The sequence below is a fragment of the Cajanus cajan genome, chromosome 3 (assembly GCF_000230855.2).
Source record: "Cajanus cajan strain Asha chromosome 3, NIPB_CcT2T_4, whole genome shotgun sequence".
NCBI classification, from domain to species: domain Eukaryota; kingdom Viridiplantae; phylum Streptophyta; class Magnoliopsida; order Fabales; family Fabaceae; genus Cajanus; species Cajanus cajan.
In genome coordinates this window covers 64,496,267-64,640,445 of record NC_138519.1, presented here as the reverse complement: position 1 = coordinate 64,640,445, position 144,179 = coordinate 64,496,267, and the positions used below count along the sequence as shown (strand labels likewise).

The 144,179-nt window shown below is 34.1% G+C and overlaps 7 protein-coding genes, 1 long non-coding RNA gene and 1 pseudogene across 9 annotated transcripts; 5 read left to right on the top strand and 4 right to left on the bottom strand.

The window, feature by feature from the left end:
- The first annotated feature begins 14,815 nt into the window (after positions 1 to 14,815).
- LOC145956402 (uncharacterized) lies at positions 14,816 to 15,946 on the top strand. Its single transcript, XM_083071993.1, has one exon. The coding sequence runs from the start codon at positions 14,816 to 14,818 to the stop codon at positions 15,944 to 15,946; it is 1,131 nt and encodes a 376-aa protein (XP_082928119.1).
- A 16,165-nt stretch (positions 15,947 to 32,111) lies between these two features.
- On the top strand, positions 32,112 to 33,403 carry LOC109789151 (BOI-related E3 ubiquitin-protein ligase 1). The gene is made up of 3 exons (XM_020348043.3): positions 32,112 to 32,338; positions 32,418 to 32,670; positions 32,755 to 33,403. Exons 1-3 carry the CDS (start codon positions 32,220 to 32,222, stop codon positions 33,253 to 33,255), a joined length of 873 nt encoding a protein of 290 aa, XP_020203632.1. The 5' UTR covers positions 32,112 to 32,219; the 3' UTR covers positions 33,256 to 33,403.
- Positions 33,404 to 47,032: 13,629 nt separating this feature from the next.
- Positions 47,033 to 62,503, top strand: LOC109789154 (fe(2+) transport protein 1). Its single transcript, XM_020348046.3, has 5 exons — positions 47,033 to 47,189; positions 58,532 to 59,210; positions 59,535 to 59,656; positions 61,705 to 61,854; positions 61,947 to 62,503. Exons 2-5 carry the CDS (start codon positions 58,721 to 58,723, stop codon positions 62,250 to 62,252), a joined length of 1,068 nt encoding a protein of 355 aa, XP_020203635.1. The 5' UTR covers positions 47,033 to 47,189; positions 58,532 to 58,720; the 3' UTR covers positions 62,253 to 62,503.
- A 24,572-nt stretch (positions 62,504 to 87,075) lies between these two features.
- On the top strand, positions 87,076 to 92,443 carry LOC109789149 (cytoplasmic dynein 2 light intermediate chain). The gene is made up of 3 exons (XM_020348039.3): positions 87,076 to 87,380; positions 87,499 to 87,687; positions 92,127 to 92,443. The coding sequence occupies exons 1-3, from the start codon at positions 87,150 to 87,152 to the stop codon at positions 92,208 to 92,210; spliced, it is 504 nt and encodes a 167-aa protein (XP_020203628.1). The 5' UTR covers positions 87,076 to 87,149; the 3' UTR covers positions 92,211 to 92,443.
- LOC109789148 (uncharacterized) lies at positions 88,372 to 92,052 on the bottom strand. The gene is made up of 4 exons (XM_020348038.3): positions 91,380 to 92,052; positions 89,313 to 91,081; positions 89,114 to 89,229; positions 88,372 to 89,032 (listed from the first exon to the last, which is right to left on the bottom strand). The coding sequence occupies exons 2-4, from the start codon at positions 91,075 to 91,077 to the stop codon at positions 88,841 to 88,843; spliced, it is 2,073 nt and encodes a 690-aa protein (XP_020203627.2). The 5' UTR covers positions 91,078 to 91,081; positions 91,380 to 92,052; the 3' UTR covers positions 88,372 to 88,840.
- Positions 92,444 to 97,758: 5,315 nt separating the features above from the next.
- On the bottom strand, positions 97,759 to 98,787 carry LOC145956401 (uncharacterized; annotated as a pseudogene).
- A 15,041-nt stretch (positions 98,788 to 113,828) lies between these two features.
- LOC109789152 (O-fucosyltransferase 23) lies at positions 113,829 to 116,274 on the bottom strand. Of its 2 annotated transcripts, XR_014432570.1 has the most exons (3): positions 115,943 to 116,274; positions 114,155 to 115,832; positions 113,829 to 114,031 (listed from the first exon to the last, which is right to left on the bottom strand). XR_014432570.1 is itself a non-coding variant. In XM_020348044.3 (2 exons), exon 2 carries the CDS (start codon positions 115,636 to 115,638, stop codon positions 114,307 to 114,309), a length of 1,332 nt encoding a protein of 443 aa, XP_020203633.1. In that variant the 5' UTR covers positions 115,639 to 115,832; positions 115,943 to 116,274; the 3' UTR covers positions 114,139 to 114,306. The 2 variants fall into 2 exon arrangements, 1 of the variants encoding a protein (XP_020203633.1); XM_020348044.3 differs by lacking the exon at positions 113,829 to 114,031 and having other exon boundaries at positions 114,139 to 115,832.
- A 9,156-nt stretch (positions 116,275 to 125,430) lies between these two features.
- Positions 125,431 to 126,510, top strand: LOC145955845 (uncharacterized). Its single transcript, XR_014432569.1, has 2 exons — positions 125,431 to 125,572; positions 125,646 to 126,510. It is a non-coding gene; the product is annotated as an uncharacterized LOC145955845 (long non-coding RNA).
- LOC109789150 (protein argonaute 2) lies at positions 126,138 to 130,341 on the bottom strand. The gene is made up of 3 exons (XM_020348040.3): positions 130,053 to 130,341; positions 128,802 to 129,951; positions 126,138 to 127,980 (listed from the first exon to the last, which is right to left on the bottom strand). Exons 1-3 carry the CDS (start codon positions 130,339 to 130,341, stop codon positions 126,513 to 126,515), a joined length of 2,907 nt encoding a protein of 968 aa, XP_020203629.2. The 3' UTR covers positions 126,138 to 126,512.
- Between the last annotated feature and the right edge of the window lie 13,838 nt (positions 130,342 to 144,179).

Below are 144,179 nucleotides of genomic sequence, written 5' to 3'. Positions count from 1 at the left end.
ATCTATATGGTGCGAGATTCAGTGTATTCAGTGATCACAAGAGTTTGAAATACCTATTTGATCAGAAGGAGCTGAATATGAAACAGAGGAGGTGGATGGAATTTCTAAAGGACTTCAATTTCCAGTTGATGTATCATCTTGGGAAGGCGAATGTGGTAGCAGATGCATTGAGTAGGAAATCCATTCACATGTCTGCTATGATGTAACACCCAGTTTTTTTTATTATTGATGGCATTTTCGTAATTTTAATAAAGGAATAAGGGTATTTCTAGGTGTTGGAACGGGCCGTTCCAAAAGAAGGAATATGTTGTTTTTCAAAGTCCCAGAACGGGCTTGGAACGGACCGTTCTGGAAGGGAGAACGAGCCGTTCTAAAAGCAAAACGGGCCGTTCTGTTGGGTTTCGGAACGGGCCGTTCCAGTTGAGAAATTTGCCCACGTTTGAAGGCTTCGGAACGGGCCGTTCCGAAATCAGTACGGGCCGTTCCGAAATCAGTACGGGCCGTTCCGAGACCCCAGGATGCCTATAAATAGAGACTGGGGGGTGAAAAATTATAACTGAGTGAAAAGTGAAAATTCTAGAGAGAGAGAGAGGGAGAGAGAGAGAGAGAGGGGGAGAAAGAGAGAGAAAGAAAGAAAGAGAGGGAAAAAATTAGGGAATCCAGAGGAGGAGGCCCTGCCCAAGTTTCAACTCCGCTTATCCAGGTAAGGGGGAGTGAGAAACATCGCTCAGGGGTGTGGGGATAATTGTTGGATAGTTTGTTTGTCGGATTGGCCCCCAATCCCTTACCGTTGTTCTGTCTTATTTTTTGTTTGCTCTACTTTATTTCTTGTTGGAAATAATAAATGATTATGTAATCCCAATCCCTTGCTATTGTTCTGTCTGATTTTCTATTTACTCTACTTTGTTCTTTGTTGAAGGTTTCGTTGTTCTGTTTGATTTTCTATTTACTCTACTTTGCTCTTTGTTGAAGGTGTCGTTGTTATGTTTGATTTTCTATTTACTCTACCTTTTTCTTTGTTGAAGTAATAAATGAATATGAAATTAATGTTAATAATAAATGAGTTTTAATATGAATAAGAATGCTCTCTGAATCTCTGCGAATACCTATGCGGACCTTATGAGGAGTATTTATGACATGACCATGAAAATATGGACAAATGACATGAGACCTAAGAATGGACTATTGAGACAAGCTGTGATAATAAGAATATGAAAAATAATGACATGATATACTTGATGAAATCTTGTAATAAGTTAAATGTTGAGTTCATGAAATAATGAATGTATGACATGCATCATATGCATATATTACTCCAGGTGTGCCGCTGAGGCCGCATACCAACGATGCTAACAAGGTGTACCTTAGGGTCACCAGTGATGTAACTTGCTAATGAGGTGTACCTTAGGGTCACCAGTGTTGTAACTTGCTAACGAGGTGTACTTTAGGGTCACCAGTGATGTAACTTGCTAACAAGGTGTACCTTGGGGTCACCAGCGATGTAACTTGCTAACAAGGTGTACCTTAGGGTCACCAGTGATGTAACCAGGTGTACCTTTGGGTCACCAGTGATGATATGTGAAACTTCCTTATGGCGCCACATGCATGCATTTATGAGTCGAGTTCATGACATCATTGCATGATAAATGAGTATATATGTGATATTGATGATGTATGTGTATTGTTTATATGTGACTTATATTTGTTGTGTTGTGTGTGTGGGTGCTATCTAACCTTTATTTCTGCACCTGAAACTGAGTGAGATGTTTCTCACTCCCTTGTTGTTTTTGTATATGTTTAAATTATGTTGCAGGTGATCAGCATCATGAGGATGTTGGTTATGAGGCTTAAGGCTTCAGTTGGGCATGCTTTGATAGGATGTGACATCGGGCATAGCTAGGCTTATTTTGGATGTTATTGTTTTAAAAAGCTGTAATCTTCTCTTCTTTTGTAATTTTGAACGTTCTTGAGAAAAGATCAAAATGTACATCTTTGTCATACTATTTTATTACATGATTTGAAAATTATAAATTAGTTCCTAACTAGGAGGCACTGCCACCTTTGCTGGAATTAATCTATATTTTTCTTTATATGATTTCTTGAATTTTTATACTTACAAGACGAATTTCTATGATTTATGAATTACGAATGTGAATCTTCTACTTTATGATGTTTGAGACAATTATTTTATACATGAAAGATGGTACCAAATTATGAAAGATTTTATTTACTCAAATACAATAAAATAGTATTTTGTGTATTAATGTTGGGGTAAAGGGTGTCACATATGATGATTAGGGAATTGGAGCTGATTGAGCAGTTCAGAGATTTGAGACTAGAGGTGGAGGTTGTTCAGGATCACATTAGTTGTGGTATGATCACCATAACTAATGAAATCTTGAAGTAGGTGGGAACTAAACAGTTATAGGACCCAGAGTTGTTGAGAATTTTGGGATTACTTGGTACTGAGAGGGCAGCTGGTTTTGAGCTTGGTACAGATGGAATTCTGAGATTCAGAGGTCGGATTTGTTTACCTTGTGATTCGGAGTTGAGGAGAGCTGTTCTAGAGGAGGGACACATGAGTCGTCTTAGCATACATCCTGGTATGACTAAGACGTATCAGGACATCAAGAAGAGTTTCTAGTGGCCTGGTATGAAGAAAGAGATAGCAGAGTTTGTGGCCGCTTGTCTGGCTTGTCAGAAAGTGAAGATTGAGCATCAAAGACCTGGAGGGGTTATGCAGTTGATGGAGATTCCTGAGTGGAAGTGGGATAGTGTCACTATGGACTTTGTAGTGGGGTTGCCTAGGATAGCTAGGAACAGTGACACTATTTGGGTGATTGTTGATAGGTTGACTAAGTGTGCGCACTTTATTCCTGTCAACAAGAGCTGGTCCTTGGAGAGACTTGCATAGTTGTATATTAGAGAGATAGTACGGTTGCATGGAGTGCCTTCTAGTATTATCTCTGATAGAGATCCAAGGTTTACTTCTAGGTTTTGGCAGACTCTGCATCAGGCTTTGGGGACGAGGTTGAGGTTGAGCTCCGCTTATCATCCACAGACAGATGGTCAGTCAGAGAGAACAGTTCAGTCACTAGAGGATCTCTTGAGAGCTTGCGTATTGGATCATCTAGGTAGCTGGGAGGAGGTGTTACCATTAGTGGAGTTTACTTACAACAACAGTTATCATGCGAGTATTGGCATGGCGCCTTTTGAGGCTTTGTATGGCAGGAGGTGTAGGACTCCATTATGTTGGTATCAGGAGGGTGAGTCAGTAGTGGTTGGTCCAGAGTTAGTTCTTCAGACTACTGAGATGGTGAGATAGATTCAGGAGAGGTTGAGGGCTACTCAAGTCGACAAAAGTCTTATGCTGATAAGAGGAGGAGACCTCTAGAGTTTAAGGAGGGAGAGTACGTGTTTCTCAGGGTGACACCCACTACTGGAGTGGGGAGGGCTGTAAGGGCCAAGAAACTCACACCGACATTCATTGGTCCTTACCAGATCCTTCGTCGTGTAGGTCCGGTAGCTTATCAATTGGTGTTACCTCCGGTTTTGTCCAACCTGCATGATGTGTCTCACGTTTCACAGTTGAGGAAGTACATCAGAGACCCGAGTCACGTGGTAGAGATGGATGAGGTGCAAGTTAGAGAGAACTTGACTTATGAGAAAAGACCGGTAGCTGTGATTGATCACAAGTTGAAGGAGCTTCGTGGCAAGTCCATTAGCTTGGTGAAGATTCTTTGGGATGCAGCTATTGGTGAGGCAACCTAGGAAGTAGAGAGCTAGTTCAAGGAACAATATCCATTCCTCTTTTCAGGTAAGCCTATTTTCGGGAACGAAAATTCCTATTTGTTGGGGGGTATTGTAATGTAGCAAGTTATTTTAGAAAGCCCAATATAGGTGATTTAGTAGCCCAGAACGGGCCATTCCCAATCTAGAACGGGTCGTTCCAAGCTATTAAATTGACCTGTAAATCGTAGTTGAGAACGGGCCGTTCTGGAGGGAGAACGGGCCGTTCTGGATGGAGAACGGGCCGTTCTAGATGGAGAATGGGCCGTTCTGATTTTAGAACAGATCGTTCTGCATGTGAATTTTGCACATGAAGAAGGGGTGCAGAACGGGCCGTTCCGGATTCGGTACAGGCCGTTCTGGCCACTCTGAAATGTCTATAAACAGGGGTTGTGGGCAGTGAGGAGAATGTGAGTTTTTAGAGAGAAGTTTTAGAGAGAAGGTCTCTGGGTCTATGAGCTCCTTTCTCTCCCAAATTTCTCTGTATGATTTATTTTCTTCTCTAGACCACTAATGCCTTCTGTCATTTCTTGAAATATAGATTAGAAAACTTGCTTTGGGTAGATTGAAGTTCCGGGTTGAGCTTCGAAGGAAAATTCTACTTCTTTTCAGTTTTTGGCTAATCTGAGCCAATCTTCAGGTGAGGGAAGCTAGAATGTAGATTGTTTAATTTTAGGAGAGTTAGGGAAGCTTCATGCAGTGTTTCTTTGAAAATGATTAAATTGTTGGGTTAAGTTGTTCATATGTGGTGTGTTGATAATATGTGATACAATGTTAAAGTTGTTATACGTTCTAAAACTAAGTTGTTTTTATGTTGTTTATTGTTGAATTATGAATAAGTTGAGATGTATAAGTTGAAGTAGTTTATTGATGTAAAAGTTGTTTAAAGTTGTATAAGTTGCCTATTGTTGTAAGATGTTTATTGTTGTATTGTTATAAGTTGCCGCTTGTTGTAAGATGTCTATAGTTGTATTGTTGTAAGTTGCTTAAAGTTGTAAGTTGTCTATTGCTGTAAAGTTGTAAGTTGTCTATTGCTGTGAAGTTGTTAAGATGCCTATTGTTGTAAAGTTGAAAAGTTGGGGACATATGGTGAAGATATATGATCTATGTTGAGATACATAGTACTAAGGTGATAAGTTGAAAGTTGTTTTAAAGTTGAATCCCTTAGTATTGTGTGGGCGACATGGAAATAGTCGATCCATGTCATGGTTGAATGACCAATTTGAGTAAGGTATCTAGTTAGAGATGTAGTCTTTGACTAGATACTGGAGGGTGCGTGGTACTTGGAGGACAGTGGGTGGGCTAACTCCACATGAGGATTGGTGAAGCTAGCCAAGGCCGTGGTAGGCTCATACCCAAACCCTTCTGTCCTGACAGTAGTACTGGACCTCCGAGTCTAAGTGGCACACCTGAGCAATCACCTATTGTTGTCTATACCTGGTTCTCTTCGAAGTTCCTAACGTTGTTCTATACCTGACCTGGTTGAGATAGGTCAAATGTTGGATTCAGTAGGGTTTATGCCACCTAGACTGCTCAACCTCAGTTGTTGGAGATCTCCCAGTTGTACATGCGTGACGACGCATTAAATATTAAGTTGTATATTGTTGTTGTTGTTGTTGTTGTATTAAAGTTGCTTCTAAGTTGTATGAATGAGTTCTGTTTTTATGTTGAACTGTATGGTCTTTGTGATGATGATTGAATGAATGAGTAGTATAGTATGTTCCCTATACCTATATGGTTGATTATTGAATTCTAGCTTACCCTTCTATTTCTATGTGGATGGACTGCTATGATCATACGGTGTATAGGAGCAGATCAGGGCTAGGTTGGAGCTGTTGGCTGAGTCTGCTGCTCGAAGTGGAATTTTGGTTCCTAGTGTCAGAGTTACCACCTTGGGTAACAGTTTTGTGTTTGACCGGCACTAGGAGATAATAGTTTTGGATAACTGTATAAATATAATACTTAAAAACTTAATTATTCTTATATATATTTTTCATGTTTTTGTATTTATGAGTTATCCAATTTTATTATTTATCTTAGTTTACAAATTTTAGTGCGATCCCATTAAGTGTAGGGACCACGACAGGTAGTTACAGGAGCAATCTAAGTGGTTTGACCCTATGAAACCAACTAAACAATGCAATCTTTTTAAGTTTGTTAGATCAACAACAAATTTGGATATCAATCCGCAACAAAACATGATTTGTCAGATTTTGTCACTTAATTAGAAAAGTCTAGTGTCATTGTCAAAAATAGAACAATTTCAATACCATAACCTTAACATGCATAACTAAGTCTATATGAAATTATCTTGTTGATTACTCTTCAAATACTGCGCACCTTTGTGGTTCTTAGGGATTTTGACCCCCAACCTTGTACTTTACTCGATTGCTCACTTTTAAACCAATAAGGCTCAAACTAACCTCCATATTGTATCAACTAAAGACCTAGAGGAGACTCAAATCTCTATTTCAAGAGATAACTATACTCAAGAAGGATTTTTCAACAACTAGGCTTTTAACGTATCACAACACACAAATCCTTACAATGGAATATTCATCTTTTAAAACAACATTTCTTCTGTGGTCCTAAGTCAACAACACAAACTACATGCATCAAGCATTCACTACACAGTTTCATTCACCACTATACAACTTATCATCATACAACTCTATTTCATACAACTTCAACTAATAATCAACTTTCAACTTTATCAACTTAAAAACATCATTATATATCATCATAGGTCAATGCATAATGGACTAGATTAAATCATCATCTACATAAGATAAACTATCATCACAATTCAACATTTAAATCAATTAAGTTATATTTTTCATTAAGCATAAGCCACACCTAACGACATTCAACCCGCACATAAAACTAGTGAGGTAATGAGTCTTTGCACTACTACAATTTGAATAATCTAAGTCACTTAATCTAAGACGATCTACTAAAAAATGATGTAGAATAAGACGCGGTGGCATTTTTGTAAATAAAAGGAACCTAATCTACTACGGTTTAGACAATAACCATAGTAGAATAGCTTAGACACACATATCTATGACGGTTTATTATAAAACTGACTTAGATGATAAGTGATCTACGATGGTTTATTGTAAAACAGACTTAGATGATAAGTGATCTACGCCAGTTTATTGTAAAACTGACTTAGATGATAACTGATCTACGAAGATTTTTGTGTAAAATCGACTTAAATGGAGACCCAAAATTATCATGCGAACGTTTTCTCTCATTTCATATGCGCCCTTCAGTCCCCCACCCACAACCTCGTTGTCTCTCTCAGTTGCTCTCAACGTCTCAACCTCATCGTCTTTCTCAGTTGCTCTCAACGTCTCAACCTCATCGTCTCTCTCAGCAACCTCTCAATGACGGCCTTGTGAGAACTCTTAACCTCTCGCGTGCAACCTCTCACTGAAGCGACGGTGGCCAGAGGTGTTTCTAACACAACGGGGTCGAAGAAACAAGTGATGCCAAAGGTGTTTCCCTTTGCAGTCGTGAGGGAACAAAAAGGTACTTCATTCATGGCTTGTTTGGAGATAGATTGAGCATTAAGGTTTATATATACATGGCTCATTTTTTTATAAGAGCACAATAATGCGTGAAAAATGTGAATAGCTTTGTGAAGACATTTGGGAAAAATCGTTTTCATGTGTGAAAGAGGTGGTTGAGCATTCTGGGCTGTCATTCATGTGTGTATATCTAAGACGATTTTCATAAAATTGACTTAGATGAACACATACATGTAAGTCAATTTTTGCGTAACTGACGAAGATATGTTTATTTATCTATGTCGCCTTCATCTAAGTCGATTTTAGAACCGATGTAGAAATGGAATAGTAAATGACTTAGGGGGGTGTATTGGTTTAGGATTTCGTAAGATTTTAAAAGACTTTTTTTGAGTAAAAAAATTCATTGGTATTCAATCAGGATTTTATGTCACTTAAAAACAATCCAGTGGTATTCAATCTGGATTTTCAAGATTTTTTAAAGAGTCCATTAAAATTCATTGGTATTCATTTGAGATTTTTTACAACTTAAAAACAATCCATTGGTATTCAAAAATATAAGGATTTTAAAGGATTGTTGTGTAAGAGGGATTTTGAAGGACTTTCTAGTGTTATCTATAAATACTAAATTCATAAAACAATCTCATCCAAACCCATCGGATTTTGAAGGATTGTTTGAAGTAACTTTTCAAGAATTTTCAAGTGAGTTTTTCATCTTTTTTTTTCTATGTTCCTGTCTTCTCTATTTTTTCTCTGCTAATAATATTGCACTATTGTTTATTGCTCATATATAATATTGTAGTATTGTTCTTATCCTATTCCCCTATTTTGTGAAACTCTGATATGTAAATGATAGTGTCATTGATTTGCTCTATTTTTCTGTTCGTTCTCTTTAACTGACTTGCTTTATTTTATTCTATGTAGTTGAATTTGTTCTTTTATATAACACAAAAAAATGCTTGAAATTTCAACTTTTAAGTGATAATTTTTTTTATAACACACGTCAAGAAAATAAAAAGGTGAAAGATAAAATTGATATCATAATCTCTACAATATATATATATATATATATAAGATGAATTTGTTAGGATTTTTGTGAGTAGAATGAGATGAAAATGGATCTTAGTTAGGAGAAGAACCCTCTCAACATAAAAACTGCAATTTCTCTCTTTCCCTTAAGTTGGTTACTCTTATCCCCCTCCTTTTATGATTCAACAATTATTTTATTTTTTTTACTATGAATTTTTTTTTATTTTTATATTGTGAAATTATGACTTTTTTATATTTTAAAAAAGAAAATTAACATAAGACATTGCAGTATCTAATTTTTTAGGGTTTAGGATTTATGTCTTCATTAGCTTATTTTTTAAAAGAGAAAATATTGTTAAAATATTTGTTAGAATAATTTACATTTATAAATATCGTTAAAAATTATCATATAATATATAACTAAAATAATATATATATATATATATATATATATATATTCTATATATCTAAATGCTTATTCTTTAAATAATAATAATAATAATAATAATAATTATTATTATTATTATACTAATATTATATATATTACATATGTAATTAGATAAATATTTTTTTGGTGGATTGTGGATTTCCTAATCGACGCCAATTTTTAGCTCCATTTCGAGGTGTATCATCTACAAGATTTTGCAAGTCAGGGTAATGACCCTGAAAATGATAAAGAATTGTTCAATCTTCATCACGCGTCTTTAAGGAATGTGATCGAGAAAATATTTGGTATTTTTAAATCAAGGTTCACAATTTTTAAGTCAACACCTTCATTTTTATTTAAGAGACAAGTAGAACTTGTGTTAGTATGTGCAGCACTACATAACTTTCTACGTAAAGAATGTCGTTCTGATGAATTTCCAATTGAAGCAGTGTATGAACCTTCATCTTCAACAATACCGGTTAATGAAGATCATACTTTTGAACATATTATTCAAACCCGGGAGCAAGAGCGAAAAGACGCTAATTGCTTGGAGGACTAGTATAACTATGGATATGTGGGCGAATGCTATTTAAGAGGATAAGATATTATGGAGAATTATTATTATTATTATTTATCTAGACATTATTATTTTTTATTATTTTTGTCTTTGACTCTTTTTAAATTTAAATGTATGAAATTTTTTTTGAAATCTTATCAGATGTAAAAAATCCACGAAAATTTTACAAAATCCCACAGAATCCATTAAAATCTTGGTTTAAAAGTCTTGCAGAATCCATTAAAATCCTGATTTTTAAGTCTTGTAGAATCCTGCAAAATCTTAAAAGTCATGAAAATCCTGCAAAGTCTTTTAAAATTCGCAGGATTTTTTTTAACTAAAAAAGTCCTTTAAAATCCAAATCCAATACACCCCCCTTAGAATACAATCCTTCTAGTAGTGCTGACTCACCCACACTTAACACTATTTCACTTGTGTCCAGTGTAAATGAGACAAATGGCTTATGTGTATACTATGTTCGACATTACAAAATTCACGTTTGACATTATTCAAGCAAAGAGTCTTTATTTGATCACGTATGACACTACAACAATTAAACAATCAATCATACAATTATTTAATTAATAAATTTAATTAAAAAATCCTAAAATTTATAATGTTATAGTTGTCAAATATCTTAAATGATTAAAAAAAACAAAAAATCAAATATACAGTTATTTTACTCTAAAAGTTAATATAAAAGTGATTTAAAATTGAGTTAAAAATTATTTTAACTCCATTTTTTGCGAAGATTATTATTATTATTATATTTCTTGAAATGTTTTTCTTATTAATTCATCATCATAAAATATTTATTTTTTAAAAGTTATATATATATATATATATATATATATATATATATTTTTTAGGATTTACATTAGGATGTTGCCATTGACGTTTAACCCAACCTGACATTTTGATGTGATTAATTATTCGTAAAGCAAATTAGTGCTTAATAGAAATAAACTCTCGACCAAAAGTTAAAAAAAAATCCTTTTAAAGATCACTCCTCCCCCATTCCAAGAAAAACAATAATAATAAAACCAAAAAAAAAATTACATAGATAAAAAAAAAGGCATTTGCAAATGTATATCTTATATAATTTTTTAGTTATTTTTATTATAATATATATTTTTCTTAATTTTTTTCTCAGTTACTATTTTATTTTATTTCTTTCTCCATTTAATAGACATTTTTACACATTTATTGTACAAATATAATTTGTCAATAAATAGTGTGTCAGTAAAATTAATTTATGAGTTGTTTAAAAATTATAGCTTATAAGTTAGTTAATTAGGAGTTAAAATGTTAGAAATTTAGGATTACTGATTATGAGTTTGTTTGAGTATAATTTAAAAATTCATGTTTTTTTTTTTATATTGACATCCATTGCTCAAATGAAGATAGAAATTTGAAGCTACACATAGTAGTTTTGATATGAACATGAAAATTATATGTGATTTTATTAAGATTGGTGGGAAATCAAACATGTTCTAAATTAAAAATGTTTAATAAAATTAACTGAAAAGCTAATAAGTAAATATAAAATGACATATTTATTTATTTAATTATATATATATATATATATATTTTTTTTTTTTTTTTGAAAAATGAATTCATTTGTAACATTTTGTGATCTTAAAATTAGGACAATGATTTTTAAATTTTACATTATAAATGAATTGTGAAATTTTGATAATTAATTTGGCTTAATCATTCTCACGTTTGGCAATCTATAAATTTTGAACTCGGACACGCGCTAGGCGACGTCAGCCCGACATCTAAATAGGTCATAACTGATCTCAGGTCCAAGGCCTAATGAAACCGTAATTCACACAAAGGTACGTGCATTACTTATACGAGACTCATACACCCACAAACACTAACTTTCGCATCAGAGTCTCTTTTGCAGGTACCACCCCCACCTTGGAACAACAAGCATACCCAGTAAAGGAGGCTCATCGATCTTACTCAGCAGATCGTCCCCTACGACCGATCTCCGGTAAGAACATTGGCACCCACCGTGGGGCCGATCAAGACAGCTCTTATCGGCCACGCTTATGATTTTTACCCGAAGCCATAGTAGACGAGCAACAGACGACGTAGATCGCACGACAAGCATGGACAACGAAGCAGCATTGAGAAGGCTGATCGAGCAGGTCGAACAAATGCAGCAGCAACACACCGCCGATCTGTAAAATATTTGTGCCAAGCACGAAACTGACCTAACGGCCTGCGTACCGCGAACGAGGCTGACCTAGCGGCGCTGCACGCCGAGAATGAGCGTATTCACGCCCAGCTTCCTCGGCACCCCTCTGATCAACCCCCTCCACCGAGTAGTCAACATGAAGAGGAGGGGCACTCGGTCTCTCAACCCCCAACTGCACCTAGGGCACCGAATCCCCGGCCTGCCACACATTGGTCGCACGCACCAACGAACAGGTCGGCCCATGAAGTCAGCAATGCTCCTGCCCAGGGCCCTGGAAATCGGGCGAGCATTCGTCGCCATCCCTTTGTGGACGACATCATGGAGACACCTCTACCTTTTGGCTGGAAGCCCCTCCACCTCGACCGCTACCACGGCACGATGGATCCAGACGAGCACATCGACCTATACGTCACGCAGGTAAACCTATACACTAATGACGATGCTGTTCTGTGTAGGGTTTTTCCGACCTCGCTCAAGGGTGCATCGCTCGCCTGGTATACCCAACTGCCGGCAGGATCAATTGACAGCTTTGATACCCTGGTCAGACGGTTTGCGGCACAGTATGCAATGAGTCAGCCTCACCATATTACGTCAGCCGCTCTAGCCAGTCTCAGACAGAGCGATGACAAACCCTTGAGGACGTTCATGGAGTGCTTTGCCAGCATCTCTGTTAAGATTCGAAATTTGAATCCCGAGGTCGCCCTACTCGCCATGCTCATGGCACTCAAGCCAGGACCGTTTGTCGACAACCTGTGTCGGCAACCCCCCGTCGACATGGACGAACTCTGTGCCTGGGCTATAGGCTACATCTAGATGGAAGAGCACTCTGCTTTTCGTGACCAGGTTTGCGAAAAGTCGCAGGCGAAGTCAGACCAAGGTCACAAGGATAAAATGAAGGTTACCAACGACAGTCAGTTCAAGAAGGCTGCTAAGGCAAGCAAAGGGGGGAGGTACGACTTTTACATTCCCCTGAGTGTGCCCCGAGTACACATCCTGGAGGAAGCCAGCAACAACAACTTGCTCACTCTGCCACCACCTGGGCACAGTCCTAATAACGTGGATAGGTCAAAGCACTGCAGATACCACAGAAACCACAGTCACACCACCGAGGAATGTCGCACACTCAGAGACCGTATAGAGGAACTCGTTCAGGCAGGTCCCCTCGGGCAATACGTCCAACGACAGCAGGGTCACCGAGGAGGCTACAACAGACGAGGACGAGGGCGAGGTCACGGTTCGGCCACCCGCACAGACCAACCCTCTGGATCCCAACAAAATGCTGGTGGCGTAGTGCAGGCCGAGGTAAGCCAAGAAACAGGGTCAGCTCCCTTGCGGGGAGTTATCAACACAATTGCAGGTGGTTTCGCAGGAGGAGGTTCTAGCAGCTCGGCGCGAAAAAGACACCTGCGCAACATCAATAATGTACACTCCACTACCTCGGCCTCGCACCAGAGCTCACTACCGATCACCTTCACCGACGATGACTACACTAGCGTCTGTCCAAATCAAGATGACCCAATGGTCATCGTTGTGGAGGTCGCCAATTGGGAGGTCCACAAGACATTAATCGACTAAGGGAGCTCGGCTAACGTCCTATACTGGCCGACATTCCTCAGGTTAGACATCCCTCACTCCCTTATCCAACCTCAAACAGAACCGCTAGTTGGTTTTGCAGGAGAACGGGTTCACACTCGAGGGTACGTGGATCTTTTGACAACCTTCAGAACTTCTCCCGATTTAAGGAGGATCATGGTTCGCTGCCTCCTCGTCGAGGCCAATACGTCGTATAACATCATCATCGACAGGCCTACCCTCAACTAGCTAGGAGCAGTGGTGTCTACCCCGCACCTCACCATGAAATTCCCAGAATGGTGACAAGATTATCTCCGTCCGAGCAAACCAGAAGACAGGTCGACAATGCTACACCAAAAGTCTGAAAGTCTCGCCATCCGAAGACGTCGCAAAAGTGACCCTCCCACAGTGGCTCATATCATCCACGTGGACATCATTGACCTAGATCCGAGGTCGGACTCCCACGATGAACGACCGAGTCCCATCGACGAGCTCAATGACCTCCAGATCGGGAAGCTTCCTGGGCAATACACCAAAATAAGCAAGCAGTTGACCCCGGAGTTACGGCGATAGCTTGAAGCCGAAATCTCCAAGAACGCCGACCTCTTTGCTTGGTCCAGCGCCGACATGCCAGGTATCGACGATAAATTTATCTGTCACAGGCTGGCAATCCACATGGAGGCAAAACCAGTCGTCCAGAGAAAGAGGAAGGTCGGTGGCGAAGACGAGAAGCTATCATCACCGAGACACAAAAACTGCTGAACACGGGCTTCATCCGCGAAGTCGGGTACACCACGTGGCTGGAAAACGTGGTACTAGTTAAGAAGAGCTCAGGGAAGTGGAGTATGTGCATCGACTACACCGACTTGAACAAAGCATGCCCCAAGGACTTGTACCCCTTACCGAGCATCAACAGGCTGGTCGATGGAGCATCCGGGCACGCCCTCCTCAGCATCCTAGATGCCTACTCCGAGTACAACCAGATCACGATGTACCCACCAGACGAAGTACACACGTCATTCATCACTGACCACGCCAATTTTTGCTACCGAGTAATGCCATTCAGTCTCAAAAATGTAGGGGCCACTTACCAACGACTGATGTACAAGGTTTTCCACCAACAGATTGGGCAGAATATGGAGGTCTACGTTGACGACATGGTGGTCAAAACCACCTTTGCCGAAGGTCATGCTACCGACTTAGTCGAGGTGTTCAGTCAGATCAGGAAGCACAACATACATCTCAACCCAGAGAAGTGTGTCTTCGGTGTCCAGGGAGATAAATTCCTTGGTTTCATGATCACCAGCAGGGACATTGAGGCCAACCTGAAGAAATGCAAAGCCATCATCCAGATGTAGAGCCCCAAGACCGTGAAATACGTCCAACGCCTAGCAAGAAGGTTGGTCTCTCTTTCACGTTTCATCCCCAGGTTGGCGAAGAAAGCAGGGCCCATTTTCACCCTACTGTAGAAGCCGAAGACCTTCGAGTGGACGGACCAGTGCGAAGAGGCTTTCAAGAGCTTCAAATCCTTCCTCACGACTCCGCCAATCCTCTAGAGGCCGGATCACCACGCCTACCTCCTCCTCTACTTGGCCGTGGTAGAAGGCGCAATCAGTGCAGTTATATTACAAGAGCACCAGAAAGTGCAGACGCCGATCTACTTTATCAGTCGAGTTCTCCAAGACACGAAAAAACGATATCAGATGATTGAGAAACTCGCACTAGCGCTGGTCATCGTAGCTCGGCGTCTCCAACCTTACTTTCAAAGCCACCAGGTGGTCGTTAAAACCGACTACCCAGTCAAACAAATCCTGAGAAAGCCAGAGCTGGCCGGACGGATGATCTCATGGTCGGTAGAACTGTCTGAGTTCGACATCAAGTATGAAAGTCGCGGCCCCCTAAAAGCCCAATGCCTGGCAGACTTTGTGGCCGAATTAACTCCAACCTCGGCTGACGAACAACAGGTATGGATTTTACATGTTATCGGATCCTCCAACTCTAAGGATGGTGGCGCAGGTATTATTTTGGAAGGGCCAAATCAGGTCACCTTGGAGCAATCTCTCAAGTTCAGCTTCAAAGTGACAAACAACCAAGCAGAATATGAAGCACTTCTCGCAGGGCTAAGGTTAGCTCACGACCTCAGAGCACGGAGGGTGAGTTGCAAAAGCGACTCGAAGCTCATGGTAAAGCAGCTCAGCGGGGCATACCAGACCAAGGACACTCTTCTCCAAAGGTACTTCCATGTGGCATCACAGCAGATCTCGTCCTTCGACGAGTTCACCATACATCATGCACCACGAGAGCAAAATGCCAGAGCTGACCTCCTATCGCAGCTTTCCAGCACCAAACGCCTTAGGCAACATCGAATCATCATCCAGGAGACCCTGCAATCACCCAGCTTAAACGACAAGGTCGTCAACACCAGTGACAGCGGAGACCTCAGATGGATGACAGGTATTTGGAATTACTTAAACGAGGGAACTTTGCTCGAGGATAAAGATGAAGATCAGAAAATGAGGGTACGGTCAGCTAAGTTCGTCATTGTCGGAGACAAACTGCTCAAACGCAGCATCTCCGCCCCATTGCCCAAATGTCTGGCCGAGCCTCAAGCGACGTATGTCATCGAGGAGATACATAAAGGGATATGCAACATGCACTCCAGAGCACGTTCAATGGCAACCAGAGTACTCCGAGTTGGGTATTACTGGCCCACATTGAAGTCGGACTGTCAAGCCTACGTACAAAAGTGCAAGGAGTGCCAGCAGTTCGGCAACGCACATTGGCAACCGCCTAAAGCTCTCCACCAGATGATGTCGCCATGGCCTTTCGCCTAGTGGGGAATGGACATCCTAGGACCATTCCTCCCTGTAAAGGGTTAACTAAAATTCTTCTTGGTGGCAATCGATTACTTCACCAAGTGGATCGAGGCATGTCCACTCGCCAAGATCACCACCGAAAACATACAGAAGTTCACATGGAAGAACATCGTGTGCAAGTTTGGCATCCCGCATTCCCTCGTTACTGATAATGGTAGACAATGCACCGCACAGAGCTTCAAAGACTTCCTCCGCGAGCTCGGTGTGAAACATCTCCCGACCTCGGTGGAGCACCCCCAAACTAATGGCCAGGCCGAAGCCGCAAACAAAGTGATCCTCCGAGAACTCAAGAAGCGGCTGAGAAGCGCCAAAGGACAATGGGCCGACGAGCTCCCCAGCATCCTCTGGGCATACCATTGCACCACCCAATCTACGACGTAGGAAACGCCTTACAGGCTAACTTATGGAGCTGACGCCATGATCCCAGTGGAAGTCAGGGAGGCATCTCATCAACGCCAAGTTTTTGACAGCGAGTAGAATGCTCAGGAGATGGCAGCCAACCTTGACCTAATCGACGAGCTCAGAGACGAAGCTCGGATTCATGAAGAGGCCTGCAAGCTTCGAGCCTCCAGGAGGTACAACACACGAGTCCGACCTCGCTCCTTCAGGGATGGCGACTACTAGGAGATGCCCATAGAGATTCATCAGAAGAAAAACTCACACCGAACTAGGATGGCCCATTCCGGATCACAGAAACCCTAGAAAATGGGGCGTATCGTCTAGAAGAGCTTAACGGCAAAACCATCCCAAGAACTTGGAATGCCACGCATCTCAAGTTCTACTTCAGTTGAAATTATAAGAATGAGTTGTGCACTCTTTTCCCGCCTCAGTCTTTTGTCCCAAAAAATAGAAAGATGGATTTTGGCTAAGAGAGTTTTTAACGAGGAACACCCACAACATTAATAAAATGACTCATTCTTTTTTCTATTCATAGTTTCTTAACTCTACATCATTTTACCATAAGATGCTTTATGTTAAGCCGAGGTCGAGTTCGAACCTTGGTACGTTTCATTTTACTTTAAACCGAGGTCGAGTTCGAACCTTGGTACGTTTCATTTTACTTTAAGCCGAGGTCGAGTTCGAACTTTGGTACGATTCATTTTACTTTAAGCCGAGGTCGAGTTCGAACCTTGGTACGATTCATTTTACTTTAAGCCGAGATTGAGTTCGAACCTTGGTACGATCGATTTTACCTTAGGCCGAGGTCGAGTTTGAACATCGGTACAAATTATCCAACACTGAGGTCGAGCCCGAACCTCGTGGTCAAAACTTCATCCAAGGCCGAATTCGAGCCTTAATGTTACCTTATCTTAAACCAAAGTCGAATTCGAACCTTAGTGTGAATTATTCTATCTCAAGTTGAGGTCGAGCTCGAACCTTAGCATAAATTACTCTATCCTACCCGAGGTCGAGTTCGAACCTTAGGGCAAACCACTTTAAACCAAGCCACGTTTAAGCGTGTTCTCAAACCACAAATACAGGCGAAAGCTAAGCCTAACACATGAGCACAAAAATTAGAGGTCAAAATAAAACCATCAAAAGCGCAAAGACAAAATCTCAGAAAAATGATATATACACAACAAGGTTTATGAGTTCAAAAGCATAAATCTGAAAAGAAAATACATGAAATGAACTAAGCTATTACAAAGCCCAAATGGCCTAAGTAGAGGCATTATCACTCGAGCTGCCCGGGAGGTCGTCTTCCTTTACTAGCAGCCCAAAGCGCACTTCCTTCTCCACATGCATGGCCGAGAGGTCGACTCCAGGAGCAAGTAGCCTCGCCTGCCGAACTGCCTTCACGAAACCCTTCTTGTGCTCCACCAAAATGTGTCGCTCGGTTTCGACGAGTCACCTCTCCAGCTCCGCCTTTGCCGTGGCCATCTTGTCAAGATCAGCCCTCAGAGCGGCGGCCTCCTCCTCCTTGCCACTAAGAAGCACCTCGTCATAGAGGCGCCTCTCAGCAGCGTCTCCTAGTTCGGCCTTCAACGCTGAGACCTCGTCCTCAAGTGAATGCACTCGGCTCTGAGAAAAGGTGGACAGCTCCCGCAGCTCGCCAACTTGTGCGGCGTAGACCTCATTAGCCTTCAAGGCGATCTCCAAAGATTTTTGAGTCCTCGCGAGATCTCTCCTTGTGGCTTGGAGCTCGGCCTCGTTCTGCCTCTTGGCCTCGCCGAGAGCAGCTTCCAAGGCCTTGTTCTCCTCCTCCAAAGGTCAGACTCAGCTCTTAGCCCTCTCGAGGTCCCCCTACAGCTTCACCCACTTATGCTTCCAATGGTCCACAATAGCAAGCGACCGCTGCAAGAAGACCTCGGCAGAATCGAGACTCCCTACTGCCCCGACATTCTCAAACATAGCCTGATCAGCTGAGCACAGCGAACCCTTGGGATAGAAGGTCTCCGCGGTCACTCTCGCACTCCACAAAGAGTCTATATCCGCCGAGGCGCTCACGTGATCCAACTGTGACAGAGAGTGGCCCTTCTTAAAGCGTTGAGCGGGGTATTTGCTCCTACGGGCCCCTACGACAAACTAGAAGGCGGTGCCGAGGCGACCGGATTAGGTGTTGGGACCTCGAAGCTCGGTCCCTCTTTGCGGACCTCGGTGAGTGTCAGAGTAGAGGCTTCCTGCGTAGCAGCAGGGATGGTCAACCCTGGCGCCTCCGAGGTTGGCGCCACCCGAACCTCGACAGCATCTGGCTCAGGGTTCACCTACAAAAGACAAAAATTTTCTCCTAAGTCAAAGAACAAGAAAAGGCCAGCATAGAGGGGAAATCACAGAGAAAGGCACAAACCTAGGCGGCCTGGGAAACCTCTTCAGCGGCCACTTGGGGAGCTCCCTCGGGCGAAGGACTCCCGGTGAGGTTGACTGCACTGGCATCAGCGACCTTCGACGTCAGCTCTTCAGCATCACGAGGGGCAGAGGTCCCCCCGGCCTCCTTCTCCCCCCTCTTCCTTTTCCTGTGGGTCTCCAGGGGGCAACCTCCTCCTCCTGAGGCTTAGGAACCTCGATCTCGGCAACGTTGTAGCGAGACTTCAGCTCGCACCACTTGCTTTTGCCCATTATGCCTGCAAATACAAGAATCAGATACATCAGTAAAAGAAAATTTTACAAACCCTGACAGCTAACGAAGACAAGGTACTCACTCTCTAGACCCCTTTCATTATACGCCGAGTTAGCAAGCGACAAAACGAGCTTGCAAACCAAGGGACGAGGAAGTGCTTCTAGGTATTTAATGGCAGCAACGTCCGAGGCCGTCAATTGTAGATTGGCCGACCCATTAAACCTGGCCGGAGCCTGCCACCAGTAAAGAGGGAACTTCGGCAACCCGCTGAAGTGGAACATCTCATCTTTCAGCGGGTCGACCTCCACGAGTAGAACCTGAAAAAACTCTTGTTTAAAATTTTTATAAGACTGGGAGTAAAGAGAAAATAGTCCCCCAGCCTTGCTACCGTTCAACGACACCCAACCATAGGGAGGGACGCCCAGTTTCAATTGATAAAAATGAAGGAAAACAGGCAGAGACAACCCTATCCCTAGGGTCAAACACAGGACTTGAAAAGCCCTCAAAAAACCCCAGTTATTGGGGTGCAACTGGCAAGGAGTCGAGTTGACAAAATTCAAAAAATTGCACTCAAATTGGGTAAAGGGAAGGCACACGCCTAAATCCCTGAAGAAACACTGATACATGTAAAAGAAGGAAGGGTCAGGGGTACCCCCCATATAAACACGCTCACCGGGCTGACAGGGTTCAAGCCGGATAAGCTTAGAAATGGAGGGTTCATAGATCCTATGCGACTTCCATATCGCATTAATCTCCATGAATGATTTGAAGACGCTCTGGAATTCCCCTACGTCACCCATGAGCCAGTCGTAGCCAGGAATGACGGGGAGGGGTTCCTTAGGCTGGTTCCCCCCCCCCTTTTTCTTTTCGGCGGCGGCCGTTTCGGCGGCCACCACCTTGCCGCGCGCCTTGCCTTTACCCTTGGTCGGCGCGGAAGGAGCAGCATCACTGTTACCAGCCATCAAGAAGATGAAAATATTTGAGAAGAAGGAGAAGATAGGGAAATCGAAGTACCTAGTACTCCTTTGACAAACGAAAGAACACTAATGAGATGGAGACTCGGTTGCCAGAAATGGCGACAGAGGAGAATAAAGATGAGGAAGGTGGAAGACGAAGAGTGAGCAGAGAAATGAAGAGGCGTCGGAAGCAAGACAAAGGAAAAGAGTAAAGTGAAAGGGGAAAGGGCGCGACAGAGAGAAAAGGGACCTCCAAAATTCAAAATGGCAATAACACGTGTCAGAAAGGGGACAAGACTGACAACACATTAATGAGGCCCCATCATGATGAAGCACTACCATCATTACGTAACTGTCATTCCCATTAACGTGCCACCCACGCGTTTCAAAACACGAAGTGACAGTTATGACACATGGCAATACAGCAGAGAAGCGTACGCGAAGGGTCACGACCTCCTACCGAGCTCGGCATTAACTCCTCGACCCACGGTCTTCGGAGCTCGGGGGCTAGTGTATTATCCTTACCGCGACGTCGAGCTCTAGCTCGGCATCTCAGGACGGAGTGACCTCGGACACGCGCTAGGCGACGTCAGCCCGACATCCAAATAGGTCATAACTGATCTCAGGCCCAAGGCCCAATGAAACTCTAATTCACACAAAGGTACGTGCATTACTTATATGAGACTCATACACCCACAAACACTAACTTTGGCATCAGAGTCTCTTTTGAAGGTACCACCCCCACCTTGGAACAACAAGCGTACCCAGTAAAGGAGGCTCACCAATCTTACCCAGTAGATCGTCCCCTACGATCGATCTCCAGTGAGAACAGTAGTTTTATTATTTGAATTTTGTGATGTAATTTTTATTGAACGGGATTTCAACTCAGTATTTTCATTTATTGAGATTTTTTTAAAAGAATTGCTCATTGGATCAAAGGATAAATTGTATTAAGGGGAGTTATTATTAGACTATATGTAGAATCAATTTGGAATTGAGAGACAGTGATTTATCTGTGTAGGGATGTTTATCTATGCGTAGAAGTGTTTGTGAATTGAATTAGTAGGATTTTAAGGAAGAAAATCATCCGATTTTATTTATTGATCATTTAATTAAATTGGAATAAAAATTAAACCAAATCTAACTTAAATATATTTTTATTTGGATTGGATAGGTTTTCGGTTTTTCAAACACAACTATAATACTTTTATGGACAAAAAAGCTATAATATTTTTATGAAAATAATATTAATCATTAATTAATTAATTAATAATAATATAAATTAAAATATACAAAATTACAAATTAAGATAATTTATCAATATTTAATAATATAATAAAATTACTAACTTAAAAAAAAAAAAATTGAATTATTAGATTTTTAATATTCAATAGTCAATATATTATTTATCATAACATAGAATACTGAACAAAATAAAATAAATTAAAAAAAAAAGAAAGCAATAGTTAGATACATATTGAGAGAGAAGTGTTCGGTTTAATTTGGAAAAAATCAATGCAATATTAAAAAAAAAATTATTTTCAATTTTTTCGATTTACATATCGGATTGATTATGAACACCCTATCCTTGTTATAGATGTCAACTATTTAAGTCTATTTTTCTCACTACAATAAAATAAATTTTTAGTGACATTTAATGTGGTTTTTAGTGGTAATAAAAATTGCTATAAAATTTTTTAGCGGCATTTTTACAATAGCCATTGTATGCAGTGTCGCTAAAATATTTAGCGACAATTATTCTGAATGCTGGTAAAAATTCTTATAATGGTCAAAAAAAAGTGTATAACTTTTTGTGATATTTTTTACTTTCTACTTGATGTGAGACTTGTAAATTTGGATTTTTTCCAATACACCCCTTCAAGTTTAGGGACTATTGAGTTTGGTAATGGTGAGTAATCTAATACCAACTTAAAATAGTAAGTTATAGGTCTAGCTTAACCCTACAAAATAAACTTGTAAGATAAGAGTTATCGTCTATTTATATATTCTTTAATTATCTTATTTCTAATCGTTGTGGAACTTAAATTTTTTCAAATAAATAATTATCGCTAATAATTTTTGAATTATTTGACCCTTAAATTTTTAAATAATAAAAAATAATATTTAAAATTGAATATTTTTATAAACCCATAATGTTGAAGTTTGAAGACTAAATATAATATCATTTGATTTAACACACATTAACAATTTTTAAATACTATATTTTAAATAAATACAAAGACACAAAATATTTCGACCCACTACATACATATTAGAATGCTCGGATAACAAGATTGATTGGGGTATTTTTTGTGAATAAAAAATATTAACATAATAATAATTATTTTTACATAACATTTTTAGGAGTCTTTCTCATTGACATTTTGTTATATATAACTTTATATTACTTTTAAATATTATTATTTGAATTTAAATTTTAGTTTAGTTTCAATTTTAATTTCAAATATTACTACATTATGTTTATATCAATTTGATAATAATTTATTTCTTAAAATAAATTAAATTTCAATATTAATGTAATTTTAATTAATGTTAATTTATATTTATTTTTAAATTTCGAAACGTCATAATAATGATGTGTTTTGGTTCAAATAATTTAATTTTATAATTTTATCTCTTTAATTTACTGAAATTTAATATTATTCCTAAGATGTAAAGAAATGATTTTTAAAAGGTATACAATAAGAACACGCCTCTTAGAATATCCGTATAATAAACTGTATATGATATATCGACATAAATAGAATATAATTTTTTATAAAGCTTTTAGGATCTGTTCACTTCTTCATTATATGCATAACTTCTTTTGTGCAACGATGAACAAATAATTTTTATGTATAGTTCTATTATTTTCAAATATTATTGCTAAAGTGTAATTTTAATTTCAATTTTTAATTACAGAAAAAAAATACATAATATCATTTTAAAGACGTTTTTAAATAAATTTTATTTTGATATTATGTTAGTCCGTGTTAATCTTAACTTATGTTTAAATTTTAAGTTTTGATACATCAGTGTGATGTGTCTCGATTCAAATAATTTAGTTTTGTAATTTTATTTTCAACTTTAGAAATTTAATATCTTTGATTTATTAGTATTAAATGTAATAAAACTGTGTGGTTCATGATAATCCATCCTATCCACTCGAGTGCAAAATATACGTGATAACTAAAAAAAATTAAGGAAATTAACAGCCCTGAAAATCACCCTAACCTATTCTCGCCTAAAACGTTCTTATTTGATGAAATGTTGTGTTTGACCAATTTAGCAATTGGACTATAAAATGGTGTACAACCATGAATAGCTTTACATATTTGAGAAGTCTATGCTTCTATATATATATTGATTCAAAGTGTATATATTATTGGAGAATACCTTGTACTTTGACATTGAACATCTTTATAATTGTGTTAAAATTTAATGAATTTACATTATGCACATTGACTGATTGATAAGGAAAGGGAGGATGCATTTAGAACAAAGCATGTTAGGTGTTTGAAAATCCCAACTTCAATTTTCAAATCCTTTTTCTACTAAAATATCCTTTTCAAGAACAACTCCTAGAAAATAATGTCAGCCTACACCCATTAATTTCAATTTTAGTCAATACTTTAATTTGATTTTTTTTTGGACCATTGTTTCTTTGATTAAGCTATTAGAAAAATGAAATTTCAACTTTCATCAACCATCTAGAAGTGTACACTAGATCTTCTATCCTTAAATTTCAAGCTTTTTTTCAACCCATAACTAGCTTGCATGTACCCAATGCATGCTAGCTAGGACTTAGTTATTAGCCTAAACACGCTTTTGTAATAAAAATCCTACAACATTGAAAGCTCTCATGCCGTTAATAAAGGCGTTAAGTTTATTATTAGCTTCGTTTGGAGAGGTAACTGACCTAACCTATCATATTAATTACTAAAGAAAAAAGTGGGGAATGGGGATTAGTAGAAGCAATTAATTGGGATCCAAGATTTTATGCAATATAAAAACTTCATTCGTTTTAAATTGCTGTCACTATGACGTGAATTTAATCTACTCTTTCTTTTCATTTACACAAAAGTGATTATGCCAAGCACATTTTCATGCAAAAAGACAAATATGGGCATCTAAATAGTAGGTTGTTTGCACTTTAAAAGAATCGTGGCACATCACAAAACCTGTATCCTAAGGCAAAAAGGGAAGTAGCAGTACGTGGAGGATGCACTAGGGTTTAATAATTAAGCGCCAAACTTTCTTGGATTGATCAAGAGCGATATTAAAGTTAAAAATTTAAAAGCAATAAATAAATAATCCCACATGCATGGGCTAATTAAGTAAAAGTTGGGAAGGCAAGAAGCTTATAATATATAGTTTTTAATTACTTATTTAATTGTTCATTATTAAGCATCGATGACCCACGTGTTATGATGAGAATTTGAGGGTAAAACTACGTACAGACATACATAACTGTGACAACTAAGCGACAGATCCTCGTTGAGCACCATTAATAGGTTTTGTTCAGTTGCTCACCTCTCTTATTAAAAATCATTAAGCAATGTCAGGGGCACATCACATTATGGAGGAAATGCTGTAAACTGAATATGCATGTGATGTGAGGTTGCATGCATGTATTTGCAAATGTATATATATTAATATTAATTTCAATGATATATTCTGATTTTATATATAATAGATTGAGATTCTGTATTATTTTAGCAAGTTAAACTATGAGCTAGACTCATTGATCACCACGTTTGTTATTCATACAAAAGTATAATAGGATGCGACACAGACACTGTTGACCAGCAACATCAACTTGAGAACTCCCTTTATATGTATCTAAGGAAACCAACTTTACTTATTTTAGACATCAATTACCCTGCACATGGTTTGGGTTGGATTTCAAAAGAAAAAAGTTGTATAAATTAATTAATTGAGAAACATGGTTCGGTCTCAAAAAAAAAAAAATCACTTATTTGATAATAACTCTTAATTTAGATATTAGCTAGAAGTGTTTTTAAGAATTTCTTTAATAAAGATAAAGAGTATTTTTTAATAAAAAAAAACTCTAAAAATGTTTCTAATATTGTACTCAAATAGATTATAGAAAATAATAAATTTTCACGTTATGTTAAAATATATTATTCTTAAAAATTCTTAAAAAAATAACAAAATTAATTACCTATTGTAAATTACAATAACATTTTTCAATTTTTTTTGTGATCGATCGAATTTATTAATTAGACGAAATAATAATTTGGCTAAATTTCATAACTTCTGATCTGATACTACTATAATTAAAATGATTAATTTTTTTTATATGATTTAGGATTTAAGATTATATGTATAAAAATTTAACATAGTTAATCTCAATTGAATGAAAAGAACTTCGTTACATCATTTTAGAAAATCAAGAGACTAATTAAATTCAACATTTTAATAATAAAAATACTAAATTAATCAATAAATTAAATAAATTGATAAACTAAAAGTACGTAATTTAGCCTATAATTTAAATGATTCATTTTTTATTTTCATATGATACCCTATATTTTTGTAATATATTTTTATTAATACGAAAATATCTAATTAAAATGTATATCATCATATGTGGATAAATTTAAAGAATTAAAATTATTTACGTTAGATATTATGTGCGAAGGAATAGTAATTAATGCGTTTAGATTAGCATTATAGTGAGAAATAAAAAAAAATTATTGTAAAGTTCTTAAAAAGAAGTTATAGATTTAAGTCAATTCTTGTTACATTAAAAAAATAAAATAAATAAAATAAAATTGAACTCAACATTATAAAATTAATTTGTAAAATAAAAATTATTATATTTATATATTTCATTTTGATTGATCTTACTCAGTGTAACAGTATGTTCTTTTAAATAGTAAAGTGATATATAATTATTTCTACTTTTTCATGGTATTATATTTTATGGGATAAAATTGATTCTTGATGTTATCCAGACACATGTAGACCGTAATCTTCTTACTCTAGAAGTATACTTTTTATAAATATTAATATTTTAGTATGTTTAAAAATTTCACATTGTTTAAGAAACAAGGTTAATAATAGTTTATAAACATTATCTCTCTTTAATCCACTGATGCACTCTTTTAAGGATTAAACCGTGATAACACAACAAGTGTTAAAGTAAATAATATCTTATATGTAGTGATCTTAATGATATTAACGGACTTGCAGTCAAAATATTGGCACTAGAAAAAGGCATAGGTCATTCTTGTCCCTTAGCCTTAACTAAGAACTCGTTCCAATATGCTTAAAAGTTATTTATAGGAATTAAGACTAAAAATAGTTTATAAACATTATCTCTCCTTAATCTATTAAGGCTCTATTCAATAATAAAACCTTGATGGCCTAATAAGGGTCAAAATAGACAATACTTCGGACACGATGACCTTAACAATAATGCTAATGGACTTATGGTTAAAACATTGATCTTTATCATTATGATCACAAAATGATCACTTCAAGCTTCCAAGCTCGTCAACTAAAATGATATTCAGAAACTGATCTCTTTACCATTATGATTACAAGTTGATCACTTCAAGTTTTCGAGTTCTTCAACTAAAATGATCATAAGTTGATCTCTTTACTATTACTATCACAAACTATTCTCTTCATGATTTTGATCACAAGCTAATCACTTCAAGCTTTCAAGCTCTTAAACTAAAACAATCACAAATTTATCTTTTTACCATTATGATCATAAGTTGATCACTTCAAGCTTTCAAGCTCTTCAACTAAAATGATCACAAGTTGATCTATTTACTGTTACGATCACAAGTTGATCACTCCAAGTTTTCGAGCTCCTTAACTACAACGATCACCAGCTAATCTCATCATTATGATCACAAGCTAGACATCAACTACGAGATTCCAAAACACTCACAATTACAATCATAAGTTGATCATTTTGCCATTACGATTACCACTTACAAACCTTCAAGTTTATCATCTTAAATGATTACATATTAGTCACTACTACAAACTTATCACTTCTATGGTTATTATAATAGCAAGCTTAATATCTCTAGCAAACATAAAACAAATGATTACTAACAAAACACACAAACCACTTATGCTTACGCAACACACTTCAATCTGCCATACAAGTCTCTCCAAACTTCAAGTTGGAAAACCTACCTTAACATAGGTGAAAAATAAAGTGATTTACTCCTTTCTTATAAAGAGTCAAGAGCTTAGGGGCTTATATACCACTCAACACTACCAAGTTGAGTTAACCTTCTCTTGCTTGTCCACACTAGGCCTTCAACCCATCATCATAAAGTGAAACCCTTAGATAGTTAACTTCTAACGACTAGCGGGATATCTTGACATTAATATTTTCTAAAATATCATAATCAAGCACATTATATTCACCTAATGAAATATCTTTGCTTATCAGGAATAAACATTCGCTAATCAATAACAGTATCTCCATGCAATCACCAAAATATATCTCTAAGCTATCATACAACATCATCTCTAAAACTAAAGATAAGATCAATCACCTATATATGAGACACCAGGTATCATTCTACTTTAATCTCATTCTTAACCTAAACTCCCCTCTTACTTAAGGGTCAAAATGTTTTAACAAGTGTCCCCATCGTCGTAGATATTAAGATGACTATAAGACGTCATCCCCATCATTAGAGCACTTATAGATTTTGGTAAGAACAGTCAAACTTTATTAATATAATTAGACTTATTTCACTCAATAACTTATATTTTATATCAAATTTCAATTATTTTATTGTTAAATTAAAAGCTATTTATGCAGATATCAAGCCTACAAAGTTTTAAAAAATTTGAAAACTATTTGATATTTCATTTCATTAATTCAAATCAATGTATAAAATGTTTTGATTAACTTAATAACTCATTCTGCATCAAATTTCAACAATCAAATCGTTAAATTAAAAGTCCTTAATGCATAGATTAAGTTTACAAATTAACAAAAAAATTGAAATCTATTTGATATTGCATTTCATTAATTCTAATCAACTTATAAAATATTTTTATGATTATTTGTGAATTTGAATTAAAGAAACAATGTACTATGTAATTTTTTTTTGCAGATTTGATCTATACATAAAATTTTTTTAATTTAATGATTAAATTGCTAAATTTTTGACATAAAATATATATTATTAAGTAGACTAAATTTAGATAAACTTATTCTTGAAGAAAGTATATATATACATATATATATATATATATATATATGAAAATAATCAAATTACACCAGTGTGACTTTAATAACTATTATATTATTTAATAACTTTTAATTCAATGGTGCTAAATAATTTCATTTCACTTAGATCATATATATATATATATATATATATATAATTATATTAATACAAATTATTAAATATCTCATTCATAATAATCAAAATTAACATAATAAATATTTTTAAATTATATTAAAATATAAATAATTTAATTACCTTTTTATTGTTGTTAAATTTGAACAAAATTTCTTTACTAAAAAAAATTGAACAAAATTTGACATGTATTTTGAGAAAATACACACACATAATTTAATTAGGTTAAATATTTGTTATGTTAACTAAAATTTAAAATCAACTCCTATTTGTTAAATATGTACCACTAACTAGTGGAAGAACCTTTTTAGAAATATTTTTAAAATAAGAAAATTTGTAGAAATTTTCTTTTAACTTTTTATTTAATTTGAATTTTATTTATCATAAATTAAATATTTATCATATGCAACTAAAATTTATAATATATTATATATACATATACATATTATGTTTGAATATATAAATTATTTTTAAAATTTGTAACTAAATAAATAATTTTAAACTAATAAATTATATTTTACATTTATGCTAAATAATTTATATTGTAATAAAATATTTCTTATTGATTGATAATTTATTTTAAAAATATTAAAAATATCATATATATATATATGTAATTTTAATATTTATAAATATCTATTTATATAAATTTGAAAAATAATTTATATATTCAAACATTATATTTATTTGTATATATAATTTATTATAAAATTTTAATTAAATATAATGAATAGTTAACATCTACATTACACATTTTAAAATACTAGTAAATTATTTATATCAATAAATATTATATTTAAATATATAAGTTATATTTAAGATTCTAATAAATAAGTATTTTAAATATATGAATTATATTTTATGTTCATGATAAATAATTTATATTGTATTATAAAATTATTTTTATTTATTAATAAAATTTATAAAAATATTAAAATTTAATTTATAAATAATTATAATAAATAAAAATTAAATTATAATAAATCCTTAAAATTGCTCTGACGCAAGATAGACATTGGAATTATATAATGATGAATAAAAAATTATGCATGTTATAGCTTTTGCAAGAGTCAAAACTTTTTCATTTAATTTTGAAAAGTAACATTAATAATAACATTATATTTAATCTAATTTAGTATAAAGAACTTTTTCGTGATTATAAGCGGTTATGGATAAGTTACTTAAGGGTAACGTTTGTTTCTTTGCTTACTGTAACTGGCAAATTTAAACATTATATTATTAACTATTTTTTTAAATAATTTTGCTTTTAATCTTAAAGTCAAAATCTCAATAATAAAAGTGGAAAACTACTTTGTTCGTAATGTTATTTTTTTTCTTTGATTTTTTTAATAAATAAAATGATAAATATGAGATAACACTCTTATAAGATAGAAAATTAATGATATGTTAAAAATTCTCACACTAAATATCATTGTCCACTTAATTGTTAGTGAAAACTTAGTAATATTTGTCGAAAATCAATAAAGATCCACAAATTTTTTTTACCTATTACATCAAAAGATCTACTTAAATAGATATACATACCAACGTAAAATGTTTTTCCTTTGCTTAATGTCGAATGTAAGTTTCCTGAAAAATTGTATTGTTAGGAAACTAGTAGATAGCATGATAATTGTTAGGAAATAGTGTTATAAAGAAATTAATAGCAGGAATTAAAAAATAGATATAAAGATTAAAAAGATATATTTTAAATTATAAATATTAAAAATTAAATTAAGTAAAGTTATAAAAGCTATAAATATATTTTAACCTTTTTATTTCATATCTAAAAGTCAAAATCTTAATCAATAAATGGTTGATTCAAGGGATATTAGACTCTATCTTTTTAAAAAAAATTCAATCAATAATAATAATAAAAGTTCAAAAACTACTTTGTTTAATGTAGAATGTAATTTTCTTGTAAAATTTTATTGTTAGGATATTTACATGATAAATTTTAAAGTTTAATTTTTATATATTATTATTATAAAAACTATATACTTTATCAATAAAAAATTATCTAGTACATAATTTTAAACTAATTATTATAAAGTTAATATTTTCTAAAAATTATACATTAAAAATATTTTTTAATTAATATTTAAATATTAATGTTTTATCAATAAGTTGTTGGTGCAAGTAGATTATGACTGGATTTCATAAACAAAATTTTGAGTTATTAATATATTTTAAAATATATAAATTATGGAATGAAATTAGTTTATTTTTGGCTGAAATTCACTATTGTGATTCTTATAATTTATAATATATATATATATATATATATATATATATATATATGTTTTTTAATTTTTGAACCCATTATTTTCACATATAACTAACAAATTAAACTTTGTTTTTTCTTATAAAAGTGTTTTTTTAAATAAAATAAATATATATTTTTTAGTTTTTTTTTATGTTTTTATCTAAATTTTTCTTTTAAAAATGAACAATTTCTGCTTTTAAAAAAAAAAAACTCCTATTTATTTTTTAAATAGTTATTTTTTTTACAAAGCACTTGTTTAAAGATATTTTTTTAAGTTTAATTAAACGGATCGTATATCAATAATATTTATAACTAAATGACCAAATTTGTAACGAATGATTTTGAGGACTAAAAATAACTTATATACAAAACTACGAGGAGGAAAAGTAAATTTAAAGTCTTATTTTAATATTTTCTTGCAATTAAGTATTATCAATTAATATCATAAAAAAGCATTATCATTTAATAAAGACTAATTCATTTAATTTTAAGATTCAAAAGTCAAAATCTTGAAACTACAAATATTTAAAGATTTAATAAAATTTGAAAAAAAATCTTAATTATGGTAAAGCATTTTTAGTGAGAGTTGCTTATAAATAATTTTTGTATTATACTATTGTCATATAAGTTCTGATCCATTTTATAAGTTATTTAAATTTTAATAAAATAATTTTATTTTATTAAAATTTAAATAAGCCATAAAGTAGATTAAAACTGATATGGTAATAGGAATTGTTTATAAACAATTCTCGTAGAAGATGCTGTTATTACTGTAATTCAAGAAAATACTAATAATAACTCAAGCCATGAAATCCACATGGGTGAGATTGAGCAGTGATAATTATAAATGAAAAAAATTATTAATGTTGACCAACAATAATGCAGTCTATTCAAATACGATAACTGCCAAGCCAATTTAAGCAATAAACTGCATAACGTCTCTAATTTAAGTTTTTTCTTTTTTATTTAAAAAAAAAGTGGGTCTTTTCGTTTCCCCGTTAGATGAGGTGAGAGTAGTAGTAGTAGTAGTATTCAGAATTTCATGGTTGAACGTTGACCGGTTGCAGGCCTAGCGAGATGGCGTGGACCTGCACCGCAGCAGATTTTTTCACGGCAGGCGAATTCGTCCGTACGGTACACAAGAGTTTAAGAAGAAACGGAGGCAAAACAGCGAAGAAACCGCTCCCGAACAGAAGTGGGTCCCACCCCACTCACGCACGCACCTCGCACGTGGCCAGTTTTCCTCGTCGCGAAAAAACAAAAAAAGAATGGGAAAAAATGAATTTAAATTAGGGATAATTTTAATACGGGAGAAAAAGTCAAGTTTGATAGAGTGGATTGTATAATAGCGTTCCACGATTCACTTAATTGCGCCATACGTATACCGTGTTTGGATGACGCCACGAGATACAAAAGGAATTAATTAATTAATTAAATTAAATTTAATATCCGCTTAGATTTTTCTCTCTCTAGAGTTTTGACTTTGTGTTGTTGTGTCTAGGAATGGCACAAGAGGCAAAGGCATAAATAAACGGGAGTGGTTCATTTGCATGCTTTGCTATTTGCTATTTGCTATTTGCTAATGCTACCTATTCTCTCTCTTTGCCTCAAGAAAAGGAAAAAGCGTGAGTCACAAGACATGGCAGTTGAGGCTCCTCACAATCACATGAATCTCATCCCTCCGCAGTTACTCACCGCCAGGTAACCCAAACAAGCCCCAAAATCTCGTCCTCTTTATCTGTCGTGTGAGTCACAACTGACACGGTTTAGTTTCAATCAGAGAAATGACGACGACGAATAAGGCGCAAATGGACGGTGGTGGTGGTGGTGGAATGGCTCTGGCGTCCACGGTGTTACCCTCCGACAGTGGCCTCACCTACCACATCCCCCTCCCGAGGAAGCGCTCCAGGGACAGAGACTCCCAATCCAACGCTCCCCCGCTCCCGCAGAAGCCCAAGCTCTCATCTCAGCCCTCCATCTTCGACCATCTCCACAGCCACCAGTACGAGATCGACCGCTTCATCGCGCAGCACGTGAGTCTCGTTTCCTAACAACCTCTTTCAACACGTGACTCTGAAATTGGTTAATTGATGATTTATTTTATCTTGTTTGTCTAGACGGAGAAGGTTAGGATGGAGTTGGAGGAGCAGAGAGTGAGGCATTCAAGAATGCTGGTGACGGCGATACAAGAGGCGGTGGCCAAGAAACTGAAGGAGAAGGACGAGGAGATTCACCGCGTCGGGAACCTAAACTGGGTGCTGCAAGAAAGAGTGAAGAGCCTCTGCGTCGAGAATCAGATTTGGAGGGAGTTGGCTCAGACCAACGAGGCAACCGCCAATTCGCTTAGGAACAATCTAGAACAGGTGCTGGCGCACGTTAGCCAGGAGCATCATCATGACGACGACGCTGAGTCCAGCTGCGGCAGCAACGTCCACCGCGAGGGCGGCGGCGGAGGAAACGATAAAAGGATGTGCAATCGGTGTGGGGTGAGGGAATCGATAGTGCTGTTGCTACCGTGCAGACATCTCTGTCTCTGCACAATGTGTGGGTCCACCCTTCACACTTGCCCTCTCTGCCATTCTGGCATCAATGCCAGCGTCCATGTTAATTACTCTTAGGAGGTCACATTTTACTTTTTTACATTACACCCTCCATAAATAGAAACACTTACTTTTTCTATTTTTCTATTCTTTTTTTTTGTTTTTTGTTTTTTGTCCGAAGGACTCTGTAAGGAAGCCAAAAAAAAAAGTAGAATTCTTTTGTTCATACTAATTTTTTTTTCTCTCTCTCTCTCTCGCTTAATTTCTTGAATCAGTTATTATTGCAATTTAGGGTTATAGAAATTATATTTTGTACTTGGAAAATGTGTGTCCCCAAACTGGCAATGGCATGAATTCCGGAAACGGCTATGAGTGGTTTCCTTTTGTTTGCTTTCATTATGTTTGGTTGAATTGAATGGGGGTAGTAGTAGGAAAAGTCTGAAAAGTTGGGATGGACCTAATATCTCCATAAAGTGAAAGCAAACAGAGTAAAAAAGATAAGTCCCTGTTGAGTGGTGTACAAACCCATCATGACATGCCCAACCAATACCCCATCATTTTGTTTCTTGTGCCATTAGGGGATGATGCTTCCTGCTTCCTACTTACTACAATTCTTTCTCCCCCTTTTCACACAAGCATCTCCTCTGTAACTGCCTATTGCTTCTACCACTTTCTCAATAATGTTAACCTTTATTCTCCTTACTCCTACATCAGATGGAACAAAGCCATCTCATCATCTTCCTCACCATAAGCATATCAAGATAAGTATAAACTTTTGCAATCGATAAATTATTAAAAAAATTATTTATTACACTCAAGTTTTTTTATACAATAAAAATTATTTTTTAATTAATGTTTTCTGTTTACTTCTCTTTAATTTTATTCAAAATTCAAAATACGGTTCAGTAGTACTAGCCTCTTCCATACACCAAACATTAGGTTAAATATAAAATTTATTCTTAGGGTGGGTCCCACTTTAAAATATATATAGTTTAATATAAACAAATCAAACATCAATAACTTGAAAAATGTTCTATTAGTTCCTTCTAGTATATGTCAATCTACAGTAACATATACGAGTATTTTTTTTTATCCATAAACTTGCTTTGGGCATTGATTGACAAATTAATAAGCTCTATCATGTATCATTCATTTTTCGTTCTTCCTTCTTATCCTAGCTTTGTTCACAAGTCCCACGTGATACTTTATTTATGGAATATCCTGAAAATAAATTTCCAAAATATAGACCGTGTCTGATGCAGGTTTAGGGTTTAACCACACTCGTAAAAACAATACGATCGAAATTTCAGCTACAAGGTGTACCATACTCGTAAAATCCAATACGATCGAAATTTCTGCTGCAAGGTACCACTTTGGAGTGTAGCAGTTAATTTGCTTATCACAAATTTACGAAGATTCCTTAACAAATTTTCTAATGTAAACTCAAAATTTTGATTTACAATTGCATAAATATTTCTCAATTTTTTAATTTACATCTTGTAGTTCTAATTTACATTAGTATTGATAACTTCAAATTATGTTAATTTTATTCCAAGTTATGACAAATAGTAAAAAAGTTAAGATAGAGCTTAATTATTCACAAAAGATGATATGCGTAAGACCAAAAAAAACTAGAATGCCAAAGACACCTCGGGTGGAGATACTGACAGTCTGATACCTTTCCCATTACATTAAAAAACTTGTCAAAATATATATATGATTGACATTATTTATTATTATTATTAAAGACTGAGCTTAACATGGGTTCAGTGACCCACATGTTTATTGATAAACCAGAGATTCAAAGAGAGTCCTCTTTGTCAGTACTGTATTTCTTAACTTTATCTTTTATCTTTTCCCAATACATAATCTTCTCTGGTGACTTGTCTGTCGCCAAAAGAAAAGAAAGGTCTGCATGGTTGAAGTTGTACTTGTGTTCTCAATTGGAATGGAATGATTGAAATGTCATATATCCTCTTCGCTCCATCTACTTTCCACTTTCCTGTTCAATTGCCTTTTGATTCTTTTTCTCGAGTCCACCACCACCTTCATGTTCTTTTGGAATAAAATCCACCTTGGTGCACAAGGAAGAAAAGACACTCCATTATTCACTTAACCAGAAAAATTCGCCAAACCACTCATCCATCATAATATGCTCCACTTTCCCCTCTGTATCTTAATCCAAAAATAAGAGTGAAGTTTAAACCAATCAAGCGACTAAAATAAATATATTTTAGCATTATTATATGAGGGGCCCTTGGTACTTGGCATGATGCCTTACCTCCCTCCATAATGGAGGTAGAATTCATTACTTGGTTTGATATTTGCAATTGGGTATTTGGAAAGTGGCAGAACTATAAGTAGGAATAGTGTGGAAGGCAATATGAGGTGGGTAAATGGTACATGTGTTGTTGGGCATTTACGGAAGCATGTGCTAAGTAAAGAAGAGACTGACATATCAGAATCTGACCCCTCAAAAACCAGTAACTGACACAATTTCAGGAGTCCCACCATGTGTTATAAAAATAAAATAATTTGATGCCCTAGTTTTCTTGGCTTCAGAACCACCTCCATTTAATGGAAAACGCCACGCCAAATTAAGGACATTTCACAAATAAAGCAGATAGAGAGAGATAACAATAAAAGTAAAAAGAAAATGAAGCAAGTAGAAAGGACATGCACGCACGTATAAAGAAAAAAAGACCACGGGGATCACATTAAAAAGGGGTCACTATCACCTTGCCATACAATATATTTCTCTGCACGCCAAACTGAATAATAAAAGGTGACAACGATTGAAATGCCCAACGGCCAACTCCACAGACTAATCAAAAGAAGGCTTAAAATATCCGTCACTTTTTGCAGCAACTAGCCACCATTCACAACAACCTCAGGCTCTCTATTCTAGATATATATATATCTCGATCAACTTCGATTCAACTCATATAAAAGTAATTAATAAAGGGTTTGTGGCAATTCCAAAAATAGACACCAAAATTACAAGGGTCACAATTTTGAATTTTGCTTATGATTATGGTATTAGGCTTTACAAGAGCTCTACAGAATTTACGAAAAAAATGAACAATATGGACTAAGTCACTAATCAAATTCATTTTCAGGGACATCAATTGCCAATTGGGTACGATCACGGAAGATAATGTAAATATAATTTTCACCAATGTTTGTCCAATAATTATCATTGACTCTCCAAACTCTGCAAAGTATGTGGGCACTCTCTTTCTTTATGATGCATAAAGGGAATAGTTTCCTTATCATTTTGCCAATGTTATACGCTGTCACAGCGAATCAGTCACGAGTCCTATTTCAACGTGTGCTTTGCCAAGTTGGTTTTGGTCCCAACACGAGAGAGTAATTGATTGAGATCTCAAAATTGGTCAAAATAACTATGAGCACAAGCTAAGTTTGGCTCATCGACATGGGCATTCCAAAGTGCACATTAATGGTTCTGCTGTTTCTTTACATTTTTTTTTCTGTAGCATATTTCATGACCAAGTGTGTAGAAAGGTAGTTGTGGACCCCTTCCCTTTATAGCGTTTGATCCATAAATTGGTTGCTAGTTACCAGTCGCAAGTTAGATGGATGGCTTTTGTTTGTGCTAATGCATCGTGAGTAGTGGATTCTTTCACCTATTTGTGACACATTGGTCGAATAGTGTCACATCTATTCTACATATTATGCACCATGCTTTTGAGAATTTTCCTTTACAGCTACGGTCCTCAGAACAAAGTGCTGATTTGGTGATTCACTTTAAGTCATCTGGTTGACCCATCTGCTACATTCACAGCATTAGCTTATTCCCACTCATGTTGGTCACAGATATCTTGCGATATTTCCACTGTGGCACATTCAGAAGCGAATAAGTGAGTGACAAGATCTTTTCATTGGAAAGCTATGCTTAGCGACTTGAGTTGCGCGATTAGCTAGTGTTTGTTTTCATGGATTTACTGTTCACAAGTAAAGAAAGGCGAAAAAACTTGTTGTTCGTTTCCGGTGATTTGCGACGACGAAAAGGCGAAGAAAAGAGGGGAGAAGCGTGATTCTCGTCCTCACACAAAAGCGAAGAAAGCAGAAGAAAGCCACGTAGAATTTATAAAAACCCGAAAATACCCTTCGCATGCATGCGTAGTGTGCCATGCAGTAGAGGAAGCATATACAAAGGAAGCATAATCGATTATGCAAGGCTACATAATCGATTATGCAAGGCCATAATCGATTATATAGTCTTGCATAATCGATTATACTGTGTATATATACACAACATAATCGTTTATGCTGTGCATATATATAGCATAATCAATTATGTTATATGTATAACATATAACATAATATAACATAATCGATTATGTTATATGTTATACATATAACATAATCGTATATATATATAAAATATTAATATTTAATATATAATATATATATTAAATATTAATATTATATATATATATATTAAATATTTAATATATATATATATATATTTAATATTTAATATTTAATTTATATATATAAATTAAATATTAATATTTTTATTTTTTTCACTTTTATATATATTAAAGTTTTTTATTTATATTATACAATTTTTTTATATTAAGAAAATCTTATTATTTAAATATTAATATCAAAAAGTGAAAATATAAAAAAAATAATACCTGTTTATAAAATTAAAATAATAATATTTTTTATTTTTATTAATATTAATATTATGTATTATAATTAGCATCATTATTATTTATTATGATTTTTATTATTTTTTTAATATTTATTTTTATTCTTATCATTATTTATTATTTTTTTAAAAATTATACTTATCAATATAATTTTATTGTAATTATTATTATTTATAATAAATAATATTATACTCATTTTAATCTAAGGGTAAAAGTATAAATCATATTTATTTATTAAATTTTTAATTTTTATCTATCATTAAATTTAAAGTAAATATTTAAATTAAATTATTTTTAATATTTTATAATTTTTTAAATTAAAATTTATATATTTATTTTTTAATTATAATAATTATAAACTTTTTTAACTTAAGGGTAAAATAGTAATCTTACACAATTATCAATTAAAAAAATTATTTTTATCTATCACATCAATCAATTCACTCACAAACTTTCACAAACTTTCACAAACTTTCTCTACACTTTCCACTCACTTTCCCTTAATCCAAACAACCTCACTTTCCACTCACTTTCCCTTCAAATCTTTCCTTTTCCACTCCCCCTTTTCCATCTTCAAATCCAAACAAAGCCTTAATGTTGGGTGCATGTATTTCAAAACTCTCTTTCTAGAAGGAACAAAGCTCACATAGCTTGGAAAAATCCTTTGGGAACTATTAGGATAACAATTAACATTCACTTTGTAGTTGAAAAAGAGAGGGTGACAAAACAATGAGTTTGGTCTCTCCTTTGTGTTAATTTTATTTATGTTTCCTTCTATATCGAATGAACAATAAAAAGTTGTGAAATACGGCGTATAATTTGGTGACACAATTCGGATAAACCTTATTTCAAATAAAATAAATAGAAGTAATTTAATGTAGTTAAAAATAAAAATATTTTGGGGGATTTGCCCTTCAACATATTCACGAGACGAATTTTCTTGCGCGGAAACCTACCATCTCTTATCTGTTGTGTAACATACACTTTGATATATAAATATTTATGTTTTGTTAGTTATAAACAATATGAGATTTTTTTTTTAAATATAACAATCTCTCGCATATTTTTAAAGAATAAAAATATTTTATTTTATTTTATAAAAGAAAGAAAAAAGATTAAAAAAAAAAAGAAATTGGATTCTCAAGAGGTTGTAATGCATCGGACTTAGAGTAGCAAATTATATAAATAAGACTTAGACGGATAAGATTTAACATACAAAGAGATTGGTGTAATAAATTATATGAACTAAAAAACACTTAACTTATATTAGTGGTTTACCAATTATATTATACTCTCACAATCCTTACTGTTATCATTGTTTTGTGCTACTAAGACTTGTGCTTGTATGTTATTCATGAGTGTTTTAAAGATTTCATCGAGATCTTATGAAAGTGGTCTCACTTGATACTCATATGAGTAATTTCATCAAGTATATGATGTAAATCATACATTAATCATAAGAAATATGAAAATTATTAAAAGTTTTATAATGTGTCAAATTTTCTAATTTAAAGCATAACTATAAAACTTTTCTCTTTAATACATCTTTGACATTTTCTTACATTAGAGAAAGGGACTAAGATTTAGAAAGAAAAAAAAAACTATTTTAGTGCTACTAGAATTGATAAGTGACTTATTCTTACCTATATGAACTTTATTCATGAGATCTCCAACTACAAAGGTTAGATTACCATCACTTGTTTATTTTCAATTGGCTTGAGTCTCATTCCTCTCAATGTTGCAAAAATCATTTTCCTTCTTCGGAGTTTTATATAACTAAATTTCCTTCTGACTTCACATAATTGATGGAAATCGTTTCATCCTTTAGCAATTGCTCTATCCACCAATAACATAATGAAAAAAAAGTAATTAACTCTTATTTCTTAAGCCATGATTAATTTGTATTTTTTTCATAAAAATTTCCTAATATTTTTAAGTATGGTTTATAACTTGTATGGATACATGCTTAGAAATGATTTAGAGAGTTTTTTTTATATTGCAAATAAAGGGCTTGTTTGGATAAACTTTTTCAAAAGCATTGTTAGGAGAGAAAAATATGAAAGAAAAATAAAATAATTTATTTTAGAAGTTAAAACTAACTTATACATGAATTAAAAATAAGAATTTAAGTAAGCTAATTGAATATGATTTTTACAAATTAACTTATTCATAAGTTAATTTTAAATTATAGAGAAACTTATTTTATTTTTCTTTTCTCTCATAAATGTGTTTCTAGATAAGTATACCCAAAGAGTTATTTTTAATAAAAAATATTTTAAAAACATGTATATACTTGTACCAAATAGGCTCTCAATCACTTTTTTTTTATCTATAATTTCATAAACTTTACATTTTAGTGTCTATATATTTTTTAATTTCTATACATATCATTTTTTTTCTTTTGATCTCTATAATCGCACAAACTTTTTTTTTAGTCTCTATTGTTTCCTAATCCTTTTCTTTTAATTCCATTTATCGCATAAACATTCTCTTTTAATTCCTAAAAAAAACAGATGTTTGAGATTAAAAAGGAACAAAATTAAAACCATGTATAGAAATTAAAATAAAATATTTTTAATTATATAGACCAATAGGTAAAGTTGTTTATATTGTACTATACTTTTTTACAACAAATAATAAAGGCTCACGCTCCTGAAATTGTATTTTTTTTAAATTAATTAAAGCTTACAATTTCAATTTCAAAATTAAATCATGTGCGATTTCAATTGAAAACATTTGTGGTGGATGAAATTTACATTTGATTTCGAAAATATAAACTATCCATCTATTTTCTCTTTGTCTCCAGCAATTGAAATCTCACTGAAGTATGAAGTGTTATGGATGTAAAGGTTGACTTGTGAAAAAGATTGAACAAATTGGTATCAGTTGAACAAAATGTGTGTTTTGGCTATAGCCAAGATATGTGACAAATTTTTATTTTCTTTTTTAAGTTTTTGGACCTAGAAAACACCATCACCAGTTCATCACATATAGCCATTACAATGCAAATATTGTACATCAAATCGTGAGGAACCCCATTCTTCTTCTGAGTATAACTCAAAGATAACCTTGACTGAAAAGAGTGTACAAGTGTCTAAGCCTTCTCAGGAATCATCACCAAGCATTCATATGAGAATTGAATATAATTTCTCTTTAAACAATGACATTTGAGTTTGTAACGATCTTTTGTAGTTTTAGATGGTGAATTTTAAGAGATGTTGGAAATAATTCCTCAAGCAATGGTGTATTAATGAACCTATATTCAATTGTTTCTTTATACATCTAATGTAAACGATCTTAATTAAATTTAAATCTCCATGAGTAACGGTTGTTTGATATTTTGGGATTGCTATTTAGTATTTGCAAATGGGGAGCGATCCGTTTACTCTATGAGTAAGTCTACTTAGATTTATTTTTTTTCAATAACTCGTGTTCTACATCAAATTTTAACGATCCAATCATTCAATTTAAAGTTCTTAATATAGATCAAATATGCAAATTTTTAGAAAATTTAAAAATCATTTGATACTTCGTTTCATTAATTCAAATCAATGTATAAAATGATTTTATGATTATCCGTCAATTTGAACTCATGAAACGAAGTATCAAATGATTTTCAAATTTTTAAAAAATTTGCAGATTTAATCTATACATTAAAAACTTTAAATTGAACGGTTGGATCATTGAAATTTAATATAGAATATGAGTTATTGAACGGAATAAGTCTAGGTAGACTTACCCCTAAAATAAATGGATCCATCCTCTTTACAAATACCCAAAAAATCGTCTCAATAAGTTTTCCTTTTACTATTTACACTCCAAATTTTTTGTTTAATTTTTTCTTAATATCCAAATTACCTTCAATTCACAGCCTTCCATTTTTTAAAAAAAGTTGGGGGTGACAAGAGAGTAGGGATCGAAGAGAAAAAGTTTGAAAAGAAAAAGGAGGGATGTGAATATAGAAGTTTTTTTACCAGTAAGAATGAATAGAGGAGACTTTTTATGTACATAAAACACTTCAAAAAGGAAAAAAAAAACTATTTGAAGAATAAAATGGGGGATAATGTCCCAAAACATTGTTGATGTACAAGAATGGGCCTATCTTTGGACTTTAGCACTCGGCCTTCATATTTTTTTTTTCCTTTTACTTTATGGACTGATAACAAAATGCTTGCACCCAAAACAGTGGTAGAATATGCTATCAATGTTCAAAGAATCAAAGTTATGCCTTTTATTTCACTACACATTGTAATACTCTTAATTATTTTATTCTAATCAATAACGTCTCTACAGGAATCATCTCTAAGGCTTTGTTTGGATTTGAGGATGGAAAAGAGGGAGTGGAAAAGGAGACATTTGAAGGGAAAGTGAGTAGAAAGTGAGGTTGTTTGGATTAAGGAAAAGTGAGTGAAAAGTGTAGAGAAAGTATGTGAAAGTTTGTGAGTGAATTGATTGATGTGATAGATAAAAATAAATTTTTTAATTAATAATTATAGAAGATTACTATTTTGCCCATAAGTTAAAAAATTTATAATTATTATAGTTAAAAGATAAATATATAAATTTTAATTAAAAAAATTATAAAATATTAAATATTAAATATATATATATATATATTAAATATTAAATATTAAATAATTATATTTAATTTAAAATATTATATATTAAATATTAATATTATATATATATATATATAAAAGATTATGTTATATATATATATATAACATAATCGATTATGCTGTATATATATATACAGCATAATCGATTATGCAAGGCTACATAATCGATTATACCCTTACATAATCGATTATGCTTCAACATAATCGATTATGTAAGGTCATAGTCGATTATGTATTCTTGTATAATCGATTATGTTTCCTTTGTATATGCTTTTTTCATTGCATGGCACACTATGCATGCATGCGAAAGGGTATTTATGGGTTTTTATAAATCTTACGTGACTTTCTTCTCCTTTCTTCGCACAAAAGCGAGGACGCGAATCACGCTTCTTCCTCCTTTTCTTCGCCTTTCCGTCGTCGCAAATCACTGGAAACGAACAATAAGTTTCTTCGCCTTTCTTTGCTCATGAATAGTAAATCCCCGGAAACAAACACTACCTAAGAATTGCGTTCGGTACACTATAGGGTTTTAGGGATGACAAATATAGTCGTACCCGCGAGAATCCATCCCGATTTTGACGGGGAATATCTGGTTTGACCAGGTACGGGTACGGGTACGGGTATGTACATACTCGTCCCGTACCCGTACCCGTACCTGTCCCCATTCACATTTTTAATTTAATACCCACTTTCAATTTAATTATATTAAAGAATTTTAATATTTTTTTATGTGTAATTATTTATTATAGTATGAGATAGATAAATAACTTAATTATAATTATAATATAATAAAAATAATTTAAAAATACCATATTTTTTTTACAAAAAATAAAAAAATTGACGGGTACGGGTACGGGTATACTCAATACCCGACAGGAATGGGAATGAGGATGAAAATCACATACCCGACGAGTACGGGGACGAGAACGGGGATGGATTTGACTTGTAGGAACGGGAACGGGTATCATGAAACCCATACCCACCCCGCCTCGTTGCCATCCCTATAGAGTTTACATTTTGAAAAGTATTTTTCTTAGTTTAATTATAACGTTTGAAATAATACAATAGCGTTATGTATGAACAACAAAAAGAAATTATTTATATTTAATGATATAATGAACTTAACTTAGTATTTTATTATTATTTGATTAACAAATAAAAAAGATTGTCTAAATAAAAAAAAACAAATATGTTAAAATAAACAACAAAAAAAAACAGGCTATGCACCATCAGTGTATGCAATTTTACATATGACTTTTTACAATAAATACTTTGTAAATAAGGTAAACAGTGATTGTTAAGTGGTTGACATTGTAATTTATACTAATAGTATAAAATCATTAAACCCTAAAATAAAAGACAAATAATAATCAATGACTTTTCATTTTTATCATATATGGAAAATGCATTAGAAAAGACTTAGACATTATCCCAGTTCAAAACATTCAAAATTTAGCGAGTGTAACCTCTCTCCCAAGTTTGGAAGTTTCCTGCTATATATCAAGTCATATTTGGGGTCAGAACCCCTTATCTCACCCTCAAATCTCTAGGTGATATTATATTCTTATTATTTTTAAATAGTTTTACAAATCACTTTTATGACTATTTAAGTACGTATTGTTGATACTATACGATTTTGCAAATTATAACATCTTCATAGCTCATGAAATAGTGTCTATAAAATGCAGAGAAACACCATTGATGGTAACATTGTTAATTTGCCATTAAGTGCAACATCTTCACAACACACATCATAGAATATCATCTAAATATCGAGACACAATCTTAAGTAGACTTTTTGATGACTTGGACGATACAATTTTTATTCTCCTAATATTTAGAAAATTTATCTTAATTTAAATTTATAATATGTGTAATAACCTAAGTTACTACGGACTGACAAAAATAAATTAAAAAATAAGGACTCATCACAAATATTTATTTTAAGGATAAACATAAAATAAAGAAAATGGTCTATGAAAATAAATTTTTGAGTTTGAAAATCAGTTAAGTGTAAAGAAAATATTAGCATCTTACAACAATGGTTACCTCTAATTAATTAAATAAGCTATTTATAACTTAAAAATATTTATCTCATCATATATTAATAAAATTAACTATGACAATCAAATATATTTTATTTTATAATTGATTATATTTTTATTTTAATGAATAATAAAATTGTTGTTGTTGTTATTATTATTGTTGTTGTTGTTGAAAAAAAAAAGAGAGAATATATTATTATTATTATTATTATTATTTTATATTTTGGGTTTGACTAGAATGATTTCCTACTCTGATATATCTTTATGTGAAATAGAAAATCAGAGTCATGTAGTTCTAAGAGAAAATAGTTGTGTTAGAATTTTTATAAAATTTTTATTTTTTTACAGATAATTTTTATATTTGTTAGATCTTAAAATTTATGAACTATCATATTTCATGGGTTTTAAATTTTAAAATTAATAGAAGTGTACACCCAAACCAATCTATTTGAATATTTTAATTATTATTTTTATTATAAAAATTAATCAAAGGAGAAATTTAAATATACTAAACTGTCACAACTTGTATTCTTGTAATTTCAAAAAGTTAAATAATGTCTCATCTGTTTAAGTCTTTTTTCATTTTGATAAATTCATTTATTTAATTGATATAAAAGACATTATTATGAATTTACAAGAAAATAAAATTAAATATTGAATAAAGCATTTCTAATAAATTAAAAACTTGAATACACAATATATTTATAATAAAAATATAAAAAATATGATAAAAGAAACTAATTTCAAGAAAACAATTTACTTTGGTAAAGCGTCTTTATCTACATAACAACTTATGCTTCTCCAATCAAAACCTTAAAAGAGAAAAAAAAAAAAAAACTATAACAACAACAACAAAATTACATGCCTAATGTTTTCCATTAGACCCTTCAAAAATTTACTGTAGCAGGTTCAATGTTTCTACTAATCTCAATTTTTAGATATCCAATTGATGAAATTTTTTATCATGTATTTGAAGGTTTAAAGTCTCCTCCTTACATGAGGGGAGGAGGACGTGCATGACATTATTATGGACAATATAAGATTTTTGATTGAGAAAAAAATAAAGTGAGACTTAACATTTTTTTTTTAAAACAAATCACATACTTTGGATTGATTTTCATCAAGATGGAGAAGAATTTTGGTTTTCAAGCTAAAGATAACAATTGTAAATTTATTTCAAGCTTTCCAACGTTGCAAAAAAACACCTTAAACAAATATTCATAGCAAAAGATATGATAGTGTAACTTAAGTTGTTGAACTAAAAACTTCAAACTTTTTTTTTTTCAAGTTATTTATTTAGATAAGAGTATACATACTTCTCATTTGTTATTTTATCTCTTCTAATTTATTTTTTTTACTTTTCTCTTTTTTTGTTATTTTTCATTTTATTTTGTATTATATTTTTTTTAATTTTTTTTATACCTTTTTTATTACTATTTTTCTTTCAAAATTTAAAATTTTCCGAAAGAAATTGGGTTATTATATTATTTTTAATTTACCCCACTCTCTTGTTTCTTAAAAATATAAATATTAATTTTTTTTAATAAGTAAGAAAACTAATAAAATGATATTATAAGAGTTCTTTTCTTTTAATAACAAAATTTCAACTTGGTAAGTTAGATTTGGACATTTGACTAAGATCAAAGCATGCTTTAAGAGTTAAAGAGAACTTCCAAAATAGTATTACTCACTAATAAAATTGTCACACGGTCAAATTTGAACCTGTAGGTAAAAATAATGAGATTAGAAACTAAATCTAGCTATACCGTCTCATTTAATTCTAGAGACCACACATCCTCTAGGGCTAGGCAAAAGACTTATGAAATTTGATTGTTCAAAAATGAAAACAGCAACGTCATGATCTGAAGACCACACATCTTATAAATTCTAAACCTTAAACTTTTTCAGTAATTTGTTTTGAAAGTACTACCATGATAAAAAAAATAAAAATAAAAATATGTTTTATAAATTAAAATTAACTTAAATATACATTAATTTATAAAATTGTCTGATATTAATCATATTTTTTCTCTTATTTTAACTTATCTAAACATACTCTAGGAAAAGGAAAGAGTATAAAACACAAAAAATAATATAAAAAAATGATGCGTCAAAGTATACTGAATAAGGGAATTGAATTCAGTTGACTGACTTTTGTACGTGAATTACTTAATACCGTGTTTGATTTATTGGCTAATTACAAGTGCTACTGCTAAACCTAATTTAGAACAACTACTCTAAAGAGAAACACTTAAATTGTTTTTATTGTTAAGAAATCACATCCAATTACATAATTAGACGACATATTACGCAATCGTATAGAAGGTATAGGTTACAAAGTATCAATCAACATCAAATTACACATAATGTAGCATACCAACAACCATGAAGGAAATTGGAGAAGAAAATGAGAATAATAGCATGACCCTTTTCCTCCGATTATTTAAAAGCAATGAATATATTTAAAAGTAGGGTTTATGTTGTGTCCTCTCAATAATTCATTAACCAGTTAGGAGTGAAATTGAAAAAAGTTTGTCAACTATATGCTATTATGGTGGCAGCTTCACAGTGGCAGTGGAAGCACGTTACTTCCATTTCCATCGTCTATTTTTCTCTGCCTCAACCAAAGCCACTTCAGGAGCACCACCCAATTCACCACTACGCAGGTGCATGTGCATTTTCTAGTCCCTACCTTAAATTCATTTTTCTTCTTGTTATGTCTTATTTTATTTGATTTGCTCTTATGGAATATGTTTTATTTTGTCCATGAATGTGAATGATTTATCATTATTTTGCACATATAAAATCGATCGATATAGCTTTAGTTTTGTCTGCTTATGATAAATTCATATATTATTGTCGTACTGTTTTTCCAATTAAAAGTTAGAATGATATTGAGATTTGCTACATTGGTTTGATTGCAACTGCAAAACTGCATTCTGTTTCTTGACTAGCCAGGTGAGATCACGTGCATGTATATTCTACTATGATTGTTCTCCCCCTTTATTACACTACTATAGGAAGATGATTTGAGAAGATAGTTATGATAAAAAAAATATATTAAGATTTAAAAATTAGTAAGTTGTATATGAGAGTGAGTGGTTTTTTGTATTCATCACATAGGGTGACTAGATAGATTTTAAAATTATAGAATTTAATTATGTTTTTGGTCCTCTAAATTTAGGATATATATATTTTTGGTTTACTCAAATTTAAAATATGTATTTTTAGTCTTCAAAATATAAAAAAAAATATTATTTTAGTCCTTTAAATTTAAAATTTATCATTTTAGTTTTTGTAATTTTAAAAAATATTTTTTTAGTCACTAATATCAATAACTCTGATAATGACAAATTGTGAGGGACAAAAATAATATTTTTTTTAATATTTTAGAGACTAAAAACATAAATTTTAAATTTGATAAACAAAAAAATATATACCCCAAATTATAAATTGTGTAGAGAAGTTTAACTGTCTAATAAAAATAGAAAAAAATAGTTATTTTGACATGTATCCCTTTTATAATAACTAAGGAAAAAGAGATACTATAATATTTTTTAAAATAAAAATATATAATGGTTTAGATGTGAAAAAATATAAACTCTTAATTGGTTCAAAAACTTAACATGACTCACTTTTGATTTGGCCCACTTGGATTGAACCTGTTGAGGGTCGAACTACCCACCTAACTGACTTACACCATCCATCAATCCAATCCACCAATGGTTTGTTTAAATATTTATTGTTATATATATATATATATATATATATATAATTTTAATAATATATCACTTTTTTTTTGTAGAGAGAGATAAATTTGATGTTAAACAACACGAAAATGCCATAGATTTATTTACTTAAGTTTCCAATGAAATTTATGGACAATTACTTAATGACAATTTTTATTATTTAAAGTTGTACACTTTTTTAATTAAGTTTAATGTTATATACGTGATACTTAATTTGATAAATTTTATTTTAGATTAGAGGTTATTTCAGATTAAAGTTTATTTTAAATTGAAATTTATTTTAAAATATATATTTTTTTTAAAAAAATTAGGTAGATTGGTGGATTGGTCCATTTAATCCACTAACTCATAGTGGCACGAATCGAATTAGAAAATTTTGAACATTAAAATTGGTGGTATAGAACGAGGCAACCCACTTAGAAGTGAGTTGAAATGGGTTGAACCAAACGGATTGAGTTGCACGATTTTGACAACCCTAGTTACAAGATGATGATTACCAAAAATTAATGTTATTTTTTATTTTTGTTTTTTATTTTTTGTTTTTTTTTATAATTAAGGATATAATGATCCAATATGCAAGTAATTACGAGAGAAAATATTTTTTAAATATATATTAGTATAAATAATACTTATAAATTATCAGATGCTCTCAATTTATTATTATTATCATTATTATTATTATTGACTTTCACGAATTGAACTCAATTCAAATTATTATTTTCTATTATTATAAATAAATAAATATTTATAAATATATACTTGTCATTAATGTTTTTTAGTATTTAAAGTTATTAAGTGATATTTATTTCCATCTCTAAACACTACAATGAAAAAAGACTAAAAATGACCTATGTTTTACAATTTCAGATAATAAAAATGATATTTTTATAATTTCAGGAACTAAATTTAATTATGCGTATAATTTCAAAAACTTTGTTATATTTTACTTTTAATTCATGTTCCATTCATATATAAGTATTAATGGGGTGTCTGAACAATTATTATACGTTTACTTATGGATTAATTGGTATTTCGAGCCCAGAAATGAGAGTATGTTTTGTTTTTGAGTTAATCACTTATATACTCTCAGTTTAAAGTTTTTTTATACTGGCAACTAATTATATCTTTTAATTGTGTCATGTTACTATTAAAAGTAAATGTGTTTACAGTGACATGATACAATTAAAAGATATAATTGGTTGCCAGTGTAAATTTTTTTTACACTGACTGTGTATAGGTGATTAACTCTTTGTTTGTTTGTTTGTTTGTTTGTTTTTTTTTTTTTTTGGGTGAAATGAGAGTGGAATTGAAACCCAAAATATAAAAAGCTAGGCTAGATGGCAGTAATGAGAAATTTTAATTTTAAATGACTACTTATAATCATAACTCAAGTATGATGAAGCCCATAACTTTAGCCTCAAGGACTTTCTTTTGAATATAAACCAGTATTAATAACAGAGACAAAAGCCCAACGAGAGAGAATGTTGTAAATAGAAATAGGAATTTGTTTGGGTTTTAGTTTAGGCGAGTCTTCTCCACATCATACCCATTGTGACTTTTGAACCACAAACTCAAGTATTGTGCTTTGATGCATATTAAAGTTGGGTGATTTTAATAACTATTTCATGATAAGTCAATAAAGATCATAAAAAATTTACCAACGACAATAATTTTACTATTTTTTTTTAAATATGGTATTAGTACACAATACTCACAAAAAAAACTAGTTACTAATTTTCAAAAAAAAAAAGAAGTTACTAATCTATGTAAAGAACAGTAAATACACACAAAACTGATATTCTTCTGGCAATATATATTTATTTAATAACTTAAATAATATTGTAGAGTATAGCCTATAGATTTGGGTTCTAAACTAAAATGTCAACTGTAAAAATGTTCACCATTTAAAAAAGATTGTATACATTAAATTCGAAAGAAAAAGAATCAAACTTAAAAATATTGGCTGGTTAGGATTGTTTACTTGTAGAAAGATTGTATATATTTATGAGTTAATTATTTATATATTGTGAGTGTAAAGTATTTTTACACTGGTAACCAATCATATATTTTAATAGTGTCATGTTATTTATTTATTTAATCAAATAAAAATAAATAAATAAAATTTAAAAAATATAATTAATTATTAGTATAAAAATTTATACTAACAGCATATACGTGATTAACTCTATATTTATTGTTACATAAATTATAAAAAATAACGTGGAATCTATAATTGGTCTATGGCTCTGCAGAACCGACCGTACTTATTTGGCGTTTGCGGTAATATGGTTGACTTTTGGTTAGCTTAAGTCTAGAACTTATGGTTACACCTATCCCGGATCACTTGAATTAGATTAATTAATGTTGTGTACACCTTAATTAACGTCCTATGCGTGAAAGAAGGGGGAAAAAACACACAAGAGAAACAAATAAAGAATGTAATAAGTGATATAATATTATAAAAAAAAAGAAAGAAATTGAAAATTTGAAGTATCGAATGAGTACTTATGGGAGTGTATGAGGGAATAATACCTCACATGACTAATAGATAATTTTGTTTTTCTTTTTTTAATTTATTAAGTATGTGGTTAAAAATTCAATATCTAATTCAATGCATAGTTTATATGTATACATTTGTTAATTTTTTTTTGTTGGAAAGATTGATCCTTTAAATGAATCTTAATATTGGAATTAATTCTTAGTTTTGACTAAAGGATATTTTGATTTACAAAAAAATAATAATATTAGAATATCTTTGTATTAGAGGTGTTTATCAACACATTTTGACCATATTTGTTTTGTTCAACATGAGCCAATTCATTTGATTAAGTCAACCTTATTCGACTTGACCCATATTTATATAAGTTACTATTTTTTAGACTCAACCTGGTACAATATTGAACATGTATCCAAATGGACTTTAATTAATAAATAATTGCAAACTTAAAAGCTTGGAAATAAATATATCTACAATCAAGACAAATAAAAAAAGCTCATGTTTATTGTTCAATAAAGTAAACAAAATTTAACAATATTATTCTTTTATTAAAAAAACATTGTCCATTTTTTAAAAAAACAACTTCTTTCCAATATCATATAATAAAACAATTCTTATTCTTTTTATCAAAAAATAGTCTACATTCATGTCAACTACCAAGACTATATCAAGTTTTTAATCAGCTGAACAAATTCTATTATCTTTCACAAAGATATAAAATATTACTTCATAAGTCACCGTAGGCTCAATTTAAATGTTCTTTGACTTTTTCAAATAAACTATTCAAGTATTTTTTAAATAAGAAAGTCTTTATAGACTTTTTACATTAAATATTCTTTAAACACAAAGTCTCTTTAAGTTTTAAACTAAAACACAAAGTTAAGTTTTAAACTAAAACACAAAGTTAAGTTTTAAACTAAAACACAAAGTTTAAGCTAACTAACAAAGATTGTCTTGCATATAAGGAGTGATAAACAATTAAATATAAAGTATGTTTCATAGAGAGTATAAAAATAAAGAATGAGAATGTGCATTCTTGTTTTGCTATCTAAGTTTTTCCATGCTTCTTATATATGCAACACATTAAATCCTTGAGTCTTTCTTGTTGGTTTGCTTCATCTTCCCTTCTTGCTTCCTTTTGTAAAGATGTGTCCCTTGATACATTAATTTAATGTGTTCCACTAAAATCATTAGTGCAAAAATTAGTTTTAAAATTGAGATTTTAAGATCGGTTAATAGGTAATCGATCTTAATAGTGACGCGGCGGTAGTTTTGCAAATAATATGAATATCTTTAAGATCGGTCAAATTTTAACTGATTTTAAAAACTTTTAAGATCGGTTATTTTATGATCGATCTTAAAAGGTATGTCTGACACAACTTTTAAGATCGGTTACAAAAGAACCGATCTTAAAAGTGGTATACAAGATTGGTTCTTTTAATACCCGATCTTAAAAGTTGTATCAGACATAACTTTTAAGATTAGTCACGGAAGAATCAATCTTAAAAGTACTTTTAAGATCGATTGAAATTTAACCGATCTTAAAAGTACTGTAACTATTTAAAAAATGCAACGCTCTCCCTAGTCATTATTCCTCGCATGCGCCTCCCTTAGTCATATTTTAAGATGAATAAATATATTAAGTTAATTAATAATTTACTTTGTTAAAAATTAATTTATAAAAATAATATTTTAAAAGAGAAGGGTTATAATAACACCGGTATAACTTTTACTAAGTATTACACCGCTCAATAACTTTATATTAAATGAGAATTTTATAAATTTAATCGTTAGATTGAAAGTTTTTTACTCTTAGCTCATATATATAGAATTTTATATTAATTTAAGATGATTTAATACTTCATTCTTATAAAACAAAATTGACGTAATGTATACATTTCAAAATATACTAAAATATGAACACTTTGATTACCTTCAAGTTGTTGTTCAATTTTAACAAAATTTGATATAAATATATAAAGTAATATGAACTTTCAATCTAACGGTTGGATTTACAAAATTCACATTTAATATAAAGTTATTGAGCAGTGTAATACTTAATAAAAGTTACACCGATGTTATTATAACCCTTATCATTTTAAAATATATAAATTATTATTTAAAATTTTCAATTTATAATAAATAATTTAAATTGTATCATAATATTAATTTTTAATAGAAATAAGTAATTGTTAATTATACAAGTAAGTATATATATATAAATAAAGGTTATTAAATATAATATAATAATTATTATTAATATAATTATTATATTTTTATAGCAATCTGGACACACTAGAATAAGAGGGATATAAGTATGAGATTGTATAGTTGAGGATGACTTAAATGAATTAATTTGTACTACTTATACAGACAACATGCATCTGCTTTTCGGTAGCTTATCTCATCAGAACTCCATAGTTAAGCGTGCTTGACTTGGAGTAATATACGGATTTGTGACCTTCTGGGAAGTTTCCCAAAAAATGTGTAGTAAGGACAAAATACGTTGAAAAGTGAAGTGTCGTAAAATAGCATCCTTGAGAGGCCAAATATGAGAGTTGTTACATTAATAAATTTATTAAATTAAACAAAAATTAAAAACCGATTTTAAAAGCTGGACTTTTATAAGATCGGTTAAATAACCGATCTTAAAAGTTTAACTTTTAAGATCGATTCTTTAACCGATCTTAAAAGTAAAAAATAACTAATTTTAAAAGTATTTTTTTCTATTGGTGAATGGTCACTTATTTGATGTGTATCCATCCAAAACGACTTTCATTTCATTTCCTGTATGTAAAAGAATCTTTTTTGTCCTTTGTCTTATGAAAAGTAAATTTAATCTTTTGATAATCTTTTCAGCAAGTTCTTATCCTTTTGATGTGAAATTATACATTGAAAATATATGATAAGAATACTAGACATATTAAATATTATAATAAATACATTTGTTTATGAGACGATATATTCAATATGATATATGAACATCCATAAGACTTAATTTGATATGTTTTTATGCGACATTATCTTATAATTGTCTTTCTATATGCCTTACAAAAAATGACTTCGATTGGTATCATTAAAACAAAGATTTTGAGAGGTCCTAATTCGATCTTTGATCTAACAAAGAACATGTCCGGTTGTTCTGTAAACAGTATTTGGCATTTTAAAAAATCTCTCAACAATATGTCTTTAAAAAAATAAAATAATTCTCGATACTTTTAATTAGTTTTTAACTTTTATTTTTTAATTACTTAAAATTATAATTGTTATATATTGTTTATTTTTTATTCTTTTATATATATATATATATATATATATTATATTAGTCATTGGACGAGTCTGAAACCCATCAAACTAAAAAGTCTCGCTTTTTATTTAAAGCATATTTTTTTTTAACTCAACCTTATTAGCGAGTTATTTGATCTTATTCATTTGACAAGATCCAAATTAACAATCATAGCTTTATCAATATATATTCATATTGAACTTTATTTTACAACTCAGTTCAAATATTATAATGTCCATATGAGTCATGTTTATCATTAAAATATAATTTCTGTGCAAAAAGGATAAACTACAAATATTTTGGTACCATTTAATTTATTAGGCTATAACTTTTTCTAATTAGCAGTCAAACATAATTCAATTATTAATGTATTGTGTAATTTTTTTTTATTTTGTATTTTTCTTTATAGAGTTTGGTTAGAAAATGCTTGTTTTCAATTTCTTTACCTTATTTAAGGTTAAATTTATAATTCACTCCACACATATGACACTGTTCTTTTTGATCGGCTTTTATATGAAATATTTACAAATTAGTTTTCGTTAGATTTCAAGTTGTTATTCACATAGAAATCACAGAACTTTCTATATGCATGGACTAAAATAAAGGGACATTTTTTTTTTATTTAGAGTTTAAAACAAAAATGATATCAAATGCGTAGAGCAAAATTTTAATTTAATCTAATCAAAATATATATCAACTTGGGAATCTAATAAAACTTCTACAAATGCTAGAGAATGATTTCTTAAACATTGTGTCGCAACCGAGATCGCGACGGGACGACGAAAAAATAAATTAAAAATTAGGGAGTCATCACCAATGTTATTTTTTACGGAAAAACATTGGAAAAAACATAAAGTAGAAAATAGTCTACGAAAACCAGATTTTTGAGTTCGGAAGTCGATTATGTGTGAGGAAGGTATTAGCACCTCACAACGCTCGTCCTAAGACGATTACCTTTAATTAATTAAACAAATTAATTATAATTTATAAAATATTTATCTCATTAAAATGATTAAATATATTTTATTTAACTAATTTAACTAATGCATTAAAAAAAAGTTAAAATTATTATTGTTATATAAAAAGGAAAATAATATATTTTTTATTTTTTGGCTCGACAAGATTTATTTCTTACTCGTACGTATCTTCATAGGTAATGAAGAATCAGAGTCACGTAGTTCTTTGTGAAAAATATTTGTGTTGATATTTTTTAACTAAATTTTATTTTTGATAAATATAAGATTTTTGAACTGTCTCAGCTCATTCACCTTAAAAATATAAAATTGACTAAGGTGTACACCAAAGTAAATTCAATAAAATTTTAATTATAATTATTGCTATAGATGTTATGATCTTAAAAAATTTCTTGGTAGGGCATTTTTGTTTTTGGAGAAAAAATTTAAAGATAAGTTGTCACAACTTGTACTTTAAATTCAAAGGTTAAAAAGATGTCACATCTAATTAACCATTCCTCCAATAAAATTTTGATACAAATACTTCAAATATTTATATTGAATATTCTAATACTATATTTTGAAATTTAATCATATTTTGAATTTAAATAAGGACTAATGACAAATATTACTAATATAAACAGAAAATAAAAAATAAAAAGAAGTGAGTTTAATATACTCATAATTCTTCGCTAAAGAAGTGGTAATTTACTGGTCTCTTCCTCTGGGTTCTCTCTGGTCCAAAGTGGAGATGTGTGTCTTTGGGAAGGCCAAGGGCCGCTATTTATAGACTTTCAGGAGTGACTGGAACGACCCGTTTTGAATCCGGAACGACCGTTCTGGGGTTGCATCTTTACTCACAACGACCACTTTTGAAACGACCTGTTCCAGTTTGGGAACAGTCCGTTCTTAGATAGAATTTATAGGTATTTTGGTAGTTTGGGAACGGCCCGTTCTGGGCTAGAATTTAAAGTTCTTTTTGGAAGATTGGAACGGCCCGTTTCAGTTTGGTAACGGATCGTTCCAGTTTGGGAACGGCCTATTCTGGACTAGAATTTATAGGTCTTTTTGGAAGGTTGGAACGGCCCGTTCCGGGCTAGAAATTTTAGGTCTTTTTTGGAAGGTTGGAACGACCCATTCTAGTTTTGGAATGGCCCGTTCTGGGCGACTAAATCATATGAAAATTACTAAATTACCCTCCACAAAAGTATTAAAATTGAGGTGTTACATTTGGCTTCTATATTTTTGTCTTTTTTATTCTTTTTTGTATATACCTTTTTCTCTATTTTTTAAGAACAAAATTAATATTTTCCGGACGAAATTGGGTTACTACACATTGTTAAACTAAGGACACAAGTGTAATATATATATATATATATATATATATATATATATATATATATATATATATATATATATATATATGGAGAGAGAGAGAACAACCTACTTACTTTATTTAATAATTTATGTCCTATATCAAAATTTAACGATCAATCCATTAAATTAAAAGTCTTTAATGTATACACCAAGTATATAATTTTTTAAAAAACTTAAAAACTATATGATACTTTGTTTCATTAATTAAAATTAATGTATAAAATATTTTAATGATTATTTGTCATTCTGAATTAATAAAATAAAATATTAAATAATTTTTATTTTTATTTTTTAAATTTACAGTTAATTTATGCATTAAACATTTTTAATTTAATAATTTAATCATTAAAATTTGATATAAAATATGAGTTATTGAATAAAGTAAAACTTAAAATGGATGAGTAGTGCTAAATCTGAATAAGGGGTATGTATTTGGAAGAGTTTACAAAGCTTAATCAAATTTATTTTAGTTTGAAATTTACATAGGTGTTTGAGTTATGTTTATAAAAGTGTTTTATGATTTTGTTATTTTTAGCTTATTATAAACACAATTTGGTGTAATTAATAGATTATAGTTGGGTCCTATGAAAAGTTGATCATGATTTAAGTTAATTAGTTCTAACTATACATGTATGAAAATGCTATGTTGAAAGAGTTAAAATCCACTTCAATAATCTTAATGTTTGGAAATATATTAGTCTTTGAATATTGACTAATTTTTAACATATTTCGATAAATTTCATGCTAAAATTTTGCAAAACAATTTTATTAAACCAGTATTTAATTTCTGTTGATCTTTTGAACCATTGATTTTAACCCTTGACTAATTAAGCCCGTATATTGGTCATGTTAATTTGGTAAAATAATTTATTTGTTATTTGAAAGTTGTAAAGCTATTTTTTTTAACTTAAATTCATTAATTGAAAACTATTCAGTAGTTAGCTTTTTAAGTTTAAAATGTTTGGTAAACTTATAGTTGTTGAACAAGTTGAAAATGTAAAATAATATAAAAGGGACCATTTTATATGATTTTGAAGAATGTTATAGCTACACATACATTTTTCAACAACTCTTTCGGACACATTCTCTGTTATTAATTAAAATTTATTCAAACTTACAAAATTACAAGTGCAATTCATTGAATAAGAAGTAAAACTCAAAAAATAATAATAATAATAATTGTGATATCTAATAAAGTTTAACAAATAAAAAATGTACTTAAACGAGTGTATTGTTGATATATATATATATATATATATATAATATTTTTATATAAATGCTAATTTTATTGTAAATATATATGTGTGTGTAATCATGATTTATATTTTTAATTAAATTTAAAAGTCATCATTTTTTTGAAAAGCAAATATATTTTGTTAAAAATAAATAAAATTTCTAATTTACTTCTTCTTAATTATTATTTTTTATTAAAATAAACAATGTTATATTAAAGAGGAAGTAAATTAGAAATTTTATCAAAACATTGAGAACAAAAATAGAATAGTAATAAATTATAAGTTCGAATACTTTTTTATTATAAACTAATGCGATAAATTTATTTTATAAACACTTTCTTTTCATACTTTTTCATCGAATAAACTTCTAAGTAATAAGGTAAATAATTAGAAAATGGATAGTCAAACTTAAACCTTAGTTACACTCATCCCGTTACGTACACACTTGATAAAGGACCTATCTTAGCATTCGACAGTGGACACAGAACCGTGCCCTACCACTTCCATGAACTCATCACAAACAGCAACACAGCATCAAGTGATCAATTCAGATATTTTATACATTCGTACGTCACAGAGTTTACTTTTTCTTTTAATCACAATTTTTAAACCAATGGTATAAAAATATAGAAAGCATTATATGCTGACGACTTTGACAGACAGCATGATCCATCCACGAACACTTCAACAAATTCTTTGTTCATTCATATTAATAGACGTAAATTATTTCCACTTGGCTATGTCTTAGTGATATGCATTGACTTCTCTACCCATTTCGGTATATAAAATTATTTTCATTACACCATTGCAACAAATTGATGATGCTTGCCGTACTAGTACCCATTTTGTACGGTTAATTGAATTTTGTACCAACAACATTAATCCTTCTTATGATTAAAACTGTTGTGCAGTCACTGTAGTTGGTGTTACTCATCCATCGTGGAATAATTCATCAAGTGTGCCATTGTTTCCATATGCTGCTATAAACTATTATTCTTGAATGACAACAAGGGAAACGTAGCGTCTATATAAAGAAGCTCCATCCAAAGCAAACTACGTAGACAAGTGAACAGTGTCCTTGTTCAGTTTAACCAACCACAATGGCCACTTCACTAACCCTTTTGAAGACGATCTTTATTGTCTTCATTGTCATCACTCTTCTCACACACCAAGCCGTGGCTGATTGTGAATCCGAATCTTCAAACAGTTGCAACAACAAAAGGAAAGCCCTGCCACTAAAAATCATAGCAATCTTCACCATCTTGATCTCTAGTGTAATCGGTGTGAGCTTGCCCTTGGTGACACGTTCGGTGCCAGCTTTGAGACCAGAAAACGACCTCTTCATAATAGTGAAGTGCTTCGCAGCTGGTATCATTCTTGGCACGGGGTTCATGCACGTGCTTCCTGATTCATTTGACATGTTGGGGTCTGATTGCTTGGAGAAGAAACCATGGCACGAGTTTCCGTTTTCGGGGCTCGTGGCTATGTTTTCTGCGATAATCACGATGATGGTGGACTCTTTGGCCACTAGTGTTTATACCAAGAAGTTTAGGACTGAGGTTACTCCTGCTGCTGAGACCAACCATGCAGGTGGGTTTACATGTTAGGTTATTGGGTTTTTGTGTTAGCATTCACTGAAATCTCTACATTGATAGCCCGTTGAATCCAAGTTTGAACCGTTTTTTAAAGTTTTTTTTAATTAAAAATAAAGAGTATTTTTCGGTAGAAAAACTAAAAAAAAAAAAAAAACACTTATAAACTTATATCAAAATAAATTCACGGGTTTACTTTAAACTTAAATTATTATGGTTTTACTTTTGCTAATCACAAAAAACATCATTCTATCATTGTGTGTGTTTTATAATATTAATTTTTTATTTTATTTTATCGATATGTAACTTTGTTTATATGCAGGGGACCAAGAGATCGGTGCTGTCACCTATGGACATTTTCATGGTCACCACCATGCTGCAGAGACCAAGGTGGCAGAAGGCACGGAATGGCAGCAGCTTCTACGTTATCGTGTTGTTGCCATGGTAAGATTAATTTTTTTGACTCTTGCAACTTGTTTACAACTTTTGTTTCTCATCTCAAAATTGTGGTGGCCTATTGGTGATATTGTTATATATTACTATAAGATCGAGTATGAGGTATGTATGGTTTTAATACTATTGTCAGTGTAATATATAGTCAAGTTTTTTTTTAATTTAGATGAAAGAAAAAGAATCAATAAAATTTAATCGTGGGTATGTATAGATTAATTAGAATTATATGGTTCGTACATCTGGTTATACTAAAAAAAGAATTATCTCTATGGCTGGTATGTAATCATATACCTTTTGATGTACGAAAAGAGTTTATAACATTTTACATGAAGATTGATTATAATCATTGTTACACGTTTGACAAGTGTATCAATTATTATTATAGTAATAATATTATTGTCTTCATTTTCATGATTGAATTTGTTGAATACTAAATTACTAATTTACGTTAATTTTAAGCAATTAAAAAATAGATGGAACAACGAATATAAAAATTAAACAAAAATTTACTCAATATTAAAATTATTAGAGAATTGATTTCATATTTTTTTTCTATAAATTCTTACCCTTTTCAATTGATGCAAGAATTGTAATTACTCACTTGAATTTATTAAGAGTTGTTTAATTTACCTCTAATTCCTTAGGCAAGTAAATTTATTTATTGAACCCTAATCCCCAATTCCTTAGGATTATGAAATTCAATAGAATCATGAAGAACAATTATTATCTCAAACACAAATTAATTAGATATGCCCAATTTTTCAATTGTGACAAAACCTATTCTATTCTATATATAATCGTAAACAATCTCCAATTTCTCAATTGTAAAATTCATAGAATAAACATTAAAAACATGAATAGAACACTGAGATAATTAAAATTAACTAAACATCAATTGAAAAGGTTCAGAGACTATGATCTAGAATATTACATCAATATACACTCTAACAAAAAGAAAATTAGTTTTACATAATGTAAAAGGAAAAACCAAAAGAGACTGATAAGCCGTTCATCTTCCGATAGTGAGTTGATCTCTTCTTGATGACTCGTTCCTTTCTTTGATGATCAGTTATGTTTTTTTCTTTCTTCTAATTATTCCTCTTTTATTTTTAGACTCTTTTTCTTTTTTTCTTTTTAATTCATAAGAGTTGTCTTTTCCTCTTCTTTTCATTTGGCTCAAGCCCACAACCTGTCTGTGGAATTTTCTGACTTCAACTCTTCCATCTTGATACTTGATCTCTTTAAACAATGATTTAAGCACCTAAAATACTTATTTACAAAGAAAAACAAGAAAACTAAAAGTGTAATATAAAACAAAGATAATGCATGATAAAATCATTCAAACAATACAATAATATATGCAAATGGCCTAAACTAAAGAATGAATGCAAAGACAATTTATACACACATCAATATCATATGATCCAAAAAGGGTGATTTGGTCTATCTAAACTTTTTGGACCAGCCATGATTCACATATTTTAGTTGTAGTACCCAGAAATGATCCAAGTGTTTGTATAATTTTTTTTTTACCAATAGTTGGTATATTTTCTCTTTTAATTAAAATTTTGAAGATATCATAGACTTTCTCTTTTAATTAGTGTGTGATTAATTTTAAATATTTACTTGGTATTTTAAAATTTTATATTATCAAGTGAAACTACTACTAGATTACTTACAAATGTAATTAACATATAAGAAGTTTGAGCAAAAGTATATTCAAATTATTTAATTCAAGTTTTAGATTTAGTTATTATAAAGGGAAAAATACAGTTAAAATGAGAGACTACTAAAATAACAAATAGATTTTTTTTATAGAGATTAAAAAATTATACTTCACATCTATAATATGATCACAAATTTAAAAAAAAAAAAACTATCACCATATTAGACCTTTCCTTTGTTGATTTTTCAACTCTTACATCTCTAGCAAGCCCTCACACAAGAGCCTTTAAACATGAAAATGTATGGACGGTTAAGTCGAAGCTAGTAAACAATTCAATATTCTAAGCAAATTGATGTTGGAAATATGCATGCAGGTACTAGAACTTGGAATTGTTGTTCATTCAATAGTGATAGGACTTGGCATGGGAGCCTCAAACAACACATGCACCATAAGAGGTCTCATAGCCGCCCTTTGCTTCCACCAAATGTTCGAAGGCATGGGTCTTGGCGGGTGCATTCTTCAGGTAATAAGATCATAATATTCCCACTTCAATTACACTGTGATGATGATGGTAAATTAAATTAATTAATTACCCTTCAATTAATTTTCCAATAGGCCGAGTACAAGTTCTTAAAGAAGGCCATAATGGTGTTCTTTTTCTCCGTTACAACCCCATTTGGAATTGCCCTAGGAATTGCAATGTCCACAACCTACAAAGAGAACAGCCCAAGTGCACTAATCACCGTGGGATTGCTGAATGCATCTTCAGCTGGTCTTTTAATCTACATGGCTTTGGTTGATCTTCTCTCTGCTGATTTCATGAGTCCAAGGTTGCAGGGTAGCGTTAAGCTTCAATTGAAATCTTACGTAGCTGTGTTTTTGGGTGCTGGTGGCATGTCTCTCATGGCAAAATGGGCTTAAAAAAAATCATCTTCCCTAATTTGGTGTGGTGTAAGCAATAGTAATAATGCTATAGAACATCTTCAAAGTTGACAGTGTCAATAGCTTTGATGTGTTCCCATATATTATAAAATAGCAAGTTTGACAGTGATCCATGTACTATATCCAGAAGACACTCAAAAAACGGCAAAACCAACTATATTTTAATTTTCATGTACGTATTCGACTAATAAATTCAGTGATCTAGATTTGCTGCTTCTGAATTAAAATAATTCTTTCTCTTATACATATATAAAGTATACTACCATCAAATAAAAAATATAACTCCATTAATTTAATGTCCTCTGAATTTCTAAATATAAAATGCATTTAATATTTAACTCTTTTTCTTTTAGGATTTGTCTGTACGAAGATGTACGATAATTTAAAATTATCCTTGAAATTAGCTGATAATTAGTAAGATGATAATTAAATATATTTTGGAAATTTATCGATAACTACACAACATATGAATACATGTATGCGATTCCAAGCTAAATAAATAGTATATGCATATTGAGTTATTCAGTCAATGATCCCTATCTTGACTTATACTGTTTAATTACAAATTATGTAGTATAATATGATTTTGCAAAAATTACCTTCCGATACTGTTCCGGCCAAGGAGTGCACTAGTGTTTTTTCCTAGGTCAAGACTCAAAGCCAGAGCATTCAAAAGTGTAATCTGCCTTCTTAGCCTTAGGGTTTTAGGCTTTATACTTTCTTTTCCATGGGCCTTATGGGCCCCGAGAACGTAGGGATTTCCTTAACTGCTTTTATTCGGGGAGCGTCATGGAAACTTCGGATCAGAATACGACTGACTAGAACCAGACTGAGGGGGTCGGGTCGTGTGATGACCGAGAGCGCCTCCCCTGACCAGAGCGATCGGGATTGGGACGACCACCCCTATGGTGACGGGCCAAGTCGGGTAAGGACCGGGTGGCCCTTAATGAGGTCGGCCGAGGTCATACTCGGCCTGTCACAGGTAGATAGGTCAGGTCGGATCCCGACCTGGACAGTCCACATGCCCTTCAACCCTGAGCCTATAAGGTAAAAGGGCTAAAGTGCCTACTCTTATGAGGTATCTCGGGCATTGACCGAGAGGTCAGGTCGGATCCCGACCTGGACGGTCCACATGCCCTTCAGCCCTGCGTCCATAAGGCAAAAGGGCTAAAGTGCCTGCTCCTTTGAGGTATCTCGGGAATCGATCGAAATATGTGTCAGACATATTCCTAAATGGATGGATTCCTACCGAGCTCGCTTCGTCTGGGAGGGTACGTTTGATTAATCATTTCAGAGGGGGAGCTTTGAACCCTAGCAATCCTTCCTTCTGGGTCCCCCTAGTACGTTGTTTTTTCCCTTTCTTGAAAAAAGTGGGGGGGGGGGGGCATTTATTACCACGCCGCCATGTCGGGGCATTAAATGACCCCTCCTCCACGTGTCATAAACGTATGGAGGGGGTTAATCCCAGGGTCTTTTAATGTCAGAAGGTGTAACGTTCCACGCGCGCGCTGCTTGGCTTTTAATGCACTCTTTCTCTCGAGACGCAACGTTTTGGTGTGGCTTCTCATATGCACTTCTTACTGCCTATAAATATAGGCATGCCAGGAGTGTAAGACGTTTGCTTTTTCCCTTTCCTCTCCTTTGGCGTCTTGTCCCATTGGTGCGTTTTTGTCCTTCTGTATACTCCGGCGGTTCGTGGCGGTCTACGACGTTCCGGTAGCCTTTGTTGAGTGGGGAAAGGTTATTTTTTGGCTTTAGGTACGCCCATCTGAACCATTTGGCCCTTTCTGTTTATAAAGAAATTTTGCTTCCCCTTTAAGTTAGAAATATTTGCTAAAATGGCGTTAGTAAATTATGGAGAAACCTATAAGTGGGCTAGGGACGATGTGCTCCGCTGTGAGTCTTCCATAAGTTCTTGGGCCGCCATGGATAGCTTTTGTATGGAACATGTAGTTTGCGGTGAAGATAATATTATCGTTTGTGAGCCTTGCGTAGACCACGAGCCTGTGTGTATTAGGGGGGTCCTAGCGAGCGTTTCACCTTTTGCTATGCTACTTTAATTTCCAAACTGAAAGTGAGGTGGCCCTTGACCGATTGCGAGAAAGGGGTACTTCAATCGTTGAATGTGGCCCCTACTCAGCTTCACCCAAATAGTTGGGCCTTTGTGCGTGGGTTTGAGGTTTTGTGTAAAGGTTTAGGCATGATTCCGACCTCTGAGAAATTCTTTTACTTCTTTGAGAGTCGTGCAAGCAAACGCAGTAGTTGGGTCTCGGTCCATGGGGTTACTGGTCGGGGAATCCTAACGTTATTTCAATCATCCTATAAGGACTTTAAAAAGTCTTATTTCTGAGTGCGTTGTACCCCGGGTAATGAGAGCGCACTTGAAAGATACCCTTTATATTGGAGTCAACAAACAGTGACTTACGGTGGACTCCCAGCCGAGAAATTTTCCGTGATAGATCAAGAGGAGATTAAAAAACTCGAGGATCTCAAAACTATTTTCAACACTATCAAACTCTTCGACTAAGAAAATAGGCCTAATGAATTGAGAGTCTATATAGGTATTCGGTCCCTCGCCTATCACCTTATAAATTGTTTAATTCACACTGTTTATATTCGTTTTTCACTAATGTGTATCTTGATGCAGCGAATATGGCCAGCATGAGCAATCGGGAACTGAGGAAACTTTGGAAATTGCAAGAGGCCTCTAAAGAGGTCAGAGCTGCTGTGGTCGGTGAAAAGGCAAGAGATGTTGGCGTCTCTCTCTCAAAGGATGTGGTCGGCGAGACCTCCCATAAGCGCCGTCAGGAGTCCGAGGCACCTGTTACCTTCGTGAACTTGGAAACCGAGATCGGGGGAGATGAGGCAGAGAAGGAACTAGAGGTTCAATCGGCGGAACGAACCATTAGCATGTGCATAGCCGAGAATTGGGAGCCCATGGATCATGGGAATGAGCAGGGGAGAGTCCTATCTTTTTGGGATGAGAAATTCAACCATTCCTCCCACACCCGTTAGACCGACCTGCTGGAAGGGGACAAGGGCAACTTGGAGAAGATGAGCGCCTTTTCTATTGCCAAAGGTGTGGAGTCTTTAACGAATCGCCTCTCGACCTTGTCCCTCATTAAGGAGGACAAAATTCGTCGTATGGCCAGGGAAATCAAGCTGCAAGGGAAGAAGATCAACACCCTTTAAGAGAGTGTTAATAAAGGTAAGGCTGATTTAAAGTGGATCGCCAACGAGCGGGATAAGTTGCTAGAGGGCCGACGTGCATATGAGGACGAACAGAAAGCCTAGGCGACCGAGAAGTCGGTGATGGAGAGGGATCTTGAAGAAGCTCGCCTAGCGCGAGACAAAAATGCTGATGCGGCTCAAGTCTTTGAGAGTGACGTGGCAACGATGAAGGCAGAGATTGAGAAGTTGCACTCCGATCTCTATGTTGCCAAGATGGATTCGCTGAAGAAGTTCACGCAAGGCTTTGACGCTGCCACTTCTCAAGTGAAATTTCTCCATGCCAATATCGATCTTGGCAGGGTCGGCTATTTCAAAGAAATCATAGATGGCGAGCTTGTGGATCCCCCTGAAGATGACTGAATTTGTTTTAGGAGCTATGCATTCCTTTCTGCGATTTTAACTATTGTTTGTTTCTTCGTTGTAAACTTTGTTCATACTATTTTGTGACGTTCATGAAGTATGTCTTCTTTTGTCTTCATTTTGGCTTGTTGTTGTCGTCCAAATTCTGACTAGAGTAAAAATGAGATTTTTTCTAAGTTAAAACTTGGTTTTGCAAAACTAATCGGCCAAATTCCGACTATAATAAAAATGAGATTTTTTCTAAGTTAAAGCTTGGTTTTTGCAGAACGAATCGGCCAAATTCCGACTACGATAAAATTGAGATTTTTTCTAAGTTAAACTTGATTTTGCAAGACTAATCGGCAAAATTCCGACTAGGATAAAAATGAGATTTTTTTTTCTAACTTAAGACTTGATTTTGCGAAACTAATCGGCCAAATTCCGACTAGAGTAAAAATGAGATTTTTTCTAAGTTAAACTTGATTTTGCAAGACTAATCGGCAAAATTCCGACTAAGATAAAAATGAGATTTTTTTCTAAGTTAAAACTTGGTTTTGCAAAACTAATCGGCCAAATTCCGACTAGAGTAAAACAAAACTAATCGGCCAAATTCCGAGTACGATAAAAATGATATTTTTTCTAAGTTAAACTTCATTTTTGCAAGACTAATCGGCATAATTCCGACTAGAGTAAAACAAAACCAATCGGCCAAATTCCGACTACGATAAAAATGAGATTTTTTTCTAAGTTAAAACTTGATTTTGCAAAACCAATCGGCCAAATTCCGAGTACGATAAAATGAGATTTTTTCTAAGTTAAAACTTGATTTTGCAAAACTAATCGGCCAAATTCCGAGTACGATAAAATGAGATTTTTTTTAAGTTAAAACTTGATTTTGCAAAACTAATCGGCCAAATTCCGACTAGAGTAAAAATGAGATTTTTTCTAAGTTAAAACTTGGTTTTGCAAAATGAAATAAGTTAAACGTTTAAGTTTGTATAAAGACATTAACTCGTCGAAATGCCGATTGATAGAACTAAAAGATAATTCTAGTGAAAACCCTTTTGGTGAATAGTGAGATCGTCTAAATCCGACTTAGTAGTCGTCCATAAGCCGATCTTAATACAAGTTAGTCTATATGAAGACATGAACTCGTCGAAATGTCGATCCCTTTAACTAAGTATAACAACTCTAGGTTAAAACTAGCCCATAATGTCGCCTGAGATTTGACTTAATCCGGAATGAGGGAAAATAAATTCAAGTTACCAAGAGATTTCTGTCGCGCAAATTCCGAGTACCCCAACTTTTGACTAAACTTTTTAGGCGAAGGGGTCGGTCAAATACCAATCCCAGTAATCGACCAACTTGCTAGTCTTCGGAACGAATGAGGTGATCGGCCAGATGCCTTGACACCATGTCGATCTCAATAATGAGTGAGAAAATCACGAGTCATTTATACTCGGGTTATTTGTACTCGCCCAGTCGGATTTTTACCGATCAATCACGAGTTTGTCTTCGAGTTATTTATACTCGCCTAGTCAGATTTTTACCGATCAATCACGAGTTTGTCTTCGAGTTATTTATACTCGCCTAGTCAGATTTTTACCGATCAATCACGAGTTTGTCTTCGAGTTATTTATACTCGCCCAGTCGGATTTTTACCGATCAATCACGAGTTTGTCTTCGAGTTATTTATACTCGCCCAGTCGGATTTTTACCGATCAATCACGAGTTTGTTTCTCTTCTGTATAAAAAATGTCAAAAAATGATATGAGGGATAAGAGTATTCATTGAATAAACAAATTGTTGGATTGTGGTGCCTCGTTAAAAACCTTCTCAGCAAAACCCCCTCTTATTCTTTACGGGAAAAAATACTGAGTTAGGAAAAGAGTGCACCTTCTACAAACGAATAAACTAACTGTAATAGAAACGTAAATTGGCCGCGTTCCATGTTCTCGGTATCATCCCTCCATCCAAGGTCCTCAGTCGGTAAGCTCCTTGCCGACCACATCATCAATTTTATAAGGGCTGACCCACTTAGGTGACAATTTGTTTCTCATTTGAATGAACAGTTGTGTGGTATGACCATAGCACTCAGGGAAGCTCCTCCACCCATGAGGCGCCTAAATCTTGGACGCGCTTTTTCAGTCCCGAGAGTATGACTTTGTTGGCCGACTCCGCCTGGCCGTTAGATTGGGGGTGCTCGACGGAAGTGAATGTCATTCGGATGCCGATCCCTTGACAGAAATCATGGACTCTCGCACTTGCAAACTATGTCCCATTATCAGAAACAAGCACTTGGGGAACACCATATCTGCACAAAACATTCTTCCACAGAAACGCCCTAACCTTCTCTGCTGAAATGGTTGCAACTGGCTCTGCCTCGATCCACTTGCTGAAGTAGTCTACAATTACTATCAAGAATTTCAGTTGTCTTACGGCTATCGAAAACGGGCCGAGAATATCAATGCCCCACTTATGGAAGGGCTAGGGAGACAAAATTGAATGAAGACGCTCAGCTGGCGAATGGTGCAACGTTGCGTGTCTTTGGCATCCATCACACTTTTGGACCCAATTGACGCAGTCGTTCCTCAAGGATGGCCAAAAGTACCCTGCTCGAACAACTTTGTACACCAGAGCTCGGCCTCCGATATGACTTCAACACATTCCGCTATGTACTTCGTCCATCACTCTCTGTGCTTGCGACATGGTCAAACACCTTAAGAGAGGAGAGCTAAAGCCCCTTCGGCACAGTCTTTCATTGATGACTACGAACCTGGCCGACTCCCTTTGCACCAACGATGTCTCCTTTTTGTCCTCCGGTAATTCCCCCCGAGTCAGATATGCGATGTACGGTCCCATCCACGAATCAAGCTCTTCCTGGATGAAGAGGACATTCCCTTGCGCCTCGTTTATACTCGGCTGTGTTAACGTCTCTTGGATGACTGACCGAGTAGCCCCCGGCTTCTTTGTGCTTGCTAGCTTAGACAAGAGATCGGCTCGTGAATTTTGCTTCCTAGGAACATGATTCAGCGAAAACTTGGTAAAGCCAGCCGACATGACTTTAACGTTTTCCAGGTACCGAGCTAATCGGGGATCCTTTGCCTGGAAAGTTCCCGCTACCTGCCCCGTCACAAGTTGTGAGTCGCTCCTGGCCGACAGGCTTGTTGCCCCCATTTCTTTCGCCAAAGCTATCCCTGCTAATAGCGCTTCGTACTCTGCCTGATTGTTGCTAGCCCGAAACTCAAAGCGTAGCGATTGTTCCAAAAGTATACCTCCTGGGCCCTCAAGGACGATACCTGCTCCGCTGCCACCTAAGTTCGAAGCTCCGTCGATCGATAGGATCCACTCACTTTCTCCAGAATGTCGCCACCCGCCGAAACGGACCTTGGCATTCGCGACGATGGTTGGACTCTTTTTAAGTTTTGAAAGATGATGGATTGTTAGAACGACTTATTCTCAAACTGAGACCTCATCAAGCTAACAATTTTGTTAAATGATTCTCACCAATCCATGTTAATCCCAAGCGGGACCCTCCATGGATTAGTGGTTTTCGCAAAAAGAAGGGGTTCTTGGAGTCGCCACCAATGTTTTACTCAAAACATTGGAAAAAGATATAAGGCAATTGATTTTCACAAATCAACTTTGGCCATTACAACCAGAGTCGGGTAAGGGAGTCGGTTACGTGCGAGGAAGGTGTTAGCACCCCACAACGCCCCTTTCGGGTTCCCTATGACGGATTATTTCATAAATAATAGTGTAAAGTTACTAAATTACCCCTATTTATTAGAAACGATTATGAGTAAAATATTTACATGATAAAAACTCTAAACATGCAATGCAACAATCAAAAAGCAATAAAAGCGGTAAAAGAAGGGATTTGAAAAGAAACCTTCGAAGCGGGCTTTTATATATTCAAAACGAAGTTTAGGAGGCTTTTTGGCGCTCCTTCCCACTACACGTCCGCTCGCTCCTTTCCCTAAAGATAATTTTTACTATGGAAATCAAAGAGATTTCCCTTCGACTTGTTCGAGTCTCAAGCTAATGGCTCATGACTCAAGAACTTCGTCGGATTGGCTCTCGGAGAGACTTCTAGGGCAGAGAATAGCTCAAAAACCCAAGAATACTCAGCACGAGGGTCCAGAAGTGTGGAAAAAGTGTGGAATGACGTGCAAATGACGTCCTATTTATAGGATTGAGGCGCAATACGGCCTGGGAGGTCAATACGGCCCGTACTGGGTTTTTGAACTACAGTACGGCCGTATTGAATTTGGTACGGCCGTACTGAAGTTCAAAAACTTCAGTACGGCCGTATTGATTTCACTACGGCCCGTACTGAGTTTTTGAACTACAGTACGGCCGTATTGAATTTGGTACGGCCGTACTGAAGTTCAAAAACTTCAGTGCGGCCGTATTGATTTCACTACGGCCGTATTGTAGTTCAAATGGCTCAGTACGGTCGTACTGAACCTCTAGGAGGGTGTATTGAGCTTCAATCCTCGCACACCCTTATTCTTAGCTACTCTAAGACTTCTAGACCTACAAAGAATCATCCTAGGGTCTTCCAGGAGTCTTTCCGGCTGACTTTCCTTCGGTCTTCGAGAGTCTTCGAGTCTTATTTCCGACCCAGACAATTTTAGGGGTCTACAGCTGCCCCCCCTTTACTTAGTCGAACAACTTTTTTGGTGTACCGGTTGACAAGTAAAGGAGTTGACCCAATTATCCGGGGTGAGTATTAGTCGTCGCCTCTCCAGGCTCGTGCATACCTCGGTGTTTCTGACAACCTCGGTAGCGTGAGTTTGCCCTCTCCAGGGTCTGCATGCCTCCGTGTTTCTGACGACGTTGGCAGCTGCATACCTCCGTGTTTCTGACGACGTCGGTAGCTGAGTATTAGTCGTCGCCTCTCCAGGCTCGTGCATACCTCGGTGTTTCTGACAACCTCGGTAGCGTGAGTTTGCCCTCTCCAGGGTCTGCATGCCTCCGTGTTTCTGACGACGTTGGCAGCTGCATACCTCCGTGTTTCTGACAACCTCGGTAGCTGCATACCTCTGTGTTTCTGACGACGGGGTAGCTGAGTATTAGTCGTCGCCTCTCCAGGCTCGTGCATACCTCGGTGTTTCTGACAACCTCGGTAGCTGCATACCTCCGTGTTTCTAACGACGGGGTAGTTGAGTATTAGTCGTCGCCTCTCCAGGCTCGTGCATACCTCGGTGTTTCTGACAACCTCGGTAGCGTGAGTTTGCCCTCTCCAGGGTCTGCGGTTTGCCCTCCCCAGGGTTGCATACCTCCGTGCTTCTGGTCACTTTGGTAGCGTGAGTTTGCCCTCTCCAGGGATGCATACCTCCGTGCTTCTGGTCACTTTGGTAGCGTGAGTTTGCCCTCTCCAGGGATGCATACCTCCGTGCTTCTGGTCACTTTGGTAGCGTGAGTTTGCCCTCTCCAGGGATTTGTGATGATTTTGTCTCCATAGTCCACGATGCTGCTTCGACGATTGTTTTTGATTTTGGTGCCGCTGAGGGCTGGATAACGCAGGGATCTGTCTAGGGGATGTGCAGTTACTCATAGGTTCTTGCGTCCCAACTTTCCATTGCGTAGTTGGTGCCCACTGGGGAAATTCTGATTCCTTGGGGATGCAGACACAAAGATGCTCTTTCTGAGGTGAGCGATGCCTTATGATTGGCTGACGTCCTTTCGACGTTGGTGGAGTATCCCGGTTATCCTTATTCGGGTGACTCTTTTGATTTTCTGGTTTTGTTGCCTCTGCGTAGGCTGTTATCCTGGGGGATTCTGTTGTGATGATTTTGTCTCCACAGTCCACGATGCTGCTTCGACGGTTGTTTTTGATTTTGGTGCCGCTGAGGGCTGGATAACGCAGGGATCCGTCTAGGGGATGTACAGTTACTCATAGGTTCTTGTGTCCCAACTTTCCATTGCATAGTTGGTGCCCACTGGGGAAATTCTGATTCCTTGGGGATGCAGACACAAAGATGCTCTTTCTGAGGTGAGCGATGCCTTATGATTGGCTGACGTCCTTTCGACGTTGGTGGAGTATCCCGGTTATCCTTATTCGGGTGACTCTTTTGATTTTCTGGTTTTGTTGCCTCTGCGTAGGCTGTTATCCGCTGGGGGATTCTGTCGTATTGATCTTGATTGGCCTCTTCTGTTAGGCGGATTATCTTGAAGTTCGGTGTTTGGTTGAATACCGAATTCCGCTTGGGGAATGGTTATTGATCTTTTCGGATTTTCTCTTTTTGAAGGAGTGCCTCTGAGTAGGCGAATGGGGGTTGAGGATCTTATGTATCCCAGAGTATTATTTAGAAAGCCTCTTCAGGCTTAGCTTCACTCGTCGCTTGAGTTGGAAAGCTATCTTCCACTGAGGAAGTCTAAGTTCTTTGACTTGGATATTTTGTTTGGATGATCATGCTTCCATTGGGGAATCTTGCTGATCTTGCTCTGATAGCTTTCACTGGGAATTCGGCCCAAGAGTGCAAGCTGAGATGTCTCTAGGGAGTATTATTTCGGCAAGCCTCTCTAGGCTCAGTTATTTTGTACGATTTGTTGGATTTTCTGAATTTTTGCCTTTTTTGTCGATTTTTCGGCTTTTTCTGTTGGCTGCTGTCATACACAATAAATTTTTCCTATTTTTTCTATTTTATGCGACTGCCTCATGATAAGGTCTTTGAATGTGCAACTAATGTGGTGGACGTTATGGCCAAAACGGCCGTATTCATTTCAGTACGCCCGTATTGAGTTGAAAATTTGTTCATAACCCTAATTTTAGTACGGGCGTACTGAACATGGTACGGGCGCATTGTTTTTTCTGAAGTTCATTTTCATTTTTTTTTATTTATTTTTTTTTTATTTTTTTTTGAATAAACAGAGAATAAGTGATCTTTCAGTACACCTATCATCTGTATGCATGTATGTGGTATGATGCACCTAATTCTATTTGATTTATTTTTTCAAAAGAATTAACCGACGCGTTTCTTTGTTTGGATTTTTGCCATTCCTCTAGACGGGCTGTGCGCTGCCGATTTCTGTAACCGAGGAACGATGCGTGTTATATCGAGATTGGTGTCATCAACCCAGTGATCATTCCCTTCCTTTAGAAGACGTATTAACCTTCCTATTGACCACTATATCTCCATGTTTCCACTAGATTATTCTAAAATCGTTTGGGACAAGAGAAAAGAAAGGAAAGATATCTTTATTCGAAAGTTTGTGTTTTAGAGGGGATTATTATTGTTTTGAAAACGGTTTTTGTAAGAATGGCTGGCCAAGGTAGGCTCATGTGTTTAGGCTTGTTTGATTAAACACTTATGAAGTTAAGAAAGTCTTGTTATTGATGTTGTGATTCGACAACTTAGATAGTTTTCCTTGAACCTTTCTTTTTGAATTCAGCTCATGGTACCATCACAGATTTCTTTTGCTTTTTGATTATCCTTATTTTTTTGCCTAAAACACCCCTTTGTGGCGTCTCAGCGGACCTTTGTTTTTGTTCGTTTTTGCAACTCTAACTTTTGCCTAGGTCACCCTTTCGTGGGATTCCTAGCGGGTTCTTTGCTCTTATTTTTGCGCAGCCCCCTTTTTGGGTTTCCTGCCGAGCTTTTTTGTTTTTATGATTTTTGTTTTTAAAGGATTTCTTTTTTATCCATGATGGCACTTGTCGAGGCCAAGGAATGGTGCTCCAAGTTGTCATACACACTTCCACATAAAAATGATGCGGGTTTATTGTTATTAAGACAATTATAACCTCATTCATGCTTATTCAAACAGGGTTAAAAATAATGTGGTCTAGAAATTTATTGCAAGCAAGAAAAGAAGCAATAAGAAATAATAAAGAACGATTTTATTATAATTATAGCGGAAACATGTGCCCTATCGAGGCTCGGGGGTCGGGCTGTCCCCGAGGAGTAATCTCTAACAGTCATCAGGTCTATACATCCCTATCGGAAGGAGAAGAGCACTTGATGACGACGACCGACCTTGACGCTTGTGAACCGGCCTTCCTAAAGATCTGGCTTAAAGAACGTCGAGAAGGATCTTGGTTCCTCTTCGTCCTTTGATCTTTATTAGGGTTGTATCCTAACCCTTGTTTCCCCGGATTATCCATAATAATGGGTAGCTCGGGAATTCCTTGGGAATCCTTGCCAAGTCCTTGTCCAGGCAAGTATCCGTTCTTGGTGAGCATGTAGGCTACCTTCTTCATTTCTCGGGGAAACGTTTCGACATTGGCGATCTCCAATGCTTGGAAGGCGGTCTCTAGAGCTTCCTCTGCTGCATCCACGTAAGGTATGGCAGATGGCTTGCTGATGAGTATGTCATCTTCAGCTTGTACGGTCACCAGCTTGTCACCCACTATGAATTTGACTTTCTGGTGGAGCGTAGAGGGAACAGCTTTCGCATCATGAATCCAAGGTCGGCCGAGGAGACAGCTGTACGCGGGAGTAATGTCCATCACTTGAAATTCGACATCAAAGATGGTGGGTCCAATTTAGATTGGAAGATTGATTTCTCCCACCACTTCTCTTTTAGAACCGTCGAAAGCTCGGACGATCATGTTGCTCGGGCGCATTTGGATTCCCTTGATTGCCATTTGATCGAACGTTCTTTTTGGCATCACATTCAAGGAAGATTCATTATCCACCAAGACTTTAGCGATGTGATATTCCTTGCACTTTACAGAGATGTGCAAGGGCTTGTTGTGGTTCGGTCCCTCAGCGGGGATTTCTTCATCGGTGAAAGTGAGGTGATCATTAGCCGTGATGTGACTAACAATCCCCTCAAATTTGTCTTGGGAGATAGTGTGCGACACGTATGCCTCGTTCAAGACTTTCAACAGAGCTTGCCGATGCGGTTCGGAGCATAGGATCAACGACAACAGAGTAATCTTTGCTGGCGTCTTATGAAGTTGATCCACGATGGAGTACTCGCTCTGTCGGATATATTTTAACAGCTCATCAGTCTCCTCCTCGGATTCTTTATTTTCCTCGGTTTTCTCTTTTTCTTTTTCCTTTCCTTTATTCTTGGGAGCTTTATCATGAAGATCTTCGGGAGTGTAGATCCTGCCACTCCTAGTCATGCCCCCAAGTCCAGCGATGTTAGAGATATCGCTGTCGGCAGAAGAATGGATGTCGTATATCCATGGCACAGCCTTATTCGATTCGTAGGGAAAAGGTCTTGGAGCAGTGATCCTTAACGGTGTCGGACCTTCCCCTTTATTCGTCTTGATTACCAACAACGGAGTTGATGTGCGTTCGCTTGGCGCGGTTGTTGGCTTACACTTAATAACAAACGGCGTGCGATCCATTCTGAACATACGCATCGGTTAATTCTTTCTTTTTATTAATGTTTATTAATGAATTACTAGGAGGGATGTATGCAAATGAATGACTATGAAATGCAAAGGGAATTGAAAGATTTCATAGATCTCAAAAATTCGATTTATTAATCAAAGAAAGTGTACAACTCATTATACAATGCTTCGAAGCAATTTTTTACAAAATGAGAAAAGCCGATAGAAACCCACAGGCGGGTTCATGTTTCTTCTCCATTCATCTTCGGCTTCCTCTACATGACGGGCCATTGTTTCGGCTTGCGTATGGACTGCTTGGCTCATATTATCGCTAAGCTTTTGAGCGTCCTTCGCCTTTTGAATGTGGTAGTTGATCATGGCTTGCAGTTCTTTAAGCTCGTCTTCGGCTCGATCCTTCTCCTCTCGGAGCTTAGCCATCTGTGCTAATCCTTCCCTTTCCTTCTTGCGAAAATCGGAAAGGCTTGCGGTTTGTTGTTGAGCAACTTCCCGCCATTGCTGCGCATCGGATCGAGTCAAGAGTAGATCATCTTGCATGTCCTTGATCAACTGTCCCTGCCTTGCGTACTCGGCTTCAAGGTGTGCTATCTTTGCTTCAACATCTCGGAGTTGACTATTCGGTTCGACCTTTGGCATTTTGGATGCCCGAATAGCCTTCTCATTAAGGTTAGCACACTCGTCCTTGAGCCGCTCTATCTCATGGTCTTTTTTCTTGCACTGCCTTTGTAGACCGTCAATGGCGAAACTGGATTCTTCGTTTTTCTCTTCAAGAACCCTCATCTGAGCTCCCATGATTTCCAGCTTCTTGGTCAAGGCATCGACTTGTTCTTGCAGCACCCTCCTCGTGATTGCGGTCGCGCAAGAGGTGGATGGTTGGGGCACCCCCCTCTCGCTCCTCCAAATCTCGTAGTCGGTGGAGACGGACACCCGAGGCTTTCCAAGCTCTCGATCTCCCTCATAGATTGGTCTCTCCCACGCTCTAATGACAGCGTGCATGTCTCTGTGATACTCAGAATCAAAGGAGAAACGCAATCCTCCATGATCCTCTTTGGTAGGAACAATCTGAGTCCTCATAAGTTGCCTCATAGCCAATCTAGGTGAATAAGCTATGCAACCTCTGAGGCCCATCAAAGGTATGCTTGGGTAACTGCCGCATCTCATCAATACACTGCTCGGACGGAACCAAGGACAAACCCATGTGAAGTGCTCAATGCTCCACTGTTCCATCTCTTCCTTCCATTCGGAAGCATAGCGGCGGCATACGGGGATCTTCGAAAAGCTCCTCAACGGATCGGGCAAAGTCCCCATGTGACTAGAGGCGTAGAAGTGTGTGATGCTCCACACATATAACAAGGAGGTGCAGCATCGGATAATCTTCCCTTGCTTCTGCTGAGATATGTTGACAGAAAGCAAGGTGTCAGCAAGAATGGCAGGCACGGGACTCTTCATGTGCACGTCCCAGGCGAAGAAAGCGTCCATAGCGGCATGGTCCACTGTGTTAGCGTGAAAGGGGAATAGGACTGTCCCACACACGGCTAACGCTAGAGTCTTGTTGAAAGCTAACCAATCTCCCTCACCGGCTAAGGAAGAAAGGTGATCCTCAATCATAGCGAGCTTCCAACCTTTGATACTGCCGTTCCCCACTAAGGCAGATGATCGTGATGGTAGTTTGACTTGAGTAGCGACCCTCTCCACGGCCACATAATTACCATGAAAAACATAGACCCCTGCTGATTTGGGCCATCGCAACATGAGCTCGTACTCCTCGAGAGTAGGAACTAAGTCAAACTGGGGGAACTCGAAGCAATGCAGATCAAGACTCCAAAAGTGAACCAATGCTCTCAGAAAGGCCGGATCCACACATATCTTCATCAAATCGAGGACTCGTCCATATGATTTCTCGAACTCAACACGAGCCTCACGTGGCATCAAAGAACAGAGGTGGTCCAACCTCTCGGCACGGTATAACAAGAAGTCCACTTTCTTCAACTGCCCTTGCACTCCCCTAGATCCCTCCATGATCTACGATAAGAATGCATGATATGAGATGATGGCGTTGAATATGCATGCATTGTGTTTATTCAACTAAGCATTATCATGTTTTCGGGATGCTCCTAAGATGATGCATGATATTGCTTGGTTTGGATAAATATCTTTTTTTTGGGTATTTTGTTTTTTGTATTTTTTTGGGTGAAAAGGGAAACTACCTATATGAATGTGATGAAGGTAGATGTTAACACCATGTAATGGAAGATTCTTATTCCTATTTATTCTTATTTTAAAAGGGAATGTTGTATGTTTAAAGAATGCAATGTATGCTCAAACAATGTCACATAAACAATGCACAAACAATTCACTCATCCACGAACAGTCACGAGCGAATCACGAGGTAGGGGTATCCTGCAGACAAGTGCATATTCAAGGAGGTTCTAACTGTTCTCACCGGTCTAAGGCCCCCAAGGTGCCCCCATTATAGGGACCCAATCCCTCTCGTCGTAAGTCGATGGAAAGCTCCAACGCACTGTCGGACTTGAGTTCATGGTTTTCACCTTGAGTGATGTTTTCCGACAACAGTCTACGGGCACCTATAGACCCATTCGACAACCAGCCGTACTAACATCCACTCCCTATGGCTTTCCACTCATGCCCCCGGGTATAGAGGGAACTGTTGTGTGCAAAGGTTCGTGTGCAGTTTATATTTCAAACAATTGCGAAAATTTAAACATCCAACAGTTATTAAAGCCAATTAGGTAAAACATATTATCATACAAGCGAGGGGTAATGAAGTAATTTTAAACTATCATTTTAGAAATAATCCATCACTAAATGGGACTGACTCTCGAGGCTTCCCCAGTGGAGTCGCCATCTGTCACCACCCGCCGAAACGGACCTTGGCATTCGCGACGATGGTTGGACTCTTTTTAAGTTTTGAAAAATGATGGATTGTTAGAACGACTTATTCTCAAACTGAGACCTCATCGAGCTAACAATTTTGTTTAAATAGCTCTCACCAATCCATGTTAATCCCAAGCGGGACCCTCCATGGATTAGTGGTTTTCGAAAAAAGAAGGGGTTCTTGGAGTCGCCACCAATGTTTTACTCAAAACATTGGAAAAAGATATAAGGCAATTGATTTTCACAAATCAACTTTGGCCATTACAACCAGAGTCGGGTAAGGGAGTCGGTTACGTGCGAGGAAGGTGTTAGCACCCCACAACGCCCCTTTCGGGTTCCCTATGACGGATTATTTCATAAATAATATATAGTGTAAAGTTACTAAATTACCCCTATTTATTAGAAACGATTATGAGTAAAATATTTACATGATGAAAACTCTAAACATGCAATGCAACAATCAAAAAGCAATAAAAGCGGTAAAAGAAGGGATTTGAAAAGAAACCTTCGAAGCGGGCTTTTATATATTCAAAACGAAGTTTAGGAGGCTTTTTGGCGCTCCTTCCCACTACACGTCCGCTCGCTCCTTTCCCTAAAGATAATTTTTACTATGGAAATCAAAGAGATTTCCCTTCGACTTGTTCGAGTCTCAAGCTAATGGCTCATGACTCAAGAACTTCGTCGGATTGGCTCTCGGAGAGACTTCTAGGGCAGAGAATAGCTCAAAAACCCAAGAATACTCAGCACGAGGGTCCAGAAGTGTGGAAAAAGTGTGGAATGACGTGCAAATGACGTCCTATTTATAGGATTGAGGCGCAATACGGCCTGGGAGGTCAATACGGCCCGTACTGGGTTTTTGAACTACAGTACGGCCGTATTGAATTTGGTACGACCGTACTGAAGTTCAAAAACTTCAGTACGGCCGTATTGATTTCACTACGGCCCGTACTGAGTTTTTGAACTACAGTATGGCCGTATTGAATTTGGTACGGCCGTACTGAAGTTCAAAAACTTCAGTACGGCCGTATTGATTTCACTACGGCCGTATTGTAGTTCAAATGGCTCAGTACGGCCGTACTGAACCTCTAGGAGGGTGTATTGAGCTTCAATCCTCGCACACCCTTATTCTAAGCTACTCTAAGACTTCTAGACCTACAAAGAATCATCCTAGGGTCTTCCAGGAGTCCTTCCGGCTGACTTTCCTTCGGTCTTCGAGAGTCTTCGAGTCTTATTTCCGACCCGGACAATTTTAGGGGTCTACAACTGCCCCCCATTTACTTAGTCGAACGGCTTTTTTGGTGTACCGGTTGACAAGTAAAGGATCGTCCCTTGTTCCTTGTTGCGTATCCACTCGTCCCTCGGCCGACCAACATGATCGGCCTGCCGGTAGTTGCCCTCTTTCGTGTTGTAACGATCGCGTCGTTTACTCCAATCCGACCGCGGTCGGAGATGCTTGTTGCCCTCCTTATTGCTGCCCCCTGCTTCTCGGCTCTCCGCTGCTCTCTTGCTAATCTGCCCTTCCTCCATCTTAATGTGACTCAGCACGAAGGCTCTCACCTCCGACATTGTCTGGCAATTTGCTCTTTCCAGCGCGATGTCGAAAGCTCCAGACCTCAGGCCCTTCTGGAATGCGATGACAGCCATCCTTTCATCCAAAGACGCTATCCTCAGGGCGACCTCGTTGAACCTTTGTAGGAAATCCTTCAGGGACTCCTCACGCTGCTGTTTGAGGTCGAACAAGTCCGACGTGATCGGCGGTTTTTTCTTGTTAGCAGCGAACTGTGCGATGAAAAACCGACTGAAAACATTGAAGTCGGTGATTGATCGGTCAGGGAGACCACTGAACCAATCGAGCACTGCCTTTTTGAGTGTGCCCATGAATAGCTTGTAGCAGACTTCCATGCTCCCTTCGCAAATCAACATCTGAGCTCGGAAATCTGTCAAGTGCTGGCTGGGGTCCTGCGTTCCATCAAAAGGGTCGACTTGGGGAATCCGATGATCCCTGGGGATGATCTCGGCTTCTTTGGCTTCCGAGAAAGGTCGAAAATCCCTGGGGACTTCCATCATGACGTCTTCCTCCACCGTCCTGGTACTGGCCGCTATTCTGGCCTACATCTCATCCGCTCGCCTCCTGATCTCCTCGTTTTCGCGTTGAATGGCTTCCTCTCTCTCCCTGGACCGCGCATTCTCCTCCCTTAAGCCATTGATCATGGCCATCATCTCCTCCATGGTAGGAGGTTGTGAGTTGTTGTTGTTATTGCCGCCTCTCGCCATGGTAGAGTGTTAGTTCTTCTATGTGACTTGGGGCGTAGGAAGAGTTTTACCGTAGCCCCACGGTGGGCGCCAAAATGTTCTGGCCAAGGAGTGCACTAGGGTTTTTTCCTAGGTCAAGACTCAAAGCCAGAGCATTCAAAAGTGTAATCTGCCTTCTTAGCCTTAGGGTTTTAGGCTTTATACTTTCTTTTCCATGGGCCTCATGAGCCCCGAGAACGTAGGGATTTCCTTAACTGCTTTTATTCGGGGAGCGTCATGGAAACTTCGGATCGGAATACGACTGACCAGAACCAGACTGAGGGGGTCGGGTCGCGTGATGACCGAGAGTGCCTCCCCTGACCAGAGCGATCGGGATTGGGACGACCACCCCTATGGTGACGGGCCAAGTCGGGTAAGGACCGGGTGACCCTTAATGAGGTCGGCCAAGGTCATACTCGGCCTGTCACAGGTAGATAGGTCAGGTCAGATTCTGACCTAGATGGTCCACATGCCCTTCAGCCCTGAGCCTAAAAGGCAAAAAGGCTAAAGTGCCTGCTCTTATGAGGTATCTCGGGCATCGACCGATCCAGATGCTAATAGTAATTTTTGGTCTATTACTCCGTTATCAATAATCAATTATCAATTATTAATGACTAAACGAGAGTCATTAAACCAGTATAGTTAATGAGGTATCCGATGCGAAGGTAACTTATAGGTTAATGCTTGAGCTAAGCGTAATTGACCTTTTATATTTACTGTATAAAACTAAAAGGAATACACCTAGAGAATAAACGGGTGGTGTGAGGCTTCATGTCTCTGACCAGTAACCAAATACTATTTTGGAATATAACAATAAAGTTAATATAAAACTCTCTTATTAAAAAACAAGAGAGATAGTTAGTTTTTTCTTTAATTATATGTGTATACACACATGTTCATATTTATGGGTCTAAAGTGAGGTACATATTAATATAGTTTTTATCCTGCACCCACACATATATTTTTGCGGATACATACTTCTGATTAATTATATATATATATAGATAGAGAGAGAAAATCTATTTACTCTAACAATAAATTTTGGTAAACTTTTCATTAGTTCAATAATTTATATTTCATATCAAATTTAATAATTAAAATTTTTAATTTAATAATTAAATCGTTAAAATTTAATATAAAATACGAATTATTGAATAAAGTAAGTTTAACATTGGTCCTAAAATAAGTAAATACTAACCTTATTAGACTTACTAAACCTTTTTTAAAAAAGCATAATATCCAAGTTAAAAATTTAAGTATTATTAGAATTATTCTCTAAAAGTTTAAACATAACATTTTTAATAATCAAGTTGTTGTGACCCGAGATCCTAACAAACCTTAAGCGTTGTTAGAGTTGTTCTCGTATTTAATAATAAATACATACTTTGAAATGTATAAATTATATTAAATAAAAATTATAATAATAAATATTTTAAAATTATAATTTACTGTAATATAAGGTTATTTTTAACTATTAAAGATATTTTAAAATATATAATAAAGTTTTATTTAGAAATAACAATGATAGATTAAAATAAAAAAAGTATTTAAAAACATTCTCATTACGGAAAAATAGGTTAAAACTCTTATTGAAAAATAATTTATAAAATAACTCTTGTTTAAGATGATTATTTGAATTTATATATAGAGATAATTATATTTTAGATAAAACGTACTTATTTGTTTGTAGAAAATATATATTTATTAATTTAATGACTTATAGATAAAATTTAGACTTAAATATGTTTATAATCTTTTAAATATGAATTAAATTTATTTTTTAACACTTAAAATTAAAATTAAATTTTTTAGTCTCTACAATTGAAAACAAAGACATTTCATTGTATATGCTTAAATGCCGTTAGTAAAATATGTCAAATAAAATTTATTATTATTGAATTTGTTAGATGAAACTCATCTAGTAGTATCTTTATTAGTAAAAATATATATTAACTAAATTTATTATTATAATGATATTATTATCAAGGGTCTTTCAGGCAAACAAATTTTTTTTGAAATTAGATCAATTTTAAATTTAAGAGATAAAAAGTATATTTACTCCAAATTAAGAGAAAAACATTTTAGGTCTTGAGGCATTAACCTGCCTTACTCATAACATTCCTCTCTATTTTGGTTAATTTTAAAAGCTTGTATGTAATAATAATATTTTTTGTTAAAGCTTCTTTGTAATGTTAAAATTGCATAAAATGCATTTACTCAATTAACTAGGTGAAAACCAATTGTTTTGTTAGGTTAATGGTGTGTTTGGATGAGGAATTTTACAAATTTAAGAAATTTTAAATTTTTATATTTAAATTACTTTGATGTCAATTTTTATCATTCTTAAAATATTTTGTTTTGATAAGTCAATTCAAATTTCTTAAAATTTAAATTATTAAGTTGGATATAATAATTTGATTCTACCATGATAAAATTGATTTTAAAAATATATTTATATGTTGAGATTTTTGAATTAAATTTTATAAAAATAAACATTAGCTAATTTTTAAATATTTAATAATTTTAAAATTTATTAGATAATATTTAATAATTTTAAAAATATTTTTGAATATTCAATAATTAAAAACATGAAAATATAAGAGATAAGAGAAAATATATAAGTGAAATAAGAAGAAAAAAATGAGAAATTTCAAATTCTTACTTTTTTTTGGAAGAATTTCAAATTCTATTATTTTAAGGAATTTTATAAATGCTTGAATTTCAAATTCCTTATAAATTCTCCATCCAAACAAGTTATTTCACTTCAAAGAATTTGAAATTCTTCAAATAAATAATTCACTCCATTTAAATTCATAATCCAAATACACTAATTTTTTTTTTTATATAGTTATTTTCTACTACAGTGGTGGATGGGTGTAAGTAACTTATAACTTGGGTAGAATTTTATTGCATACACCTACGCCGTCAATACCATAACACTTTTACTGCGTCCTTTGCCTCACTTAAGGAGTGTATTATTTCAGTGTCTGTACCGATACAAATTTCATTGATCATTGGTTCTGTTTGTGTACCTTGTCGTGCATATGATTATTGGATTTGGAGGGTATTTATTAAAAGGATTCATGTTTCATATGTTTCTTCTCAATGAATTCACCCTTATATTCAATTGAATGGATTTGGCATATGTTGAAATTGCAAGGAAACAAATGGTGGTATTATGGGGGTATATATATTATATGGTGCATTATTTATAACTGAAAGAAGAAAAAAAATACATTGTAACTGCTTCATATTTTGAAATTTTAAAGTACTGAAAGTTTAAATAAACTAGTACCATATTTTAGTTATGTGAGTAATTATATTGTATCCAAGAGGAAGAGAATAGGCTTGATTTAGAAGTAAAATAAGATTTGGTAATGTTAGAAGTGATCATGATGATATTTGTAACGAAAATTATGATAGGATAGCTGGCCCCAAGATTTAACGCGACTGCATACAATAGGCGGGATTTAAATCCCTGACCTTACTTAAGCGTGGATCAACCCCTACCACTGAACTATACACTTCGGGTTTGTCTATTTTAGTTTAAAAATTATTAATTATTTTTATTTTTCATCAAAAGAAGTTTTCTCATTTAAAATGTTTTGTGACACCCTTACTACCCCAACACATATATTGTAATAATAAAACTAACGAATAAATTTCTCAACGTTGGTAAAAGGATTCACATAAAAACCTTCACAAATGTTCTTTAATATCCAAAATGATTGAAATTAAAAATTAGAGAATAAAACATAAGAGTTTACAAATTGTTTTCAAAATAATAAATACAATTCCAAATCTATATAAAATTTCATGTCCTAGAAATCCTCTGCCTCGATGTCACAATATCAGAGCATACCCATAATTCAACGGTTGGCATTCTAGATGCCACTCAAAGTCGGATCTTCCTCACCTAAAACATCCACAAACTATATGGTGAGAAAAGAAAACATTTATATATAGAGCACACAAGGAAATCCACAACATCATCTCATCATAACTTGAAATGTTATTTACAAGCATTTCTATAGATATATCATCATTCTATCAATCATGCATCATGTTCACATCACAATTCATAATCAAACCAGTCTATCACAAATCTTGCAATTAACAGTATGTCAATGGTCACGCCACCTCAAGGTCGTGCCACTCTAGACATAAGTGATACGTATTAATTGCCTCACTCATCCCACACTATGCCAGGGGCACGCCATCCCTGTAGCATCACTTACCTAGGGTCGTCTCATCCCTGGTCATATATGTGAGGAACCACAATCATATCACAATCACAATCATCACAAATCTTACTATGTCAAGGTCACGCAACCCTTCAGCCTAGGGTCGTGCTCACTCTTGACATAACATTGTGCCAAGGTCACGCTACCCTTTTAGCAGCCTAGGGCCGTGCTCACCCCTGGCATAATATTGTACCAAGGTCACACTACCCTTTTAACAGTCTAGGGCCGTGCTCACCCCTGGTCATTAGTATGAGGATCTACAATCACATCTCATTCACATTTCACACATCTCATTTCATAACTCAAATTCCATATTACATATAGATAAGTTCACACAATACAATGATTCACATACCCATCAAGCAATTCACATGAATACACATCTATAAGAATAATATAACAATAATATTTATAAATTAATATAAAACCCAATTAATTCACCAATTTAATACAATATTAAATCAAATAGTAAAACTCCCAATTTTTTAAAGAACAGGCACTTTTCTACAATTTCGTTATCTTTACTAGATCATCATTCTTACAAATTAAATATATATTTTTAATTCTCAACACATACAGAATCTAATGAGATCATCAATTCCTCAAACATAAATAATTATAAAATTATCTAAGGGACTCTTTCTCTACCCAATCCCCTCATGTAACTCTACATATAAATCTCCCATTTTCCCCCGTACCTGGATAAACAGTAGCTGAAACTAAAATAGAGATCTCCTTGGTCTCCTCCTCTAAGTGCCCCTCGGTCTTCAGAGAATGTAGAAGGAAAAGAAGAGAATGTAGAAGAAAGGTGTCAGAACTGAAAGAAGTCAGAACTGAAAGGTGTGCTTTTTGGGAGAGCTCTCTATTTATAGGCATCAATTTCACTGGAACGACCCGTTTCAAATCTGGAACGGCCCGTTCTGGACTCTGATGGCATGTGTAAAATTCACATCCAAAACAACCTGTTCTCAAATCAGAACGTCCCGTTCTGGGGTTGCACTTAACCCACAATAGCCATATCTGGAACGACCCGTTCTCAATTAGGGTTATAGGCATTTTTGATGATTTGGAACGCCTCGTTCCAATTTGGGAACATTCCCATCTAAAATTTGTAGACAATTTTTATATTTTGGAACAGCCTGTTCCAGTTAGGGAACGACCCGTTGTGAACTACAAAATCATTATCGTTTTAGTAGTTTGGAACGGCCCGTTCTGGGCTACTAAATTACCCTCTTTTTAGTAGTTTGGAACGGCCTGTTCTAATTTGACAACGACACGTTCTAGACTACTAAATTACCCCTATTGAACTTTAGGACCCTCAAACAATATGTGAAAATCGGGCTGTTACATGTTTCATATATATATATATATTTGTATTTTTATTTTTATTTTGATTATAATTATTTTAAAATTACATTTAAATTGATTTTTAATTGATTAATTGAAGGTCAATAATATATATTTATTAAACTTTTAAATTAATTATTATTAGATATTTCAACATCTTCATACATTATTAATGATTTGTGAGAAGTATTTAAGCTACCGTAACCAAAGTGATAATTATATTCATTTATTATTTATAATTTGTAAGGCAATATTAAGTATTATTAGACATCTTAATATTCTTATGATATTTAACTATTAATGTCCCTTTTAAAAAATTATTAGTGCCACAAATATAAAATAAATATTTGTATATAATATATTTTATATTTACATCTTAATTCTTTATGATACAAAATTGATCTATGTATACGTCAAAAATAATTAAATTATTTGAATCAAAATATAAATAAACTTTAACTATAAGTCAATTTTATTTAATATTTTTAATAAAACATTAAGATAATAAATAAAAATATTATTTACAATAAATATAATTAAAAATATTTTCAAAGAATATAAGAAGAAATTATGTTATTTTTCTTGTATAGAATTATAATTTTACAAAGAGTAGGTAATTAACTACATAAGTGGACATTTAAAAGAAGAAAAAGAAAAGACTTAAATATGTTTTTAGTTCTTCAAATTCAAGATAAATTTGTGTTCGGTCCTTCAAATTTAAAATTATTGTTTTTAGTCTTCGTAATTTTTAAAAATCTTGTTTTAGTCTCTTAGATTATCAATAACATATTTAAAAGTGAAAAATTAAAATGATTATGCAATATTAATTGAAGTTAATGTGATATTTTTTTACTAATAGGGACACCAATATGTATATTTTATGTAATAATATTTAATAATTTTTTTAACAAAATTTGAATATAAAAATTAAAATTTTTTTTTTTTTTTGAAATTACAAGAATTAAAAATAAAAATTTTAAATTTAAAAAATTAAAAATAAATTTATTCTAAATTACTAAAAATATAGTTAAACGAAAGAAAACTTCTTGTTTATTTATATTTAGTCTATAACTTGCAAATGGCAGGAAGAAAAGAATGAAGGGTAATATTGTCCTTTTATTCGGACTTTATAACCAGTAACCAATAATCGGAAGAATCAATGATGTTTCAGAGGAAGCAAAACGAAACATGATTTGCGTTTGATGAATAGCAACGATGAACGCAGTGAAGCATAGATTGTTGCATACTCTTCGCGGTAATGCGCCTACGGAGACACTGAAGAGAAAAGCGTTGGAATTGGAGAAGAAAAGGAAGACGAGGCGATCGAAGAGCAAGGACCAGTTCATCGTCCCAGTTCCCGAATCCCTCTCCTACCTCGACACCGCCACCATGCCCATGGTCGTCGCCGCCGTTGGAATCGTAGTCTTCGCCAAGCTCCTCATGATGGTACGCCACCACTCACAATTTAGATCATAAATGGCGTCATTTTAGTGATTCGTCTCATTGCATACCATGTGTTCGATGAAATGAAGCAGTGACTAATACTAAATGTGATGGGTGGCAGATTGATGAATCGAGGTCCGAAGAGTTGCTGGAGCGTAAGATAAAGAATTCCCCTGAAGGTCAAGGTAGTGTTAGAATGCTCACCCGAGAAGAGTGGGAGAAGTATCGAGAAATCAGACCTAGGACTCCATATGAGTCCAAGTTTTCTCGTCCTAATGCCAGAATAAGATCAGGAGAACCACTGAGTCCGGTAATGACGCGCACCTCACTCTATGCTTTATTTTCTTTTCACGTATCTATTTGGATAGAAGTCTAAAAGTGTTTTTAAGAATTTCTTTGTTAGAAGTAACTCTTTTATTTTCAGTAGAGACAAAAACGTTTTTAACATGTATCCTGTTAATATAAACTTTTGGAGAAGTACTTATAAGAGGATAAAATGAGAAGGCAAAATGAGTTCAGTTTATTCCATTTAAAATAAACTTATGTACTTCAACTTTTATAAAAGTGTTCTCATTTTTATTTTATTTTCTTATCAGAAAGAATTACGATGACAGCAAGAGCCCATGTGTATATTATCTTATCTTTCCACCACTTAGCATACGCAAGTGGTTCTAGTGTTCCAATTTAACTTTAAGAACCTGAATGAAAACGTGCTTTCATGAGAGGAACTAAATCTTGACTACTCAAACATAAAACTTTGGTTAAAGTTAACTTTTTTATCTCACCTATCGATGGCGGATAACGGTCTATGACGGTGAGGCCAAAAATCCTTTATAACTCTATGACGGATGCCATGGCGGCCTATGGCGGACGTCATGGCGGACAAAAAAAAAATAAAAATAAAAAATATATATATATATATATATATATATTATACAAAAACAGCAAAACAATAAATAACAAGCAACAAAACTGAATTAAAACCAACATAATATCAACTTAAATACTTAAATATCATAACAACAATACCATAATTCATTTTCTCATAACATAATTGATTAAAACACAACAAAAAACATAGAAAAACAAGAGTACAGGAAGCATTTTGCTAATCTAATCATCCTCCTCCTCTTCCTCAATGTAATCATTCTCTTCATTGAATGCCAAAGGGGCATAGCCTTCAACTTCTTCATCTTCTGATTTGTCAAAGTTAATATTTGGCAATTCTTCCTCTAACTCCTCACTAATTTCTTCTGAATCTTCTTCAACAACTTCAACAACTTTTCCTTTTCCTTTCCTAGTTGAAGAAGACACTCCTTTGCCTTTTTTAGACGATGCTCCTTCCCCACTTGGAGGTTGCTTCCTTTTGTTACGCCTAGTATACATTAGAGGCTCTCCAACCCCTGAAACATCATAAACTTGATTCCAAGTAAGTGGATCATTTCCACCAAAAACCCTCTCATCTAGAGCTTCAACTTCATCATCATCATCCCCATCCATCTCTCCAACCAGCCATTCATTACATTCATTAATAGGCTAATGGGATCAACTTCATCCTTAAGGTTGTATCTTCGCATGAGTGCTTGATTATACTTAACATAGACCAAGTCATGTAATTTTTTATGATCAAGCCTATTTCTTCTCTTAGTATGAATCTGCAACATTAAATTAAATAATTAAGTAAACATTTTAAAATATTTGGAACTAATAAGACTCTTCAAAAGCAAATTAATTACTTGCTCAAAGATGCTCCAGTTACGTTCACAACCGGATGAACTACAAGTCAAGCTCAATATCTTTATGGCTAGTTGTAAATTGGGGGTTGATGAACCATAAAGTCTCCACCATTGAGCTATAAAGTCAAAAGAAAGTGTGTTAAATATGGAACAATTAGTATAATAGAAGTTTAAAACTCTTAAAGGTTTAGTTTCTAACCCGGTGAAACCTTTTTCCTCATTGCTATAGCAAGTTCAGTCCCAAACAATTCTCCTGCAACTTTATAAGTGTGTAGCTCCATCATGATTTTTTGCTCCACTTGCAAATCTCCTACCAACTTATTCATGCTTGTATAGAACCCTCTTATAATCTCACTATCAAATTCCATTTGAGGGTTGTCATAATACATCTCTGGATTCAAAAAATGGCCAGCAGCATGTAATGGGCGATGAAGCTGAACATCGCATCTTCTATCAACAATTTCAAACACGGCTTTATATTTAGTCTCATTGTTATTGAAAGACTTCATAATAGCCTCCTTTGCCTTATCCATAGCTTCATATATATATCCCATAGCTGGTTTTTTCTCCCCATCAACAAGTCTAAGTACTTTTACAAGAGGTGCCATGACTTTAAGTATGTACACTACATTCCTCCAAAAAGAAGGCATCAAAACAGTTTTACATGCTTCTCTTCCTTTTGCTTCCTTTGATAATTTGTTTGAATTCCACTCATCCGAAACAAACATCTTTCTTAAATTTGATTTTTCTTGGTGGATCCTTTCCAAAGAAAGAAAAGATGTTGCAAATCGAGTCACCGCATGTCTCACTAGCTCCCTTTTGTTTGTATAAAACCTTAACAAACTTAGGGTGCTTGAATGGCTATAAATGAAGCCAACAAGAGAAATTGCCCGTTGAATTATTTTCTTGATATTTGGAAGCTTCCCAATATCCTCCAACATTAAATCTATGCAATGGGCTGCACATGGGGTCCCAAAAATTTTCTTCCTTTTTGCTTCCAACATCTTGCCAGCAAGAACATAATTACTCCCATTGTCCGTGATAACTTGGACAATTTTTTCTTCCCCAATATCTTCTACAATAGAGTCTAGTAATTCAAATAACTTTTCTCCGGTCTTCACAAAATTAGACCCATCAACAGATTTAATGAACATTGTCCCTACAGAAGAGTTCACCAAAAAATTAATAATGCATCTTTGCTTCTTGTCCGTCCAAGCATCTGACATGATGGAACATCCAAAACTAGCCCAATGTTCCTTTTGACTCTTCATCAATTTTTCAGTATACTCTATCTCTTTTTGGAGAAGTGGAACTCTTATCTCATGATAAGATGGAGGTCGCAAATGCGGTCCAAAAGATCCAATAGCTGTAACCATGTCACGAAAGCTCTCCAATTTGATCATGTTAAAAGATAGTCCAGCTTGAAACCAAAACCAGGCTATATATTGGTGGACCCTTGCTGTAGCTTCTTTGTCACAACTGTCCCTTATATTTATTTGCTTCAATTTCTCCTTGTTTTTTGCAATTGCTGTTTTCGGACGTTTACAAAAAAGGTCAATAGGCCCTTTTTTGGTAGCAACCTTCTTCCTTTCATTGATCCCATGTGTCTCAACTTCTAACTCTCTTAAATCTCCTTCCAATGCATAATCTTCACTACCAAAAGTCACATCTTCCATTATTCTTTGACATGACTCACTTTCTTTCATCTTCTTATTTTTCTCAAGTGCCCACAACTCATCTTTAACCTCTTCTGGAACACTTTGACAAGGTGCAACATTTCCCTTCTTTCCCATTAGATGTTGCTTTGCTCTTGTAATTCCTCCTTTCATGATTTTTTTACAATAATTGCACATAATTTCATTTGTATCATTGTCTTTGGTAGGATGACAATGTTTCCATCCTATATCTGTCCTCTTTAAAGAGTTTGAGGATGTTTGACTTTGAATTTGAAGATTACTAGACATTGTCCTAAAAATAAAAATAAGAACAATAATAAAAAAATAGAAATTTAAATTGAAACAATTAGTAGAAGAATTAAAAATAAAATAAAATTGATGTTGCAGATTAAAACTGCAGAGGAAAAACTAAATAAAAAAATTGATGTTGCAGTTTCTGCAGAGAATTAAAAAAATAGAAATTTAAATTGAAACAATTAGTAGAAGAATTAAAAAAAAAATTGATGTTGCAGATTAAAACTGCAGAGGAAAAACTAAATAAAAAAATAAAGGAAGGAGGATTAAAACTGCAGAGGAAAAAAAAAAAAAACCTTTCAGGTTTAAGTCGCCGGAGTTGCTCGTCGGAGTTGCTCGCTGGAGCGCTAGACCACCACGATTCAGGTCACCGGCCAGAAACGTGACCAAAGGGTGGTGGGCGACGGTGAACGGTGATCAAAGGAGGTCTCAAACAACCTTCTTCCTGTTCACGCACACGTTGTGGTTCAGGTTGTTGGAGTCGTGGACCACCGCGGTTCAGGTCGTCGGTGGGAGAGGTGGCCGGCGAGTGGTGGGCGTGGCGGAGGAACGTCGACGGAGACGGGTTGAAGAAGTTCGATGAGCTGCGCGAGTGTTGGTGGCTAGCGTTCATCAATGAGAACCCTAAAACCATTAGGGCATGCTTATTGGGCCTAGGCAAAGCCCAAAACTGGCCCAAACACCGTTACGTCCGCCATCACCTTCATAGCAGAAGGGCTCAAAACGGCCGTGGCGGCCGCCACGGCGGAAATAGCGGACGGCGCCATAAAACGCGATTTTTCGAATGGCGAATGGCGGAGAGGCTCGAAACCGCACCGCCATACCGTTATAACGGTTATTCGATAACCTTGCCTCTTATTAAATTTGTTTCACATATATTCATGGGATATATCATGTGAAAGTGAAAGTTGAAATGAAATAATCTTGATCACACATGATGCACACACAACTATGATACATATGACTTGCTTAGATTGTAAAAATTTTGCCTAAAGGAAGCATTTAAATTTAGTGGCTGAAGTTTCCTCATATGCTGTCTGCAGGAGGATGTGAAGGATTGGACAACTGATGTTATCATGGATGCTTTTCACAGAGTAGAAGAGTATGGTAAACATCGTTCTAAGTAATGTAACTTGTCCTGATATTAACCTTGAATTACCCCCCCTCTTTTTTTTTTTTGCTTTTTTAAATGTAATGCTTAGATAATTTCCAGTACTGTGTTTATGTGATCTCTGTGATGAGATGGATTGGAATCATAATAACTACTACAGTTACCTACATTTTCACCTAGGAAAATTGAATGAATTTTTGGCAAACATGAATTACTGAATGGATCCTATATTAATATATCTTTGTGTAATTATGCTTTTATGTACTTTAAAACAATATAGGATAACTACTGTGGAGTGTGTACGATTATAACATCATAAACTTTAATCTAAAATAACACCTAAATTAGACCAGGCCAACATGCAATTTCTGACTTTGTACCAAAACTGATGTCATTCATAAATGCTGTATTAGTTGGTTGGTTTATATATTGACAGCATCCAAATGATAGTTTTGACTATGAAAGTAGTATGTTTTTTTATGTTCGATTTATGTTTGTCCTATTAACTACTTACTAGTTACAAGCGACAAGCATGAATACGAAGAAGCACTAAACTTTAAAACTGTCCCTAACTATGAGTTTTGAAGTGTTCTGACAGGGTTTTAGTTCCTTTTTATTACTTGTTTCCTTACTTCAAAAAGGTGATAAATGTAAGAGTCTTTTTTTTGCCTCAAATATATCATTTGAAATTCAAACTCAAATGACTGATCCATTATCCATGGTTATAGACTTGTAATAAAGTAGGGACGTCATAATAAATGGTAAACACATACAGGAGAGTTCTAGTTGTCTGAACATAATAGGTATTGTACTAAAACACAGTACCAATTCAATGTTCATCAATAGTCACAAGTTGGATTGTGTGTATTCTGGTTACATTAATAATTAGTCAACAAGGTTTTAAGTTCCCTGCGCCATGGGGAGAAAAGATTAATGTATGACTGGAGGAATGTTTTTCAAACTAATTTTGAAATGTCTTAATTTTATGAAATTAATTTCGGTTGAAATTGATTTTAAGATTAAATGATTTATGTTTGTAGAATTTTGTTTTAAAAATAAGATTGCAGTAAACTTGATATAAATTTTTTTAACCCAACACAATAGCTGTATTAGAGTTGCTTTTGCTAAAATCGTATTTGGAAATGGTTTCACATTTAAAATAGGAGCCAAACGGGAAACCAAATACGTCTTGAAAATGTAAAGCATTAGTAAACAAATTTTATTTCATTTTCTACATGACGAGCAAGGAGATTTATCAAAATGTGAGTATAAAATTCCCAAACGTAGACCATAATAAGGTTGTTGGTTATGAATTTTTTACTATTATAATATTTTTTATAAAAAAAATTCTCTAAATAAAACCTCTCAATTTATTTACTCGAATAGTACTGTTTATTGTAGCCGTTCGGAATTCGATTTCCGGAGAATTGAATTCTAAAAAATATATTTTGTATTTATAATTTTATGAAATTTAATAATTTATAAATATAATAAATTAAAATTATAATAATTTATAATTTTAGAAAGTTTATATTTATAATAAAATTTAAAATTTAAAATAATAATTTTAATATGTAATTTTTATAATAAATTAGAAATTTAATAAATAATAATTTTAATACGTGATATTTTTAATAAATTAGAAATATAATAAATAATAAATATAATAAGTTATATTTATGTGTGTATTTTAAAAAATATAAATAAAATATATAATTTAAATATCTTTATAATTAGTAAATATAACAAATTAGTGTGTAATAAATATATTAATTATAATTATAATAATGTATAATGTCAATAATTTATAATAATTATAATTTATAATTTAATAATTTATAATATTAATAACTTAAATATTACATTGATAAAAAGACAAAGTGCATTAAAAGTAAAAATTTATAAAATTGTTTATAGAGCGCAGAGAGTTAATTCTTTCTAACGTTTGGGCCTAGGGAATCAATTCCTTCTAGTGCGTGAGGCGCAGGGAATCCAATGCTTCCATTATAAATACACTCTATGTCCTTTATTCTTTTTATTCACCTTCAGCTTACATTCTAACCTTGTTCATTCCCTTTTTCCCTCCTAAGCCTATCATCTGAATTACGTTTATTTCCTTTCAACCCTTCATAAAATGACTTCTTCAATCTACGTTATTGTTCACTCAGATGGTTCCATTAACTAATGTCTGAATGAAAGAGTCACCTTCTCCTCCCCATCTGCAAAATTATTTCGTATCAAGAAAGGAATTAGAGAATAGGAAGGGAAAAATCATCATGAACAGATTCTTCACCATGTTATATATCCAAGAACATTAGGTCAAAGATAACCCAACAAGGAACATATATAAGAAACTACATGAAGGAAAGGTATGCCAGAATTTCTGCTACGCTTCTTGAAAAGTGAACAGAGGGAGACATTCTTCTGCATCCCTTCAAAGCTTTGATGGGATTGAATTTAAGAAACTTATTAGGTACAAAGGGTCTAGCAATTTCATTGAATACAATCTCCAAAGTGGTCACAAATCACTGACCCAAATTTGTCAAGCAATGGTAGCTGACGCAGATCGTTCATTGTGTTCACATAGGAGTTAGTAATGCATGGAGTAGATTGGTGAGGATGATGATCACTCAGATTTGACCCTCAGCCTCAGCTAGAAACCTTTGTATGCAACTGTCTTTTATCTGAATACTATTGTACGATCTTCATTCTTATTGTATATTAATACGGTGTAAAGAAAATGCTAACACAATTTTTCTCAAATAAGGTCTCAAAACATCATTCACCAAAGCTTGGAAAGTTGATAGTGCATTTATAAACCCAAAAGGTCTTGTCACAAATCCGTAATGCCCCTCTCGAGTTCTAACTTCTATAAGCATTTTTCTCTCTGTCATTTTCTTTTATTTGAATCTTGTGGTATCCATATTTAACATCCAACTTAGAAAAAATGGAAGCTCCAACTCCAACTAATCATCTATTATCAGGATAGGAAACTTGTTTGGCACCATAATTCTGTTTAGAGCACGGTAATTCAACAAAACCTCCAACTACCATATTTCTTTTTCACTAATACAAAAGGGCTTGCATAAGGGCTCACATTTGTCTGATGATTCCAACCTTAAGCATCTCATTGACTAATTTTCTATCTCTGTTTTCTGATAATAGGAGAATCTATAAGGCTTTAGATTTGGAATAATTGATTCCCCCTCCTTAATGTTGTGTTTGGATAAATCATTTCTAAAATTCAAGGAATTTCAAATTCTTAGAATTTGAATTATTCTCAATTGAATTCCCTTCCTTTTTCAAATATTTTGTTTGGATAGAGCATTTTTCAATATCTTATATTTCAATTATCTTGTTTGGATAAAGTATTTCAAATTCTACCAAGTATAATTTTATTTTTAAATATTTATTAAAAAATTAAAGTTTTAATATTAAATTATATTAAAATATATTTAATAATTGGAAATTGATTTTAATATTAGAAAATTTTAATTAATTCAAAAATAGTATTAGACATTATATTTAATCAATTTTTTCTTTATAAATTTTAAAAATATTTTAAATTCACAACATATTTAAAAACTTCAAAACACCATTAACATATGTAAAACAATTAATGTACATTGATTCATGATACGAAATAAATCTATTTTAAACTAAGAAAAAAATAATAAGAATCTTTAACTTTGAGCATAGGTGGTTTAAAATCATAATATCCCATACAAATTTAAACCAAATACTAATGAAATTTCAAATGTATTTTATGTCCATATTAAAATAACAAAAATAAAAGATAGTTTGTCGAAGATATCAAGATCACAACTTCAAGTCCAAAGATTTTCTCCTCCTCATAGAAGCAATGCCTACAAAAGAATAAAAAAAATAACAATAATAATAAGACCAAGGATCAAAACTCAAATAACAATACTTCTTTTGTTATCACACTTTAAATTTACACAAGTATATAATATATGATAAACTACAATAATATGTTAAGCATGAGTGTTGTCTAAAAATAATGAAAAGCCACATGGAACGTGATGCAAAACTTAAACATTAAATAATGGTTTAGATTAGTTTACAAATTGGATTTAAAAAATGGTCAGAAATCAAGTCAAATAACTAACTGACCTGATGATAAAATCCAAATATTCATGGAATGCATAAAAGCTCCAAACCTGAAACATACAAAATACATGAAAAAGTTAGAAAGCTAACTTACAATAACTAATCAAATTAATTAAAATTAAGAAGTTATGAAAAAAAAATTACATCAAGAAATGTGTGTTAAAATATAAGGCCCCTTTTTTTCAATTGGAAGAGCTTTCACAATTGCTAACTGTTTTGGAGTGTCAGATAACCATTTAACAGCTTTGGCCCATTGATGTTGATTAAGGTTTGGTATCAAAGCTGCTTCAGCTAACACTTCTTGAATAAAAGCATCTTCATCAATCGTAATATCAAATGCTTGAACAAGTCGCTTTAATGATTCAGCCACTTCTTTCAACGAATTAGCTATTCCATCTTTTTCTCCTGTCTTTCTCCTTTGAGATTGTGTGCTAGTAGAAGCTGAAGATTGACCCCTTCTTTGAGTAGTAGAGCTAGGTTCATCTAAATATATGGTATCACTAGCACCCTCTAAACCTAATTCCCCTTCATTTATTTCTCTGCTCATGACCTCATCAGCATCCATAGCAGTCTCAGCTCCATGTCCAATGGCTCTATCTTTAGCACACAAGTCCACTATATCATCCCAGTTTGCAATCACCTTGAAACGGAATTGTCTTGCTTCTCTATGGGCCTTGAAAACAAAAGAAACAAGTCTGTAATAGGAAAAAAAATTACATTGCTTTAAATAATGATAATATAAAATTACTTACATTAACATACTCATTCCAAGAATTTTCATTGTCAACTGTAATCATGTGTTTTGTGCCATCCCAATCAAATCCACTTTGACTGAGGATGTCACTAACAACGCCATACCATGATCTCCAAAGTTTGATACGATTTTTTACATTTTCCCAAGTGACCTAGATTTTGAAGTTGGTAGTTAACATTACAGCTGCAACATTATATGCTACCCTTTTCCAAGCTCCATCACTCTTGTTGCCCAAACTTCTTTGATCTCGTAATACATCAGCTAATGCACGTTCCATCTCCAAATTCCATGTGAAATAACTTCTTGTTTCCTCGTTACTTCTTTCTGTCATCTTTCATTTTCCCTTCAAGTTCGCTTTGGATGACTCCATTGAAGTTAATACCACTTATAAACCTACACATAAAAAATATCATATACAACCCACAAAATTAACTTGATAAATCTAATGCATAATTCTAGATCATGTAAATATTTTTTTGTAAACAAATGGAAGCTATCAAAAGACAATATTTCAAACAAAGTTTTCTTCAATCTAGTACATAGAAGTCCATCAAGTACATAACAAGAAGTCTTTAATCAATAGAAATTACATAAAAATAAAAAAAAAATCTCCCTAAGCAATGTTTCTTCTAACTTGGTAGTTAGCAAACATATTCATTGCTAATGTATCTCGAAATCTTGTCCATTCCTCAGTAACTTGAATAGTTGCAACCTCGTCTATAACATTGTTTTGAACTCTTTCAATTTGCTGGTTGGTTAGCTCCTCATCAACAATAGATAAGAGCTCCAAGTCTTGAACCTCCAACAGTTGATCAATTTGTTGATCGTCTCTTATATAATTGTGTAACACAAAGCAAGCATTAATAATTCTAATTTGTGTCTTTATATCAAAAAATGAAGGAGTTCTTAATATACTCCATCTTTTCTTCAATATTCCAAAAGACCTTTCGATTGCATTTCGTGCACTTGAATTACGAAGATTAAATAACTCCTTGAAATTTTGAGGGGTGTTTCCAATTCACTCATTTAGATGATATCTAGTTCCTCGATATGGTGCTAAAAATCCTGGACCATTAGTATATCCCGCATCCACAAGAAAGTACTTACCTACAATTTTTAAAAATGAAAATCACAACCTAGAACTAAGATAAAATAAATAAAATACTATTTACATGATATATTACCAGTTGGAATTTCAAGTTTATTTTGACGATGTAAAGCATCTCGTAATACTCGAGAATCTCCTGCTGACCCTTCCCACCCAGGTAACACATAAATAAACCTCAAATCTGGACCACATGCGGCTAATACATTTGTAGAGACATCACCCTTTCTGTTACGATATTTAGGCCTATCTTCAAAAGAAACTGTTACCGGAATATGTGTTCCATCAAGTGCTCCAACACATTTCTACAAAGACCATAAGTTTATTCACATATTTAGTTTTTCAAAAAGGTTTATTTTTAAGTTTGACTAGCCTTACAATTGAAAAACTTACCTCAAATCATCTCCATTTGTTTTCACCTGGAGCTTCTAGATAGGTATGAAACATCAAATAGTCCTGACTCACTTTCATTACAGCTCTTAAGACATTATTAAATTGTCTACTTATTGTTTCTTTAGATCTACAGTAACTAAACTGCACTACTTTGTACTTTAGGTTGTGAGCAAGAATATGTAAAAACATTGCCACCGCTTCAGTTATTGGAACATTTCTTGTTCTTACTAACCCCCCTCTTTCTTGTAAAATTGTACAAAACTTGAAAAATGCACTCTACTGAGCCTTAACTGTTCAATGCAATCTTTTTCCGTCCCTCTATAAAGACGATTAAGAAAACTACGCCGCTCCAATTCCCAATTATGGGATGGTTCCTTAACAAAATAATTTTTATGGTACCATGCTACTACACTCATAACCATATGAACCACATAAGCAACAACCAATATGGTTATCTCCTTGAACTCTTCTCTTTTACGTTTTCTTGAAGTAATTCTGGTATTAACTAGGCTAACATCCATTTCTTCTCAATCTACACCAAGTGAAACTAATATAAGAGAGAAAAATCTAAAATAATTAAAATGAAATATAAAATAATTTCAAAATATATTATATATATGTCAAGTTCTATTACATATAAATTCATAATAGTTCAATATACAAATATTAGCAATGATAGGTAATTAATAAATGATATCATATTAACTTTATAATCTGATCCAATTGATTGTAGATATGGACTCAAAAATGGCAATCCAAGAGCTTCAGCTGCCAAATAAAATGCAATACAACTAGTCGACTATTAAACTACTACTAGAATGATTTTTCCTATTTTGAAAAATAAATCAAATCATTATTATATTTTTTACAATGGCCTTGTGGACTTTTTTTTTTCTTCATTCTTCTAATTAATAATAATAAATATAAAAAAAAGATTGACTGCACATGTGAGAAAGCAGTATTATGTGAAGATAGTTTTCTTTCCTAAACTCCAAACAAAAACTAGAATCATGGATGGGTAAGAATGTAATTCAAGTACGGCCAAAAATATATTATAAAAATAATAGCTACTACCTTTTACAACTAATATCTAAAAGATATTGACTATCCATGATCCTTAACGGTCTCTTGTCTTGTAATGATAATTTTCTTAAGGAAAAAGATATAACTATAATAAGAGTAACACTGTAAAAAAAAAAAAGATATAACCAACAATTTTCGTATTTCAGTAAATGACTTTGTTATATCCATGTAAGCAACTCACCTAATAAGATAAGGCGTTCAATTTATGAATGTGAATTTCCTGGTCTTTTCAAGGAAAGTGTAAAATATAGAGCTTACTTAAGAATAGGTGATAGACATTTTCCAGAGAAGAAAGGAAACAAAGATGAGCCTATGTAGCAAATCAAATAGGTAACCTAAGCATCACTGACAAAAGATTAGTTTAACAACCATCTCCTTTGCTTACTGGAAAATATAAAATCCCCATGTAGAATCACAAAAAGTAGAGCCCTTTCCAAGAATTTCTCTCTAAAGTGTCTATGGAAGATGACTGTCATTGAATTAGAAAAATTGCACACAAGTCTCAGATTAATAATAGGTCCTCAAGATATGTTGCTCATCATACAACCAGCCAATCTGAATATTTAAATAAGTTTCACATTTTTAAAACTCAAACAAACAATGACATAGTCAACCCGATAAATACAATAGGAGATGGTCAAAGAATGGTATAAAAATTTATTAAGATATGCCTATAGGCCACCGACAAATAATCAACATCAAGACATAGTACTATGTCAGTCTCGGATTGCGGCACAAAGCCACCAACCCCAAAAATGAGACAACATAAGGTAATATAAAGAAAAAACAATGCATTAAAGAAAGAATCTCAAACAAAACATAGATCCTACTTTCCCATCAACATAACACACCCCAAAAATAGAGAAACACGTTTCAGTGTTTCACAGCGTGTAGGTTTGGCCACAAAATCTTATTAGTGTGCCATGGGTTCGCCAAATGGTTCATGTCAAAGAGAGAAGAGACTAGTGCCTGTTTCCCTTCAAAAGGCGTGAGTAGGAAAATAGGTTCAGATAAGATAAAACAAAAGGCATGAGTAGCAGTCATTAATGGCTGCGATAATGCCACAATTCATTCCACTCCAAGCATGACACTAAATTGTGATGCAACCTGCTCTGTATAGAGACACACCACCGCTCCACAACCCAAGAGTACGGTTAAAAATATATTCATTAGTTGTGAGTTTTCTATTTGAAATGGACTAGGCGCTAGAAGCCTAGAACATGGCTCTTATCAAGATGGTCATAATAATCAAACGATAAAAATAAAGCTACATGATTAAATTCGTTGCAGAATATCACAAATCCAATTTATTCTCACTTATATTGAACAAATGTCATCCCTCAACTTCCAGAACAACAAAATAATAAGACCAATGCTAACAACACATAAATAGTGTAGAGGCAACATAGTATTTAGTAGTAACTTGTATGAAGTGAACATAGAATTTAGCAAGGTAAAGCCACAACCACAAATTTACAGAACCTAGTCAAAAGCTATGGTTAGAGCTAGAAGGATAAGAAATTTACATTATACAGACCTTGCACAATTTTCTTACAACTAGTTGATGGGATGTTTCATATATTACTCATAGGAAGGGGGAAAATTTTGTCAACAAAAAACAGACAAGGACTTGCTCCAAATGATGCTTTAATCAAAACACTATACCATAAATTTAACAAAACATTTGAGCAATTAATAATAATTCAATGGCAAAATCTATCATATCCCATTCAAGGGAGAGAAAAAAAAGGTAACAGCGACCATAATATACAAGAAACAACTACAACATAATAACTAAATAATCCGGATCCTAAAAATCTATCAGGATAAAACAACTGGAAAAACACATAACAAACCAAGTTTTGCATTGTACCTCTAGAGAGACTGAAGGAACAATTAATGGAAGTTCTATACTTTAGGATATACTGGTAACCTCCTCAACCTGCTTGCTTTGATACTGCACTGACATTTGCAGACAAATATCATAACAAAACAGAGAAATATTAATTTGTGACAAATGAATCAATGTATGAATTTACTGAAATAAAACATGGAACTGCAAATAAAACCCTAGATTAATGCAAATTCAATAAAAACTAAAATACAACCCTAAAATTGAAAGAGAAGAAAAACTAACCTGAGCAAATGGAGAAATCAAGGATTGTAAGTTAAACAATCACGAGCAAGAGGAAAATCTAGATTATGAGCGTGTGGGAGAACGAAAATCGCAAAAGAATGACGAGTACAAGCAAGCAAGAAATCGAGATCAAGATCAGGAATGAGCAAGAGAACGTGAATCGGAAGAGAGAAAGAACTGCTAGAGATGATCACGAGTGTGAGAGCGAAAAGCCAAATCGCAAGTGTGAGAGTGAGAGAGCCAACCCCGAATGCGAGACTGAGACCAAGGAATTTCAAATTCCTCTCTTTTTGGTGGAATTTCAAATTCTATTAATTTTAGTTAATTGAAATGCTTCATAAAATGAGAGATTTAAAATTCTTTTTAAAATACTTTATCCAAACAACATAAATTAAAGTAAAGTATTTTAATTTCTTTAAAAAAATGAATTACCTCATTAAAATACTTTATCCAAACACACTGTAAGTTTATTTTATGTTTTTTTTCATGACCCTTAAGTGGATGGAGACCTGGCTGCAACTGAAAAATGCCATTTTACTCATCTAGTATTGTTTTGATCTTCTCAGGAACTTCTTCTATCTCCTGCTCATTATCCCGAAACCCTTGTGTTTCCTCTTGTGGAGCCTTTATAAATTTCAACGTAAACTACATCTTTGCACAACATGGAAATCAAAATCCGAGTATATTAAAGAGATAAAAAAGTATATTTAAACCACAACATTTATATTGTTAGTGAATCCTTATTAAATCCTTGCTTTAGAATATAACTTTTATAAGTTATCGATGTAATTTATTTTACACTATCAATTAATTAGAAATCATTTTAGATGAATTTTAAAATAATTAATAAAGTCTTTAGTCTTATCTTATAAATGACAATCTAATTAGTTGAATGAAATTACTCATTCACGTGAACAAGATGGATATGATTTAGAAAGAAAAAAAAAAAAAACAACAACAACGTACAAAAGACTTAAGTTTCATTTTAAAATTTAAATACGATTTGGAATCACAAATTTTTTTTCATGATGTGTAAATAAATATTTTCATTATCCATATATTAATGGGTCAGGCGAGTATCAAGGCACTAATACCCTCAAGTATTCGGTATTATCTATTATTGTAAAATTACTTAAATATCTTTATGTATTTAATATTACACTACTTTGTATTTGCCCTAAATTTTTTTACATATTTCCCGCTTTATAGGACATCAACATGTGTGCATTTAAACTCTTCGTTTAGAATTTTGCTATTTTTATAGTCATAGGGATTTTTTTTAACCTATTGTTAGTTTCCTTAATTGTTAAATCATTTTTACTTATTATTAATTAAAAATATTTTTCATGTTTTTCTTAGTTTTTTTAGTCATTAAACTATTTTTTTAAAATATCACAATGATTAAAAATGATATATATTTAAAGTATATTTTTTATTTATATTTTTTGAGTAAATATTTATGAATACATGCATGTGTTGATAAAATTTGTAGATATTTACTTAACAAATATCTACATAGATATAGAAGTGATAACTGATCATAAGATAAATTTTTATTAAAAAAGAATAGATAACAATAGGACGTATTCAACTGTAATTAACACCTATAACAAATGTCGAAGAAACTTTTTTATTTTGAATGAGAGAGCTTTTATGTTGGACATTTTTGCTTTATAAAAACTAATTACCAATCATTTTTCATTAGTGAAATTAAAGCTTATGATTTAGAATCTTTACTATTGAGTTGACCCTGGATGATGGGAAGCTAATGCATGTACCTGTTCAAATTCTTAATTACAATGTTTGGGATAAATGATGATCTTCCATTCAAAGAATGCAACATTTTGATTTATCTACTCCCAGAAAGAAAATTGTATTGTTTTTTTTTCCCAACAAAAATGTGAATTGTTAGTGACTTTTATCTAAATAAAGGTGAAAGGAAAAAAAAACCTTAATACGTATGAGATTATTTTTAATCATTAGATATATTATTAAAATAAAATAAATGACTAAGATCTAATATTTTTCTTGTATATCATGATTGTCCATATGTTTTAATAATATATTTAATTGTGTAAAATAATTTTTTGCAAGTGAAATTTTTTTTATCCGTCACCTTATAATTCACTGTAACACTATTGGTGAAAGAGAAATGATAGGAGAAATGAAGACGGAGAAAAAATGGGTAAGAAATGGAAATTTTAGATTGTTTGATTGAGTAGATATAAGAGGGTAGGAAGATAAAAAGGTGCCGGGGTGCAACTAGAAGTGAAAATAGGTTAGACTGAGTTAGGCATTCCTAAGTTTGAACATGATTTTAGTTAAAAATACATAGTTTGAACTTGACTTATTTATCTATTATAGGACTTTGTTTTAAGGTATGACCTAACCTACATAAAAGTCTAGCCTTACTTATAAATCTTTAAAGGCCTATTTTATAATTATTCTTCAAGGTTTTAAGGGCATGTTTAACACCAAAATAGAAGTAAAAATAAATATTCTAGATTTTAGAAAAATCTAATTGTTGAAGAAAAGATACACACTAGAAGAGAGAGTTGAATAATATATATCAAAAACTCGCACTTGTGAAAATAATGAAATAGTAAAAACTTGACAAACGCAATGTTGAAATGCAACAAACGAAGGAGTACAAGTCTTTTATACTAGTTCCTTTCAAATATAGAAACTATGTCTAGTTTTCAATTCAACCAGATTGAGTTTCACTATCTTTCACAAGCTACAAGTATTCTTTTAACAAGCTACTCCCGGCTCAATATCAAGTATTCTTTTAGTTGTCTCCAAGTAAACAACCTCAATTATTCTTTAACAAATAAATCTCTCTAGGATTAATAACCAAGTATTCTTTTAACTACAAGCCTCTCTAGGCTCAATCCTTTCAAATAGAAATTTGAAAAGAGTTACGAGGATAGCTTCGTCTCTTCTAGACATGATGCTATGAAAATTGAGCACAAACAAATTATACAAGACAAAATTTATTTACAAGGTATCCACTTGGAAAATTTTCACAATATAACTTTATTTCTTGTCTTTCTTGTTTCCTTGCTTCTTGTTGTCTTGGTTGAGAATCCCTTATGTAGTAGCTTGGAAGAAAATAGCTGTTGAACAATCTTCTCATGATGCTTCATGTGTCTTCTCTTCGAGACTAGAGAGAGAGTAAATTAACCGTTGCTGCAAGCATCTAATGTGTTGCGTGAAAATGTTCATCTCTTATTTGATCTTAGTAGTTACTTATCATCATTTTGTTAGGTAGGGTGAAAATCAATGGCTAAATCAGAGCAGTACAACACGTTTAGAGTTCATATTTGTTTTTTTTTTTTTGTGATTTTTGGGTTTTTTCTCTTTCTTTCCTAATGCAAAGATTGATTTTCCATTCTTAACAACTTTTGGTGTCTTCAAGGAAGCTATTTCATTCGATTCGTTAAGGAATAAAGTATTCAATGCTCTAAATAATAATCTAACTTGATAACGATAAATAAATTTAGTAGAGAGTCAAATTATATGCTTTGTTTGATATCTTTCGTTTTACAGACAAAATATGATATTTGTTTTGTCTGAAATAGTCTTTTAAAGAAAAAAAAATATTTTATTTATTATCATTAAAACTTATAGACTCTTAAAGGATCCAAAATCGTCTTTTGATTCTATACTAATAAAGTTTATTTATATGATATAAGAATATGTTTAAGTTTTAATATAAAATTCATGATAGTAACTTATTTAAAAACATATTTTATAATATGATATCCAAATAGAACATAAATTCCTCTTTGAATAAATTTATATATTCACTTTTTATATAAGTTAACATATTTAATATTTAAGAAGCATAAATAAATATATAATTTTAACATATTATAATAAATTGGATATAATAATAATGAATATTTATTTATTAATTTTATTTAAATACGTCAGCATAGTAAATCTAATAGATTTTTCAAATAGCCTAAAATATGATTTTTTAAACCAAATATACTTTAATTAAATCTTTGACTTGACTTATTTTATTTTCTAAAGAATTCTAACCCGAATTAAACATGATGTAAACTAGGCCATAGGTTCTTGTTAAACTTTTCATCTTTAGATGTAATCAAGAAAAATGAAAAATGCTACAAATGGTTTACATTTTCGGACCTTTTTTTAGGAGTTTGGGAGCTACCATTTATTTTTGGCTAAAACACTAATTTGGTCTCTTATATTAATTGTTTGTTTCAATTTAGTCCCATTTTAATTTTTGGTTTCAATTTGGTCTCAAACTAATTAATTGGTTTCAATTTGGTCCCTTAAAAATTAATTGGTTTCAATTTAGGACTTCCGTCCAAATTATTTAAACGGATTAACTTTTGCCCACGTGGATGCCACGTAGATACATACGTGGATACCACGTGGATGCCACGTGGATAATTTTTTTTTTTTTTAAATACCTGGACCCAGAACGGCCCGTTCTGAAACCGGAACGGGCCGTTCTGGTTTCTTTTTTGGTGTATTAATTTTGCATTCAGAACGTCCCGTTCCGAATACAAAATTAACACACAAAAAGTGAAACCAGAACGGCCCGTTCCGGTTTCAGAACGGGCCGTTCCGGTTTTAACTTTTTTTTTAAAAATATAAATATTAATAATTTTACAAAATATATATTATTAATTATATTTTAATTATGTTGTTATATCTAATAAAATAAATATTTTAATAAAAATAAGTAATTTTAAAATTTTTACCATAAAAAAATATTTTTCAAAATTATTATATTTTTTAATAAAATTAATAAAGAATATCATAACAATACGATTTTAGTTTCTCCCATTAAAAATTAATAATTTTAATATATATATATATATATATATATATTGTGGAAAAATACAATGTATATTTCTCTGATTTGGGAAAAATACAAAAGTGGTATAAATAGAATACAAGGGAATAAATCTGCACACTAATCTATCCCTAAAAATCTGGGAAATAATTCTCCCTATAAATGCTGTATCTAAATAATTAAAGGAGGGGAAATAAAATTGATCTTATTAACATTAAATCTTTACAAATCAGAATTGAATATTCTGATTGATATATGCTGATTTCCAACAGATTCTGATTGATATGTGCTGATATACAACATATATATATAATGTTTTAAAATTAAACAATTATTTATCTATTCAAATTAACATATGTTATAATTTTTTATATTATATCAATAATATTATTAACATATTTATAGATAAAGTAATATACTTTTACAAAAATATAAGTATATTAATTAGAAAAATATATCTCATCTTATATATTTATATTTTTGTAAAAATATATTAATATATATTTATCATATTATTAGTTTATTTATAAATATAGGAAAAATATTATTGATATTAATTTATTAGTAATATTAAAATATTAATAATATATAAATTTTATTTATTTAGTAATAATAAATATATATCATTTGATACATTACAAAAAATTATAATATATGTTAATTTGAATAGATAAATAATTATTTAATTTTAAAACATTATATATATATTAAAATTATTAATTTTTAATGGGAGAAACAAAAATCATACTATTATGATATTCGAGGGACTAAAATTGTTCAATTAAAAATTGAAGGACCAAAATCGCGCAATTGTAATTCTTTAAACACTAAAATTATGCAATTAAAATCTTGGAGATCACAAAACTGCACAATTGTTTGAGAGATATAAAATGCAATTAAACCAATATTCTTGATTAATTTTATTAAAAAATATAATAATTTTGAAAAATATTTTTTTATGGTAAAAATTTTAAATTACTTATTTTTATAAAATATAATTATCTTATAAATAGAGTAATAATTTTTTCTTTCTCTTTCTGTTTGAAGAAATATTTAAATATCACTTTATAATTTTTTGCAACTTATTTAAGATTAAAATAATAAAATGATAAAAATTAATAAAATAAACATAATAAAATAAAATATAAAAAAATATTAATATATTTATTTTATTAGATATAATAACATAATTAAAATATAATTAATAATATATATTTTATAAAATTATTAATATTTTATATATAAAAAAAATAAAATAAAACCGGAACGGCCCGTTCTGAAACTGGAACGGGCCGTTCTGGTTGCATTTTCGTTGTGTTAATTTTGCACCTGGAACGGGCCGTTCCGGATGCAAAATTAACACACCAAAAGTGCACCCAGAACGGCCCGTTCCGGTTTCAGAACGGGCCGTTCTGGGTCCAGGTGTTTTAAAAAAAATTTTGATCCACGTGGCATCCACGTATGCATCTACGTGGCGTCCACGTGGCCAAAAGTTAACACCGTTAAAGCAATTTGGACGGAAAGTCCCACATTGAAACCAATTAATTAATATGGGACTAAATTGAAACCAATTAATTAGTTTGGGACCAAATTGAGACCAAAAATTAATGAGGGACTAAATTGAAACAAAAAAAGATTATAAGGGACCAAATTAGGTTTTTAGCCTTTATTTTTTTGTGATTAATGACTGTTTTTTTAGGAGTTTGGGAACAACCATCTTTATTTTTCTTAAATAAATACCAACCAATTTACTGTATTTCTCATTTATTTTTATACACTATAATTTTCTATTTTTATTTACTTTATTTTCTTTGATGTATTTCTTTGATTATGAAATGGTACACCTAAAACAATGGTAGACCTTTATTTGAGGGACAAACACAAGAAACAATGCACATGGTGAACATCTTGTGGCCTACAAATAGTTGATTGGACACGAGGAATTACTTCAATCCAATAATTGTTTGGTGTCAGTTACTACCGCTAAGAATGCGGCTTCTGCTTTGATGCAACGTTTTCTATTGCTCAAGTCTCTAACTACAAAGAACACATAATTTACATTTTTAGTAAGAAACTTTGATCTTTGAGATGACGATATATAATTAAATGACAATATAAAACTAGTAAAATTTAATAAAATTTAAAGAATTTACCATAATCATTTGAAACATGATATTGAAAATTCATTGTTTTTCTCACTTTATCTCTAAATAGAAAGAGTGGTGTTATTTTATAAAAAAAAATATTCTTATGATAATTTATGCACCAAGAGAGAGAAGTGTGAGATAAAATAAATAGTGTAATATAAAAAAAATGGAGAAAAGTAAATATATGAAAATTATTGTAAAAAAGTGTTATGTGAATAAACATTATCATTAAAAAAATTGAAAATTTTCAACCTTTGGTTCAAAATTCCCACACATGTATTCTTGCGTGTTTGGATTTGTATTCAAACTCCAAAAATGTAGATCAAAGACGCGAGAATCTTGAGAAATATAAAATAGTTTATAATTTAACGTGATAATTAAACGTGAATCTTAACCAATAAAATGCTCAACCAAGCAAGTAATGCATGCAAGACCATCCCGTTGTTTTAATTTGTTCCTTTTGTACCTATCTCAACAAGGCAGCCTCTCTTACAATAGCATACTTATTGTCGACTCATTCTTTGGCAATCTTTTTTAACACTTAAAATAAATCTTAATTTATAAGATTCACTAAATAAAGAAGGAAACACATCATTTAATAAGATTCTTATAAATATTATTACTAATAACATTTTTCTAGCACATTTTTCATAATTTTAAAATTTGATCGAGGAATCCGATCAATTCAACCAAAAATCAAATCAGTAGTTAGTTTGATAGTAATTTTAGATTGGACATCTTGTTGACTTGTAACACATCATCAACCCGACCTTTAAATCGATAGGAACCTGCTATACCACATGTTGTTCCACACTCACTAGTGGAAAAAAAGGTTTTTAAAACCGGTTATTTTTAACTTTTAAAATTGATTCCGTAACCGATTTTAAAAATTAGACTTTTAAAATCGGTTATAAGTTAAATTTTAAGATCGGTTGTTTTATAACCGATCTTAAAAGTTCTGGCCAAGAAAAAAAAAATAAACTGGAACGGGCCGTTCCAAAACTGGAACGGGCCGTTCCAGATTATGAAAAAAGAATATTTGAAGAACGGAATTAGAACGGCCCGTTCTCCTTTCAGTACGGGTTGTTCTGCTTGGAGAACGGGCCGTACTCCTTGAAGAACGGGTCGTTCTCCAATCAGAACGACCCGTGCTGAAAGGAGAACGACATGCAGAATAGGTCGTTCTTCTTTCAGAACGGGCCGTTCCAGTTTCGAAATTTTGCCAAAATGAACCTACAATGAAAATAGAAACAAGAGAAGCGCATGAAAAAACGAAAAGAGACATAAGAAGAGGAAAACGAAAACGAAAATGATAACGAAATTTACCTCTTTAGAAAATGAGAGCGAGAGAGAGTAAAAAAACGAATGGAGGGAAAGATTAAAGAGAATGAGATTGGAGGGAAATATAAAAGGTTTCTGACGATACTTTTAAAATTGGTTATTTAAGAACCAATTTTGTATACTACATTCAAAATCGGTTCTGAAATAACTGATTTTAAAAGTATTAAAAGTGCTACTTTTAAAATTGGTTCTGAAATAACCGATTTTAAAAGTAGTACTTTTAAAATCGGTTATAAAATAACCGATCTTAAAAGTGTTCATATTATTTACAAAATTGTCACCGCGTCACTTTTAAGATTGGTTACCTTATAATCGATCTTAAAACTCTGATTTTAAATCCAATTTTTACACTAGTGACTGCACCACACTTTACATTAGTAGTTGCACATTGCACCACGTGTCTACACATCAGCTATCCTCATTGTTGTTTGTAGAGGTGTCAAACGGGTTGGGCTAATCCAAATCAACCTAACCTACACGAGTCAAATGTTATTTTAGGTTAAGTTAACCTGATCTATATTATTTTTGAGCTGCCATTTATTGATCCAACCTAACTTATGTTAAGCCCTTACCAGATGGCCTAATTAGAAAAGTACATTAAAAAATTAAATATATTTTTTACAAATAAAAATAAATAAATTATAATATTATTAATTAATACTATATACTAGGTATAGCTAAACAATTAGTCAATCATATAATATTGGAATTAGTTATAGATGTCCATACATCATAAGTTAAACATATTCTAGAATAGTAGTTAACACATTCTTTAACTTTTCCTATTCAATTAAAAACACTTTATCATGATCAAGTGTTGAACTATTTCTATAATTGAGTTTAAAATCAGGATTTAGCACTTTATTTACCGCCCAAGTTCTTTTAAATTCATCATGTATGGAAGATCATGCTTGATAATACACCTAGCAAGTGCATCTTTATAAGTCTTGGAATCAAGTTTTACTACTTTAACAAACTAGGTTTGTTATCCAACATGACCACAACATCTTGGTACTTAGGAGATCTAATACATTTAATAATATAACGTCTTACATGATTAATACTTGATAAAGGAGTGGAGAAACTCTCATAATAGTTAACCCTAATTTTAAGCTTGTAACTACAACTTTATAAGCGAACACAAAAGAATGAAATTAAGACTATTACTATTATTATTTTATTTTATAATACAATTCATATTTATAGATTGACAATGACAATAATATTATTTCTCTTATTTGTTTAACGGGTCACATCAATTTGGGTCCATTTGGTTCAGCGAACTTAACTAGAGGTGTTCATGGATTGATTTTTTGAAAAATCCAAACAAACCGAACCAATCCGTTTTATAAAAGTCGACCGGTTAACCAATCCATTTTTTAAATAGTGGATTTTTTTTAATACGGATCAATTTTTTTTTTTAAAATTGGATCGGTTTGATGCGGTGTAGATATACATTTTTTACTCATATATGAATCGATTTTAAAAAAAAAACCAAACCAAATTGAACCGATCCACTGAAAACCAAATCGAACTGAATCGATCCACTTTGTAAAAATGGGTCGGATAATTGAACTGATTTTGTAAAGTGGATCGATTCGAATTTTTTTTAAAAATGGATCGTTCTGACCTTATTTGCGAGCTAGTTGAGCCAGACTCAAATTGACAACTCTAGTTGTTTGAAAGTAACACATGTAAAATCCAAAAAAATTTGACACAAGCTAGACTTGAAACCAAGTCTTGTAATTTTAGAGGGAGTATACTTACCATTAATCTAATACTTTTATTTATCACATATGTGCATTTTATTTTTATATATCATCTAAAACATAAATTTCATATATTAATATGTATACCATATCATGAAAATAATTTTTTTTTCACTAATTTAATGATTTTGTTTGTTATATGCATAGCAAATTTTTTTTTCTTTCTATATATCATATTAAATATAATTTTTATATATTTAATATGTATACTATGAAAATAAAAATTTTCAGTCTTTTGTCTATTTGGAAGCACTTTTAAGATATCATAATTTATGTGTATGAAATATATATGATATGTATAATTTTTTTTAAATTTCTTAATAAAGACTAGGTCATTCAGTTTAATTAGTGACTCGTCGATTCAACCTATAACCCACTAATCCAGTACCTTAACTGGTTTAATGTTTGGTTCAATTTTTAAAACATTGACATTATCTTTATTATTTACTAAAACTTATTGAAAAATCACAAATTTTATAAGCCTTGCTTCAAAGTCTAAATGACAAGTAAGACTTATCAAAATTTGCAATTTTCAGTAGTTTCTAATGAAAAATAGTATTAAAAAGAAATTGTTAAAAAAAAGTATATTAGTATTATTCAAGTATTACTAATAAGAGAAATATTAGTAACATTTCTTCAAATAGGACATATTCAAATAGGACATAACTTAAGCAATGTTCTTCCAATCAAAGTTAAAATTTTACTTTGATATTATACATTTATATTTATTGCAGCTCTCATTAATATACATATATAAATACTACTGTGATAAAACTCAAACATTAAAGATCAACATCTACCATATTTAAGAAACTATGTGTAAGTTTTGTCCCTTCAAACACTCATTCTGTTGCTGGTTAAATTTTATTAAAAATTACAGATTTTGATAATTTTACATCAATTTTTTTTTTTTTGTAAAAATGTTAAAAATTTGTTTAACATTTGGTGTTACAGGTGAACAAACACCTATATAAACATATACTAAATCAAGAGAGATTCGTTAAAATAACATGTGAGAGTCATTAATTTTTTTAATAAATTTAATCAATTATAAAATGAGTGTTTTAAAAAAAAAAATCACCATCAGTTCACTTACCATTACCAATAAATAGCATGTTGAAAAAGTACGAGTATTTTACTAGTATTCTTCCTCACATTGCCCTCACATGCCAAATGTTTGTGTGGCTACCTTTCAACATTAACCAACAAGGCTCCAATAATTCACACACACATATATATATATATATATATATAAACCTCGATTATATTTTAATTGATGAACAACACTGTTTCAAGAGTCAAATCCCATCCTCTGTCACTTCCTCATAAGAACTAACACCACTGAATAAGAAAAAGACATATACCCTTATCCATTAATGCTCTCAAAATTGGATTTGCATTTACTATTCCTCAGCAGTGGCATGTGATACGTGGGTCGTTATGGGACAAATCATTGTAGGTGACCCCCACACACATTAAAGGGATGTGTTTTGTTGTGACTCTACTTTGGACACCACATCCCATCAGAAAGTGAATAACAGACAAAGAGAAAAACCCAACAAATACAGGAAAACACACTGAACAAGAAATCTTCCTTTTCTTTTTCAGGCTTGAAAGAAAAACAACTTTAACCAAATTAGTTCATCATTCTTCAAAACCATACTTAAAGGGGCAAACCAACTCATCACAATTCACATGAAGCGCGAGAATGAAACAACAAAAATGTTACCTTAGAAAATTATATATATTTTAAAATAATGTGACTGGCTTAAATGTTCAGGCATTTCATAAATATTCTGCGGTGACTCCTTGAACCTGAAGTGAAAAATAAATTTCGGCTACACCATCATCAGGGATATGACATTTACTATAAGATACACTTGCATTTACTTTTGAAAATGAAATATCACTCTGTACAATTGTACACTTTGCCCAGAAAATAATTTCTGAAAATATAACTTTTTATGTATGATAAATAATACCATCAAAGAATGTTCACTCTGTGTGTGTTGTACAACAAATAGGCACAACCCGCAGATTATTGCAGACTAGTCTATATCTTTTACTATTCTTGCATGTGAACTACCGCCACTTCCTCACATTACCAAAACTCAATAAACGTGAAAAAAGAAAACCCCAAAAACTATAACAAAAAGATAAACAAAGAAACCATTAGCAACCTTCTAAGCAAAGATTAACACAGGCCACAGAATATGTTTTGAGATAATATATATATATATTAGAGTTGAATAATGAAAAAATGTACCTCTGTACTGTGAACAGCTACATATCATTGTCCAATTATCTACATAAAAAAATTATAAACAAAAAAATTTAAGTGTGCTAATCAAAATCCAGAAGTGAAAAAAATTGAGACAAGAGAAAGGAGATCTTAGATTTGAAGTAGGAACTTCTTAGTCAACAAGAAATGTGATTGGTGCCATAGCTGATTTCTTGAAGGCTTGAATGAGACATATTTGTTACCCATCTCATAGGGGCATTTGATTCTCCTGCGATATTATAAGCATAAGAAGGCCATCTTACATCTGTTCCACACATGTTGTTCACACCCATTCTGATCATTTTTTGTGTTCTTTCAAGAACTATGAGGCTTGAAAATGTGGAGAAACTGTTTCCCACAAAGGTATCAGCCCTCAAGCACACTTCATAGTCAATTGCAGACTGAATTAGATATGGATACTTTTTGTAAATTCCATCAACACCAAGTTTCTTCTTCTCATATGGTAGAAAACCTTCTTCCCAACCTTCTAGTATGGAAGAATTTTGGAGGAGTTTATCAGCCACAGCAAGATAAACAACAAGGGGAGTCTTCAAACCTTTGATGTTGCCAACTCTTTCCATTATCTCTTTCTTGCTACTACATATTTGGTTTGTGCTTAATCTCTGCTCCAACTTCTTGCAATGAATCATCCAATCAATTTCCACTCTCATGTGGACAGCAACATATGGAAGAGGCTCAAAAGAAGACTTATCATTCTCCAATTCCACTGACTCACTATTGCTTCGTATCTCTCTTCCAATTGCTCTAATCCTAGACACAACTCTATCTGCTTCTTGACCAATCTCATCTATCAAAACCAAGCACTCAAAAACCTTTGCATAGTCCTTCACAGGCCAATGATCATGCCACAAGAAAGGGTTTTTCCCCACTATCCTAATCACCTCATGGTCATCAACTTCCCCTTTGCTATGCTGTGTCAATTGATCCAAATCCCTCTCCACAGTCCACTTCCTACCACTCCCTTTCTGCATTTCGATCACTCGTGTTCGGTTCGAGAGATCCGAGTACCGACCCAGATGCACAAACCTACTACACAATGCATTAAACTTGTCAAATTGAAACACCTTGTCAAAGGAAATTGGTTGCAAGAGGTCAATTTCTTTGTAAAACAAGGAGGCACTAAGACTAGGCATCAATAGAGTTCTATTGAGCATTTTAGCAGTGAGGCAAGCCCTTGCAAATGCAATCTTCTGGTTGTTCAATCCCCACACAATCTGAGGAACCTCCAAAAACTTATCTTGCCTAACCCCATAACCAAATGATGGAGGATTGTTCCTGATATACCCAAGGTTGCTCCATTCAACCCCACCAAAGCCAGGGGAGGGAGGAACCAACAGAGCTCTGAGAATCAAAACAGCAACAAGCAGAAACACACATTTGCAAGCCAAGGATCTCACAGTGCCACCACCCATTAACTGTGACAGCTTACAATTAAACAACACTTCCATGTCACAAATCAGAATCACTCTCTCACCACTCAAACCCTCAATTCAATTTTGTTCAAATTGGATCGCTCACTTACTCACAAAGGACCAACACCAATGAAGAGAACTCGTCCACGTATGTTGCGAGCCAAGATCCAACTTTGAAGGCCCGCACAATCTGGCCAATTTTCAATAGAGTACCCCACTAAAATGAACATCTACAGGAGAAAAAAAAAAGTCAAAATCAGCTAATAGATTAGCAAAGTGAAAAAAAAAAAAACAAAACATTTTGATTCAAAATTATTTAGTATTATAATGGATATAAGACCTGTATCGGTAGTAATAATAACAAACCCCCTCACCACCATTACCATATCCGATCTCCTTTTGTGAAGAAGAAAGAAGAGAATGGTAAAAACAAAGAGAAAAAAAATGAATTTTGAATCATTGGGGTGGCTCTGAAAAATACAAAGTAAGAATTGAATTGGAGATGGCGTGAGGAAAGAAAGAATCTTGTAGCCGAAAGAAGAATATTTGAGAAGAGAGATAGTGAGAGAGAAACAAAACAAAAGGAAAGGACAAGACAAAGTGAAATGAGTCAGAAGTGAGATGCAGAGAGTTGTACAAATCAGGGGACAGCTGAGTTTTGGGAAAAAAGCCAACTGGCACGCCTCCACTCATCCTAGTACCCAACCAAACCTGTTCTCACAAACCATAAATAAATAAAAATATTTTTGGAAATATACATGTTAATTTTTTTTAATTCAATTCAATTGATTTGATTTATATTATTAAAATATCTGATTTAATATTGGTACTGCCTCAAATCTAAGGTATCGAGAGTTTTAGTCTTAAATTTAATAATAAAATGATCATGATAGAAATTTTCAAGGGAGGCTAGTCTTTAGTATGATAAAAAAAAGTCAATATAAAAAATGTTCGTGAGAGGGATAACCTTAATATGTTCCTAAAGGAAAAGAGAGACTAGTCTTCAATTTGATAAAAAAATAAATTCATTATGGAAGTAATAATCTTAATGTAATCGGTGTAACATGGGAATTTGAGAGTCAGATGCGAGAATATTCGATGTTGTTCTCAACAAGTAAATTTTGGGGACAAAATTTCAAAAAAGGAGAGAGTTGTAATATCTCAGCTTTCATACCCTACAATAATAATATTTTAGAAATTATTTTAATATTTTAAATGTGTTTATTAAAGGATTTTGATGTTATTTAATTACTTATATGAGCACTATTTTATTATAAAGTATGATTTGTAATTATTATTTTGATTGGTGATATATCGATAATTTTTACAAATTGTATTTTATTAATAATTATGATTATGTTATTTCATTAAAGAGAAGAGGTGTATTTTAATTATATTATATTGTATTAATTATTTTATGAGCAGGAAAGGATGGATGTAGTGATCTTTTGCTAAATAATAATAATAATAATAATAATATTATTATTATTATTATTATTATTTTAAGAAAATGAGGTTATCAGGAGTTCAGCGGAAGTTTCAGTTTATGCTTCTGACTTCTCATTTCTCTCTCACGTTTCTAAAGAACAAGGAGAGCTCCAACTAGTATAGTGCAGTAGGTTAAGTTATTTAAATCTCTCACGTAGACTTATACAATTAGTATAGTGCAGTAAGCTTTTACAAGAAATAGTGATTATATTTTATAGAGAGTATATGTTTCTATAAAAGTGTGTCTTCTCTTATAAGTACTTTTTTTCTTTCTTGAGTTTTGAATCTTCTTACACAGTAGCTTGAAGAAGATGACCATTGTAACACTTTGAGTCCAATTCACAAGTTTGTTTCATCTATCTTACGTCTTTCCTTAAGATGGGAGGTAATCGTTGACTCATTTAATGCAAACATCAAATGTATTTCATCAAATGATACCTTTTATTTGATCAAGGAAGCTATTTATCAACTTTTCATACCAAACAGAGCTTGTAGAAACAATGTTAGGGCAACGTAGTAGCAACAATGACTATATCTACTTTCTCCTATAAAACATTTTGTTTGATAGGATTAAAACTATAAGACTTGAGGAATCTAAGATCGTCTTTTAAATTAACATAATCAACATGAACTACTCAACAACAATCATAGCTCTAACACAAATAATCAACTTATTAGATTAACTTCACAACACATATGATTAACAACTTTACAAATTAGCATTCAAAAATATATATAATGCATTAACTTTACAACACATCAACTTTATGCAATATCGCACATTTCTAACTAAGAGATCTCTTACAACGCATGTGAGAAATTTAAATGACTTAACCTACTGAATCACTACATTTGATCCGTAAAGAGGAGATCAAGTCAATATAATGTTTGGCATACCAATGCCAAGTCAATACAACATTAGCCATATTAATGTCAATTTAACAACTTTATTGATTTCTCGAATGTCTCTACTTAAACTAAGAAATCCAATATTATTATCAAGAATAGGACAACTTGGGTGTGGACTTACCATGACATTAGTATCAACAACTAAACCTATATGGAGTTAGCTTGTTAACTACTCTCCAAATATTGCACCCATTTCCAACTTCATACTTTACTCTATAGGTCACTTCAACAACACTATGGATCGACCTAGCCTCCATATTGTTTCCACTAAGAACCTAGAGGAGACAACTTTATAAAAACAACACTCTATTTTAGGAGGCAACATTCTCTCTGAAGGGTTTTTAACTTTGGATTCATAGAGAACTATAACTCATATCTACATAATGGGATATTTCAACTTATGAAATAACACACTCTCCTCTGGTCCTAAGTTCAACTTCACAACTCATTAACATGCATTATGCATCTTCTCAACATAACTCAATTCAACTTAAATAATCTCAACTCATTCAACATACAATATGCAACTCTCAGAAATATTATACAAATCAACTCATAACAACTCAACATACTTCACTTTAATATTCTACAACATGATTCTTCAATCATAAACAACATATTACAACAAAGTTCCACAATTATTCAACTTACAACTTGAAGAGATAAGTAAAAACATAAGATATAAACAAGTTATAAAATAGGGTTCTCGTTGGACGTGAGTAGTCTCATTGGGCGAGATGAGAAATTTGGAGCTCCTTATTTGGCAAGCTATTCTCACTCATCGAAGAAAATGCAATGTGACTTCTCTTGTTGGGCGAATATTGTCTCACTAGCCGAATAAACTCCATTGGAGTTCATCACTAAGTGGTGAGCAAACAAAATTCTCTGTGGGCCCTTTTGCTAGGTGATAGCTTATTGAGTGAGAAAAACCCCCTGTGGGCCTTCTTGTCAGGTGTGCTATGTCTCATTGGGTGAGTTCACCCAGATAACCATTCTCTAGTTGGGCGATGCTTTTGTTGTTAAGTGAGATTATGATTATGGGCAACATGTTCTTCAACTATGAATGAGTATTGAGCAATGTATTATCTCATTAGGCGAGAATAGAATTTTACATCATGAAAACTCACTTTCTCACTTCAAACCCACACATCATCCTTCATGATTTCAACATGAAACTGGAAATTCAACTTACACACACTTTGTACAACTTATAAATCAATGGAAACACTTCATACAACATGATTTAAAATCATCAATTCTTCTTTAAGAGCCAAAACACTAAAAAAAAGCCTAGAAAGTCAAGCAACCAACATTTCTAGATCTTCACAACATGTCACCAATGGGCTAAACAAGTCATCAATAAGCAACAACTACTCAAGATATGAAGAAAATACAAAGTTATTTACCTCAATTACTTCAAAAATCAAGGAAAAAGGAAAGAAAGACGAAAAATGGCAATGTTAAGTCAAAAAATGATCATGGATCCCTTGAACTTAGAGTTTGGATGTTAACAAACAAAATGTTTTTATAAAGAATAAATTAATATCCTAAAAAATGTCTTTGAAAAACACTTATCAAATGAAGTGTAAGATACAAATCGTTTGTAAAATGTTGTAAATTAAATGAAGAATATAAGTTGTCTTGTATACATTAAATGCATATTATTTATTGAGACTAACGACAAAAGCTTTCGAGTGTTTCATTCCTTAACAGATCGAACTAGAAGATCATCTTGGAACTTATAAATCTGTTAAAGAGAACAAGATCATACTTTTCATCAAGATCAAGGACAAAGATCCCTAAAATCATGGAGAAAAGTAGATAAAGTCACTACTATTGCTACACTATGCTAACATTACCTCTACAAGATCCGTTTGATATGAAAACATGATAAGTAGTCTCTTTAATCAAATAAGGAGTACCATTTGGTGAAATACAATTAATACTCGCATTAAATGAGATGAACGATTACCTGCCATCACAAGGAAAGATGATGAAGACAGACGAAACAAACTTGTGACTTGGACTTAAAGCATTGGAATGATTATCTTCTCCGAGTGACAATATAAAAAGATTTAAAACTCAAGAAAGACAGAGACACAATTTTACATAAGTGACACACATATACATCTTTGTATAAAAACATACTCTATAAATTTATTTTTTCTTATAAACTTTCATTGCTCTATACTGGTTGTATAATGTCTAAATGAGACGAATACAACACTTGTGTAACATTCATAACCATTGTTATAAGATTGGACCTTGATAATGCATTTTAGGAAACAACTTTGTATGTATTTATTTGGCCTTTTTAACTTTTTCATGTCTCTTATATTCATGTTTTGGCTTAGATTTATGATAGTAGTATTATTTGATGATTGTGGTAAATCTTAATCAATTTTTGGATTTTTATCCACTTGAACACTCTGTCTTTAGCGGGCCATACATGGAGCTCCCAAACTTGGATTGGGACGTTATTGGTATCGTTGGAAAGCTTAGAGAGAGTTCTACAATTTCTCTATTGAAGCCCAGAGCCAATTCAGATTGGAAGAGGTCCGAAAAGGCAGTGCAAAGTTGCAGCCCTGTGCAGTATTTTCTGTTTGTTTTTAAATTGTAATGTTAGGATTTGTTTTGTGATATAATTAGTTGATTTAGTGAGTTGGGCTTTTAATTACTCAGATTAGACCTACTATATTTCTTTATTAATAGATGTTATGAGACTTGTTGTATACATTTTTACTTCATTTTTCATATTTGAGATTTCTTGCTCAAAATAATTCTCTCATTTTCTCTCAACTCTCTTCTCTCTCACGAATTCCTCTCTAGTTTGGCTAAGACTCTTCATCTTCTCTCCGAACAGATTTGTGCACGCATAATGATAGAGATGCGCGGTTAAGTTCTCTTAATCGATTCAAGTTTTCAATTATGTGGTAAAATTCTCTCAAATCCGAATTCCTCTCATCTTCTTTGTTCTTCAATTAATTTTGAATTAAATTCATGATTATGAATTTTGTTTTGATTAATTGAAGAACAGAATTAATTCAAATTAACTTTAGAACACCGAATGTATTCAATTTGGATTGGAACAATATGAAACAGATTTTAGATCGGATTATACTTTTTATACTACAATATCAAAACTTGAATGGGTGTTTTATTCGATTGGATTCTCAAATTTGTGATTCTTGAGTTTAATTTTTAGTTTATAATTTTCGCACATAAAGTGTTTGATAAAAATACCCTAACTAACTTGCAAGGCAAAATTCGTGTTCTATGGTTTGTGATTCTCGATTCTGACCTAGATTCCTTGTGTTACAAAATTTATAGGGGAAACTAGTTTTATTTAATAATGTTTGGCATCATTATCAAGCTTAAAGAAACTTTTCTGAAAAGGAATACTTGTTTTGAGCCTAGAGAGGCTTATCCGTAAAATAATATTTGGTTGTTGAACTTAGAGAGACTTGTTTGTAAAAAGAATACTTGATTGTTAAGCTTGAAGAAACTTATTAAAAGAATATTTAGGTAGTTGTTTTAAAAGACATGTCAAATACTTAGGATTGAGCTAGAAGTGACTTATTGAAATAATACTTGTATCTTTATTTAAATATAGTGGTACTCAATCTGGTTGGATTAAAAACTGAACGTAGTCTCAGTGATTAAGACGAATTAGTATAAAAATATCTGGTATTCCATCTGACTGCTCTTCATACTCTATCTGACTAGAGTTACTACTTTACTAAGAAAAAGTGTGAATTTTTGATACACATTATTTAACACCCCTTCCGGTGTTTATCTTTTACCCATAGGCAACCTTTGAAACTTGTAGTACAATAATTTTTATCTTTGATTCTCAACTCCTTAGCTGGAACTGCTTTGAGGGAGGATCTAGACCCTTCTAGTGAAGTCAGAAGAAGAAACTAATTAAAAATTATTTAGAGACTAAAAGTAAAAATAAAAATTCAAAATACTAATTTTGAACCGAAACTCATGATCAACTCTTATGGAATGCAATTGCAATTGTACTCAAGGTATATTTGTGATTATATCAATAAGGTGATTCAATCTTTCGTCTAGAAAGGTATGTACGGTAGGGGGCTCACATGGTTGGTTGGAACATGATGACCAAATCAAGGAAATATGGTAGTTTAGGTATTAGAAGGGTCACAAACACAATACAACCTTGCTCGGCAAGTTGGTATGGGAAATCTTTCATTTGTCAAGCCAACTTTGGACATCATTTGTCAAGAATGGCCATCGTTTTGGCCATATGGTGCAACACAACTCTCTTGTCTGCACACATTGTACACTACCCTCCTTAACGAGGTAACATATAAGATTTTTGGAGCTGCAACCGGTGTTCCTCACTTACCTGATGAGTGGGTTTGGAGTCCTGATATTTCTGACAAATACTCGATCTGTAGTGCCTACAAGTGGCTTATTAGGATGGTAGATAGTTCAGATGAAGTCATATCATGGTCATCAATTTGGAAGCTACCTACGTCGACAAACATACAATTTTTTGTTTGGAAATTGTTTCTTATGGGTCTCCCAGTCAGGAACATCCTTGCTAGGAGGCATAGAAGTCTTGACTCTTCCTATCCTCTATGCATCAATGTTTTTGATTGTCCTCATGTGACCACTTTCTAGTTGGGTTATGGGTTTGATCAATTGCAAGCTTCGACAGGCCATGATACTCGTATGCTCCACTAGTTGAAAGGCCTAATTGATCAACATGGGGTTGTGATTCCAATATTGTTATGGGTAGTTTGGTGCATGCATGGAAGTGTACTCAAAGGTGCACACGCTTAAAAGCGTTTCTAAAAATGCATTTAGAGTGGATGTGCCCCAACATGAAGCTCCACATTGGATTGCTTGGGTTTGTCTTCCTCTGGGGGCTATCGTTTTAAAATGTCAATAGTAGTGTGCAATGAGAATCTCAAGTAGCTGGTTTTGGGGGTCTGGGGAGAGATGAGCATAGCATGTTTTTGTTTGGCTTCTATGGTCGGTCCATACGTGGATAGTATTTATGCGAAGATTGTGGTTCTCCTTGAAGGGCTTCATATATGTTGGAATAGAGGATATCGGAGGGTGACTTGCTACTCAGTTATCCACTTGGTCAAAAGGAGGGTCCAACATTGTCACCGTTTTGCGAATGAGATCTTTCTTATTCAAGAATTGATGACAAGAGACTAGGAGTGTAGCATGCATCACCTACTGCGTAAGGCCAATCTCACCAAACTGGGAGCATCCTCATCTAGCCAATTAGCGATGCTGGGCGAGCATGCTTGGTTGAGGTCGGGGCTCCTTGCAGATGAGATGGATATACCTTGTTTCTAAGGAAGGGTTAATTGTTTGGTGTGTTTTTTGGTTTTAGTTTTCTATATTTTCTCTTTTGTTTCTTCTCTCGTATGTAACCAAAAGAAAAAAAATAACAAGAAGAGCAACCAATAAGACAAACTACACATATTATGTCCTATATATTAGAAATTAACAAACTTAATGAGAATATATTTATATTATTACTGCCTTAATTTATATAGTCCCATCCATGGATTCGTAAATTTTACTAACAGCTCAACATTTTAATACAATGTAACATCGAGTAAAATAAGCAGTTTTACCAACAACATAAAAAAATTAGGTTAAAATACTTTTTTAATTTTTATAATTTCACTTACTTTACTTTTTAGTCTCTATAATTTAAAAGATTTTTAGTCTCTATACTTATCCTTTTAATTTCTCTAGTTTTAGAAAGATCTTTTTAGCCCTTATACATTTAATTTTTTAATTCTTTCAATCTTTATCGTTAATTTTTTTTAACATTTTGTATTGGAATAACATATGTATTAGTTCAACTTTGTGTCCCAAACTTAATTTGTTGGAGTTACTATAAATTAGGCCTCGTGACATTCATGTTTCTTTTGTACTCACATAAGTGACATTCATTGTTAAGACACTTTTTTTTTCCTTTATAAAATTGAAGACCTCTACTACATCAATATAAAAGAAACATTACAAGAAAATTAACAAGATAGAGACAAAAAAGATTAATATATATATATATATATATATATATATATATATATATATATATATATATATATATATATATATATATATATATATATATATATATAGAGGGAGGTTATAATTACACCGGTGTAATTTTTACTAAGTATTACACCACTCAATAACTTTATATTAAATGTGAATTTTACAAATTCAACCGTTAGATTGAAAGTTCATATCACTTTATACGTGTATATCAAATTTTGTTAAAATTGAACAACAACTTGAAAGTAATCGAAGTGTTCATATTTTAGTGTATTTTGAAATGAATATATTACATCAATTTTGTTTTATAAAAAAGAAGTATCAAATCATCATGGATTAATATAAAATTTTGTATTTATAATTTAAGAGATATGAACTTTCAATCTAATGGTTGGATTTACAAAATTTACATTTAATATAAAGTTATTGAGTGGTATAATACTTGGTGAAAGTTACACCGGTGTAATTATAACTCCCCTTATATATATATATATATAGAGGAGGGTTCAAACGACACTGGTGTAACTTTTACTAAGTGTTACACCGCTCAATAACTTTATATTAAATGTGAATTTTAAAAATCCAACCGTTAGATGGAAAGTTCATATCTCTTAGATCATATATGTCAAATTTTGTTAAAATTGAACAACAACTTGAAGGTAATCAAAGTGTTCATATTTTAATATATTTTAAAATGTATATATTACGTCAATTTTGTTTTATGAGAATGAAGTATCAAATCATCTTAGATTAATATAAAATTTGATATATATGATCTAAGAGATATGAATTTTCAATCTAACGGTTGGATTTAAAAAATTCACATTTAATATAAAGTTATTGAGCGGTGTAACACTTAGTTAAAGTTACACCGGTGTCGTTTGAACCCTCCTCATATATATATCAATAACTTTATATTAAATATGAATTTTATAAATCTAACCGTTAGATTGAAAGTTCATATCACTTTATATGTGTATATCAAATTTTGTTAAAATTGAACAACAATTTGAAGGTGATCAAAGTGATCATATTTTAGTATATTTTGAAATGAATATATCACGTCAATTTTGTTTTATAAAAATGAAGTATCAAATCATCTTGGATTAATATGAAATTTTAAATTTATATATATATATATATAACGACATTTGTGTAACTTTTACTAAGTGTTACACCACTCAATAACTTTATATTAAATGTGAATTTTGTAAATCCAACCGTTAGATTGAAAATTCATATAACTTTATATGTGTATATCAAATTTTGTTAAAATTGAACAATAACTTGAAGTTACACTGATGTTATTTGAACTCTCCTCTATATATATATATATATATATATATATATATATATATGAACTTAAAAGATCTACTATAACCATAGTTATCAATAATGGCCATAGCGGTCGCGATAATGATGCAGAGTAAAGTGACTTTGTGCCGCTACAGATAACTTGATGCGAAGCGATTGTAAAAGCGACAAAGCAAGACAACGATCATGAGTTAGACGATAGGTTTTCCCTTCTTCTCACAGATTTCTTATAGACATATCTTCTTCTCTAATAAATCTATCTTTTTCTACGACAGATCTCTACGAATTTATCTTCTTCGTCGTAACAGTTTTGTCTTCTTCAACAGATCATCTACAAATTTGTCTACTAAGAAGCGAGAGACGATGACTAAAAAAGTTGGGACAGTGGACCAAATTTATTTTCTCTTTTGGTTTGGTTGACTTAATTTAGGTGATATTTATTTTTACTTCTCTATTGTTTTTAGATAGTAACTTCTCTTTATTTTAAATCATTATAATTCAAAAACTATTTGAAGTAATAAAAAAAAATTAATAAAAGACCTTAAACATTTTGATTTCTTAATTTTCTTTTTTAATTTTTTTAACTACTATAAATTTTTATTATTGAAAATAAATAAAACTATAGAAAATAAAATAATAAAAAAAGTATTTTAGTAAAAAAAAAGCTATATAGCAGGGAATTTTGAGAAACACATGAAACCTGATACAAAGAACACCCAAGGTGCATCTAGAGGCAAGCACAAACCCAAAACCAACTAAACAACAAGTTAAATAATATCAGACTCCATTGCGACTATAACAAAGGACGAAACAATTGACCTATAAGATAACATCAACAGTTTATAGATATCAAAATGTAAGTAAAACAGTAGAGAAAACGCCCCCTCACAAATGACACATGAAACCAGCTACAAGGTGCATGTAGATGCCACAGACCCAAAACCAACTACAACATGATGAACAAGACCCGACTCTATCACAACTATAATAAAGGCCAAGACAATTGAAACATTAGATTCACGCACAAACTACTTATCTATGTTCAAACTGGAAAAGTAGTTTGCCCCAATGCAAAAAAGAGCAGAGAAGAGGTGTAAAACAAGTTGTTCTGCCAGGAGAGAGAGAGAGCATATGTAAGCCCTTCAAATGAAGAACATTATGTTTTCCACATCAGCATGCAACTTGGAAAATCCCGGATCATTTAAGCTTGAGCCTGCTGAAGAAACTGACGTACAAGTAGCCGCCGATGATGAAGATACAGCTGAACCAGGAGATTGCATTTGATTCATTGCTTCATAGTATAACCGTCCCCTATATGCAGTAAGATCAGCGTAGTACACTGGTGGGACTAAAGATACAGGCTTAGTGCACCTAGCGAAGGTAAAGCACATGTCATATATGAGTTTCTGCAACGCATCAGAGGTGAAGTTTTGCTCGTCCCACAAGACATGATAGTGCGTTGGCTTGCTTGTACCCAGGCTTCCATAGTGACTACAAAGGTAAAAGTCAAATTCGAAAGGGTGTACCACTTTTGTGTCCACAACTGTTCCAGGGAACACATTGCCATTAGGAATCCCGTCCCTCGGATTCATGGGAAAAAATCGAGTTTGATGTCGCTTTTGAGCGACAATAAGAGTGATACTTGGGAAATAATTTGCCTCACCAAACACTGCTTTCAAATCTTGCAACTCCTCCGTGAGGACCATGTGAAATTGGCTTTCACTAACGCCATCACGAAAGATAACAATTTTTTCAGGTCTGACTTTGTTCAGCCTATCATAATATGAAACAAGTTCATGGCAAATTCTCCCAAAATTCAAAATTTTCTCAACCCGATGACCTTGAGCACAAACACGAGCTGCATAACGATTCGCAGCAGGCCAGTTGACAGTGGCAACCACTGCAGCAATTGATGGACTGTTGGTGTCGCGGGAAGCTGGATGATTGACATCAGCTCCTATGAACATAACATGCCCTTCACCTTCAAAGTGTGGGAGCCTGTTGATGAGCTCTACATTACTTCCTCCAATTTTGGCATTAATTTTGAGGGCAAGATTTGTAAAATATTGGTCCTTCCCTTCATTAGCATTAACAGACAAGCAGCATTGTGTCACTATGCCAATCTTGGTCTCAGCAATCCATTTGAGGCACTTGTAACCCTGATGTTTGCTGGACATCACACAAAGAAGAAACTGGAGCCGTTGGCAATCTTTTTTTTGATTATCATCAATATTTTCCAGTAAACTATACAGCTGACGATAATCATCAAGATTCCACATACTAGCTTGTTTACGCACAACTGGCTCCTTCATGACAATGCCCAATTTACTGTATTTTTCAATAAGCTTGTTAACAATTTGTATGTGTTTTAATCTGTACCGACCAGACTCCTTGCTGGTAAAATCAAGAATGCCCCAGTGAGTAACTGGCTTTCCTTCCACCATTGACCTTCCCACTAGATTCCACTGACATTTGTCAACTTCCAGCGTCATACTAACAATCTCACCATTTGGAGTACTTAACTTCAATTGTGGGGGCTGAATTACACGTCCTGTCACGTTCGTCATTGAAGTGTTGACACTCATTCCAAAATTTTGAATAATATTACCTCTGTCAAAATAAATTTTGTGAGGCCTTTGTTAACAAATTAAGAAATATGGAGCAGAGAAAAAACATGGTAAAGCATATATACAAGGATCGACAAGAAATTAAAAGATAAGTTACATAAGAATGAAATCAATATTCAAATAGTGACCTAATTCCATTTTCAATTCTAGTTCTATACATGTAGAAAGTTATTGTCAAATATAAATCAATTTGCATTTATGGAACCATGACAGTTTATTTTAAACACAATCAAGTCAAACAAATATGGAGAGAATGCACTTATGCATGGGACATTGGAGGATGTTGTTTGTGTTAAAAGCTATGCAGTCCTTTAAGAACAATCCCCTAATAGGGCTAATATTTAGTTGATTTCACCTTAAGTAAATAGAATGAAACGGCTTTTCAAAAGTAACCTCGTTGAACTGTACAAAGCAAGTTAGAGGGGAAAAACGAAAAAAACAGAGAAAAGACAATATACCAGAAATACTCCATACTTATATTAATCAAATTAAGGTTTCATGCAAGCAGCTAATTATCCAACTTTATCCTTCGATCAACAGTAACTAAGAACCAAGGAAACGCAACATTGCAAGTTCAACAAAACATACACATCCAATAATGAATAATATGTTCAAAATATATGCCCGGCAAGGTAAAATTTTTACTTATGGTACCACAACAGTTGACAAATTAGTATACAGATTAGGAAAAAGTGCACAACATAAAAATTATTTGAATTCATGCAAATGCAACATTGATTGCAATAAAGAGTAATCAAAAGCTACAAGTATCAAGACATGCTCATGAAATTAAATTTCCCTTACCCGCATGGTCCTTCATTTGACTCCACCATAGTCTGGATTGTATCTCGCCTCTCTCTTGGGGAAACCACTGACATGTCTTTCAAATCCTTGGCAGCATATCTGTCCAAATTCTCTTTGGGATATCTTTGACCCTGAACCAAGACACACAACTCCATAGGAACATAATTAGTCTTGTTGCCCCCAAAATCCAAGGCAGGAATGTCCTTTAATTGAATGTCCACATGATATCTCTCCTGGAAGTAATTAAGAAGACCAGCTTCACTTGTTCTTCGGCCCTCAGAGTCATAAATAGGAAATGTGGTGTACCTTGTAGTTTTGGGTGTCAACTTGGCAATAGTGTACTTTTGCTTCGTCCTCCGGTGGGTAACATTAACTTTCAACCCAACAAGTACATGCTCAACCTGTCTCTTGAATCGCCCAAAATCATTCAAATCAAAGTCTTGAATTTGATAATGTAGAAAATCCAACACCGACATTTTCTCCCGAAATGACAAAACGGAATAGTCAATGCACAGGGACAAGCCCTGAGAAGTGGGTTTAAGACTCTGTTGAAAGCCTCCTATTGCAACTATCCCTCGTCCGAGATCCTTCTTCCTCAAGGGAGGGTCTATGGGAAAGAAGCAGCGCCCCACGGGAGTACACTGATTCGTGGGATTCTCCTTCACCACCAAATCCAAACCCTGCAAAATATCTCTAGGAATCGAAAGCACACTTCCACTAAGGTAATCCCTCAACTTCCGAAGCTCAAGCCTGTTGACCAGCGTCAGAGTGACCAAATACGAAACACTCCTCTCGTCCTCTAGGTCCACGGCAAAGGTTTCTTCCGGCAACGGCACCGCGCTGAAGATGCTCTTCTCACCGTCGTAGGACGTCTTCTGTGACGGAAGCGAGGGATCCTCAAACAGCTTCTTCCGAATCAACGACAAATCCGACTTGGAAATCTTCTGAGTGCGATTGTTCTTAGGAGGAGCATTGACCTTCACATCCACATGATAGTGCATTATTACGCTCTGTGGATTGAACTTAACAGCGAAGTGGTTCACACGGAGGTTGCATTTTCGAACCGCCATCGTTCCACCCTTGTCAGGCCTGTGCACAGGTGAGATATTACCTACTGTTGTTTGATTTGATTTCTTCAGAGGTCCACTATCTATAATAAATTAAATTAAATTAAATTAAACAATTATCATTCAACATTGACATTATTGCATTTCAGCGTTTGATAACAATGGCGAGAAAATCATTAAATACCTGAATGAGTTTGAGCAAGAGAATGGCCATGGCTAGGTTTTGAAGGTCCACCAGAAGAAGAGGGATTTGACGCTGGTTGCCACTGCTGCTTCGGTTGCGGTTGCGGTTGCGGTTGGCGTTGCGGCGGAGGAAAACCTCTACCACCGCGGCCACCGGATTGGGGAAACCCTCCTCTTACGGCGTCAAATTCAATGTAACCACGACCGCGACGACCTCCATTACGGCCTCCATTACCGTCACGGTTACCGTGACTGTAACGGCCTCTGCCTCTGTAACCACCTCTTTCCATTGGGAATAGGAATTGGAGAAACCGGGAGCGGAAAAACTGCACAAAGCAAAACTGAGAAAAGCAGTAACACGCTAATTGCAGTGACCGTAAGGGTAGGGGTCAATTTAAAGAAATGTTTATTGCGAAATTACGGGGTTGCCCTTGAGTTGGCTTACGAAGTGAGTATAGTGTTTTTCCGGGTAATACAAGAGAAAATGAGAGGAAAGAACGGTGGTTTCGAGAAGGATTTTGTGGTTGACTCTTTTGTTTTTGTCGGTCAAACTAACTTGACTGATATCCCAATAGTGTTTTATAATATATTGCTTAAAGAATATGAATGTCATTTACTCTGTGTATGTCCGAATATTATTCTGGAATCAGCACATAGATAAGTGAACACACCCTTCCTTCGTCCTTAAGATCTCAAATGTTTAAATTCCTACTACTTTTACTTTAATATTTGCGAGAATATGTAAAAAAAAAAAAAAATATTTTCAAAAAATATTTTTTTAATTATGAAGATATTTTTTAGATTTTTTTTAAAATTAAAATAAATATTACAAAAATTAGATGCCTATGAAATAAAGAATGCACGAGAATCTTAAATTTTTTAGTTTTTTAAGAAAAATTACCATTATAAAATTTTAGTCTGATTTAAAATCTTGAAAAATGGAGGAAGGGATGTATGAGTGTTTGAAAAAAAAATTCGAACGTTAGAGATAAGAGACATAATGTTCTAAAAAATTCTCTACAAGTAAAAAAAAAACACTTCTAAAAACTATTTTCTATAATTATAAAAATATTCCATAAAAAAAATAATATAAAAATATTCTTTTCAAAATCTTTTTTCAAAATACTAAAATTAATGTCAAGAAAACCACATGTGTGTGAAAAGAATGATGTGGGAGAATCTTAAAATTCTGTTTTGAAAGAAAAAAAAATATAATTATAAAGTTTTATTCTGTTTTGAAATTTGAAATAGTGAAGAAAACAAATGCATTGAAAGGAGTAAGTGCGTGCTTGAAAAAAAAAAGTTGAACATTAAAGGAAAATGAAACGTAAATGTAAATTGAACATTGAAAGCATGAAGGCTAGAAGTTTGTTATTTAGTATTCTGGAAAATATTTTTTAAAATATATGTAAAAAGAATATTTGAAAAGTACTTTTCATAATTATGAAAATATTCTTGTAAAAGTTTTTTTCAAAATACTAAAATTAATGGTACAAAAAATAGATGTGAAAAGGTGTGTCAGAATCTTAAAATTTTATGTTTTGGAAGAAAAATTATGAAGATGTATTAGATTAGAAATGAATTTTAAAAGAGTTTTTTATTATAAAAAAATTCTTGTGTTATTCAATCTAAGACTTTTTTTTAATATAAATAAGTCATATGGTATTCAATCAAGACAATCTTATTTTTTTTTTAAGAATCCATCTAAATCTGGTACTATTCAATTAAGATAATTAGAATTTTTTTAAGAATACGTTAAAATCTAATGATATTTAATTAAGACTTTTTTTTACAAAAAAAAATTATTAGTATTAAGGATGGAAATAGGTCAGGTCTTAAATAGGGGCCTATGACGTGACCTCTTTAAAGTCTGGTCTGGTATGACCCAACCTATTTAATAAAAAGGTTAGGCTTAGATTTTTAAAAAAGCCTATTTATATAAAAATGTCGGACTTAGACTTATAGAAAATTTGGTTAGACTTGATAGATCAACCTATTTATTTAAGAGTTAATCACTTATACACTATCAGTGAAAAGTTTTTTTTATATTGACAACCAATTATATATTTTAATTGTGCCATAATTAGTTGACAATGTATAGGTGATCGAATATTTAATTAAATAATATAATAATAAGTATATATATATATATATATTATTAAAAATATAAATAAACAAATAAATTTATAAAATAAAAATAAATTATTAATATTTAAAATATTTTTTATACAATTATTATTTTTCTTTATAAGTTTATAAACTTATGATTTTTTTAAAATATTAAAATTAATATTACAAAAATTGGATACATATGAAATAAAGAATGCATGAGAATCTTAAAATTTTAAGTTTTTTTTTTTAAAAAAAATTACGATTATAAAATTTTAGCCTGTTTTAAACTCTTGAAATATGGAGGAAGGGATGTATGAGTGTTTGGAAGAAAAAAATTCGATCGTTACAGGTAAGAGACAAGAAGGTTTCTTCTTTAATGTTTTGAAAAAAAATTCTATACAAGTAAAAAAAACACTTCTGAAAAATATTTTCTACAATTATTAAAATATTTTTTTTGAAATATCTTTTCAAAATACTAAAATTAATGTCAAGGAAACTACATGTGTGTGAAAATAATGATGTGGAAGAATCTTAAAAATTTTTGTTTTGAAAGAAAAAAATATAATTATAAAATTTTATTCTTTTTTGAAATTTAAAAAAGTGAAGAAAACATGTACATTGAAAGGAATAAGTGCATGCTTGAAAAAAAAATTGAATGTTAAAGGCAAAAGAAAGGAAAATGAAACGTAAATGTAAATTGAACATTGAAAGCATGAAGGTAAGGGGTTTGTTATTTAGTATTCTGGAAAGTATTTTTTAAAAATATGTAAAAAAGAAAAATATCTGAAAAGTACTTTCATAATTATGAAAATATTCTTTTAGAAAGTTTTTTTAAAACACTAAAATTAATGTTACGAAAACTAGATGTGAAAAGATGGTTCATAATCTTAAAATTCTATATTTTGGAAGAAAAATTACGAAAGTGTATTAGATTAGAAATGAATCTTAAAAAAGTTTTTTATTATAAAAAAATATTTTATGTTATTCAATCAAGACCTTTTTTTAATATAAATAAGTCATTTAGTATTCAATCAACATAATCATAATTTTTTTAAAGAATCCATCTAAATCTAGTAGTATTCAATTAAGATAATCAGAATTTTTTAAGTGTACGTTAAAATCTAGTCATATTTAATTAAGCTTTTTTTTTACTTAAAAAAATTGTTGGTATTAGGGATGGAAATAGGTCATGTCTTAAATAGGAGCCTATGACTTGACCTCTTTAAAGTTTGGCCTGGTCTGTCCTAACCTATTTAATAAAAAGGTTAGGCTTAGGCTTTTAAAAAAGCTTATTTATATAAAAAGGTCAGACTTAGGCTTATAGAAAAATTTGTTAGGCTCAATAGATCAACCTATTTATTTAAATAATATAATAATAAAATTATATATTATTAAAAATATAAATAAACAAATAAATTTATAAAAAAAATAAATTATCAATATTTAAAATATATTTTATACAATTATGTTTTCTCATTATAGATTTATAAACTTTTATGATTTGTGCATGAGTGTACATTAACACCCATAATTACACATAAACTGTTCATTTAATAGAAAATTATTGTTAGATCAAAAATCTTATCTTTAAGAAAATAGACAATCCCTTAAGTTTTAATGTTGATAAACAAAAGGATTTTCTTTAAAGCAAAAGTCGACATCCTTATAACAAATCAGACAAAATGTGAAGATAATACATATCATTTGTAAGATGAAAGAAATCAGACGAAACATACAGTCCGTCTGACTTACACTAAATGAATAAGATTGACATTGCATTTGCTTTAATGTGTTATTCCTCAACAGATCAAACAAAAAGTGTAACACCCCAGTTTTCATACTTTTTATTAAGGGTGATTTAGTTATTTTCATAAAATTTATTAAGGGTGATTTAGTAGCCCAGAACGGACTGTTCCAAACTACTAAAAAAGACCTATTTTTGGTAGCCCAAAATGTAACACCTTAGTTTTTATTTCATTTTTATTTTATTTTATTGAGGGTATTTTGGTAATTTTATAAATGTATAGGGGTGATTTAGTAGCTTGGAACGGGTCGTTCCAAATTACCAAAATGAATGTGAGTTAGTAGCCCAGAACGGGCCGTTCTCAAGTTGGAAGGGGCCGTTCTGGACTATTAAAACTGCCTATAACCCTAAATGGGAACGGACTTGGAACGTGCCATTTCCAAAATATGGCCGTTGTGAGTAATAAATGCACACCAGAACGGGCCGTTCTTGTTTGAGAACAGGCCGTTCTGGATGTATTTTTTTACCCATGATTTAATAAGGGTCTAGAACGGGTCGTTCCGGCGAAGCCTGATGCCTATAAATTGAGCTCTCTGCCACTCTCAAAAAGCGCACCTCTCATTTTCTGATTTCTTTTCTTCTACTCTCTCTTCTTTCCCTCTACTTTCTACTTCAGACCGAGGGGAACCCAGCGAGGGAGACCAACCAAATCTTGTGTAGGTTCAGCTTCTACATATCAAGGTACGGGGGAAAGGGGAATTATTTATGTGTAGAGTTATATGAGAAATTGGGTAGAGGAGGAATCCCGTAGGATTAGGGATAATTTTATAATTATTTCTCTTTGAGAAATTGATGATCCCATTAGACTGTATATGTATTGAGGATTAGAAATATGCTAATAATTTGTAAGAATGATGATCAGGGAAAGACACTAGTACAAAATGGGTCTTTAACGTCGGATATTTTAAGGATTTTATGTCAAAAAAGCCTCCGACGTTAATACGGGAGACGTAAATTTACGTCGCCTATCACAGACGACATAAATTTACGTCGGAGATGTCCTGTGACCGACGTAAAAAAAGGCTTTAAAAGGGGAAAAAAGATGCAAGAATTTACGTCGGACTACACCATGTCCGACGTAAATTTACGTCGGCCAGTGCTAGGTCCGACAGTGTTACAGGGGAATTGTGACCTTGACACAGTGTTGTATCAGGGGTGAGCACGACCTTGGATTGTTAAATGGGTAGCGTGACCTTGGCATAATGTCAAGTGCAAGATTTGTGATGATTGGTGTGATTGAGAATTATGACGTGATGACGATGCATGATTGATTGAAATACGATATGTTGAAATATTTATCAATATTAAGTTATAATGAGATAATATGTTGTGTTTTCTTATGTGCTATATATATAGATATTTTCTTTTCTCACCGTACGATTTGTGGATGTTTTAGGTGAGGAAGATTCGACTTTGAGTGGCACCTAGAATGCCAATCGTTGAGTTGTGGGTGTGCTCTGATATTGTGACATCGGGGCAAAGCAGTCTAGGATAAATTTTTTTATATGTATTTAAAGTTATACCTTTTCTTTTGAAACTAATTTGTAAACTCTCAAGTTTTATTTTCAATTATTATGTTGGTTATTGATAAATAAATATGAAGGTTTTATGTGAACCCTTTTACCAACGCTGAAAATTTTATTCTTTAGTTTATTTACATGATTAATATTTATATATGTGTTGGGGTAGTAAGGGTGTCACACAGAACGGGCCATTCGAAACCACCAAAATAGCCTATAACCCTAGTTGGGAATGGGTCATTCCAAAGTTGGGAACGAGCCGTTCTAAATATGGATGTTGTGAGTTAAAACTCATCTCCGGAACGGGCCGTTCTGGTTTGAGAACGAGCCATTCCAGATGTGAATTTTTCACATGATGAAAGGATCCAGAACGGGTCGTTCCAGATCTGAAACGGGCCGTTTTGGCCACTCTTGAAATCTATAAATAGAGAACTCTGACACTATTTCTGGACACACTCTCTAGAGACCAAGGAGAACCAAGACAAGGAGATCAACCAGATTCTGCTCTAGCTTCGCCTTCTACTTATCCTGGTAAAGGGGGAGTTAGAAACCTTGCTTCGGGGTGTGGGAATAATTGTTGGGTAGCTGGATTGGCCCCCAATCCCTTGCCTGATGCATGCTTCTAGGAGCAGGCAAAATATGAATGTTTTTTGTTTTGCCTTCTGATTGTTCTATTGTGTTCCTTGTTGGATGTGGTGTATGCATATGTGATTAATTTTATAAGTAAACAAGTTTTGATATGAATTAGAGTGCTCTATGGGTTCTTGAGAGAACCCTATAAGAAACAGGTCAAATATGAATGTTTTCTGTTTTGCCTTCTAATTGTTCTATTGTGTTCCTTGTGTGATGTAGAGTGTAAATATATATTTGATTTTAAAATTAGATAAGTTTTGATATGAATTAGAGTGCTTTGTGGGTACCTGTACGGAACCCTATGAGGAACAATTATGAATATGACTATGTAAAATATGAACAAATGACATGAGACATGATGTGAATGAGAATGTGAAACGTGATGAAATGAGATAAGCTATGACTGAGAATGTGAAATGTGATGATATGAGATATGAAATTCCATGACAGGTGTAATGTTGAGTTAATGAAATAATGAATGTGTGACATGCATCATGTGCATATATGTTTTATTCAAGGTGTACCTTAGGGTCACTAGTGATGTAACAAGCTAACTAGGTGTACCTTAGGGTCACCAGTGATGTAACACACTAACAAGGTGTACCTTAGGGTCACCATTGATGTAACAAGCTAACAAGGTGTAGCTTAGGGTCACCAGTGATGTAACAAGCTATGTGATGAAATGACTTATTTCAGGTGTGCCGCTTAGGCTGCATACCAGTGATGTAACAAGCTATGTGATGAAATGATGAGAAATATGAAACTTCTGTATGGCGCCACATGCATGCATTTATGAGTCGAGTCCATGATATCATTGCATGATAAATGAGTGTGCATGTGATATTGATTGTGTATGTGTATTGTTTACATGTGACTTATGTTTGTTGTGTGTGTGTACTATCTAACCTTTATTTATGCACTTGGAACTGAGTGAGATATTTCTCACTCCCTTATTGTTCTTTGTATGTGTTTAAATTGTGTTGCAGGTGATCATCAACATGAAGATGTTGGTGATGAGGCTTAGGCTTCAGATGGGCATGCTCTAATAGGATATGTGATATCGGGGCTTAGCTAGGTTTAGCATTGGAGTTTCATTACTGTTATTGTGTTTTGGAAAGATTGATGTTTTATTTTGTTATCATTTCTGCATTAGACTATGATTTGTGAAATATGAATGTGAACTCTCTATCTATGTGTTTTGAAACCTTATTTTTAAGAAAGTTTTATTTACTCAAGAATGTACTTTATATTTATTGTGTATTGTGTATGTGGGGTAGAGGGTGTCACAAAAAGGAACTTAGAAAAGTCTCGAAGAGCATTAATGAGGAAAAAAAGACAAAATCTCCGTGAGAAGCCAAAAGCACAATCCCAGATATCACAGAAAAGAGACTAAAAAGGATTCCTCTAACCAGTCCCAAATGTTTTGCACTGACACTCTCTGATGCACTCAAAAGTAGAAGGAAATGATGATAAGTAGTTGTTTGGATCAAATAAGAGGTACATGCATCTTGATAAGCATTTAATGCTCACATTAAATGTATTAACGATACTCTCTACGATCAGCTAGGAAGCATAGACGAAGCATCTGGTAAAGAAATTTGAACATTGTTGCAACGGTCATCTTCTCCAAAGTTACTACATAAAGATCAAGCCTTCAAACTACAAGAACATAACTTTTGAGCATGAAAAGGATATATATTTGTACTGTCCGTATTGCGAAGCCGAACTCCAAGCTCAGCACCATAGCGTAAGATGACCTTGGGCACGCGCTACGCGACGTCAGCTCGACATTTAGGTAGATCGTAACTGATCTCAAGGGATCTCGCTCCGGACGAGATCCATTATCTAATCTTATCATATCTTATCTCAGGCCCAAGGCCCAAAGAAACCCTAATTTACACTGAGGTACGTGCATTACTTATATGAGATTTATACTCCCATAAACACTAACTTTAGCATCGGAGTCTCTTTTGCAGGTACCACCCCCGTCTTGGAGCACCAGCGTACCAGTGAAGGAGGCTCACCGATCTTACCTGGCGGATCAGCTCTACAGCAGATTTCCGGTAAGAACATTTGGCGCCCACCGTGGGGCCGATTAAGACAGCTCTTATCGGCCACGCTTATGGTTTGCACCAAAAGCCATAGCAGACGCGCAACAAACGACGCAGATCATACAACTACCATGGATAGTGAAGCGACATTAAGGAGGCTGATCGATCAGGTCGAACAAATGCGGCAGCAACACGCCGCCGATCTACAAAACATGCGTGCCCAGCACGACACTGATCTAGCGGCAATGCGTACCGCTAATGAAGCCGACCTGGCAGCGCTACGCGCCGAGAACGAGCGCATTCGCGCTCAACTCCATCGACGCCACTCCGATCATCCTCTTCATGTGAGCAGCCACCACGAGGAAGAAGAACATTCAGTCTCTCAACCTCGGACTGCGACCAAGGCACCAACTCAACGACTTGCCATGCATCGGTCTCATGCACCGACGCACAAGTCAGCCCATGAAGTTAGCAAGGCCCTTACTCATGGCCCAGGGGATCAGGCAACCTTTCGTCGCCACCCGTTTGTGGATGGCATCATGGAGACACCACTCCCTCATGGGTGGAAACCTCTCCACCTCGATCGCTATGATGGCACGACGGACCCGGATGAGCACATCGACCTGTACACGACGCAGGTAAACCTCTACACTAATAGTGACACTATCTTGTGTAGGGTGTTCCCGACCTCACTTAAGGGGGCCGCGCTCAATTGGTACACCCAATTGCCTGCCGAGTCCATTGACAGCTTCGACACCCTAGTCAGGAGGTTCACCGCGCAATATGCGACGAGCTGACCTCACCATGTCACTTCAGCCGCCCTGGCCAGTCTCAGGCAAAACGACGATGAACCACTCCAGGCATTCATGGAACAGTTCACCGCCACCTCGATTAAGATCAGGAACCTGAATCCCAAGGTCGCCCTACATACATGCTCATGGCACTCAAGCCCGGGCCATTCGTCGACAACCTGTGTCGTGAGTCTCCCCGCGACATGGACGAGCTCCGCACCCGCGCTGCAGGCTACATCTAGATGGAGGAGCACTCCGCCTTCCGTGACCAGGTTCGCGGAAAAGGACCCGCGAAGCCAGAACAGGGGCACAACGATAAAATCAAAGTCAACAACGACAACCAGTTCAAGAAGTCGGCCAGGGAAAACAGAGGGGGGAGATATGACTCCTACACTCCCCTGAACGCACCCAGAGTCCACATCTTGGAAGAAGCCAGCAACAACAACCTACTCGCCCTTCCACCACCAGGCCACACTCCCAACAACGCCGACAAATCCAAGCATTGTCGGTACCACAAGAACCACGGTCACACCACGGAGGAGTGTCGCACGCTCCGGGACCGTATCAAAGAGTTCATCCAGGCAGGTCACCTCGGCCAGTACATCGAGCGACAACAGGGTCACCGAGGGGGCTATGGTGGTCGGGGGCGGGGTAGGGGCCGAGGTTCGGGAGCTCGCTCGGGTCAACCCTCTGGCTCCCAACAAAATGTCGGCGGAGCAGTGCAAGCCGAGATAAGCCAGGAGACAGGGACAGCCCCCTTACGGGGAGTGATTAACACAATCGCAGGTGGTTTTGCTGGGGGAGGCACCAGCAGCTCGGCCTGGAAGAGGCACCTACGGAACATCAATTGCATCCACTCTACCACCTCGGCCTCCCACCAAAGCTCACCGCCGATCTCTTTCTCTGACGAGGACTACGCGGGTGTCAGCCCTAACCAAGATGATCCCATGGTCATCGTCATGGAAGTCGCCAACTGGGAGGTACAGAAGACACTCAATGACCAAGGGAGTTCGGCCGACGTCCTGTACTGGCCGACGTTCCTCAGGCTAGACGTCCCCTATTCTCTCATCCAACCTCACACGGAGCCCCTAGTCAGTTTCGCAGGAGAGCAAGTTCACACTAGCGGGTATGTAGACCTACTAACAACTTTCGGAGTACCTCCGGATACAAGGAGAATCATGGTTCGATACCTCCTTGTGGAGGCCAACACCTCCTATAACATCATCATCGGGAGGCCAACCCTGAATCAGCTCGGAGCGGTGGTATCCACTCCACACCTCACCATGAAGTTCCCAGGGAATGACGGGAAAATCATCTCCATCAAAGCAAATCAGAAGACATCTCGGTAGTGTTACGCCGAGAGTCTGAAGATCTCCTCGTCCAGCAAGCAAAGCAAGGGGTATCCCCCCACCGTAGCTCACATCGCCCGCAGGGAGGCCACTAACCTTGGCCCGAGGATCGATCCCTGTAGTCTTCCTTAAGTTCCATTTCTTTTTTCTGTATTAACGAAGTTGTGCACTCTTTTCCCGCCTCAGTCTTTGGCTGAGAGGGTTTTTAACGAGGCACACAGACATAATTAATAAAATGGCTCATTTTGCTCAATCCATATTCTTATTTTATGTTTTTATAAAGGACGAGATCGAACCAAGCTCTTTCACTCTCACCAAGGTCGAGTTCGAACCTTAACAAAATCATTCTACTCCAATTTAAGGTCGAGTACGAACCTTAGGCACCCTTATCCGAGGTCGAGTCTGAACCTCGTTAAAATTCTGAGGTCGAACACGAACCTTAATACCCTTATCCGAGGTCGAGTCCGAACCTCGTTAAAATTCTGAGGTCGAATAGGAACCTCAACACCCTTATCCTAGGTCGAGTCCGAACCTCGTTAAAATTCTGAGGTCGAATACGAACCTCAACACTCTCATCCGAGGTCGAGTCCGAACCTCGTTAAAAGTTTGAGGTTGAATACGAACCTCAACACTCTTATCCGAGGTCGAGTCCGAACCTCGTTAAAATTCTGAGGTCGAATAAGAACCTTAATACCTTTATCCGAGGTCGAGTCCGAACCTCGTTAAAAGTTTGAGGTCGAATACGAACCTCAACACTCTTATCCGAGATCGAGTCCGAACCTCGTTAAAATTCTAAGGTCGAATACGAGCCTTAATACCCTTATTCGAGGTCAAGTCCGAACCTCGTTAAAATTCTGAGGTCGAACACGAACCTTAATACCCTTATCCGAGGTCGAGTCCGAATCTCGTTAAAATTCTGAGGTCGAATACGAACCTCAACACTCTCATCCGAGGTCGAGTCCGAACCTCGTTAAAAGTTTGAGGTCGAATACGAACATCAACACTCTTATCCGAGGTCGAGTCCGAACCTCGTTAAAATTCTGAGGTCGAACACGAACCTTAATACCCTTATCCGAGGTCGGGTCCGAACCTCAGGTCGAATTCGAACCTTCCCGAAAAGATTCATTTAAAACCAAGGGCGAGGTCTAACCTCGGCATGACCAACTCGAAGCAAAGTATCACCACGCATAAAAACACACAACAGACACCAAACGTGTCTCAAAACACGCAAAACAGTAAAAAGTAAGCGCAAATAGACAAAGAAAAATACGTATATACAAAGCTATGTTTACCGAGTTCAATACATGAATTCAAGGAACAAAAAAAATAAAAAATAAAAATAAAACACAAAAACATTAACTGGCCTACACAGAGGCGTTTTCACTAGAGCTACCCTCGAGGTCGTCCTCCTTTACCAACTTCCCAAAGCGGACTACCTTCTCCACATGCATGGCAGAGAAGTCAAACCCCGGGGCGAGAAGCCTTGCTTGACGAGCCTCCTTAAGGAAACCGCGCTTATGCTCAACCACGATAGCTCGTTCGGTTTCCCCCAGCCTCTTCTCCAGAGCCACCATCTCCGCCTCCTGCCTGGCCAGCTCTGCTTTCAAGGCGGCGACCTCCTCCTCTTTGCCGCTGATCACAACCTCATCGCAGAGGCACTTCTCGGTCGCCGTCGCTAGCTCACTCTTTAGAGAGGTCACTTCATCCTCCAAAGAGCGAACTCGGCCACGGGAAGACGTCACCTCATCTTCGAGGAAGCGCACCTGACTTCGGGACGAGGAGGCCAGCCCCTGCAGCTCGCCCACCTGGGAAGCATAGTTCTCGTTCGAGCACAGAGCAATCTCCAGGGACTTCTGCACCCTCGCAAGATCCCCCCTCGCGGCTCGCAGTTCGACACTTAGGCCCTTGTTCTCCTCCTTCAGGACCTTATTTTCCCCCTTTAGGACCTTGTTCTCATCCCTCAGGGGTTGAACTTGGCCCTTCAGTCTGGCTAAGTCCTCCTACTATTTGGACCACTGAGGCTTCCAGTGGCCCACAATGGCCATAGCCCTCTGCAGAAGAACTTGGGCAGCGTCAAAACTATCCTCGGGACCGACCTCGTCTATCAGCCCCTGGTCCTCGGAGCTCAGCGAGCCTTGAGGGAAGAACTTCTCGGCAGTCACCCCCACGCTCCACAACGAGTCCATGCCAGCCGAGGCGCTCACATGGTCCAACCGCACCTTTGAAAGGCCCTTCCCGAAGCGATGGGCTATGTATCGGCTCCGGGAAGCCCCCTGCGACGAGCCAGACGGCGGCGCCGAAGCTACAGGGGTGGACATGGGGACCTCAAGACTCGACCCTTTGCCACGAGCCTCGGTAGAGGCGGAAGCCGGTGTCCCCTGCTCGGCAACTGGAAGGTCCACAATAGGAACCTCCGACCTCGCCTGCGAAAACCAGCGCCATGTAAAAAAAAAAAAAAAAATAAGACAACACACAGGAAATCACAAAAATCAGGGAACACTACTTATCTCAACAGCCTTGGCAGCCTGCTCGGTGGCTGGAGCCGCCACCTCGGCAGCCTGCCCAGCAACCTGGGTCGTAGCCTCGACGGCATCTCCTGCCTGTGGAAAACGACCCTAGCTTAGAACACAGAAAAGCACAATAGAAGCCATCAAAAAGCCGAGGAGACAAGGTACTCACCACCTCGGCAGAGTAAGAAACCCGCTCGGCAGCCTGAGCCCTCTCCTCAGAGGCCACCTGAGGAGCCCCCTTGGGCGGTGGACTCTCGGTAAGGTCCACCGCACCAGCATCGACAGCCTTGGAGGTCACCTCCTCGGCGTCTAGAAGGGCAGAGGTCCCCCGACCTCCTTCGTTCCCCTCTTTCTCTTTCGATTAACTTTTAAAGGGGAAGCATCCTCCTCTCGAGGCTCAGGGACCTCGAGCTCGGTAACATTGTAGCGATGTTTTAGCTCACGCCACAAGTTCTTCCCCATGATACCTGCAGACAGGAAATAAAACACATCAGCAAGTGGAATTTACACAAACCCCAACAAACCACCAAAAAACAAAATACTCACTCTCCAAGCCCCTCTCCCTGTACGCCGAGTTCGCAAGCGACAGAACGAGCTTGCAATCCAGCGGACGAGGAAGCGCGGCGAGGTTCTCGATGGCGGCCGCCTCCGAAGCCGTCAGCTTCACTTGGCCCACCCCGTGAAACCTAGACGGTCGGGGGCACCAGTAGAAGGGAAATTTCGACAGACCACCGAAGTAGAACGCCCCATCTTCCAAGGGGTCAACATTCACAAGAGCGACTCAGAAAAACTCTTGTTTGAAATTTTTGTACGATTGGGAGTAGAAAGTAAACAAACCCCCATCCCTACTCCCGCTCAGAGACAATATGCCATATGGCGGAACGCCTAACTTCAACTGATAAAAACGGAGGAAGACGGGAAGAGACACCTCTATCCCCAAAATTGTACATAGGACTTGAAAAGCCCTCAAAAAGCCCCAACTATTGGGGTGCAACTGGCAAGGAGCCGAGTTGACAAAGTTCAAAAAATCACACTCGAATTGAGTGAAGGGAAGACAGACACCTAAATCCCTAAAAAAACAATGGTACATATAGAAATGGGGAGGGTCGGTAGACCTCCCCATGTACACGCCCTCACCGGCCTGACAGGGTTCAAGTCGGATCATCCGGGAAATGGAAGGGTCGCAAACCCTACACGACCTCGGGATCCCATTAACCTCAAGAAAGGACCGAAAAATGCTCTGGACCCCCGCCATCTCTCGCTTGACCCAGTCGTAGCCAGGGATGCCTGGTTCCAGGTCCGTGGGCGGGGGTGGGTCCTTCTTCTCGGCAGCGGCTTTCCTGGTAATCACCGCCTTG

Coding starts and splice junctions, on each gene's coding strand:
- LOC109789148 (XM_020348038.3), bottom strand. CDS start 91,077: ATGTCTAGTAATCTTCAAATTCAAAGTCAAACATCCTCAAACTCTTTA. Junction 89,230..89,312: donor GAGGAAAAAGGTTTCACCGG/GTTAGAAACTAA, acceptor TTGACTTTATAG/CTCAATGGTGGAGACTTTAT. Junction 89,033..89,113: donor ACTGGAGCATCTTTGAGCAA/GTAATTAATTTG, acceptor TTAATGTTGCAG/ATTCATACTAAGAGAAGAAA.
- LOC109789149 (XM_020348039.3), top strand. CDS start 87,150: ATGAACGCAGTGAAGCATAGATTGTTGCATACTCTTCGCGGTAATGCG. Junction 87,381..87,498: donor TCGCCAAGCTCCTCATGATG/GTACGCCACCAC, acceptor GATGGGTGGCAG/ATTGATGAATCGAGGTCCGA. Junction 87,688..92,126: donor CAGGAGAACCACTGAGTCCG/GTAATGACGCGC, acceptor TGCTGTCTGCAG/GAGGATGTGAAGGATTGGAC.
- LOC145956402 (XM_083071993.1), top strand. CDS start 14,816: ATGATTGAGAAACTCGCACTAGCGCTGGTCATCGTAGCTCGGCGTCTC.
- LOC109789151 (XM_020348043.3), top strand. CDS start 32,220: ATGCTACCTATTCTCTCTCTTTGCCTCAAGAAAAGGAAAAAGCGTGAG. Junction 32,339..32,417: donor CCGCAGTTACTCACCGCCAG/GTAACCCAAACA, acceptor AGTTTCAATCAG/AGAAATGACGACGACGAATA. Junction 32,671..32,754: donor ACCGCTTCATCGCGCAGCAC/GTGAGTCTCGTT, acceptor TTGTTTGTCTAG/ACGGAGAAGGTTAGGATGGA.
- LOC109789152 (XM_020348044.3), bottom strand. CDS start 115,638: ATGGAAGTGTTGTTTAATTGTAAGCTGTCACAGTTAATGGGTGGTGGC.
- LOC109789150 (XM_020348040.3), bottom strand. CDS start 130,341: ATGGAAAGAGGTGGTTACAGAGGCAGAGGCCGTTACAGTCACGGTAAC. Junction 129,952..130,052: donor TCTTGCTCAAACTCATTCAG/GTATTTAATGAT, acceptor AATTTATTATAG/ATAGTGGACCTCTGAAGAAA. Junction 127,981..128,801: donor TCAAATGAAGGACCATGCGG/GTAAGGGAAATT, acceptor TTATTTTGACAG/AGGTAATATTATTCAAAATT.
- LOC109789154 (XM_020348046.3), top strand. CDS start 58,721: ATGGCCACTTCACTAACCCTTTTGAAGACGATCTTTATTGTCTTCATT. Junction 59,657..61,704: donor GTTATCGTGTTGTTGCCATG/GTAAGATTAATT, acceptor ATATGCATGCAG/GTACTAGAACTTGGAATTGT. Junction 61,855..61,946: donor TTGGCGGGTGCATTCTTCAG/GTAATAAGATCA, acceptor ATTTTCCAATAG/GCCGAGTACAAGTTCTTAAA.